The 144,179-nt window shown below is 40.8% G+C and overlaps 1 protein-coding gene across 4 annotated transcripts; it reads left to right on the plus strand.

Moving 5' to 3' along the window:
• The first annotated feature begins 3,249 nt into the window (after nucleotides 1-3,249).
• SGK1 (serum/glucocorticoid regulated kinase 1) lies at nucleotides 3,250-115,340 on the plus strand. 4 transcript variants are annotated; one of them, XM_065889012.1, is made up of 14 exons: nucleotides 3,250-3,318; nucleotides 47,873-48,088; nucleotides 85,383-85,458; nucleotides 109,724-109,799; nucleotides 110,532-110,607; nucleotides 111,024-111,128; nucleotides 111,231-111,314; nucleotides 111,415-111,546; nucleotides 111,816-111,928; nucleotides 112,276-112,399; nucleotides 112,834-112,929; nucleotides 113,406-113,561; nucleotides 113,666-113,755; nucleotides 114,138-114,305. In XM_065889012.1, exons 1-14 carry the CDS (start codon nucleotides 3,250-3,252, stop codon nucleotides 114,303-114,305), a joined length of 1,581 nt encoding a protein of 526 aa, XP_065745084.1. The 4 variants fall into 4 exon arrangements, with proteins under 4 accessions (XP_065745084.1, XP_065745085.1, XP_065745086.1 ...); XM_065889013.1 differs by lacking the exons at nucleotides 3,250-3,318; nucleotides 47,873-48,088; nucleotides 85,383-85,458 and adding an exon at nucleotides 108,546-108,663; XM_065889014.1 differs by lacking the exons at nucleotides 3,250-3,318; nucleotides 47,873-48,088; nucleotides 85,383-85,458 and adding an exon at nucleotides 109,466-109,594 and having other exon boundaries at nucleotides 114,138-115,340.
• The last annotated feature ends 28,839 nt before the right edge of the window (nucleotides 115,341-144,179 follow it).

The following is a 144,179-nucleotide window of genomic DNA, read 5'->3' on the forward strand; positions in this document are numbered from 1 at the left end:
GTGTAGCTAAATCACTTTGCTGTAACCTGAAACTAACACAACATTGTAGATCAACTATACGTCAATAAAATTTTTAAAAAAATGATACTGACAATTGCCTTATGAGGTAGATGGGATGCATTTTGTTATTATTATTTTACAGATGAGGAAACTGAGGCTCAGTGAGTTGGAGGGACTTGTTCAAGGTCACACAGTTAGAGAAGGGAGGTTAGTAACCAGATCTTCCAAATCGGCATAACCCCTTTCCATGTCATTTATATATTGGTAGTCGATCCTACCTATTTACTTTATTTTATTATTTGCCTCACGGTTTAAACATTTTTCTTGGGAGGAAAAGTATATATACTACAAAAATGCAAATAGAGGATCAAAGGATTCTTTTTAACATGAGAGTTTTTTTTTTAATAAAAAAACTGTGTTGGGGACTTCCCTGGTGGGACAGTGGTTAAGAATCCACCTGCCAATGCAGGGGACACGGGTTCGAGCCCTGATCTGGGAAGATCCCACATACCCCAGAGCAACTAAGCCCATGCACCACAGCTACTGAGGCTGCGTGCCACAACTACTGAAGCCCATGCATCTAGAGCCCATGCTCCACAACAAGAGAGGCCACTGCAATGAGAAGCCCGTGCACCACAACAAAGAGTAGCCCCTGCTCACTGCAACTAGAGAAAACCTGCGCACAGCAGCAAAGATCCAATGCAGCCAAGACCCAATGCAGCCAAAAAGAAAGAAAAAAAGAAAGAAAATTTTAAAGAGAAAATCCAATAATATTTTAAAAATAATTTCTCTTTGGGGGGGCTTCCCTGGTGGCGCAGTGGTTAAGAATCTCCCTGCCAATGCAAGGGACACGGATTCGAGCCCTGGTCCGGGAAGATCCCACATGCTGCGGAGCAACTAAGCCCGTGCGCCACAACTACTGAGCCTGCGCTCTACAGCCCGCAAGCCGCAACTACTGAGCCCACGTGCCACAACTACTGAAGCCTGTGTGCCTAGAGCCCATGCTCCATAACAAGAGAAGCATGACAATGAGAAGCCCGCGCACTGCAATGAAGAGTAGCCCCCACTCACCACAACTAGAGAAAGCCTGCACACAGCAACGAAGACCCAATACAGCCAAAAAAAAAAAAAAAAAAAAAAAAAATTCTCTTTGGGGAGTTCCCTGGTGGCCTAGTGGTTAGGATTCTGGGCTTTCAGTGCTGTGGCCCTGGTTCAACCCCTGGTCAGGGAGCTGAGATCCTGCAAGCCGCCCGGCACAGCCAAAAAAAAAAAAAGAAAAGAAAAGAAATTCTCTTCAAACTACCAGAATTTTAATGAACTCTTCAGAAGAACCACAAAAAGCTATCGATGTTGGAGATTAAATAATATAACCCCTGGCATCTCGGACAGCTTAACGTATCTCTCTAAAATGAATAGTTTATTTTTCCTCAGTCATCATGCCGTCATTTGGTTGTGCTGCATTTTCTTTTGGAAATCTCAAAGCATTTAGCTAACAAGATTTCATGGTTATTCCCAAGAAAACCTGATCCAGCTATAAAGGTTTATATTCCAATTCAATGAAATCAATGCATCTCTTCCCCGGTTAACCTATATGTTTCTCCTCTTGCCATAGACTGTCATATAAATATGTTAACAGTGTTAGATACATTGTTTTTAATGACCTGGCCATTTGTTTTATCAAGTAGACTTTGTGCCTTTCCTTTATTTATTAATTGTATTCCTTCGTGGTGACATTGAAAAGGCCCTACCTCCTGGGGACACTTGCTGCTTTGGGATCTAATTTAACGGATACATAGAATGACACGGCAAACCAGTGAATGACTAAATAAGTGAAGGGGTGAGCGAATGAATGAGTGATTGCCTCCCTTTCATGGATGAGACACGGTCTGAGGGGCGTGTGAGGTCATGTGATGGGCAGAAGGCCACACACTGATGTCGTAGTAGTGCCCAGTTGACAGATGCCAAGATTATTTTCTTTGCTCTATTTAGCTATCAACTGTTTAAAATCCTCATAAAATATCAACATGAAAAAGTAAAAATGGAAAAATAAGCCACACACAAATTACATGGCTTTTTAAAATGAATGTAATGTGCAAAGAATAACGAGTAAAAAGTATAGTGGGGGGGATAGTTTTTCGCTTGATGGGGTATAGGTTATTCACAGGGAGCCCTTCCTCTCCGTCAAATGCATTCAGTAATACTTTTGGGTAATGCTCTTTGTATTTTTTGCATAAAACACTTTGGATATATGCCCATTGTGTTCCTTTTAAGCAGACTCCTTTAGTGGAAAACACACACAGACACACAATTACGTTCACGGTCGCCCACTGTATTATGACAAGTAGGAAGAGGACACTAGAAAGGTCCTACATAATGAGAGATCATCCATTGTTATATGTACACTTGCACTTTATTTCATTTTTCTCCACATTTGGACAGATCAGGAATAAATTTGATTACGTTTCCACTGAGAGCCTTTTTTCCCCAGGAATACATATCAACAGAATTTCAATGAGCATAAAATAAAAACGTTCTGCATTTTATATGAAAGTTTGATTTAAATGGTCCTAACAACAAAAAGAAAAGAAAAAAGCTGTTAAAGTAACCCTCCCAAGGGGAGTCAACTGCTTTTCAGTGCTTCCTGCGCTGGTGCCTTCTCTCCATCCGCTGCTCAGATATTCGGGAATCGCTGCGCCTTCCAGCACTGCTTTCTCTCTCCCTCTGCTTTTGTGGCGCGGCTCTCCCTCCCTCCCTCTGGCTTCTGGTCTTTCTTACTCCTTCTCTCAGCTACTTAACTACAGCTCCCACTGGAACTTGCACAATCAAAACGAGCTCTCCTCTCCAGCAGCCTCCAGAAGCTCATCACCTGGAGCGGAGCGACTCGCCCAGTGCACCCGCCGCAGAGCGGCCAGGTAGCTGGGGCCGCGCAGCGGGTGCCCTTCTCCGGCTCCGCGGCAGCAGGAGCCTCTCCCCGGAATCCGCTGCATCCCGGGGTCCTGTAGCGGTGATGCCTGCGTTTCGGAGCAATGATGGAAAGAGAAGAGCCACTGCCGGTGACAACTGAGAGTGAGGAGAGGTTGCTGCAGTAGCCGGTGGTGCAGAATGTGTGAGTGAAAACCTGAGCCCTGCTAGATTCTCCATCACGCTCGGTCTTCGTTAACTATCTCCAGGAGGCACACCGGGAACCAGATGCATTGACCAGGCAGGTGCCACCCTGGATCTATAACTGTGAACTCCCCACTGTGGAAAATGGTAAACAAAGACATGAATGGATTCCCAGTCAAGAAATGCTCAGCCTTCCAATTTTTTAAGAAGCGGGTAAGGACAGGTTTTGTCTGTTTCTTTTGTTTTCTGCTCTTGTCTGAAATGCCTTTGATTGCTTGCCTGAGGTGAGCCTAAGGTTCAGTCGCAGAGTCCTGAATGGAAGCCGCGTGTCTGGTAGCAGTGGTCCAGCTAGGAAATATCCCTGCCTTGATACAAATTTGTGGGTGGGGGCCCCGAAGAGTTGCTTTGGGAGAAGGGGGTTGGGCTGAGATGTCTTAAGGGAGGTTTAGAGCTGGGAATGGGAATTTCTCAGTCAAAGCCACAAGATTACAAGCAGTTTCAAAGAGAATTGGCCTGGGTAGAGTTACGGCTAGCAATTTAGTCAGGGGCTAATTCAGTAACGCACTCTTGCTCTCTGTTGTATTTGAAGGCTTCAACTTTTCCCACACCTTTCATTCACTCAGTGTCAAGTGCTGCATTACCATCTTCCTGCCTCAGAAGCAGCAGCTTCTAGCTTTCCAAATCCGTCCAGCCAATAACTTGCTGAGTCTCTATCTATGGTAAAAATAGCAAAGGACTAGAATGACCTTTTACAGAAATGATAGAATCCAGCATTTTAAATCCTCTATTTCAAGGATGCCTCAATTTTACTTGGTACAACTGCCTTTCTTTTTTGTGGGCAGTCTGAATTCAAGTGATAATATGGGGTTATGCTGCTGTATACTTTTATTTCTTGAATTCCTTGTTCTATTCAGAGAGTTAACATTACATTGCTTGTAAGTGAGCAAAAAAAAATAATAAAATAAAATAGAGGGGGGGTTCTTTTTTGTGTGTTTCACAATAAACTCAGTTCATTGTAATGGTCCCACTGGTGGTCTGCGTAAATCTGCAAATTTATACACAAGTGGGAGGTAAGAAATGAATGGTTGCTAAGCAACTGATGACTGACACTCTTATGGAGAGTTTCTTTAGCAACAGAAGCTTCCTCCAGTCCCCAGCTGCCCAGCTTATTTAATACCCTGGGGCAGTTCCATCAAAATGGCTCTCTTCATTCATTCTGTCCCTTCCTTCAGGTCTTTTCTGTGCTGCTCCTGAAACATTAGCCCTTCACTTAAACCAGCAGCAGCACACAGTCAATTATACACTGGGCTGGACTACCTCCTACACCAAGTGGGCAAGCTGGGAAGGCAGGGCTGGGAACAGCGTGTCAGGCCAGGCCAGAGGGCTAACACAGGTTCCCACACGCCTGTGATTGAATTCTCATCAGTAAGGCAAAAATCTTCCCTAAAGTCCACGGACCAAAACGTATGCATTAAAACCAAAGCAAAACCCACGCTGCCCTGGCCGCTGCTCCTGGAGCCCCAGCAGCAGGCAAGGTCTCCCACTAGAGGAGACTCAAGTTGATTTTTGTAGGTTTTCTCTTATTTTCTTTGCTATCGAAATGTACTAATAACAATATTAATTTATCGTCTAGTTTCTTTTTTGCTTAAGAGCATGATTTACCAATAGCCTTCAGTTGGTGCCTCTGTAGACCTTGGATTTGACAAAGAACTAACCAGGGTACTGATGTCTAACCTGAGCACTTGCAGAGAGAAAGAACTTTACACCAAGATACCCGGCTGGCAGCTTCATTTGCCTTTGAACCTGGGTCTATCACTTGCTGGAGATAGGATCAGAAATGCCCCCTCCTGCTGTCCGTACTCTTCAAGGATGGAACTAAGCAGAATATGACTTTGTGTCAAGTCATGGATGGCCCTAAGAATAAAGTCCTTGATTCTTGTCCATACGTTCTCTTTTCTGAAAGTTCTTTTCAGTTTGTACGATGACTTTGCTTTAGGTTTTGCTTTTCATTTGTTTGCTTGTTTGTTTGGGATCTTTATTTACACAGCTCGTATGTAAATAAATGTGTAAAACACTAAGATAATATCCAGGTAAATCCCTCCTTCTCCCTTCTCCTGAGGTAACTGTTGTTACTGTGTTGGTGTCTATACTTTCCAGATCTTTTCTATGCAACTGCATATACATTTATATATTAGAATGCCTTTGTTTTCAGCTAAGAATAATCCATTTTTCTTATATTTTATTGTTGAAGTTCCACACATTTCTGCACATTTTATTTTTACCCTACTCAGACAGTCTTACAAAGTGAACCTTTGTGCCCACGTTAAACTATGAATAGATCTTGGAAAAAAAAGCCATAGGTTTTTTAGGGCTTACTCAAAACATGGAGGTTTGGACCCAAATTCTGATGGCAGAAAGCTTAAATAGTGTTTTCTATGCCTCTGAGACATTTCAAAAGGAGCGTAAGAAGGTAGCAAAAAGGGAAGGCAGAACGATCCACCCTATCATTCATTTAGGATAGTAAGTGTAGCACCATTTATTGAGTGCTTACTTTGTTCTCGAAGTTATGGGTCAAGTGCTTTATATGTGTTAGCTCTTTAAATCCTTATAGCCACCCTATGAAGTAAGAAGGATGGCTTAAAAGAGATTAAACAACCAACCCAAGATCACTTAGCTAAAAAGTAGCAGAGCCAAAATTCAAACTTTCTTTGACCCAAAGCCCATATTCTTAATCCAGACTTTCTAATTCAAATCATGCTCCCAGGGACTTCCCTCCCTGGTGCTCCAGTGGTTAAGACTCTGCCCTCCCATTGTAGGTGGCCCCCTGAGTTCAATCCCTGGTCAGGGAACTAGAGCCCACATGCTGCAACTAAAAAAAAAAAAAGATCCCACATGCCTCAACAAAGATCTCGCAGGTGGCAATGAAGGTCCCTCGTGCCACAAATAAGCTATGGCACAACCAAAGTAAATAAATAAATATTTAAAAACAAACAAAATTATGCTCCCACATTTTTTTTTTCATAACAGAATCTTTTCTTTCCCCAAATGAAATCTTTATGCCATTACACAATTTATAAAACCTATGAAGGCAGCCAATCCTCAGTTGATGTCTCTCGAAGCTCCTTTCCAACCCTCAGTCATGATCGAGGCAGCTCTGGGGAACCCAGCTTCAAGGAACACAATCTGAAGAAAGACATTCCCGGTGCTAGTTTCCCCAAATCCTTTGGATTGATGCTTTCCACGCTCATGTCTTAAAAGCTCAACTAAATCAGCTTTAGTTGAGAATTGCTAAGCTAACCTCAGTAAGAGTTCTGCTTTCATTCTCTGCGTGTTAATGATAAGTTAACATTAGATGCCAATGGATTATGTTGTATTCTTAGAATTTCTGAAAAATTTGTTTAAGATGAATGCAAAAATGTCCTTATCAGCTTTATTGTTACAATCCAAGAGCTTTAAAAGTTAACATGTATGCTAAAGATAATCCATTTTCATGGATTTAAAGATTTGTTCATGGTTCAGATTCTTGCATTAATGACTCAGAAAACACCAACAAATGACGTTATCTTCAATTTGATAATCCATTTTGGAAATATGCTAGGTATGTAAAAAGATTTCTATATATCTTTTGTAACGTTTCAAAGGGTAACTAACCCGTATGGAATTTTGAATTTGGAATGCACCCTAGAAATTCTTTCATTGACCTCCCTATTTTAAAGACGTAGAAACTGAGTGCTTGGCAGGTGAATCACTTACTCAAATTAAAATGAGGCTAACCACCCCTCACAGGTAGGGTTTTCACTTCCAAATCAAGTGTGCTTTCCTCTTTATTATGCTCTCAAAGAAGTTCAGTGCTTTATGCCTTATTCATTCATATTTATTTTAGCAAACAGAGTAGGGACAAAATCCAGCTCTTGTCTTCCTAGAGCTAGCTGCCTCATGACCACCAACCTTGACAGGACACAATTCTTGTCAAACTTGTCTTGACTCAGTAAGTCATACTTTTATGCTTTTGAGCAATCCCTTGCATTGTTCTTTACTAATGACACATTTTATAATAACTATCACTTAGACAGCACTAATATCACTGACCACTGTTCTCAGAGGCTTTCATATACTACATATTTAATTTCTCAAACATGAAAAGTCTAAGGGAGATATTATTGTTATCCCAATATCACAGATGAAGAAGGTGAGGTGGGCCGAGGAGGAGGAAGTAGTCTTACATCATACAGGTAGTTAGTTCATGGCAGAGTTAGGGTTTGGGTCAAAACATCTGGCTGCAGAGTCTGTATCCTTCACTGCTGTACATCCTGTCTGTGACGTCAAACAATCCAGCGTGGTCAGAAGAGACATGAAGAGGTCTGATGGCCCTAGCTAAAAATGATGGGGAACAAAGCCAAGGGTTTCAGCCTGGTTATGACGTTTTCTCTAGCAGAGCTGAGAGATGAAATTAATATCCCTGAAGTGGTTATTCTCCACCACTGTTCCATACACTGCATCCCTTTCCCTCTTATTTCCCTTTACTGTTCTATTATGTCTGCTTAAAGCAACTGAATTGGAACGATAACAAAGGTCCTTTTCTTATGTGAAGCCCTTTATGTCTTCTCAGGAGGCTAGAGTTTACTGAGCCTTTACTAAGGGTCAGGCCTTACTAGTGCAGCACTTTACTCATGTAATCGGCACAGTCACTCTATTATGCCCATTTCACAGCCAAGGAGACTGAGTCAGAGAAGTTAAGTAACTGGTCCAAGGTCATGGTGCTAGGAAGAGGTGTAGCCAGAATCCAAACTCAGGCAGTCAGCTTTAGCACCACCAGTATTTCCATTTGCCCCATGAGGCTAACACCGCTTCAGGGTTAGCTCTTCCCACTGGAACGTCTGTGAAGATGATCCAGAGAGGATTACTTGGCGGGCGGGGAGGGGCGGAGGTGGTGGTGGTCATAGCTGTGGAGAATTACATTTCCCACACGACTCCTCAGGGCCGTAGGAATCAGAAGTCTGCGTCAGATTTCTCCAAGATATATTTGATCATACTTCCTGGAACCATGGTGGAGATTCCAATGGCTTCTACTGTGCTGTCTTCAGAAGTAGCTAAAATCTGAGCCCTTTGAGTCCCTCCTGTGTGCACTCGACAGCACAGCACAGAGCCCCAGTCACAGTGCACTGGATCTCCCACAGAGCAGAAAGGTCCTTAAGGACAGAGAACCCATTACCTTGTTCACTATATCCCCTACCAGTCAAACCATACTTGTTAAATGAATGTATGAATAAAATGAATAAATGAATCCTTACATTAACTGGTCCCTAATTTGTTGCCTTGTCCTCCTCCTCCACTTTCTTCTGTCTTGAGATAGTTGAACGGCTTAGGGATCTAATGTATTTTAGTTCTCTCTGTGTTTGAATATGAATTATATGTAAAGGAAGACTTTGAAAAATAACTTAAATCTGATTCAAAGACATGTTGTCACTACCCTTAGCAGCTGGCAGGGAAACTTGAGTTCAGATCATTTAATGAGCAATGACCACAGCATAACTCCTTTTCTGTAATGCTTTTCCTGTCAGGACAAACAAGACAGACATAGTCATGATTCACTAATCTCTTTTGATTTTATATGAATGTAAATCACTGACTTCAGCACTATTCATTATGCATTATGTATTCTCCCACCTAGAATCCTTAAAATATTTTCCCAGTTATTGTTTTTCCTCATTTTTCAATGTGATCTTAGGAGCTACTGAGTGTGAAGAAAAGTTTGAACTCAAGAGGGCTTTTGTGCTTTGACCAGTGAGTCTTAGAGGGTTTGGACTGGAGCAGTGACTGGCTAGGTTTGGCTGTGCTGGGGGATTACTCTTCAGTACCATAGGACGCAGGTAAGGAGTATCAGGTATTTGTCACTCCAGCAGCTCTCAAGAAAGCCCATGAAAGACTTCCCTGGTGGCGCAGTGGTTAAGAACCCGCCTGCCAATGCAGGGGACACGGGTTCAAGCCCTGGTCTGGGAAGGTCCCACATGCCGCGGAGCAACTAGGCCCGTGAGCCACAACTACTGAGCCCGTGTGCCACAACTACTGAAGCTTGTGCACCACAACGAAAAGTAGACTCCGCTCGCCCCAACTAGAGAAAGCCCGCATGCAGCAATGAAGACCCAATGCAACTAAAAATAAAAAATAAATGAATTATTTTTTTAAAAAAAGAAAGAAGGGCAGTTGTAAACACCTCCCCAGGTCCTTGGTCTAAGGGCAGGCGGACCCAGCAATTGGCCAGGTTCCTCTGGCAGCCTGCACAGTGAGCTGGCAAATTTTAAAAGCTTCTGTGTGGGAGGAAAAGGAGAAGGAGGCAGGAGGAGGACAATGGGGAGAGCAGACAGCCAAGCGAGCTGGGTGCTGCCTCAGCTTCCTTCTGCCGCGGCTCTGGCGTTTGCAGAAAGGATTACTATTAGAGTTTGTTTTCTCTCACACCTATTTCTTCGCAGCATTCTAAAATGATTTCATAAATATGTACAACAAAGAGAAATGAAAATCAGGGCTGTAACTAGGACGGTAGGAGACTCTTCCCCTTGGTGGTTCAAGATGCCAAAATATTACTCTAATTGCCTTCCAGAGCCTGCTGTGACATTTTTCTGGGAAGAGTCCGCTGAGCTATTTTTATAACTTTGGGGTCACCTTGGTCTCTTTTTTCCTCCTAGGTCAGGGCATTCACCCAAAATGCCATTTGTTTGGGGAATGACTGGTCCTAAGGTTCTTTTCTTTTACTCTTCTCTCTTCCTCTTCTTCCTCCTTTTCTATTTCTTCTTCTTTTCTCTTTTTTTTTTCTCCCTCCACCCCTCTCCCTCTCTTTCTCTCCTGTCTCTGGAGGATAAGCGCACATCAAGGCCAAAGAGAGAAAAACCTGACATGAAATACCCCTAGATTCATCTTCCATGGAGAACAGAGAACCCATGTTCTTCTAACCCAATGCTTCAGGAATATCTTGCCATCTCCGAGGCTGTTAGAGTGAAATCGGCCAGTATGGAAGATCCTGACAGCTCCAAGATTTTAGTTTCTAAAAATAGCAAGGTGAAAAGGGCCCCAAGATAATTAAAACACTTTAAGACTCAAATCTTTGTAGGATCAACATTAAAATATACCAAGAAGGAAAAAAAATCAAAGTTAATTGATAAGTAAAAATATGTATTTTCAATGTTTTTCATCACAAACATCATCTTTTCTATAGAATGCTCTTTCTGAAAATTGACTGAATTTCCTTTGAACCCTGAATCTTTCTAGATCTGTGACAATTTGGGTTATATTGTAGAAAAAAGAGTGTAAGAAAGAAAACTGTGAGTATATAGCTTCTAGAGTAGTTAAAAAGATTCAAGGAAAGCTAAGGAGCAAAACAGTGGAGAGGTAGAGTAAAAGTAGACATTAAAAATGAACAATATGTAACAATAAAAATGTTATGTATGTAGCATATCAACAATATATGTTATGTATATATAACATATATCGGTAATATATGTTTAATGGATCGATAAAAACAATTAAAAGGGCTTGGGGAGGAAGTGTAATTGTAATAATAAAACTCAGTTAAACAGACAGCTTGTTGATAAAGAGAGAGATTAAGAATTTAAGAAAACCTTGGTGTGTTTTCCACTGCTTTCAGTAGTACCGTAGCAACACATAAAAGTGAAGAACTAGAACCCAAGGCCTTAATGAATTAAAATACTTTAACACAGGTAGTGAAATGCTGTTTTTGTTTGGTCAGGCTTGGTAGAAGCTAGATTTGAGCACTGAACTCTAAACTGTGTTCTATTTTGATGACTAGTTTGGCATTTTTATGATGCTAGATGTAAATAATTTTTTTTAATATCCTTGTAACAAGTTGGAGGGCTTGATATATGAATACCCATATCTTGTCCATCAATTTTACTGTGATTAACCAGAAAAGCTGAATGAATATATTAGTAGTTTACTGAAGAATATGTTTAATGGGATTACAAAGCTTAAGGAGTTAAGAGATATCAAAGACATCCACGGCACTTAATTCATGGAGGTAGATTATAAAATTTCTAATTCATCTCTTGGTGAGAAGTAAAAAAAGCTTCCAGAAACTATCTTTGATTTTCATGGGGAAATAGAGTTTGCATTAGTTTCTTAAGGCTGCTGTAACAAAGTTCCGTGTACTGAGTGGCTTAAACAGTAGAAATGTATTGCCTCACTGTTCTGGAAGCTTGAAGCTTCAGAAGAAGGGGTCAGCAGAGTTGGTTCCTCTTGAGGGCTCTTATCCAGGCCTCTCTTCTGGGCCTGTAGATGGCCATCTTCTCTATTTGTCTTCCCTCCACATGTATCTGTCCAAATATTCCTTTCTTATAAGGACACTAGTAAGTTGAACTAGGGACCACCTTATTTTAACTTGGTTACTTCTGTTAAGACTTTATCTCCAAATAAGTTCACATTCTGAGGCTCTATGGTTAGGACTTCAATATAATAATTTGAGGGGGACACAGTTCAACCCATAACAGAAGTTTTTCCTTATCATTGAAACTTCAGTTATATCTGAAATGGAGGAATATCCCAATAGGATGTGCTCTAAGGTATAAATTTTTACTTTGTTAAAATTATTTGCAAATTCTAGGAAGCAAAATATTGCAGAAAATCTATAACACTGGAGAGTATCAGGTGAGACAGAGAGGTTTGGCACACAAGAATATGTTTTTAAAAAGATGGTGAGGGGCTTCCCTGGTGGCGCAGTGGTTGAGAGTCCGCCTGCCGATGCAGTGGACGCGGGTTCGTGCCCCGGTCTGGGAAGATCCCACATGCCACGGAGCGGCTAGGCCCATGAGCCATGGCCGCTGAGCCTGTGAGTCCAGAGCTTGTGCTCCGCAACGGGAGAGGCCACAACAGTGAGAGGCCCGTGTACTGCAAAAAAAAAAAAAAAAAAGATGGTGAGGACTTCCCTGGTGGTGCAGTGGTTAAGAATCCGCTTGCCAATGCAGGGGACATGGGTTCAATCCCTGGTCTGGGAAGACCCCACATGTCACGGAGCAACTAAGCCTATGTGCCACAACTACTGAGCCCACGTGCTGCAACTACTAAAGCCCGTGCACCTAGAGCCTGTGCTCTGCAGCAAGAGAAGCCTGTGCACTGCAAAGACCCAATACAGCCAAAAACAAAACAAAACAAAAAAAACAGTGGTGATGTGTTAGAAGTGGGATTGGTAACTGGGAAAAAAGTGCTGCTAAATGTTATGTAATAAAGCTTGAGGAGCTATATGGCTGATAAGATGTCTAATACAGCATCAAAAACTTACAACTGATGATGTATCAATATTGGTTCATTAATTGTAATGAATGTATGATACTAATGTAAGATGTTAATAATGGGGAAATTGGGTATATGTATATGGGAACTCTCCATACCATTGCCTCAGTTTTTCTGTAAATCTAAAACTATACTAAAAAATGAAGTTCATTAAAAAATTTAAAAGGCAAAAAAAAAAAAAAACTTACAACTAAAATAAAAAAGCTCTGTAAATGAATTTCTCCAAAGAACATCAATATAATTGCTTCCTCTTCCAACCACTTAACCTCAAAAATTAAATGTTACATAGTAAGAACCAGGACCTGGCACTTACTGTATACAGGGCCCTGCTTATCAGCTTTGGCAAAGCAGTCATATCTAATTTATTTGTCTATTAGTCAGCTTCTACGTAAAAGGGCCCACACTTTCTCACCTTGCCTAATAAGACAGTGAGGCCATTGCTAATAATTAGTCTTCCAGGCCAAAATGAACACATTAAATTAGGCATTTGAGAGTAACCCTTCAGACCTAATCTCAATTAGATGGAATTTTTTTATCTGGTACCTTGACAGTTATCTCTTGTATTATGTATTTTATTCTTTTCCAAAAATCGGAAAATTTCTAACAATGCCTTTTTTCCCTAAAGTCATTATCTTTCAAACAATAGGTTCAGAATGTGTTGAAAAGCCTCCTTTTTTAAATTTTTTAATAGTATCAACAGCCAACATGAATTGAGCACCTATATGTGTTAGGCATTATGGTAGGAATGCAGATATAAGAAATTATATTTTCCTTTAACAAGGACCTACTATATAGCACAGGGAACAATACTCAATATCTTGTAATAATCTATAAGGAAAAAGAATCTGAAAAATAATATGCGTGTGTGTGTGTGTGTGTGTGTGTATAAACTGAATCTCTTTACTGTACATCTAAAGCTAACACAACATTGTAAACCAACTATACTTCAATTAAAAAAAAAGAAGGGCTTCCCTGGTGGCGCAGTGGTTGAGAGTCCGCCTGCCGATGCAGGGGACACAGGTTCATGCCCCGGTCCGGGAGAAGCCCGCGTACTGCAAAATAAATAAATAAAAGAAAAAGAAATTATATTTTCCTTTAGTCTCCCCATCTTACCCCATCCCCAAGAACTTGGATCACATCTCCCTGTTATGTATATACTCTTTATAGCACCTTGTACTTTTTTTCATGACACCTGTAAATCTTTAATCACATATCGGTGTAGCTAATTAATGTCCTTTACATTAATTAATATCCTCCTGGACTATGACCTCTATGAGGGCAGAGACCTTCTCTCTCTTTTGCTTCCAGTTATACCCTCATGGCTTGACATCTGGAGGGTTATCAATACATCCTATTGAAACAAATAAAAAGATAGGATATTATGAAATTCTGATTATGGGGGAGAGGAGAGAGGAGTTAATCTTAAAACCCACATTGAAATGAAAAGTCCCTTACATTTTATTCTGCTTTGTTTTCAACGGAGGCATATATGAAGACTCCATGTCTGAGAAACATTTGTATCCTAAATGGCATCTCTTTGGAAGCTGTTTTCTTTTCTATCATTTACTGTTCCCTGTGAAGAGATCCACATAATAAATTGTCCTTATAATTTAGCAGTAGGCTAAAGATTTTTCTTCTCTGAAAGAAATCACACTTAGCATGATATAATCGCACAGGTTTGCCTCAGTTGCCAGGAAACTCAAAGCTAAATTTAAAGGTAAATTTCAGTGGAACAAATTAGACCGATCTTTAGAAATGACTTCTCAGTTGCTGAATGTGGTTTTGAGCTTGTGCTTGTATTGTAACTCTCTTGTTATATGTATCTCATTGTACTCCGCCTCAGATGGTCTTAAAAGTAAGGTAGATGGTATATAATATAAATAAAAAAGCAAAAAGGACTTATCAGGGACGAGTTCCAAATATTAAAAGTGGCTAAAGATTACACAAATACATCACTATGGTGATACACAGCGCGCACAGAAGAAATGTATTCTAAACTACAAAGTGCTTCTCTGCTAGCTTTTCTTCTTGAAAATGCTGCTTGCCTCAGACTTACTGAAATTAACCACTGGACAACAGAGCTAACGCTTAAACTGTAGGTTTATTAGCTCGGCTATCCTGTGTAAGCCACTGGGACGCAAAGTAAAGCTATAGGAATGTTTACTCTCTGTCTCCCCAAAGTAGAGTGTATTTTTCCAAATCATATCAAACCGTACTAAATTTATGTTGTTTATTGTTGCATAACAAAATACCCCCCAAAAAGTACCCCAAAATTAGTGATCAAAACAACCCCCATTTTTTCTTTTGCTTATGATTCTGATTAGGAATTCACGTTGACTTATTAGGATGGCTCTGCTCCATGATACTGGCTGGGTCATTCCTTGGCTGCATTCAGCTGGTGGCTAGGTTGGGCTGGAAAGCCCAAGAAAGCTTCACGCTCGTTTCTAGTGCCTCATTGCTCCTCTGTTGGCCTTTCTCTCTCCATGTAACTTAGCCTTCCTCACAGCATCAGGGGCTTAAGACAGTCAGACTTCTTAGAGGGCCACTGGCTTCTAAGAGGATGGGCTCCAAGAGAGAAGTGGAATCTGCCAGTCTCCTAAGGCCCAGCCTTGGAAGTCCTACAGTGTCATTTCCACTGCATTTGATTCATTAAAAAAGTCACTGGGCCAGCTCAGATTGGAGAGGTAGAGACATAAACTCCACCTCTCAATGGGAGGAGTGGTAATTTACTTTTACTAACCGCTGAATGTTCCTATTTGTGCCACTGTGACATGGCATAATTTTCCAAATTGTGTCCAATTTTACTGATTTTATCTCTAAACTTTTAAAATCAAAACATTTTCAGTTACACTAAAAAGTAGAAGAAACACCCAAACCCTTATAAGGTAAAGCTATTAAGGACTCCTAATAGGGATCAGACAAAGCCAGTAGGATTCGTACCTGCATTCTTACCAGCTTTGTAACATTGGACAAGTTATGGAAATTTCTAAGCCTATTGACTTATCTGTAAAATGGGTTTAATGACAACACTTAGCTCTTAGAACTGTTGGGAGGATTAAATGACATAACATGTATAAAGCATTTAGCCCCAGTATCTGATATATACTTAGACCTCATAGCATGTTAGATACTATCAAGACAGACCTCAAAATTATGACCTACCTTTCTAGCCTACTTTTCTACATTTTTCGTTATGGTGTAAGTTGTGATTTTACTCATGGGTCTACTTGTAGACATGCTGCTCTCAAACCTCTTTGCTTTTGGTTTTTATTGCTTAAAGGTCATTTCTCAAAAGACATCTGCATGTTCAGTAAACTCACACTTTTATTGAGTTATTTAGATGCTTCCAGAGGCTTAGGAATTAGTGAACATAATTAATTTATCTTCTATAGATACTTCTCCCTAGAGCAACTGCAGAGGTCCAGCTTCATTACCAAAATGATATTTCATTTACCCAAGATCTCATTAAGTAAAATGACACCAAATTACTCTGTTTCCTTAGCTATATGTGAACAAAGCACTGAGGAAAGAATAGATACCCAAACCCGCAGGTCCAACGTGTAATCAGTTATTAATGACATTCGATCTGAATTTAATGCCAGGTTTTCCTTTCTAATCTGTCTTGCCTTGCCAACCAAGAATTTGTATGAGCTTGAAATTCTAAATCAGAACGCCTCGTATCTCATGAACAGTCAGATGCCCTTTAAAATTCTTTTTTGGCCCCCTTTCATGAAAATATTTCTTGTTAAAGGCTCAAAAGCTTATATTGCAATGGATTTTCATCCCTCTGTTTGAACCCTAAGATCAAGCTTTTTGGTATTTCTCTTGTCGTGTGGACATTTATGCATCACCTCAACTTTCCCTTACTCGGCATGCCTCCAGGTGGACCACTCTCCCATGAAAAGCCCTGTGGCACAGCACTGGCCAGGCTCTTCTCCTACCTCTGGGCTATTTCTTAGTCTCCTTTCAGGCTCCTCCTCTCCACCCTAGGAGTGGGAGTGGCTCAGTCTGAGTGGTTGGCTAACTCGCCTGTCTCCCTGTCTCACCGTCTCTTTCTCTTTTCTCTCTCCCTCTGGTTCTCTATCTTTCTCACTTTCCCGTACACCCTCCCTCCTCTCCCCTTCCTCCTCTTGCAGCACACAGATTTATTCATTCCTGTACTTTAAATACAATCCATATGTCTTTCTTAAATTTATCAGTTCTCGGGACTTCCCTGGTGGCACAGTGGTTAAGAATCATCCTGCCGGTGCAGGGGACATGGGTTCAAGCCCTGGTCCGGGAAGGTACCACATGCTGTGGAGCAACTAAGCCTGTGCACCACAACTACTGAAGCCTGTGTGCCTAGAGCCCGTGCTCCGCAGCAAGAGAAGCCACCGCAATGAGAAGCCAATCACCACAAAAGAAGAGTAGCCCCCGCTCGCCACAACTAGGGAAATCTCACGCATAGCAACGAAGACCCAACACAGCCAAAGATAAGTTAATTAATTTAAAAAAAAAAAGATCAGTTCTCTAAATGTCCGATTCCTATTCCCACTTGCCTACTTAATATTCCCATTCAAATGTCTCACAGACACCATGAATTAATCATGTCCAAAAATTAAACTCTTGATTTTCCTTCCTATCTAATTTTACCCCTTCCGCGATTTTCCCCAGCTCAGGAACTGAAATTGCCATCGACTAATTCATTAGAGCCAGAAACCTAAACATTATTCCTCTTTCTTTTCTTCCAACATCAATGCAGTAAATTCATCAGCACGTCCTACTGAGTGTACCTCTAGAACAGGTTTTGTTTTTAATCCCCCTCTTTATCTCCAGGGCCTTGGTGCAAGCCACGCCCACCACCCTATCTTATGAATTCTTTAATAAAGTCTTTACTCTCGTCTCTAAATCTACTCTTCACCGCCTTTCACCTCCTTGACTGTCCCCTGAAGAAATCACAGCACTTTAGTCAGACTATATTAGTGTGGTTTTCTTGAGGAAAAAAGGCAGTGAAAGAGAACAGAACTTCCCCAGAGACTTACAGAGAAGTGGCAAACTTGACATTAAAAGCTGGGCTCCTTCTTTGTGGCAATAAACTCTTTTACCCTCTCAGATATCTCCTGTTGTGGTTTAGTTTTCTCCTTTTCTTGATTTACTTTAGTTTTTTGAATTAAAGAAGCATTTTATTTTGTGAAGAGCTGAGGTATTTTGACCCTCTTGATAGTAGCGGATGCTGATCTGCTTTAGCTTAAATTACATTATTCATTCCCACCTACCTCGGGGCAAAAGAAAGTCACAGGGATTAGAAAAGCTACCAGAGGCTCCAAAACCCTGTCGGAAGGAACTGGCCTGAGTCTTCCTCTGAAACTAGAATAAACAGACATATCCAAACACTGAGTATTTCCAAATTGGAAATCTTTTTTCCATATTGGAAATCTTTGTTAAGTGGTTTATGAAACAGAAGTGTAAAATAATGTTAGGGACCATATTTTTTATGAGTTTTACTGTAGTGTCAACTGACCACTTTGGATAGTTTTCAAAGTCCTCCATATTCTGGACACATTCAGCATCCTTTATACCTTATACCCTACACTCCCTGGCGTAACTCTTCACCTTTATTATCTCAGGAACTGGGCCTCCATCTTGTCATTCTTACCCTTCTTCCACCTGGAAAGTCCTTCTTTTGCTCGCCCCTCACCCTTAGCCTACTCTTTGCTAAATTCTACACATTTTTTCCAGAGTCAGCTGTAGTTCCATTTGATCCATGACACTTAACCAGCTGCTAGAAATTGTACGGGTTGCTTTCTTCAAATGGCTCTTCAACTCTTAGTAAATACTGACTTATAATAATTACCCTTTTCTGATTGATTATAATATATGAACACAAGTAGCATTTTCATAGCACTTAATTTAGAAGATGTTCAATGATTTCTTTCTCCCTGTGTCTCACAACTCAGAAATGCAGGAGTCCTTAGCCTTTTTTTTACCAACAAGGATACTGGGCATCAGAGAGGTTATGTAACTTCCCCATGGTCACACAGATAGAAAGGCCCACATCAGTTGGTTACATTTGAGAGTCTCTTTCCATTACATCACATCACTTCTCTAGCAACTGTTGTGGTATTTCACTGGACATCTTATACTTATCATCTATTACTGCAGGAACTTCAGAAAATGGAAATAGAGTTCTTTATTTTCATGCTAGCATTGTCAGATTCTTTGGTCTAGGAGTAGAAGGGAATCCACTTTTGTCAATACTATCTTCTAAATAGCTTTCTGCTCCCACTTCCCTTACTTACTGAGAGTCCACACTGCCGTTTCCCTAGCTCAGGCCACCTCCATCCTTTCCTGGAGAAGTGCCACCAACTGCCAAAGTGGCCTCCTCCTGTCAGTCTTGCCCCACAGAGCCCTCCAAACTTCAGTCTAGAAGAATTTTCTAGAACACAAGTTAGAGCTTGATATATCTGTGCTTAAAACATTTCAATGGTTCATCACAGCTCTCAAAATAAATTCCTAATTCCTTTTTGTTGCATATAAAACTTACTAAATTGGGCCCTTGCTTAATTCTCTCACCCCTCATGTCTTTCCCTTTCTCCTTCCCCTTTTTTATCCACTGAATTCCGGTCTCCAAGCAAGTTGAGTAATTTAATTTTTTCCACCTACACCATCCTGCCATCAATCCCGGGGCTCGTCAGCTGGGGTTTACAGACCCCTTGCAGGGAGAGAGATGTCTATGGATGGAATCCAGAAACTTGGATGGAAAGACTTACAAGTTTATTTTCACCAAACTCTAACAGAACTTTAGTATTTCCTCCAGTTACGAATGAAACCAACAAATGACAGTATTATTACCAGGATCTGTAATTTTTTTTTTTTTTTTTTTTTTGCGGTACGCGGGCCTCTCACTGTTGTGGCCTCTTCCGTTGCAGAGCAACAGGCTCCAGACGCGCAGGCTCAGCGGCCATGGCTCACGGGCCCAGCCGCTCCGCGGCACGTGGGATCCTCCCGGACCGGGGCACGAATCCGTGTCCCCTACATCGGCAGGCGGACTCCCAACCACTGCGCCACCAGGGAAGCCCCAGGATCTGTAATTTTATCACTAATAGAAATCACAGATATTTTCATATCACATGACAATTTTTGAAGATACTAAATATATCGTGTATGATTATCATTACTGAGAAGTTTACAGTAGTTACCAGTTCTCATCTAAACCTTGTTACCTAATACATCAAGAATCACATATAGTACTGAGTATTTATATAGTACTGAAATATTTTTTAAAATTTTGCTAACTATAGTTTAATACAATTGATTGCTTTTGTAATCCTACGTATTTTATTTTATTCATTAAAAACTTATTCTAGGGACTTCCCTGGTGGCGCAGGGTTAAGAATCCACCTGCCAATGCAGGGGACAAGGGTTCGAGCCCTGGTCCGGGAAGATCCCACATGCCTTGGAGCAGCTAAGCCCGTGCGCCACAACTACTGAGCCTGTGCTCTAGAGCCCACGAGCCACAACTACTGAGCCTGCATGCTGCAACTACTGAAGCCCATGCGCCTAGAACCCATGCTCTGCAACAAGAGAAGCCACTGAAATAAGAAGCCTGCACACCGCAACGAAGAGTGGCCCCCGCTCGCAGCAACTAGAGAAAGCCTGCACAGCAATGAAGACCCAACGCGGCCAAAAATAAATAAATATAACAAATAAATTTATTTAAAAAACAAACAAACTTATTCTAGGAAGAGACCTCTAGGCTTCACCAGACTGTCAGAAGGGTGAAAGCCTCAAAAAAGGCAAGATCCCCTGTTGTCATCGTTCCCCTTCCTTAGAATGTTCTTTTGACCTTGAACTCCACACTCTTGACCTGGCCAACACTCACTCATTCCTGAGGTCGGGATTTAAAGGTAGCCCTTGAAAGTCCTTTCCCTGATGCTCCAAGATTGGGAGAACTTCCTGTCTGCTTCGTTAGCAGTGAACTTTTCTCAGTTATGGGCTGATTTCACTATGGTACGATTATCTTTCAACCAATTGACTCTAACACACACAGGAACTCTTTGAGGCCAGACCAGTGCCTTTATCCCCGTTATATCCACCATGCCCCAAACGTAGAAGTGCTCAGTGGTCCTCTGTCCAACTGATCCTTGCCCCATTTTAGCGGCATGCCATCCTGAGCCATCCATTCATACAAGCATTTATCCTGAATCTCCTAAGCCCCAGGGAGTTTCTAGGCAGTGGAAATGAAGCAGAGAATAATACAGAAAGAAATTTCTGAACTAGATGCTTACATGCTCATGAAGTGAGCTAGTCAATAAGCAAAATTTAGGAAGTGAAACACTCCAGTCACAAAAGAACAATACTGTGTGATTCCTCTGGTGTAAGGTACCTAGAGTAGTCAAATTCATAGAGATGGAGAGTAGAATGGTGGTTGCCAGGGGCGGAGGGGCAGAGGGGGATGAAGAGTTACTATTTAACAGGTACGGCATTTCAGTTTAGGAAGACTGGTCTGGAGATGGCTGGTGCTGACACCACAACAATGTGAATGAACTGAGCTGCATACTTAGAAACGGTTGAGATGGTACATTTTATGTTATGTTATGTTACAATTTTTCAAAAGTAAAACACTATACTAGATGGGAAATGTGCTGGAGAAAAGTAAAGATGGGAAGAGGGGAATAGGAAGGGCTGAGAGGTAAGAGGCTGGGTTAGGCCTCACGGCCACAGGATTTCTTGCTTGTTTTGCTCGAGACATGAGTTACAGGCACAAAGACCACCTGTTTGGAAGAAGATTCAGAAAGACCGAAATCTCCCATATGATCACCAGTGGGTATAAAAGCAGAGCTTCTGTAATGTGTGATGCTTAATTCCCAAGAACTGGATGCCTTTCATTCCCCCAGCACCTTCTGGGAAAAGCATACAGTCAGCGAGTGAAATCCTCAGGAAGAATACTGGCATCTCAAGCATAGCACAGGGAGATCAGTTCGGTGCTTTGTGACCGCCTAGAGGGGTGGGATAGGGAGGGTGGGAGGGAGGGAGACCCAAGAGGGAAGAGATATGAGAACATATGTATATATATAACTGATTCACTTTGTTATAAAGCAGAAACTAACACACCATTGTAAAGCAATTACACTCCAATAAAGATGTAAAAAAAAAAAATTGTTATTTGGACCTACCATTTATCTTTCCCCCTCCACTTTTCAGTTTGACATAAGCACTTCTCTGCTGTGCGCCATCAAAGAACTATGAGACCATTTGAGGAGGTGAATATGATTCGTTTTTGAAAATCAGATAATTATATCTGATTTACGTCTCTCATGTCCTCATAAATCACCGTAATATCCATGTTTCCGTGAGTTTGGTTTTATACTATATACTTTTCTTACTCACAAAGATAATCAATGGGGAGTCCAAGTCTAATTGTAACCTTTCTGTAAGCGGTCTGACTTCTGTTCTTTTTTTATTAAAATACAGGCTTTTATTTAAGTAAATATTATCAAATTTTGAGGTTTAGAGGTTTGATATTAAAGTTTGATTTACAAAATATCAAAACAACCAGTTATAAAGTGAAACTTCTATCTAATCAAGACTCTTTGGGCTTTGCAATATCAATCATACAGCCTAGCTGATTTTTTTTTTAAGGTAATTTGACAAATAAATAAACACAGACCTTCTAATACTCTTGTTTGCCTTTAACCTAAAGCTTCTGCCATTTAAGGACACCTCGACCAGCAAAGCCTTATGAAATATTCAGTCTATTACTCCTTTGTAATATTTTCTTAGTTAGTTGTAACTGTTTAAGATTTTTTAAATTTACGAATCTTTCTCAATGAAATAGTGATACTTTTACAGCTTATTGGAAACCGGCAAATTATGAGTCATCTTATATTATCTAGCTCCTAAAGTATAGATTGTCAAAGCTTATTTCGTTAAATATTAAAAGTATTCTTTCCCTCTTTTCACTGTCTTCTGAGACACTCAGACAAAAAAAAAACATGGAGTTTAGCTGAGAACACGGCCTAGAAACAAGCAAGTTATCTAATTATGAGATGACATGTGACTTAGAGAACAAGCTTCCGTGACCATGGTGCTGCCATCAATTTCCCTCTTTAGGTCTTTTTTAATTCTTTCAAATGGGAACCCTTTGACATTTTGATCATTGTGAAGATGTATTAGTAGCACTTCTAATATCCTTAGAAAATGGAAATATTTAAGTAATTGCTAAATCAGAGCCCTTGACTGAATATGTTATCAGCTTCAGGGTTTTAAGGTCAGTAATCTCTAGTGTCCAAACCTTTTTTTTTAGTACTTTTTTAAAATAAATTTATTTATGTATTTATTTATTTTTGGCTGCATTGGGTTTTTGTTGCTGCGTGCGGGCTTTCTCTAGCTGCAGCGGGCGGGGGCTACTCTTCGTTGCGGTGCGCAGACTTCTCATTGCGGTGGCTTCTGTTGTTGCAGAGCACGGGTTCCAGGCGCACGGCCTTCGATAGTTGTGCCACGTGGGCTCAGTAGTTGTGGCTCACAGGCTCTAGAGCGCAGACCCGGTAGTCGTGGCATATGGGCTTATTTGCTCTGTGGCACGTGGGATCTTCCCAGACTAGGGCTCCAACCCGTGTCCTCTGCGTTGGCAGGCGGATCCTTAACCACTGTGCCATCAGGAAGTCCCTAGTGTCCAAAACTTTTAAAAATAATTTCTTTCATAATTCAGATGTATTTTGAATCCTTTTCACGCTTTTCTCCTCTATCTATAATCTGTTTAATTTAATATTTGTAAAATGATCCCTTCTCCTATAACAGGTAATCTACTCCTGGACTTTATCTTCAGAATGAAGTTCATTCGTGCAGAGTAATGAACTCCAAGATTTCATTAAAGGAAAGTAATTTAACTTATCTGAGTCTTGCTTTCCTCATCTATAAAATGACAGAAGCTCTTTTCACCTCTAAAAATGTGATTTGTGAGAAATGATTTGCTCTCTTGGTGTAATTTGTAACTAATACACACACCCACCACTCTCCTACAGCATAGGACCTGATGAATTCTCACCTGGACTCCTTCCAAAGGCGCCTAACAGGGCTCTCCATTGCCTAGGTCTCCTCATCCCAAACTGTCCCACACATAGCTAAGCTGCAGGTAAATATTTAACATGCAAGGGACAGGTGTGGACCTGGCTTCTCCAGAATTCATTACGAACCCTTAAGCTCAAGATCCTTGGCAACATGTCACCATCAGACCTTTCCCACTTTCCCTTCTTCTTATCCTCCTCCCCTCCTCCTCCTGCCTCTCCCCGCCTTTCCCTTTTTCCCTCCTGCCCCTTCTTCTTTTTCTTCTCCTTCTTCCACTTCCTCTTTCTCTTCCTTCTCCCCCTCCCCTTCCCTTCTTCTTCTTTCTTTTCTTCCCCTTCTTCTTCTTCTTCCTCTTCTCCTCCTTCGTGTTCCCTGCAATTGTTCATTTGTTCATTCAAATGTCTTAACTGATGACTATCTGAGCACTCTGCTAGGTGCTAGAAGCAATGAGGAGCCAGATAGGTTCCAGGCAGGAAACTGCTTATGTAAAGACCTAGGTGGGAAGAAGTAGGGAATTTATGAGAAGAGGCATATAGCTTGTGCAGCTGGAGCAGAGAGCCTGAAAGTAGGGGATAAGTTTGGAGTGTAAAGTAAAAAAACTCAATAGAACCTCATAGACCTCCTTAAGGAGTTGTGTCATTATTCTGAGCACAAGGAGAAACTCCATTGATTGAACTGAGCTGTAATTCCCTGCAATTTTCCTCCCCCAAGTTGGTGCTTCTACAATTTCTGAAGTGTGAACTACACTCTTCATCTCTCCAACTCACAAGCATTATCTAGAACTCCAATTTCAAAAGCCGTCTCCTCCATGGAAAAGTTCCTCCTCTCCCTAAAACAAATGAGCTTGTATTGTAGTCATTTATGTCCTTATCTCTTCCAAGTACTAGACCTATAAAGCCTGATATGGTAGCTGCCAGCTACATGCGGTTATCGAACACCTGAAACGTGCCTAGTCTGAACTGAGCTGTGTTGTAAGTTAACCTACATACCAGAGGTTAAAGGCTTTTAAGAAAAAAAAAAAAAATATATATATATATATATATATATATACATTGATAGTTTATAACTATATAAACTCATTGATAGTTTCATGTTGACTACATTTTGAAATGATAATATTTGGATATATTGGGTTAAATAATTATATGATTAAAATGAATTTCCTCTTTCTTTTTGCTTTATTTAATGTAGCTAGAGGAACATTTTATTTTTTTAATTAATTTATTAATTAATTGTGGTCTTAATTGTGGCACACGGGATCTTTTCTTGTGGCACACGGGCTTCTCTCTAGTTGTGGTGTGCAGGCTCCAGAGCACATGGGCTCAGTAGTTGTGGCACAAGGGGCCTCTAGTTGTGGCACGTGGGCTCAGTAGCTTCAGCATGCGGGCTTAGTTGCCCTGTGGCATGTGGGATCTTAGTTCCCTGACCAGGGATCGAACCTGCGTCGCCTGCATTAGAAGAAGGATTCTCAACCACTGGACCACCAGGGAAGTCCCGGAGCATGTTTTTTTTTTTTTTGGCTGCCTTGGGTCTTCATTGCTGCGCGCAGGCTTTCTCTAGTTGCAGTGAGCGGGAGCTACTCTTTGTTGTGGTGCACGGGCTTCTCATTGCGGTGGCTTCTCTTGTTGCGGAGCATGGGCTCTAGGCGCGTGGACTTCAGTAGCTGCGGCCTGCGGACTCAGTAGTTGTGGCATACGGGCTTAGTTGCTCTGTGGCATGTGCGATCTTCCTGGACCAGGGATCGAACCCGTGTCCACTGCATTGGCAGGCGGATTCTTAACCACTGCGCCACCAGGGGAGTCCCTGGAACATTTTAAATTACTTTTGTGGTTCACATTATATTTCTAGTGAGCAACACTCTTCCGGACTATAGATTTCCTGAATAGTGAGTGTTTATTCAATTATGTATCTGTTTATCTCCCTAACTAAGCAACACACTAGCTTGTCCACAGTAAATATTGTTTTAAATTCATTGCCATTCTCTAAAGTATTTTTAAAAAGTACTTTGCAATTTTAGTACACTATCTACTTTCCATTTGAGATGTGTAGCCACAACTCCACGGTGAGAATAATGGGTGGGGAAGGAGACAGGTTTGCCCCTTGGCCCTGAGAAGGTTAATGTACAGAACACGTGTGGTGTGACCGTGGCAAACACAGTGGGCCATGACAGCTGATTCAGAAGGTTTCTCTGTTTCCAAAACAAGAAAGTTTATTGCAGTGTGTGGAAGGAGCATTAAGACAAGAGGACCCTTGTGGTTTCTCGCTGTATCTGTGGAAAAAAAAACTGTGGTTAAGGTTTAAATTAAACTGACATTAAAAGAGCCTTTGTAGTTACTATGCGTATTTTAACATCTGTTGCTATAGCTATACTGACACTGAGTATTGTGAATGATGGTTTAGGAGTGATGGAATAAAATGTGGTTTCCTGCCTATGATTTTCTAAGGTTGACTTGGTCTTTTTTAATGATGAGACATAGACCAAGGAAAATTATTAAGAGCGTAGAAAACATAACAGAAAGAAAAAATTATTAAGATACCAAGTATTTCTGGTATAAGAAGAAAAGTAGGACTTCCCAGTACCACATCTGTAATTTTATGGATTCTTTTGTTTTGGTCAGTTTCAGGTTTAGAGCAATTTTCAGGTTTATGTTCATGGAGGCTCCCCCATGGCAGCCCTGCATACACATTCTCCTCTTTGTTAAGGGAGATTTGAGGATGAACCAAACACATTTTTCATCATAAAATATTTCGGAACACCTCTCAGCCAATTTGAAAAACCGATTGCAAGGATATTATGTTTTATGCCTGGATAAAATGTTTCATTTTAGACTAATTTTGGTTCAATCAATTGTGGCCAGTATGACAAAGTCCCATTATTGGGTTTTCCTCAGAAGGAGCAGAGGGTGTGGCTGACACCCAGAGTTAATAAATGCTCTCTAATATACCATGTGTTATATGTATTTATGTGAATATTGTTTCTGCTTATTTCTCAATAAATCTGGGTAAGCTCAAAGAACTTTTGCTGGAAATAGTTTAATTATGCCAAGCATACTGTATATGACAAGTGCTAGGATAAACATGTGTTTGTATATTTGTTGTTGTGGTCCAGCACATTCTGTGGAGAAGCAGCAGGAAGTAGTAGATAAGACTCTGAAAAAAGTCAGACCTGGATTCTGCATCTTACTTGCTGTGTGACTTTAGGCAAGTCAAGTGACTTCTCTGAGCCTCAGTATTTTTAATCTATAAATTAGTGATGATGTTGGCCTTGTGGGATATTATGCATAAGAGGTGACAATTGCACAGTGCCTGGGATACAATAGTCCTTCAATAAGAGAAAGCTGTTTTTAGTGGCTTGGGACATTATTGATGGAATCCTTGGTAGAAATTTGACATCATTTTTACTGTAATAGAGTTCTTATTTTACTGAATGCTGAACATTTACAAATCTAGAATGGGGAAGAAACATCAAACTCAGGTTCTGTAACCTCAGATATTATATCACTCATAAATCATTATATTTTAAATAGTCATTGATAAGACATGGCAGCAAAAATTCAATGAAAACAAACAAAAACAACCTCTCAGTCAATCATTTGGATTTTAGTGCATTTGATAGTCAGTGTGACAGTCTTATGGCCTTCAAAAATGTTCAAACATATAAAGGAATGAAGTTGCATTGATAATATAGCACAATGTCTCAGATGAACCCTAAGTTGGAAATCAGGATTGATCTATAGAATAGGGTGCCCAATATCTCTTTATACTAAATGACATGCATGTGTGCTTTTAGTTTTTGGAAGAAGGCACCTTACAGGGACAGGAGAGTAGTTGTGGTGTACAGGCCCTTGAGAATGGAGAAAGTGAAGTTTGAAAAACTTGTATAGTATCTGTTTCCCTGCCCACATCAAGGGATGGGTTTGAGTAGTGGTGGGGAAGGGATGTCAAGACTAGATGCTGAAGGGCCGTGCTCTCCAGTGGCTTTGAAACTCTGAGCACAAATTATGCCACTTGGGCCTCTGGTGATGGTCGAATGAAACAGAACTGGGCAGAGGGGCATTTTCCACCCCATAAACACCTGCCCAAACGCTCATGCCAGCATCACATCGACACACAGGGGCTGAAGCATCAAGGAACGCGAGGCAGTCACCAACAAAGGTGTCTGTGCAGAGCCAAGATAACACAAACACAACTGGAGGCCCAGAAGAGGTTAAAGAACACACACACACACCTGGATTTACTTCTGAGGACACTCTGAGGGGAGACTAAGACACATAATTTGGCCATTACCTTTAAACTGACCTCATTTGCACCCAAAGGCTCCTGAGGGCTAGGACACATTCAAATGAGCTAATCAGATTAGTAAACATTTAGAAAATGCTGACAACTTGGCCTTGTGGCAAAGAGATAAGATGTATTTTCATGGTGAGGAAAGAAACCTGGGCTGCAAAAACTCCTCCTTGATTTGAAGAAGGAGGGCAAAAGCAGGGACCTTGGAAATCCTGGAGCTGTGGTTTTCAAAGTGGGATCCCCGGAACAGTAGCATCAGCTTCTCCTGGGAACTTGATAGAAATGCAAATCCTCATCCTCAATCTACTGAATCAGAAACTCTGGAGATGGGGTCCAGAGAACTGTGTTTTAATTAGCCCTCCATATGATTCTGATGCAGGCTTAAATTTGAGAACCTCTGGCCTTGAGGAAGTTGAGAAACTGGGGTGTAGCCTATGAGGTGAGAGGAAGCCCTGGCATCTGCCCTGCCCCTAGGTGGGTCCCATTTACTTAATGCCTCTGCCACTGGCCTTGTGTCATTGTCCTTCCTCCCACCCCCCAACAAAGTATATGGAGTCCAGTCCCACACCCACCAGAGCACTGCCCCAGGTAAGCCACACTCCTCTAGGCCACTCCCCAGAGCCCACCTGGGGCTTCCTTTACAAAAGGCCACAAGCCCTCTTTCAGTGTCCGCTCTCCTAAGGGGGACCCCATGCATGCGTTGTATAGGGGAAGGGGGGCAGGACTGGGGGTGAAGCTTGAGCCCCGGGCAGTGGGGTGGAGTCAGACAGCTTGGCTGGAGCCTCGGGCAGGCCCAGGTCCTGTCACCAACATCTACGTGAGTGCCCAGGACAATCACCTGCTCACCATTTTATCTAGAGAGAGAGAGAGAGAGAGAGAGAGAAAGGGAGGGAGGGAGGGAGGGAGTGAGGGAGGGAGGGAGGGAGGGAGGGAGGGAGGGAGGGAGAAAGAAACAGTTAATATTTTTCTGCTTGCTTATTTATATGCGGTAACCTAATTTAGTCATTTAATCACTATTCTGAGATGATGCTTTCTTTACCAGGCTACTATTATATGTAGAATTCTGAAATAAGGTCTGAACACCTAGGTTAACTAGAAAATTAATATCAATTGAACATGAATTTTAGAATAACTTCAAACTCCGAATGAATGAACTTTTCTTCTAGTCAAGGTCAAATATAAAGTCAAAATATAAAAATATTTTTTTCATCACCTGCCAGATCTGGAAATTTTTAAATAGGTCTGTTAAAAATGTCTTCATTTCCAGGAAAATGAGAGAGAGCAAATAATTAAGAGCACCATGGAGATTTTAGGAACTGAAAAATAGTAGTGAAAACTATATTCAATTCTAAGATTTATTATTTCTCTGCAGATCAATATAAAATAATACCTTTCCCTTTTTAGAAATTCATCTTAAAAATATTTCCAAGTCTACATTCTATTGAATTAATATAATTGTATATAATTTAATGAAATAAAAGAGAACAGAAACAAGATTATGTTAACCACTACCAGAACACATACAATATCCTTCAAGATAATTGGACACAGAGACTTAAAACAGGCATCATTTCCATCTAAGAACTAATGATTATAGTTAAAAGGTGTCTCGTTTTAAATGAGGAAATCCATTATATTCATCTCCAGTGGTAAGGGATGATTATTATATTGTAATTATATTTTATATTGGCTCCATATTTCAGCTAAAGTTGCTGAAAAGTAGAAAAAATAATTATAGCAAGCAGTTCTATGAAGTGTACTTCAGGGAATGTAAAGCTCAAGGGAAAAGTCCTCCATGAGCATGGCTTGCATGATGGCACCAGGGCTGGGTGCACAGGGCACACTTTAAATATGTGTTTTGCAGGCAGTGTTGGCTGATTTCTAAGTCACCTCCTAGCTTTGACCTTGTTCTAAGTGTTAGAACATTATAATGTCATTTGTGCATTTCAAAAATAGGCTTTATAAAAATTCAATTCTTGATTCTATGCTTATCTAGCATAGAATTTGTTTTGCTGGCTACAGTCTCACAGAAAAATTTGGGAAAATTGTATATTGCTAAAGCCATTTGGCTGAGAGATGCCAACTAGTTTGGTAAGAAAAACCCTGCTGTTAATTTTATAAGTTTGCTAACCTTCTCCAAGTCCTGATTTGTTACAGAATGGTTGGACGACTTTAGAAAAGCGTCAGTTTTATATTCTGCAAAATTAGAACCATGTGAGAAGCTTTACTTAGTGGATGAATATGCAGCTAGGAGCTTTGAGCTTAATACAATGGTCCACAAATTAGAAATATTGTTTAATGAACCACAGAAAAGTCCGTCCAGGAAGAATAGTTATAAGAGCAAATAAAATTTCAAAGAGTAATAAAAGAGCTGTAAGAAAGGGACTCATTTAATGCTTAGAACCAAAAAAAAGCATTATTTGAGCACTTCATTTCACAGAATAAAAGATTGGTCAGATTTCTTCTTCGATGTGCCCTCTGACGGGCAGCTGCCTTCTTTAAGAGAAAGCCCCATTTAACTTCTGTTATATGGAAGGCCCACATATGCCTTGCTGTTACCTCCATCCATTTGTTCATCTTTCACACAATAGCTATTCAAATACTGGGAAACTGTAGTCATGACCTTCCTAACTTTTTCATCTCCATCTTTCTTATTTGGTCTCTGAATCAGGGCTCTCCAGTGAAACAGACCATTAGGAGATATAGATGAAGAAAGTTATTTCAATGAATTGGCTCATGCGATTGTGGAAATAGCAAGTTTGAAATGCATAGTGCAGACTGGAAGGTTGATGCAATCTTGAGGCAGAATTTCTTCTTTCTGAGGGAAACCTGTTTTGCTCTTAAGGCCTTTCAGCTGATTGGATGAGGCCCACCCAGATTATCAAAGATAAACTCTTTTAGTTAAAGTCAATTGATTGTACATATTGGTAACATCCACAAAACCCCTTTACAGCAAACCATAGATTAGTGTTTAATTTAATAACCAGGTACTATAGCCTAGCCAAGTTGATACATATAAGTAACCATCACAATCTCCTTCCCCATTTTACCTGTTCTTATTTGGGTGTTCCCTAGTTTGTCAATACCCCTATTAAAATCAGAAAACCAAGACTAGAACCGGTACTCCTGATCTGATTTAGCAAGATAGAGATCAGTGTATCACCTCCCTTGCTCTAATCTCAATGTTTCTACTGATATAGCTTCATTCCAATAGTCCAGAAGATGGATTTGATGATTCTTATAAGGTTTAGTGTGAACTAAAATCCCTAGGACTTTTTCTACTTGAACTGCTTTTAAGCCAGTCTCTCTTATTCCACAATTAGAAGGAAAATAGTGAATTTGCCTGTCATAGCTCACGTGTAAGAAAGCTCAAGGACATAGTTAAACTTTGACTTCCCTCTGCCCCTACTTGCCAAGTGCCTGCAAATTTCTCTGAAGTAACTCTAGTGACTTCCTGTCTTTTCCAAGAGCCAGTTTCATCTTTGGAAAGCTAACTGTGAATAATTACAAAATTAATTTTCCTTATACATGTATATTCATTTAACATACTCACAGAGGGCTCAGATGCCTTCCTGTTACTATCACCTGCTTGTCTTCTAATTCGCACCACTTTTTAGATAAGTATGATCATTACCTCTTAATGGATGAGAAAATACTCAGAGTTTTAGTTGCTCAAAATCACACCTCTAATAAGTTCAAGAAACAACACTTGAAATCAGACCTTCTAACAATACTAAGATAGTGAGATAGACATCAAAAGAAACAAAAGCTAAAACTGTGAATGGATAGGTGGATGAAAAAGTTGGATCAGAACCTTAAAATTATGGTTATGGTCTAGATTCAAGGAAGCTGGAACAGAGAATAAGACCGTGAAATTTCCAAAGATTGGGTCTGCTACTCCATTCAGACCCCATGGGGTGACAGGTAGTTACTTAGCAACTAATAAAGCAAATATTTGCTGAACTTGATCCATGCAAGACACTGCCTGGGGTGACAAGTGACACAAAGATGTTTAAGGTGAAAACTTTATCCTTAAAAAATTTACCATCTTGGGGCTTCCCTGGTGGCGCAGTGGTTGAGAGTCCGCCTGCCGATGCAGGGGACACGGGTTTGTGCCCCAGTCCAGGAAGATCCCACATGCCGCGGAGCGGCTGGACCCATGAGCCACGGCCGCTGAGCCTGCGCGTCCAGAGCCTGTGCTCCGCTACGGGAGAGGCCACGACAGTGAGAGGCCCGCGTACCGCAAAAGAAAAAAAAAAAAAAATTACCATCTAGTAAGGACACAAATTAAGAAGTTAAATTGCCACTATAAGGCAACCATTTATTCCTTTACCCATCTGTTCATCTACAAATACTTAGGAATTTCTGTGTGCCCTCAAGACAGTCATGAACAAGATATAAGTAATAAAATAATAATAGGAAGTATCCTCTACAGGGTAGAGGTACCCTTCTACAGAGAAAAGCCACTGGAAGATTGAATGAGACTGGGAGAAATTCTTCACCCAGTAGAGGAAAATGATGAAGAACAGAGCTGAGGATTCCTTGTAAAATGAGTCAGGCACTCCTACCCCAAACCTTCTCATGTTGGCCCTTGTATATTTCCAAGGGAAAATGACTAGGTGGGGAATGCCTATAACGAGACCAGTGATTTTTCAAGAAAGTGATAAGTAAAAATATAAAGCTTGATAGAATCAGAGAAGCAAAATTAATACCCATGCATAAAAAGGTGAAAAGCACTTGGTGATGAAATTTTAAGTAAATCATTGACCGCTATCCAAGTCAAATAAATGTCAAAATCAGTGGAAATCATTGGTCTAAGGACATGTTAGAAATTTTATAGTAGCCCTCAAGGTCTCATACAGCCCCTTAGGAAAAGGAATAGCAAAAGTATTGGCAAAGAAATTAGTTTTACAGACTGAACCCTCAGGGGAATTCTCAGAGTATAAATGAAGTCCTCCAATTTCATACACACATGATGAGTTATTTTCTCCTAACCCTTCTAGCATGACATTATGGCAAAAAATTCTACATTTCTCATAATCCCAGGAGGGGAATATACCTCATGGTAATTATCCATGAAAATAAATACTAGTTGGAATCTTTAAAGAGTGCATCAATCACGGTGCTATACAATATGATGGATTCACATGAGAAGTTTGGAGTAAAAATGGGGGGTTCAAGGAGGAAGATACTTCATGAAGTTGTAATAAGCCTTCATGAAGATGCTTTTAGAGCCAGGTTTTCAAGTTTGGCTAAGATTTGACCCAGCAAAACTGAGATGAGATGAAGAATAAAAGTCACTCCTATTGACAAGAACATATAAGAATACAGAAATTCAATGATCAAAAAATTGAAGGATTTGTTAGGAAAAAAACAAATAATCTGTTTTGGCTGGTGTATGGCACAAAAGCAGGTGAATCATGGGGAATTGGATGGTAAATAGTGTCAGGGCCAGAGCATGGAGAGATTCCAGGTAAATGCTAAACAAACTGTCTTGGCCCTTATTCAGCAGAAAATAAAAAGTCATTGACGGTACTAAGCAAGGAAGTAATATAATCAAAACTACGTTTTGGGAAGATGGCTCTAGTAGGGAAGTGCAGTGTGGATTGGAAGGGGGCAAAGGAGAAAGGGAAATGATTAAGCTGCTGTGATGGTGTTTAATCACCGCTTAACCTGTGACTCTTGGGTTCCTAAAGAACATTCCCTATGGGACTGAGGAAAGAAAATGTACTGTTGAGTTCGTTGTCTGCTGACCACAGTTCTTATTGCAATCAATAGTGTTTCCTTAATACTCAGTTCACTAGAGACAGGCCTGGAATTCAAATGCCTTGTTTTCATATACTCTAAATTTTTGTTTTGTTTTGTTTTAGTGGATTTATTAGCCAAAGTACCCACCCAAATCCATTTTTTTTCACATTTTATTTCATGTTTTTGGGAAATTCTTTCCTATTTTTTTGATTAGTTAGGATTAGTTTCCCTTATGCTCAGAATATTTGCCCTATATTTCTTTATGAAATGTAAGTACTCATCTTATTTAACCTTGGACATGAACAAAAGACATTTTTAATGCTTTTTACTATCTTCTGGCACTTGGTGGAGGGCTCAGGAACAGCTGGATTGTGGAAAGAAATGAAATTTTGGTCATTATCAATTTGGGATATAAAAGAAGACCATAAAACCCAAACTATTCTGAGTTCAAGCAATTGGACAGCTTTTATGCTACGTACAACCTTCATCACACAGTCTACTCTGTCATTTCCACAGAGAATAACCACAATTCCATTTCCTCTTTTCCCAAACAAGGGCGGATGTTCAGTTGACATGCATGGTAAGCCATACTGACTTTGAAATGTTGAAATATTTCTATAAGGGTTAGTAAATAGCCACTGTCCAGAACTTTCTGAGTGTCCCCTCCCTCCAACCAACTTAGCTGTTCCTGCCTGTCCCAAAGGACTCTTCAAGAACTCTCCACAATCTGATAAGCAGAGGCATGAAATTGGGACAGTAGGAGCCCTAAGCGATCCTGCCTGGGTCCCACAGACAGTGTCTGTGCTCGGTGCCCCCGCTGTTCAACGGGTGAAATATTTTGAATTATGTCTACCTAAAAGCAACTTTCTTTTCCTGAGAATTGTATTCCTTGCATCTAATTACACCAATATGGTCCACATTAAAAAAATGCTTACTTTTTTGGGAATCTGGGTATGATGTGCCTCTCTGCCTTTCAGTTCTGCCTCTCACTAGGTAGATTATTTTCTCAGCCTTTTCCACATGACAAGAAAGAGCCTGCTGGTATTTCCTCGGGACACATCCCTGGGGTCTGCAACCCAGAAAGAAGAAAACTCTACCTCCCAGCTTCAGTATGAAAAGATTGCAGAGAAGGATTCTGATTAGTTCTGATTTGGGTCTCAGGCCGACTCTTGGACCGATCACCATGGCCAGAGACATAAGGTCTTACAATTGCCTTTGCCTGAATGTTATGTATGAAACCCTTCCCATAAAGCTGAAAGGTTTGCTATATCCTTTTGGGGTTTAATGAGGACCATATTAATGTATTGCATTAAATATGTATTTCTGGATTATATACTCCGTTTTCATTTACTCATTTTTCCTTTAACGAGTCAGTTCATACTGCTCAGTATTGCTATCCATTGGCAGATTGCACCATTTCTGGAGGGTGTAGGATCACCAGGGATAATGTTGCTTGCTAAGCTCTTTCTCTGATTCTAATTTTTTAGTTTTTTTTGCTTGTTTTTTGCGGTATGTGGGCCTCTCACTGTTGTGGCCTCTCCCGTTGCGGAGCACAGGCTCCGGATGCGCAGGCTCAGCGGCCGTGGCTCACGGGCCCAGCCACTCCGCGGCATGTGGGATCCTCCCGGACCGGGTCACGAACCCGTGTCCCCTGCATTGGCAGGCAGACTCTCAACCACTGCGCCACCAGGGAAGCCCTAATTCTTTAGTTTTAATATTATTATTAGTGTTTTTTTTTTTTTCACATCCCCAAATTGCATCTGTCCTGAAAAATATCTTTTTCTCCTTCTCCACTTACACAGATTCATAGTAATGGTAATTTTCCTTTGGCTCAATTGTTCTGAGGTCATAGTGAGTTTTCCGATTTCAGCAGTTTCCATAGGATTTTCAAACATCTGCAATCCATTCTGAATTCCTTCTGCCATCTCCTACATTTTTAGTACCTCAAAATTCTTGGACATAGTAGAGACTTAATAAGTATCTATTTATTAGCTTTGACTTCCTTCTTGCTTTCAGGCAACAATTAAATCTTACCATTTTCTTTATAAAACATGAAGTGAGGGGAAAAAAATAGAATACTGAAATAGCAACCATTACCAATACAGAACACGCATCATCTGGAGGAAAACTGTTTTTGCATAAAATTGAAACTGACTGTACTGTGCAGCTTCTGTTATAAGAAGCCTTGAGGAAGGAGCAAAAACGTCAGGAAGGGGCTTCCCTTCACTGGTGGCGCAGTGGTTGAGAGTCCGCCTGCCGATGCAGGGGACGCGGGTTCGTGTCCCGGTCCGGGAAGATCCCACATGCCGCGGAGCGGCTGGGCCCGTGAGCCATGGCTGCTGAGCCTGCGCGTCCAGAGCCTGTGCTCCGCAACGGGAGAGGCCACGACAGTGAGAGGCACGCGTACCGAAAAAAAGACAAAAAACCAAAAAACAAAAAAAAGTCAGGTAGTAATAAGCCCCCATTTTGGATGCAAATCATCTTCCCTTTCATTTAGAGCTTTCAACTTAATTAAGGAATGTACACTGTTCAAATAATGAGACTTTCATCAGTCTGCATCATTGCAATTTAAATGGATTTTCTAACAACTGCCCTTAATACCATATGATTATTTTAAGAGCCTTGTGGGCTTTTTCCATTTATCTAATGGAGGTAATACATAGTTATGGAAGAATGTAACTGGCTTGGCAAGCAAGGAGGAAATGTAGTGGGTAAAGCAAATGTTATTTGATCATTTGTTCATTCACCAGACCTGTGCTGAGCACAGCACACCGTAGAAGTAGGGGTTCCAAATGATCTTAGTAGAACCCAGGGAAGAAATAGCCTTGAATCTGTGACGCGGCTGCAAGGGACTGTGGGGTTTACCAGCACCGAGCCCTTCATTCCACAGATAAGGGCAGTGAAGTTCAAACAGGTTAAGTGAGTTGCTCAAAGTGGTTGCACAGCTGGAACAGGAGTCCAGTTCTCATAAGCCAGTTCATTCGTTGCTGCAGAAAATCATTTTTACGTTTTACATGTTTTTTAAATTGTGAGAAAACCCAAATCACTTGTAAACTGACTGTTTCACCCCAGAATGACATAAAAGTAATATTATACTTGCTGCTTAGTAACCTTTCATGTGTCACACCTGACCCTACCCTTAACCATAAGAATCTATTAAATTCATAATATACCTTGATTATTAAGGAACTTAGCAGTTGTATGAAATAATAAACCTCTGACACTATATTAGATTTGGTCGGGGGGGAGGAGGGAGGAAGAAGGGAAGGAGATGGTCTTTGAAGGATGATAAGGTAGCGTTCCAACAGGGGCTGCAAAGTGGCGCTTAGGCTTCCACTTGCATTATGCTCAGGGTAACTCCTCCCAGTGCCCGCTCCTGGGTCTGCCCAACCTACCTGACCCCCTAACCTCCAAGGCCCCACTCTTTTCATGCTTCATTCAGTCTGCCCTGACTTTCATCCAGTCACACAGAGCTTGAAAGGAAAATTTTAAAAATTTTTAAAGAATCTGGTTTACCTTCATTTTTTAAAAGCTCCCCTAGGGGTTTCCCTAGGGTGGCGCAGTGGTTGAGAGTCCGCCTGCCGACGCTGGGGACACGGGTTCGTGCCCCGGTCCGGGAAGATCCCACATGCCGCAGAGCAGCTGGGCCCGTGAGCCATGGCCGCTGAGCCTGTGTGTCCAGAGCCTGTGCTCCGCAATGGGAGAGGCCACAACAGTGAGAGGCCCGTGTACCGCAAAAAAAAAAAAAAAAAAAGCTCCCCTAGGTTTAGAAACACATGTAGGAGATGTGCTTTCTTGGGTTTCCCTGGTGGTACAGTGCTTAAGAATCTGCCTGCCAATGCAGTGGACACGGGTTCGAGCCCGGGTCTGGGAAGATCCCACATGCCCTGGAGCAACTAAGCCCGTGAGTCACAACTACTGAGCCTGTGTTCCACAACTACTGAAGCCTGCATACCTAGAGCCAGTGCTCCGCAACAAGAGAAGCCACCGCAATGAGAAGCCGGTGAACCGCAGAGAAGAGTAGGCCTCGCTCCCGGCAGCTAGAGAAAGCCCTTGCACGGCAAGAAAGACCCAATGCAGCCAAAAATAAGTAAATTAAAAAAAAAAAAAAGATGTGCTTTCTCGAGACCCCCCTCTCTACCCAGTGCTTGCTCCTCTAGTCTAGGCTGCCTTTCCCCTGGATGTGCTCTAATTCATCCAGAGTACGGCAAGTCTAATCACTGGAAATTTAAAAACCCTTAAGTTTTCCCTCCCTGGGAGTGAAGGATAGCATTCCATCATTCAGGAGGTCAAGTCCCTTTGATAGCTGACACCCTTCCCTCTTTGGCTTTGTGTCTTGCCCTATACATGTTCACCCCCAAGGGCGGCTCCAGCCAAGCCCATCACGCTATCCTCTCTATCCAAAACCCACCCCCGTCACGGCCCTGTCCTAGCTGTTCCCAAAGATGAACTCAAACTAGCTTTAACACTGTTTTACAATTGTTGATTTCCTTGTTGATTCTTAAGGACAATTGCCTCTTATTTTTTATTCCCTGTGCCTTGAATAATATCTGGCTTTAAGCCAATCAACAAATATTTCTTTATCGCTTACTATATGCTTGGAGCTGCGCTCAGGAGGTATAATAGTGAGCCTTTTTCCTTGGGAGCTTCAGCTCAAAGTCAGGGCAGACAGGAAGTGGGGAGAGGATGGGCTAGGAAGAGGGAACACACAAAAGAAACTTTGTAAATGTCCCTTTAAGGAATAAATGAGAGAAAATAATGTCTTCCTCCTTGCGAAACTCAAATTATAATAGGGAAAATAGACAAGTAAATCGGAGTGAATGTGAGGTCCCATTTGAACAAATAAATACCTTAATGGGTCAAGGAGTAGTGAGAAGACAGACAACGGTAGTCTGTCCCTAGTGTGTGACACTTAGTAAGAGTTCCCAGATGGACAGGTGGGTCAGAGGGAAGAGTTTGTACACAATCAAAGACTTAGGAGACCAGTCTTTAAGACAACTGAAAATTAAATGATATAGTGGAGGCTCTGGATCCACTGGGGGCACAATGGGAAAGGAGAATGCAGATCCTTGGGGAATTGGTATCCCAGGCCAAGGAGTTTAGACTTCACCATTTTACTTTTTTTTTTTTTTTGGTCATGTCGTGGAGCATGTGGGGTCTTAGTTCCCTGACCAGGGATCAAACCCAGGCCCCCTGCAGTGGAAGCACAGAGTCCTAACCACTGGACTTCCAGGGAATTCCCCTAGACTTTACCATTTAGATGAGTGTTCTTCAATCTGTGTGTCAGCTATTAGTGGGTCATGAAATCAAATTAGTGGGTTGTAATAAGCATTTTAAAGGAATAGATTAGAATAGAAAATGTCAGTGCAATTTCATGAAAAAAGAATAAGGTTGTAGGTAGACAATTTTTCCTGTTATCTCTCTCTGTATTATTACAAATGTGTATATATGTGTATATGTGCAGGACTTTTTTTTTTCCTGGCCGCACCATGTGGCTTGCAGGACCTCAGTTCCCCAGCCAGGGATTGAACCCTGACCACGGCCATGAAAGCCTGGAATCCTAACCATTAGGCCACCAGGGAACTCCCTGCACAGGACTTTCTTACAGCATATCCATCCTTACCAAACAGATTTGAAAGCCACTGCTGCCATTGATGGGAAACCACTGAAGAGTTTAAAGCTGGGACAAGATCAGCTTTTCCATTTGGAAAGATGCTGTGGTTTCAGTGAGAATGGATTAAAGGGTCAAGGCCATGTAGGGCTTGGCTTTAAGAATCCAGATAAAAGACAATAAAACAGTGATTCTCGAATGAATATAGACTTGAGAGCTGCAGGATAGATAGATTTGCTGATTCCTCCCTCCTTTCCACCTCCACTGCTGCTATTCTTTTTTGGCCCTTATCATTTCTTTTATAATCAAAGACTCCTGACTCATCTAGCTACTTGTGTTCTTGATCAACTTAAATCCATCCATCATACTGCATTGAAAGACACATCTGACCATCCCACTCTCCTGCTTTAAACACTTCAGTGACCATTCATCACCCCACAGCCCAACTTTTCTATCCAGCTTCAGTTCTTGCCTCTCCTCTATGGGCTTATTTTCTATACATCACATGCAGATTTTTGCCTCTGTAATTTGTTTCCTGTCGTCCTCTCTGCTGGAAGTGTCTTTCCCATTTCAATTCACCTGGCTTCCTTTAACTCAACCTTTAACCCTCAATTTAACCATCACTTCCTCCAGGAAGCCTTCCCTGATTTCTCCCAACTGGGCCAAATACCTCCCACTTTTTCTGCCATGGCACTTTGTATAAAACTCTCTCCTGCTTGGAACCATAACTATAATAGCAAATATTAACCAAGCGTTCACCCAGTGCCAAGTGCTGAGTTTACTTGCATTGTCTCATTTAGGTCTCATAAAACCCTGATGAGGTTGGTATTATCATTATCTCTATTTTACAAGTGTAGAAACTGAGATTTGGGAAGGCTCGGTCAGTTGCTTAAGCAGTGATGCTAGGTTTTGCAGCCAAGCAGTGTGGTTCTAGGGCTTATGCTTTTAACTATTTGCTACATTAACACTTACTATGATGTGATAACCCACAGGCTCGTGGGTCAGTCTCCTCTGAAATGCAAGCAACCTCACTCAAAGGTCACTCGAGCAATTTTATTTCTTTGTGTCTTCACCACCCAGCATAATGCCAGGCAGAGACCTTTTGACCTTTTGTTGAAACCTTTAAATCCTGCAGAGTATGTAAGCCAGGTGAAGTACTGAGAAGGGCCCATTGGATTTGGAAATGAGGTCTGTTGACATCTCAGTAAAAACTTGTTTCCATGGAGTGAGACTCTTTTTGTCACGTTCTTCCCTCTAGTCCCAGAAAATATTAGGTGATCCATAATATTTGTTTAATGGATAATTGCAATAGGCTGAGGAGTAAATGTGAGGTGAAGAAATGGAGATCACGTTTTCATGAAGCTTAGCTAAGAAGGAAAAGGGCTGGGGGGGTGGTGAAAGAGGGTTTCTGGAACCAGGAAATTTGTGGGTGAAAAGGGGGTGTTATGTGTTCAGTTAGTTTGCTGGCTTTTTAGAGATAGTTCAAATATTTCAATGTGTTGAATACGCCGGGGGACAGTAGCCAAAAGAGAAGAAGTTAAAGCTCCTGGAACAGGGCATTATTGGAGGAGCCAGAAGAGGAAGCTTCCAAAGCGTGTGTGGGTGGATTAGCTGTGGACGGGCCAGACAGGCTCTTTCCCGGGGATCAGCTCAGCCTTGCCATTTTCCCTGAGCCTTATTTTTCAATTCCAAAAGCAAATAGTACATACTGCCGCCTAAGAGATATTACCTGAAAGAATTCTCTCCTACTTCCTCTTTTTTCTTTTTTTTTTTTTTTTTTTTACTGTCACCATTATTTTATCCATCCATTCACTCAACAAATATTTACTGATACCTACTTTGTGCCCAGCACAAAAGAAGCCTTTCATTTTTTTTTAAAGGACCATTTAAACACTAAAAAAGCCAAATGTACATGATTCCAGAATGCCAGACAATCCATTAAATCGAACATGTTTGGTTTTAAGCATAACATTTTCTGTTGTCCTCACCATTCCCATCCTGCCAAGGGCTGTTCCTCTTTTTTCTTTCTTTTTTTTTTTTTTAATTTTCCAGATCCAGGAAAGACGAATTCAAGCTAAAAGCCTCACTCCCAGAACTTAAAGGACTGAGAAAAACTCTACTTCCATTTCCAAAGAAAGACTTAATGTCAGTGAATTCTGAGCTTTTTCTGTTTAAAGCTTTGTGGGGGGAGACGGGGTGAAGTGGGCACCTAAACGAGGAGGAAGAAGAAGGGGATTTACAGGACTGAGTACAAGAACCGGGTCTGGTGTTGAATCCTCACCGCCTCATGCTGGTAGAACAGGGAGGGCGGGCAGCTGTAACAGGAGATGCAGCTGAGGGTGTAGGTAGCAGTGTAGAAAAGGATGAAGAGATGTGGACCCTCTCATTCCTGCCTCTTCCCCCTAGCCCTCCTCACCACCCCATCCCCCAGACGAGGTCTGGGGAAACACAGGGTTAGACCCTGAGAATCTTAAACAGGATGTAATTACCTTGGCCAATGCTGACAAGAAAGAACGGGGAAATCCCAAGGGCAGTGGCATGAAAGGATGGGGAATTCCAAAAGTCACTCTGTCTTCTCAGGGTGTCTGCTCTGAGGAGCTGTTGCTATGTGAAAGAAATTGTTATGCCGAACATATTTATTACCTTGATAGAGGATGACAGCCAAGTGTGTTAAGAACTATAAATGAGGGCTTCCCTGGTGGCACAGTGGGTAAGAATCCACCTGCCAATGCAGGGGACACGGGTTCGAGCCCTGGTCTGGGAAGATCCCACATGCCGCAGAGTAACTAAGCCCGTGCGCCACAACTACTGAGCCGGTGTGCCACAACTACTGAAGCCTGCACGCCTAGAGCCCGTGCTCCACAACAAGAGTAGCCACTGCAGTGAGAAGCCCTCACACCGCAAGGAAGAGTAGCCCCCGCTCGCCGCAACTAGAGAAAGCTTGCATGCAGCAACAAAGACCCAATGCAGCCAAAAAAAAAAAACGATCTATAAATGAATAAATATAGTTATTGTCAAAAATAATCAAGCAGGGCTTCCCTGGTGGCACAGTGGTTGTGAGTCCGCCTGCTGATGCAGGGGGCGCGGGTTCGTGCCCCAGTCCGGGAAGATCCCACATGCCGCGGAGCGGCTAGGCCCGTGAGCCATGGCCGCTGGGCCTGTGTGTCCAGAGCCTGTGCTCCGCAAAGGGAGAGGCCACAGCAGTGAGAGGCCCGTGTACCACACAAAAAAATAATAATAATAACAATAATAATAATCAAGCAATTCCTATTTTTATTGCCTACTATTTGTAAGGTCTAATGCTAGCCTCTGGGGAATTAAAAAAAAAGCCTAAGATGCTGTCCTCACCCTTATGTTCCAGTTAGAGAGATGACATAGCATAACAGCCGGTGAGCATCAAAGTCCCACGGTTTTATTTAAGCAATACACACTGCAGATGTTCAGAGAAAAGAAAGTTAGGTGATGACCACGAATAGCTAAAGTGAAGAAATCAGATTAATATCACTGACCTTGTATCATAGCACTGTTATATTTTAGGAACCGTGCTATGAAGCAGCCCCGGGCACCAAGGTAAGAGGAACTTGCTTCCAGGAGCCTTCTCCTGAATTACATTAATGTCAAAACCAGCCTGCTGGCAGGCACCCCTCTGGAAAAAGGAATAGGTGTGGAGGTCTCTCTTTATGATCAATTGAATTATTCAGATCATCTTACTACAAAACTTGCTTGACTATATCTGAATTGAAAGTTATGGTGACATCATATAAACAAAGTCAGTTTTGTATAATAAAAAACACCTCTCTGGAAATTGCCAAAGTTGTGTCCAACAAGTTCGCTTGGATTTTAAGGAAGAGACAGCTCTTCATTCGCAGAAAACAAAAGGAGTGATGAGACCAGCAGGTGCTGCCTTGTGAATTCACAGATAAGTACTTGAACCCTCTATAATTTTTCTGTATCAGTGGACATCATTATCAGCTTAAACGTATTAAATTAGGAGTAATATATGTTTCCTATTATTTAATAGGAAAAGAAAACCACTAGTGGAAAATCCCTCGAAGCTGGCCAATCTTTTTAATCACATCTGGTGATTTTCTAGTCTGTGGGATTTCTGCTTTTGGAGATTTTTTTTCAAATCTATTCAAATAGAGAAATTAAAAAAACAGGGCAGACTGATTAAGCAAAGAGATTGGCTTAATATTTTGCATACACACTGTTCAGTAAGAGTAGCTGTGAGGTTAAAAGAAAGGCTTTACTCTTTGACCTGTGGCTGGAGAGGTAATTCCTCCGTTAAAAGTCTGATGCGGTTTGGAGAACAGGCTTCTAGAAAGCCCAAGTGAGGGAGTTTTTGATTTGTTCGGGGTGAAGAGGATGTCTCACCCAGTCCATGTTTGTTTACAATGCTCTCCACAAACGAGTGTGTGGCTCTGAATAAAACCAGGCCCAGGTGGCCCAGGAGCCAGGGCAGCAGCCTGTATCCGGGCATTCATTTTCCTCACACACGCAGCTGCTATGGTTTTCCGAGAGCCATTGTGACAGGCCTCTGAGGGGCTCCCAAAGCCACTCGCTGTCAGCAACTCCCACAATAGGCCGGTTGTAGCTTGAATTCCCTCAGGGCCAAGGGAGTGGTCCTGCACTCAGCAGTTTTGGAGGGCACCTTGCCGGAGTCCAAGGCCAGAAGGAGAGCCCTTGTACTCACTCCCTGTCCAGCCACTCTCTCAAGATTAAGTACACATCGTCAACCCTGTCATGAATCAGGCCAATAGAAACCACTTGGAAGGCTCCAAAGCAGTGAAATGTGCAAAGCAGTAGGAGGGGAAGGGATAGACTGAAGCCGGTAAGAGGACTTAGCCAGAGGAGATACAGCAGTTCAAGACAAAGCAGGTGATGAATGCCAGCCACAGTCCTTTCACAAAACGTATTACTATATTTATTTTTATAACACCTTTCTCCTTTCTCCCTGATGCTTCTGGAGAAATGGAATATTTCTAAATTTCCCTCACGACCTTTTCTGTGGAAAGAGAGGGAGAATCCTAGTCCCATGTCTGTAAGGATCAGAATGGGTTAATTCGTTGAAGGTTATTTGGAATCAGGGACCTTTCTAATGAAATGTCACGCCACCCACTCCCTGCCCTCCAGTAGGAGGTGTGAAGACACAAAACACAAAACACTCACTCTTAGGAGACTTGAGTAAGTCATGTTATTCAGTAAGTTTACGTGAAATATAATAGATTCTAATAACCAAATCCCCAGAAATATGACACATACTTCAAAAGTAGATCTTGGCAAGTCGCTGGGTTTTTTCCCCTGGAAGACTTCATTAGAACATGGTTATTTGTTTCAAGTCTTCAACGCATATCTTCAGCTTGAATCTTTCTCCCGAAATCTCATAAAATTAAAACTGAACCCTCCACTGAGACTGATCACTCACCTCTGCTTTACTTCCCCCTTTATTCTTTATTTAAATAAATAAATAATTTACTCCTTTAGTCATAAGTCGAGCTCCACGAGGGCAGGTTTTGTGGGATCTGACTTATGAACTGAATTCTCAATGCCTAGATTATGCCTGACACATAGCTGGTCTTCGATAATAAGTGATGAATACGTGAATGAAAGTTAAAATGTTGAAAGCATTGGATTTTTTTTGTTAGAAGATAGCAAATCATTTTATTTCTGCTTCATAGAATTCTACGTCACACTTATTCTACTCGCTAGAATAACTTCAAGGGTCAAGCAGTGACTCTTGAAGGTGTAGGGTATGTTTGACTAGGGTTTTATTTGGCCAGCATTGTTTGCTTGGGGGTTTTATGTGTTTGTTTGTTCATTTTTTCATTTAAATGTAAAAACACTTGGCAAGCATGCACTCCTAGTTTGCCACAGTCTCTACCACTCCCTATTTTTATAACCTGGTCATAGGGTTTTACACATTTCCTGTTCTTGCCAGCCTCTGAAGACACTGAGTTTGCCAGCTTATACCCTAGTAGAAACTAGTTGACTGATTTGCTTAAACTAAGAGGTGTAGTTTTTCCCACATAATAATTTACATTGTGACTTTGGGCAAATTACTAACATCTTTGGGTCTCTTTCAACTCTCAAATTCTGTAAAAGCATCTATGCATTGTTTGACAGCCTATGCTCAAAGTCATCTGAACTATTTTGGGAATTCTTAGCTGATATCAAATAAAATGACAATTCCTTATGTGATTCTTTTATTTAAATTTATTTATTTATTTTTGGTTCAGTTGGGTCTTTGTTGCTGTGCGCGGGCTTTCTCTAGCTGTGGCGAGCAGGGGCTTCTCTTCATTGCGGTGCGCGGGCTTCTCTTGCTGCGGAGCGCCGGCTCCAGGCACATGGGCTTCAGTAGTCGTGGCGCGCAGGCTCAGTAGTTGTGACTGGCAGGCTCTAGAGCACAGGCTCAGTAGTTGTGGCACACAGGTTTAGCTGCTCCGCGGCATGAGGGATCCTCTCGGACCATGGCTCGAACCCGTGTCGCCTGCATTGGCAAGCGGATTCTCAACCACTGCGCCACCAGGAAGCCCCAAACAAACACTTTGAATGCAGCTACTAACATGCTTATGGGGCCCCAGCGTACAAGAAATACTGATGGAACCCTCCCAAATGTTAACATCAGAATAGTAAACGTAAAAAGATTATTTTAAATGACATTGAAAAGAGTACCTATACACAAAGCAAGTAAAAGACACGTATGTAACCAAAGAAAGAAATATGATGATTTTAATTGCTTAAGATTCTTATAAACCTTAAAAGAAATTATTCTTTAAAAAAATTAAAGCACAGGACACTGTAAAAAGAGGGAGAACTAAGACATCCATGATCCTAACAAGAAATGCAAGTTTCTATTTTGCCTGTTACTTTCTTGCTTTGTCTATAGATAGTACATATATTTTTACATTTGCAATTATAGTGATTGAGCAATTCTGTATTTGGCTTTTTTTCGTATAATTACATTCTAAACATTTTCCATGTTGCCACAGAGTCTTCACAATATTTATTTTTAGTGATGGCATAATATTCCATCAAATTGCTTAAACATTCTTATGCTATTGCAATTTTAGTTTATTCTCAGTATATTTTTAAAAAATCTAATTGTCAGCATTACTAACTAGAATTCAGTACTGTGATTTTATTTTTTCATCCTTTCAATATACACTAATTTCACCAATTGGTTAACTATAAAAAGAATCCTCAGGAGTTTCAAAGAGCATGGAAAAGACATATTAAATTAGGATGAATTTCAAGCATTTGATGACAAGTCATAAATCACTCCAACACTTGCTAAAACTGCATGCTTGTAAAGGAGTAGACAGTGGATTCAAAGTGCCTGCATCCTGCCTTTGCTTGACACCAGTATTGTGCCTTGGGGAAACTTGATTCATTTCTCTCTGCCTCTGTCTTCTCATCTGCAAAATGGGATTAGTAATAGTGCCTATCATGTAAGACTGTTCTGAGGATTAAACAAAAAAAAAAGTTGCATGTTAAACACTTAGAACAGTGCCTTTCACACTGAAAGTGCTATATAAATGTTATCCTTTTAATGTTAGAATACCTTTACATTTTTTCTCTACCTTACAAGAATTCTACATGCAAGCAAGACAAGTGGTGAGTTTTAAAACTTTAAGGAAAAAAAAAAACAAAGTGAGATAATTTCTTAGCCAGGAGCAACTTATTTTACTTCTTTTTCTAAGGTGAATTGGTTACAATTCACCTTAGACATTTGTGAACTATCATTCTGTCAGCATAATCATAATAGTAAGAGTAAAGTAAAATAAGCACCACTCAGTGGCACGAAAGAATGAGGAATTCCAAAAGCCACTCTGTCTTCTCAGGGTGTCTGCTCTGAGGAGCTATGGCTGTGTGAAAGAAATCGTTATGCCGAACATATTTATTACCTTGATAGAGAATGACAGCCAAGTGTGTTAAGATCTATAAATGAGGGCTTCCCTGGTGGCACAGTGGGTAAGAATCCACCTGCGAATGCAGGGGACACGGGTTCTAGCCCTGGTCCGGGAAGATCCCACATGCCGCGGAGCAACTAAGCCTGTGCGCCACAACTACTGAGCCGGTGTGCCACAACTACTGAAGCCCTCACGCCTAGAGCCCGTGCTCCACAACAAGAGTAGCCACTGCAGTGAGAAGCCCTCACACCGCAAGGAAGAGTAGCCCCCACTCGCCGCAACTAGAGAAACCTTGCCTGCAGCAACAAAGATAAGAGTGAAGTAAAATAAGCACCATCGTGGCGCAGTGGTTGAGAGTCCACCTGCCAATGCAGGGGACAAGAGTTCGTGCCCTGGTCCGGGAAGATCCCACATGCCGCGGAGTGGCTGGGCCCGTGAGCCATGGCCACTGAGCCTGCGCGTCCGGAGCCTGTGCTCTGCAACGGGAGAGGCCACAACAGTGAAAGGCCCGCGTACCACAGAAAAAAAAAAAAAAAGGCACCATCTACTCAATATTATGTGACAGGCAAAACACTTGGACTTTTAAAAATACTTTAAAATCTGCATAACAACCTGGGCAGAAATATTACTACCCCAGTCTTACAGATGGGGAGACAGACTCAGTGAAATGAAATAACCAGCCAAAAAACACAAGGTGCTGGAAAATGAGTGGCCAGCACTGACCAATTCAGGTTATGTTAAGATTCGATAGGTAGGGAAGTTGTGAGACTCCTTTCCCGACTGTCCATCCCACCAACTTTCCCATCAAGGCCTCATTAGACATCAAAGGAGGTAAAACGCATTTTTTCCTTTCTTTTGCACACTGCAGGTACGAAGATGGATCAAGAGTCCGGTAGTCAGTGTGGACAAGCATCAGAGTCCCAGTCTGAAGTACACGGGCCCCTCAGTGGTGTACATGCCACCAGGGGAGCCAGACTTCGAGCCTCCGTTGTGTCAGACGTGCCTGGGAGACCAAACTTTCCAAAGAGGGGTTCTCCCTCAGGAGAAGGAGTCAAGCTCCTGGGAAACTCAATCCGCGTGTGAAGTAAGTTTGCTCTGGATCCATTCTTCTGAAAGGATTCTAGGCCTTTGTTTTTCTTGTATCCATGCCATGGTACGCCCCCAAAATTTATTTTTTTAACGCACATTTATAAAGCTTCTGAGGAAGACATAGAATTGTGGCCTTTGTTAGTCCATTGTACTAAGTATTTTTTAAATAGACTTTACTTTTTAGAGCAATTTTCAGATTACAGCAAAATTGAGAAGAAAATATAGAAATTCCTATACATTCCCTACCCCTAGATATGCATAGTCTCTCCCACTATCAACGTCCCCACCAGAGTGGAACATTCCTTACAACTGATAAGCCTATATTGACACATCCGCACCCAAAGTTCATAGTTTACATAAGGGTTCACTCTTGGTGTTGTATATTCTATGGGTTTGGACAAATGTATAATGACATGTATCCATCTTTATAATATCATACAGAATAGTTTCACTGTCCTAAAAACCCTCGGTGTTTCACCTATTCATCCCACTCTTCCCCCAACCCCTGGCAACCACATATATTTTACTGTCTCCATAGTTTTGCCTTTTCCAGATGCCATGCAGTTAGAATCATACACTCTATTGTCCTAATTTTTTATGCTGTTCCAAGGCAGCAATGTTTTGGTCAACTAGAAATTCCTCCTAAGTTGTTTGATCACACAGAAATCAATTCTTGTATGATGTAAGAAAGATATCATAACAGTCATCTAAAGTTTGTAAACGCCACTGAAATATTTATCTCAACTTGATTTGACCCATAAGAGAGAACTATGTCAATCTTTCACTATTTTCCCATATACACTTATATTTTTCCTGACATTTTTCTCTGTTACTCCAAGAGTTTTGGGGATTTGTGTGTTTGTTTGTTTTTTACTTTTGCTAATTCAAGGAAGCCAGATAACTGACTTATCTTGTAGGTTCTAACATTTCAAAAATTTAACGTTGTATTTTTAACTTATAACTCAATTAGGCTTATTTAGTTTGACTTTTTAAACCGTCAGATTACATGTTTATATTATTTTTATTACCAGTTTATTGACATAAAAATACAACAGTAAGAAGACGGGACATGTTATTACAAAGTACAATTAATTGCAAGTGATCTTCCAATATATTATTTCAAATCAGTGCATCATAAGATAATAAATGTTAATAACTTCTCCTTTTTTTTTTTTAAATCAGCATTTTCCAGAGATAAAGTAATCATTTTAGCTGCTAAAAGATAAAAACACTTGAATCTGAATTCCTTTTAACCCTGAGATATGCAATGTCTCAGAAACTGTTACCTCATGAAAAAGTAATACCTGCTGCCTACTTTCTAGGGTTATTGGAAATATCAAGTGAGATATACATGAAATATTTCATAATCTATAAAGTGCCACGCAAATATAAATCATCATTACTTATGTTTGCTGATGTACATATTAGCTAAGCCTGTAACTGAACTAGACTTCCATGACTAGGTTAGCAGTTTGCTGATCTATGAACATTTGTCATAGGGCATTTGTTGTTTAGCTAGACACTGGCTCAACCCCATGTTAGTCATAAAAGGTAATAAATAGATTTTAAATGCAAGGATGGGAAAACTTTTTCTGTAAAAGGCCAAATAGCAAATAGTTTAGGCTTTGCAGGCCATACGGTCTCTGTCACTTTGATTGAGCTCTGCCCTTGTAGGGAAAGCAGCCACAGATAACATACAGAATGGGCCTGTGTTTAAATAAAACTTATATTTATAAAAACACGTGGCTGGTCCACCAGCCATAGTTTGCTGACTCTTGGACTCTTAAGAGTCTAAAAGAATTTGCCAACTCCTTAGAGTCTAAAGAACTATTCATGACTCAGAGGCAGAGAGAGGGCTCTGCAAATCCTATACAGAGCACAAATGCCTAGTCCTAAATGTTTACTGGAGGGCCTACTATATGCCAAGCTGCTGGGAACAGAGCTAGATTAATGAATAAATGGAATTCCACTCAAGAGGAAACAATAAACAAAGAGCTGGAAGGAATTTAAAGCAACATTGTGATTCATCCTTTTACTTTATCCAGAATTATAGGTGAATCAGTCTCCAATTTACAATGGATTATCTGGTTCTGACTTAGTTGGGATTTTTTAAGATCACCACAAACCAAAAAGACACTTATATTTTAACAATTTAAAAATGAATCTAGAAACTTCTCTGGTGGTCTAGTAGTTAAGACTCCACGCTTCCACTGCAGGGAGCACGGCTTCAATCCCTGGTTGGGGAAGTAAGATCCCGCATACTGCGTGGCACAGCCAAAAAATAAAAATGAATCTATACTTTGTATCCTTTAGGGATTAAACCATGAAATAGTTCCTTGAGAAGGCACCTCTGTCCTTTTAGGAAGTGGAGTTGTGTGCTAAGTAGATGGAGAGGCTGTTAGATGGAGACCAGGCCTCGTGGCGAAGACCTCAAGTTGGCCCCCTGACAACTCCTGATGTGGATTATTTTTAAGCAAGTCATTAATTCATCCTTCCTGCTCAATGTTCCCTCCTATGAAAACTGAGATTATTCATGCCATCAAGTTTCTTCCTAGGAGTTTTTTGGTACTTTGCAGATGAGATGGGACTTTTAAAATCTTTTGTAAATGTGAATTTATGTGTAGTGTTCTGGAGTCAGGCAACCCACATTCTGGTGCCAGCTCTGTCCCAAGGTCAATATATGAACTTGAGCATGTCACAAAAGCTCTTCAACATCATGTGATGGGCCTAACCTAATTAACTCTAAAGCCCTTTTTAGTCTGAAATCCTGTGGTTGGAATTTGATGACCTATAAATGAGAAAAAACTCTCTATTTGATGTATAAAGATAAAGCATAGAAAATGAGGTGAGAATGTTTCAAATAAAATAAGAAAGGAAACAAAGCACAAGTCCTTTATGAATAATTATGAGTTTTGTTTTTGTTTTTGTTTTTCCTGACTTTAAAAATAGTACAGTCTAAATGCTACTTTTGGGCTTCCCTGGTGGCACAGTGGTTGAGAGTCCGCCTGCCGATTCAGGGGACATGGGTTCATACCCTGGTCCAGGAAGATCCCACATGCCACGGAGCAGCTAGGCCCGTGAGCCATGGTCACTGAGCCTGTGCATCCGGAGCCTGTGCTCCGCAATGGGAGAGGCCACAACAGTGAGAGGCCCACGTACCACAAAAAATAAATAAATAAAAATAAATAAATGCTACATTTAATGGCGAAAATTTTGCTAAGAGTTATAGTGCAGTTAGTTTGTGCCATGCCTTGCCAATTGTCTAGTTAGTAGCTTTTAAACATGTTTCTCCTATGGAAGAAACTGGGATATACATATTGCTAATAAATCATCCAGAAGAATAGCAATATTGTGATGTTATTAGTAGTGCTGTCTAAAAACGGACTGTTTATTAAACAGACCTTTCTGGGAATGAGATGGGAAGAGGATAACATAGAGCTGTGTAAGCTGTTACTGAATAATGCATGCCAGTGGAACGCAAGTTGAAGTCAACTTTTAGTTCCTGAAGAGGTGGAAAACCATGTTAGTTTTTCGATGGGTGCATGTTGATTAAACATATTCAAACTCTGTTTTGAAGCATATCTCTCACAGCACCTCCAATATCCAGATAGACCTAGCTGGAAGGACAGGAAAGGAATGTTTTGGAGTGGCAGTGGGGAAGGAAATCTGGTGTGAGGGAAAGCATAGGATTGGATCAAGATGGCAGCCAGAACATTTAACGTCATCTCTTCTTCTTGCTTTAAATAATAGAAAACACACACGCATTTTAATTTAGAGTAGTGCTAGAAAACAAGGTATGTCATTGTATGCATAAGGAATAATTAAGACTCTCTGAAAGAAGGCAGGTAGGATTATGAAGTTGATGAGAAAACTACAGTCCAAAATGATCACATCAAAGACAGACCTAACAGATGGGGACACTGCAAGCTTATCTATTCAAAAGAATCCAGTAAGTTGGAAAATGAAGATGTTCCAGGCAAGGCTTAATAAAAGGAAAGCAGTGTTAAGAATATAAATGTCAGAAAAAATACAATGTAAGACAAAAAATTTGAAAGGAAGAAAGAGGAATATTTCATATTGATGAAAGATAGCTGCTAAGAAGGTAAAACATTCACCAACCTTTATGAGCTTAGCAACATAACACGGAAATAGTTAAAGCAACAAATAAAGAAATACAAAGAAAAATTGAAAATTCATGTCACAGAAGGACATTTTTGTCATACTTCTCCCAGGAATTGCCAGCTCAAGAAGACTGACAATGTGTGAGGATAGAGGATTTTATTTTATTTATTTTTTTAAATTAATCTATTTATTTATTTATTTACTTTGGCTATGTTGGGTCTTTGTTGCTGCGCACGGGCTTTCTCTAGTTGCAGTGAGCGGGCACTACTCTTCGTTGTGGCGCGCAGGCTTCTCATTGTCGTGGCTTCTCTTGTTGTGGAGCACAGGCTCTAGGTGTACAGGCTTCAGTAGTTGTGGCACATGGGCTCAGTAGTTGTGGCTTGCGGGCTCTAGAGCTCAGGCTCAGTAGTTGTGCTGTACGGGCTTAGTTGCTCCACGGAATGTGGGATCTTCCCGGGCCAGGGCTCAAACCTGTGTCCCTTGCATTGGCAGGCAGATTCTTAACCACTGCACCACCAGGGAAGTCTCATTAGAAGATTTTAATAAAACAATTAACCAGGGCTTCCCCGGTGGCGCAGTGGTTGAGAGTCCGCTTGCCGATGCATGGGACACGGGTTCGTGACCCGGTCTGGGAAGATCCCACATGCCGCGGAGCGGCTGGGCCCATGGGCCATGGCCGTTGAGCCTGCGCGTCCGGAGCCTGTGCTCTGCAACTGGAGAGGCCACACAGTGAGAGGCCCGCATACCGCCAAAAAAAAAAAAAAAAACAATTAACCAAATCTGATTTATGCTGAGATTTGTATATAAAGAAGAATATACTTTATTTTAAGCACACATGGAACAGTTACAAAAACTGACCAAGAATTAGATCATGAAGCATATCTCATCAAATTCCAAAAAACAGGAATCACACAGGTCGTACTAGCTAACTACAATTTGATAAAATTAGAAACTAAAAACAATATGAGAGCCAACCACCATCCTCAGCCAATCCATACACCTGGAATTCACATACATTCTTCCTATAACTCTGGGCTTACAGAGGAAATAAAAAAAGAAAACTAAATACTATTTTAAGTGTCTACCACACCACCAGGGAAATGCAAACTGAAACAATGAAATCCATTTGTTTTTAATCCATCAGATTGTCAATGGTTGAAAAGATTGATAATGTCATGGTAAAAGTATAGGCCAAAACACTACTGGTGGAAGGATTTTTTTGGCAATTTTCCTTTATTAAAAATTCTCATCTACCTCTACTTTAGATATGTACTTGCTTATGCTGACAATGGGGACAGGTACAGTGATATTCAGTTAGAAAAGCAAATCGAAGATGAATATATATGTAGCATCATCACATTTATTTTTTTTTAATTCGGTATTTCTCCTTTCATGTCTGTGTGTGTATGTGCGTGTGTATCTATGAGTATATGTGTGTGTCTGTGTAAATGCAAACAAAAAGATCTGGAAGTATATACATCAAACTGAAATAGTGATTACAACTTTTGTGGGATTCAAATGGAGAGACGATGAGGTGTGAGAGAGTAATCAAGAAGGACTTTAGCTTTGTCTATATTGGTTGAACCTCTCAAGACTATATTAATGTATTACCTGTGAGTTTGGGGAAAATATTATGCCCACCAGGAAACTCACTTGTAGAAAGGAAGTTATAACTCAATCTCATTGCTTAAAAGTCAGGCACCATCACAAAGATGGTTTTGCACCATGAGACTTTCCCATCACTACACTACAAAGAAAGGCACGTGGAGGAAAATGCAAACACACAATGTTTGTGCTCCCAACGTGCCTTGCTAATCCTTCTGTCTGTCAATCATTTTACCCTGCCCTGTGTGGTGTTTGTTGGTATGCACATCCATTTATTCTCTCAGTTCCCCCCAGTTTTTAAATCTAACATGTTCATTTTCCTATATCCTTCCTGGACCTTGCCTACATCTTAGGTGTTCTTTGTTTTTCTCTTTGCCTTTATTAGTTGAAATGGAAATTTTGTTGATGCAATTTTTTTTTTTTTTTTTTTTTTTAACATGAAAAGGAGAGACTAAGAAAACTCTGCAGCCCATGCTGGTTATAAATCACTTAACATTTCAGAGGCGCTGCGTGCTGAAGGCTCATGACTGATTCTCATTAACTTTGCCCTCTCATACGGGTTAGATTTGGCTGAGTGAGGATTTCCTCGGACTCCTCTGTCTGTGTTTCAATTGAAGACAGCTCAAAAGGTGCTTAGTCAGCTGCCAACAAATGAAGCCAGGGCACTGCACGCGGATTTTAAGGCCTGGTGAAGTCAGTCCCCTGGATAGAGCTGCCAACTTGAAGAAATTATTAACCACATTACTAACCCAAGAATTACTGTTGAGCCTTTGACATGATTAAATATAAGGTCACTGCCTCTTCTTCTTCCTCAGCAAATCACCACAGACAATAATAGAAGGCACTTTTAATTAAGCTTACTTGACACAGTTCTGGGAGAGCATCTGCCCCATGTGGCTTGTTCAGCATCTGGGATGCCATCCCTCCATCTGTTAGGCTATCATGGCTCAAGGAGGTGCACCGTTACCTTTATATTTCTTCTCAAAACCGTTGAGCTGTTCCTTTGAAGGCCAGGAAGCTTGGTAGTAAAATGGTGAGCTGAGGGACAGTCTCCATCCTGATTTACCTTCACATCATCTTGAGGTTTTCTGATCTTTCTTAAGAAAAGGCTATAAAAGACTTGAATCAACCAGATGGCTTTATAGACTTCTGGTTTCTTTCAATTTACATAGTAAAAATGGATTTTTATGAAGGCTTATAGGGAATAAAATAATAGTCTTTCCAATTGCCTTCTCCCCCAGTTTTCTGCTCTTAGTATGACATATCATGGTCTCTGGGGGATGTCGGGTGATTTCTAAGCTTATCATCCACAATAGTCCTTGTTCTGCGCCAAATTTTAAGCTATTTCATCTTTGAGAAGGCATTTATCACATGAAACAAAACATTAGACCACTAAGGCAGGGAAAAGAAAATACCCTATACTTAGGATGTGACAGAGTGGATGAAATTCTGTCCAGAACCAGAAAACCTGGGTTCGAAGTCCAGCTCTACCACTGGTGGATCACGTGAACATCCACATGCTACGTGATCTCCAGAGGCTGACCTGCAAACCTTGAAGAATAAAGCAGTGCCGCCTACCTTACCCAGCTGATGAGATGATGGGGATCAAATGACAGAGCATGTGTGGAAACTCCTAAAGAAAAAAAAATCATAAACAGCACTTGAAATATTATTAGTTGGCAAATACACTTAAGGGTAATAAAAGCTGAAAAGACTTTAAAGCAAGTAAATCAGTCTTAAGCAAAACATTCATCACATTTCCAAACTTTCCTAATAATAACAGCAACAATAAAGAATACTACCTGGAAAGTAATATGTCTTGGGAAACATTAAAAATGACTTAATTGGGGACTTTCCTGGTGGCGCAGTGGGTAAGAATCCGCCTGCCAGTGCAGGGGACACAGGTTCCCGGGAAGATCCCACATGCCTCAGAGCGACTAAGCCCGTGCACCACAACTACTGAAGCCCACGTGCCTAGAGCCCGTGCTCTGCATCAAGAGAAGCCACCGCAGTGAGAAGCCCGCACATCAAAAGGAAGAGTAGCTCCGCCTCGCCACAACTAGAGAAAGCCCGCGCACAGCAAGAAGGACCCAAAACGCAGTCAAAAATAAATAAAATTTTAAAAAATGACTTAGTTGCCCTCTTAGGAGAATGAAAACCCCAATACTCACTATTGCCAATATTTATCTGAATATTATTATTCTAAGACTAAGGCAGAATTGGAAAAAAATTAGTTTCTTTCCCAAAAAATCTTGGAATATTTTTTCCTAGAAAGGCAGCATAAAAAAAAGGCAGGGGTAAGAAAATAGAGGAAATTCTATTGGTTCCTCTTGGAGGTTTTCAATGTTTTTTCCTTTGTTCTACAATAATTTGAAGTGTCCTAAGTGACTTACAACTCAAGCATTTCTCTTTGGCTAAGAACCAGAGGAAAGATTACCTTGTTATCCTGTAGCTCTTGCTAAGAGCTACTAGTCAGCTGAAATTTCCATTTTCAGATTTCATATGTCTTTTACTACAAATCTATCTCCTTTCTGACTTTTCCCCATGACTTTCAAAAATTATGTAAGAATTATCATAACAGCATTATCGAGATGTTTAAAAATCATTCCATTTTCTTTGTATGCCAACTGTTTTTATTTTTTTGTGTTCTCTCTCAGTTTCCCCCCTGTGTACCTAGTTTGTCCATGATTGTTGTCATAGTGTATATATGATAGTGAAGCTGCCTTTTTTCCACCTCACATTTATTGGAAACATTCATATGTTGTAACAAATTTCCGATTTATTATGGTTAACATTGCATCAAATTGATGTCGTTTAATGTAACCATAGACCTACCGTTAGCCCTTTCATTTTCTTAATTTCTTTTCTCTTTTTCATAAGGCTGCAAATGATTTTTTCCCTCTCAACTTGAATAACCTTAGAATAAATTGAAACTTAGTATGAATCCCCAGTAATGGAGTAGAGTTTAAAAATAATTATTTTTGTCAAAATACTTTCAAGACCAATTTAGAAAGAATCAAATAAATAAAAACGGTACCAGCACTATGTGAATAAACCTACTCCACTAGCCCTTTAACCCTTGAAGGTAATGGTATGTTTTAATTTTTGTTCATTTAATGAAATGACACTTCAGTGATGTGATATGCATTTCTTTGATTACCAGAAAATTTAAGAAATTTTCTATTTTTAAAGTCATTACTTGTAAGTCTTCATGAGAATTGTTTTGTTCTATCCTTGACTTTTTATTTGTCAGAATTTTGCATTTATTTTTTTCAATTTAAATGAATTATTTCTATGTAGTTGACATTCAACTTCTTTCAAGTCTGTCTGTGGCAGATTTTTTTCCCACTCTACGTCTTGATTATTATAGCCACAGAAATGAACCAGGTCTGCTTTTTGCACTACTAGAGAGAGGATATCTACATTTAAAGCTAAAATAAGCACATACTCCTCCACCCAAAAAGGTACAGAGCAAAGCCCTAGTGCCAACAGAAGGGTTGCACGTGAAAGAATGCTAGGTCCTGGGTGATTATGGCTTTCTGTCTGTGCCACATGCACATTTTGTGTCTGGCCAGACAGCTTGATACCCAGGACGCCAGTTCCTCCTCTTCCAGGAGTACATCTGTGTTTCCAGTCCATGTTTCCAGGGCTTGTAGAGCCAGGAAGCCATCTCCATCCACTTGGTGCTGCCCTTCTCTTCCAGAGACGAGGGCCGGGAATCTGGAGGGGCATTCTTCCAGGGTCAGGGCACAGGAGGAGGTAGCACAGTGTCCCGCTCAGCCCCTCACCACCAGGCACTGACCAAAGGCTTGCTTGCTCCACAACCTGGCACCCACTTCCGCTGTATTTAAAGACATGACTTAAGTCACAGGACTTACATGTGAGAGTCAGACTTTGGAATAAAACAAGTTTCTGCTTGCATCCAGAGCTCATTTCATTTTGATTACCTAAGCTCTCCTATGAGGTCTATCCCACCAGTATGCCTCCTTCCCAGGAGATAAGTCTGGAAAGGGATAAGGGAATCCATCCAGGCTATTTAGGACATAAAATATTCCAGGAAAGTTACTCCCTGTCCTCTCTAGAAATCTCTAGCCAGTGGTTACACTTACGCTTGGGTTGGAGAATATTTCGTTGGCTCTTGTTGTATGTAACCAAATCTATCCTGCTTCTAATTAAACTTATTCCTTTTAGTATAGTCCTTCCCAGAAACCATACGGCTATTTTCCACTATAATAATACCCCTTCTTAGTAGTTTTGAGACTTTAAAAATTTTATAAGAAGGCTTATTACAAACTACTAAAAATCTACAAGCAAGAACTGAATTTAAGTGATAAAGCAAGTTTAATTGTATGCCATCTGATATTTTTGGTCATTATTTCTCTTTTTTTCCTCAAAGTTTACAATTATATTTTTTTCTTGGATTGTTTTTTGAAATAATAGAATTGAATCTATCAAGAAGCATCCCTATAGTGTAAATTACAAAGAACAAGTTAAACAAAAATGTGACGAATTTTGAGAAAGACAATGATAATTTCTTAAAACTTAACTCTAAACTTAACTTTTGGGGACTTGAAAAGACTCTTCTTATAAACATTCTAAAGACAAAGGAAATAAAAATGATTAATATCACCTTGATATTTCCTATTCACACAAAGTAAATTGCTTCTGGTTCATTCTGCTTACCCAGAGAGACTTGGATAAACACCTAAATGTGCCAAGACACACATTTATCTGTGGTGTTCATGATAAATAAGCCATTCTATTTTCACTTGTCTTTGTGAGTCCATAAATAAATCAATCTATTTCTAGGCAAGATTCTAGCAAAGCTCAATTTGGTGACATCATCTCTTTAGAGAATCATGGCAACCAGTAGGAGTACACTGATATTATGTGACTCAGCTGTGCTCCATAAGAAGATTAAACTTTTCTTATCGACCTTGAGTAGCAGACATTGGCATAAGGGCATATTAAAAATCCCTTTGAAGTCAAGCCAAACTTTACAGCTTGCTATCCATAATTTTAGTGTACTTTTCCAATGTCCATCAGCCTTGATAACTATAAATACACAATTCTATCCTCAATTCACTTTTCTCTCTTGTGCTGATAGGTGGTTTTCCTTTTGAGTTGATTTTAAAATGACCTTTCAAGAGATTCATCTAGATTTCTACTTGAGGGAAAAATTTGAGAATTCAACACTTCTGGCTGGGTTAGATAAGTAGCAGACAGGTGGCTCCCTAGTTAAGACAGGGAGCAGGGGTTATAGATCTTTGTAGATTAGAAAATGCTAAATGCATTAACTTGGTCGTACCAAAAGAAAAAGAAAAGAGAGAAATGACCATGGGCTTCCCTGGTGGTGCAGTGGTTGAGAGTCCGCCTGCCGATGCGGGGGACACGGGTTCGTGCCCCGGTCCGGGAAGATCCCACATGCCGCAGAGCGGCTGGGCCTGTGAGCCATGGCCGCTGAGCCTGTGCGTCCGGAGCCTGTGCTCTGCAACGGGAGAGGCCACAGCAGTGAGAGGGCCGCGTACCGCAAAAAAAAAAAAAAAAGAGAGAGAAATGACCATTACAATTCTCTTCTTGGATTAGCATTGCAGCATCAGCAGCACTGACTTATTTTTAAAACAAGTAATCTGATATTAGCACAAAGGCAGACCTTTCCTGTCGTGACCACATATGCAAAATGCTAAGAGGGACATCAGAATGTGGAATGCCCTCCAAGCCACCATTGGTTTGTTCTCTCAACTAGTGTTTATTGAGAATTTCTATTACAGGCCAGGCAGGAAGCAGTATCTCATGCAGTGCTTCCAGGAGAAGGGAAAATACTGATAATTAACCAGGCAGTTATAATACAGCGATACATGCTACCAAAGGGGAAAGTACTTAAGAGGGTCCCATAGCCCACCACTGAGGGTCCATGAAATCTTCAGCAGAATAGAAATCTAAGCTAAATAGTCAAGGATGATGTACCCCAGTGTTCATAGCAGCATTATTTACAATAGCCAACACATGGAAGTAACATAAATGTCCATTGACAGAGGAATGGATAAAGATGTGGTATGCCTTTATATATATATATATATATATATATATATATATATATATATATATACACACACATATATATATACACATATATACAAACATACACCATACACACACACACACACACACACATATATATATATATGTATACCAGTCATATATATTACTCAGCCATAAAAAAGAATGAAATAATGCCATCTGCAGCAACATGGATGGACCTAGAGATTATCATACTAAGTGAAGTAAGTCAGACAGAGAAAGACAAATATCATATGATATCACTTATATGTGGAATCTAAAAAAATAATACAAATAAACTTATTTACAAAACAGAAATAGACTCACAGACATAGAAAACAAACTTATGGTTACCAAAGGGGAAATGTGGAGGAGAACAAATTAGGAATTTGGGATTAACAGATACCACACTACTATATATAAATGAGAGAAAAAAAAGACCTACTGTATAGCACAGGGAACTATATTCAATATCTTGTAATAATCTATAATGGAAAAGAATCTGAAAAAGAATATATATATATATATATATATATATATATATATATATATATATATAAAACTGAATCACTTTGTGGTACACCTGAAAGTAACACAACATTGTAAATCATCTACACTTCAATTTAAAAAAAAAAAGTGAAGGATGCATAAATTAGTGAGGTAAGGAAAGGTGAGGAAGGAGAAACCCAGGCAGATGGGACAAATAACCAAAAGCCTGGAGAACTCAAATGAGAGAGTAAATTTGGAGCAAGGGAAATGAAGCTGAACTGGGACACAAAGAGTTTAGATCATTAAGGCTTTTCACAAGGCATTTTAAATAATTTATAACTATCCTCAGGAAACAAAGATCCATTGAAATGTTTCCATCACAACAGTGTTATCATTAGGCATAAAGAATGGATAGGAGAGAGTCAAATTCCAGAAATTCTTCCATTGGAGATTTATGGCTTTGGATTAAGGTTTATGGCTCTGACCCTGTTGAGGATAAATACTCTTGAGATTTAATACAATAAGCTTGATTCTCATTTCACAAAGAAAAGCAAAGATTCCAGATTTGGAAAAGGATAACATTAACCAATTTACTAAAAATTCCCTCATGATTAAAATGGGGAGGGAGGATGAGAGTCTGAAACCATGAACAAACTTTGTCATTTGCCAACTTTGTTGTTATTTAGTGACTGAAGAAAAAGGTAAAATTAAGATGTGGGAGAATTGAAAAGTTTCAAAGAGGATTGTAGTTGGAGGGAGGAGACAGAAAGAGAGGATACGTGTGATCACATGCTCTAAGCCATTTTGTGTTTGACTTGAGGAATCCAACTGTGTCTTGCAGAGGCAGAGCCTACGCGGATCAGAGTCAAGGAGTTCTCTCTGTTGGGGCTGATTGTACATGTGTAAGCAAAAAGCTGTAAAAAGCCAAGGAGAGCGGATGTTTGTAAAATGCGTCTGCACCAGTGTCGTCAGTCTTTGTATGGGAAGATGATACCACTGACTTTGTATCAACGCTGAGTGTGGTTCCTAGCGCTAAAAACTGGATTTGTACTGATCTGCTCATACTGTCTTGCCTAATCTCACAGAAGACTAATAGAACACATTTTCAGTAGACTTGGAGGGTTCATCTGACTGACCTTCCCTGGGCTTAAACAAGGGGCCTTGGTCTTTTAGCACAATGCTCTAATCAGCTACTCTAATCAGATCCATGGTTTGCAATACACACGAGGAGAAGAAAATAACAACATTTGAAGAAGTGGGGAGGTTTTTAGTGATTTTTAGCCACTGAAGAATGCGAAAGTTCCGATTTTCTTCATAACTGAAATCATAACAGCTGTGAGCACTCGGCTTTTCATCAAAGATACAAGGAGGAGTCATGAGGCTTTATTTCATGGATTAAGTCTAAAAGCTGTATGTACTTTCACGAAGTCTCATAATGGATCGGTAATGGTTATGGATGATAATATTTATTTCGACAAGTCAGAAATACAAAGTACAAAAGATGTTTAAGGTGCAAATGGCATAGAAGGTTTCACAAATGCATAGGTTGAAATTATCTATAATTTCAGTGACTGTCATAAATTGTATGACATAAAGTTGGCTCTGGTTTTCATTTTCATGGTAAGGACAGCTTGTAAATCAGTGACGTGACTCATGGGTCTCAGGGATGGTGCATCAACCCAGCACCTGCTTTCCCGATCAGTCAAGTTACATTCATATCCAAACACAAATAACCGTAGTCTTATTAACCTCAGCCACGAAACTTGATATTTCAGTGTTGAGAGGACATGCAAGTTTAAGCTCAGAGGGTTCATTTCCTCCTGGTGGCATACACCATACACTTAATTCATAAAAAACCTGCTATTTCTTTCTGTGGAACTTCTCAGGGTTGAATGCCATTTTGGGTTCCATGTTTGTGGCTTTGCATGGGCCATATATAGGTAAATTTTACAAAAGGCCACAGCAGATGTTACTTTGAGCTGAGGCCATGTGACAAGAAGCAGCACGCCACCCTAACCTCACTTTGGGGAAATCCAAGCTTTGCAGTTGCCACACAGGATGTCTCATCAAAAGAGGGATTTTCCCCTCTGCTCTGGAACACGTTACTTCCTTCCCCTTCTTCAGTTCTACCGTACAGAAATACTCTCAAAACAGTAAATGAAAAAAAAACAGTTAATGATTTTCCCTGTCATGAATGACTGTACTTGGGGGGACTCTAAGGGGGTAGGGGTAGGGAATGAGGGGTGGGTATTCGAGGGCCGGGGTGTAGAAGAGGCCATAAGAACAAGATGCCCTGAGCACTCTGGTCAGCCCACCATGTCTATGGGCATGCTGTTGATAGTGACCAATAATAAAAAAAATAATAATAATTGTCTCTGACCCATGTATGTATCAAGCATGGTTTTGGTGTCAGATTTCAATTCAAAGCCCAGCACTGACACTTACCAGCTGTATTACTTGAGTTTCCCCACCTACAAAATGGGTAATAATACAAACTAAACAGGGTTGCTGTACGGTTTCAACGAGAAAATGTACAGACATTGACTACATTTCTCTCTGCTTCCATCTTCCCTCAAACCTCTTCCTAGCTCCCCAAGCCTAAAAGAAGTCAAACAGATCTAACAGTGAGAGTCATATGGTGATTCTGAACTATGTGTCACGATCCCAATGTACTACTTCTATTTACTTTGTAATTTGTTTCCATAGGATACTACATTTATTAATCACAACCTTGTGTCCCATGTCTTTTCGTTCAGCAAAAAGAGAATTAAAATAGGAAGTGAAAGTTGCAAAACAAGTACATTATTAAACAAGCTTGTGTCAGTGTAGCTTTTTTAAAACAAGTGAGCTTTTGACCAGTCAACGTATTCTGTCAACTTATTTTTAGTCTCATTTCCAAATCTCTTGAATGAAACTAGTGGGAAAACTGGAGGAAAAATATTCGAGTTTGCTTTTCTCTAGGGCAAAATTTTTAGTATTCCTACCCCCAATTCTGAAGGCTAACTCTCCCCTGAATACCTATTATGGACAAAACCACACAGATTGTTTGCTCAGCCTACACTGCAACCTGAAATATTCTCACAGAAAAATAATTCCACTGACAGTTTTTTCCCCATTGAACTGCAGCTCCTTCTGGAAAGTCAGATTCTCTGTATAATCTCAAGATCATCCCAAGCAGGTGTGTCTTTATCTTTAATTCTAGGAAATAATTGCTACCTGGAAGATTAAACTATTAGGGCCTAAAACATAAATAAAACCAGAACTCCTAGAGTTTTTTTATTGTTGTTTAGAGTTTTCTCAATTTTAACCTCAAGACAATTTTTCTTCACCTATAAAGGAAAAAGTGCAATAGAATTTTTAAAACATAAATAATAATTATCTATAAATTAATGAGCAGCATCTTAAGCTTTCTGAGAACAAACCAGACAGTAGAATTCCTTTGTGCCAGGTTAATGAATAATACAGATTAGAAAACCACTAGCAATTTAGTTCCATCACTGATGGCACTTTAAAACTATAAATTAGAATGAAAATAACAAGGCCATAACTTGGCATATAACGAATTGCCCCAATTATACGTTTGTAATTTACTTTTAATTTGCTTCCATTCAGGCAATTTAGAACTAAAATTTAATCATTAGTATATTAAAAATGGCATATATTCTTTATTATTATCATATTCATCCATTCTTATTGATTCTACATTTCCTATAACAGAAGACAAAAGCTAAATAGGGAAATGTATTGATAACTGCTTTTAAGTATTTTTTTACTTGGAAGATTTGAGAATCTTTTTAAGGATTTTTTTTTTTTTTTTTGCGGTACGCGGGCCTCTCACTGTTGTAGCCTTTCCCGTTGCAGAGCACAGGCTCCGGACGCGCAGGCTCAGCGGCCATGGCTCACGGGCCCAGCTGTTCCTCGGCATGTGGGATCCTCCCGGGCGGGGGCACGAACCCGTGTCCCCCGTATCGGCAGGCAGACTCTCAACCACTGCGCCACCAGCAAAGCCCTTTTTTAAGGATTTTTTTATCACTAGTTGAAATACCTATTCAGCCTGTCACTGTGTAATCTAGTTCATACTCAAGGACAGATTACTGTTTCGAAGAGAAAAAAGCATTCTAAATGTTGGAAGGGTTATAAAGCAACATTGGGTAAATTTCACATGTTCAAAATAGCTCCACCACTGGCCCAGACCACCTATCTCCTTCACTCTTATCCCTTATTTCAAAGTTCCATTTCAACACTGAGTCGGAGAGACATCTGGATCAGCAATCCATCCTCCTGCGACCACTGTCCTCTAATTGCTCTCCTTCAATTCAGTGATGCCTGAGTCCCAGCATCACAGCAAGCACCCTAGCACATTCAGTCCCCATCACAGTTTTCAACCCACTCATCTCTGGTCTGCTGTTTTTCTTACTCAACAACACCATTAACCCCCTCACTTTCCCTTTCAACAGCATCCTCTGGGACTGTCGTCAGTAAACACGATTAAATCATTCAACTTTTCCTCAAAACCCTCCCTCTGCCCTCTCACCTTGTTATGCAAGATGGCAATATGGGCCATACATTAAACAGGGTTTGTCACCAATAAACAGGGTTTGTCACCAACCCTGTCAACAAAGAGGGCTTATTTTGAAAAAGCCAGGTTAGATTTCTCAGTGCCTCCGTTAGGGTAATGTGCCCTGTGAATCCCCAAGAGGGAAGAGCCTGAGCATTACCCAGATGCATTGGACCCAAAAATTTCCTATAAAGAAACATCTTTAGGAGACCACTGTCTTAGCTGAGACTTGACTTTCTATGGAAGATGACACTGCTTCTCCTGCACCCTCGAGTAGAAATGGCCTCTTTTCCAGCCTCCTTTACCTGGAGGTAAAGAGCTTGGCTCTAACATAGGTTCTGAGAATTTTACTATCTTTGCTCAACCACAGTCTTTACTGGCATCTTCTACTAACCTCCAAGACACTTCTTCCTATTGTTTAATCACTTTGGTGGTTGATGTCATAATTTTCTCTACTCTTTCACAAGCAGTCATTCTGGACAAATCCAATATTCACACTCACAATTCAGCTAATAATAACAATAGTAGTAGTAATAATGACAAGTAATAGATTATTTTTGAATGTCTTCTGTGCGCCAATAAGTATCTTTAACACTTGACACGTATTATCTCATTTAATGTCCACAAGCACTATAAGTAAGAGATATCATTAATTTCAATTCACTGATGAGGATCGTGACATTATTTAACAAGTCCAAGTTTACACAGAACATTAAGTGGCAGAACCAGGATTCAGAGCCATATTTAGCTGATCTACCATATGGGACTGTTGTCAGTCTAGTTTACCGCTTTAGGGCTACTCAAACTCTTTCATCAGACCTCTGTACCCCCATTCCACGTCATCCTACCGGCATGGCCATTTGTTGGATCTTATGATTACCCTAAGCTGTTCCTTCTCCAAGTTTTTATACTCTGCAGTTCCCTCTTGACTAAGGCTTTCTGCCACCCATCTCCTCCCTCACTTTCACTGCTTGCCCTTCTCCTCCATGCCCTCCAATCATTTCCCTTGTACCCCTGCTCTTCATCACGGAGACCTCATCTTTATCTGCTGAAGTGGCAAGTCCTCTCTCCATCTACCAGAGATTCCTACAGTGTGTTAAATGTGGGGACGACCCAACAAGCTGGGCATAGTTTGTAGGCAGTTTAGAGCAAAGACGACACTGACAGGATTATAAAACACATCTATCGGGACTTCCCTGGTGGTGCAGTGGTTAAGAATCCGCCTGCCAATGCAGCGGACACAGGTTCAAGCCCTGGTCCGGGAAGATTCCACATGCCACAGAGCAACTAAGCCCGTGCGCCACATCTACGGAGCCTGTGCTCTAGAGCCCGTGAGCTATAACTACTGAGCCTGTGTGCCACAACTACTGAAGCCCATGCACCTAGAGCCCATGCTCCGCAACAAGAGAAGCCACCACAATGAGAAGACCGCTCACCGCAACAAAGAGTCGTCCCCGCTCACCGCAACTAGAGAAAGCCTGCGTGCAGTAACGAAGACCCAACGCAGCCAAAAAATAAATTTATTTTTTAAAAAGTTAAAAAAACAAAAACCAAACACATCTATCATCATTTGAGAGATCATCTTTGAGTATCACCTTCCTCCCCAACGATCTGGTACCATCAGGAGCTATGGTGTCCCAGAGCAAGCTTCACATGTTTGCTGTCATTCCTTATTCCTCCATAGTCCTTTCTCTCTGTGCCCGGAGTATATTCTGTGAAATCACAAACCGATGGGATGTTGAGATTAGAAGGGGCCATAAAGTTCATATAGCCCAACACCTTCATTTTACAGATAAAGAACGGAGGCCTGAAGAAGCCCATAAAAAGACATTATCAAAAGAAACGGCTGAAAGATTAGATAAAGGTAACAGAGTCTGCTGATGTCCTTTCAAAAAGATATTTATTTCACCAATATATCCCTGACTACTTCTTATCTGTCATGCTGTCGTAGTTTTAGATCTAAGCCTCTTAGTGAACCCCCTGTTCAAAAATATTTCTCTTACTCACTTGCTGGTTGAGAAGCTCGTGTGTTATCCGAGGAAAGAGGGCCCACTGCTCTTCACAGCAGCACATTGAGGCTCTTTCTGTTGGGTGGGACACTTGGTCAGATTTCCTCTGCACCAGATGGCTGTCCCCCAAAGGCCCCAGAGCTCCTGTGATCATTAGGATTCCAGATGTTCTTGCTACCGTTGATGTGCGGTAATGTGACCCCAGCTTTCTTCTTGCCAAGTATGCATTCAGCTGTTAGACTGTATTCAGATATGTTGTTTGGCATGCTCCTAATATATGTGATCATTTTCATTTTCCATTTTGATCCTCAAAATAGGCATTATTCAGTCTTTAAAGATATTTAGAGTTTAACTAGTTAAAAAAAAAAACAAAAAACCTGCTGTATGAATCGTGTGTTGTAGAAATGTATTAGTGAACATCTGAGACAATCTAATTCCCAGGTCCCAGAGTTCCAAGGCGTCTCCGTTCTAAATACATTGATGTTCTGAATTCAATTATGCTCTTTCCAATTTGCAAAATAACTTATTTTGTATGTTCATCAGTAGGATGTACTCTGCTATTAGAAAAAGCTTTTACTTTAGTGTGCTCCAGATTGAAGACCTTTATTAAGGCTGGTCTGCCTTATTTCCCAGTAGTACTAATTAAAAGTACTAATTATTTCCAGGCTAGTATCTCAGGATCATGCATGAAAGTTTTGAGGGAATTAATTAAAAAAAAAAAACTGACTGATTTTGGGAATCATATGAGAGAATTGATATTCTTTAGTCCCAATTAAAAAAAAATGTTTTTACGTCAGTCCATTTGACTTTCGTTCTTACTTCTTCGGTTTCAGGTCTATTCTGGATTTCTGCCATGTGGGACGTAGTTGGCAGAATCCTCTTTCTTTATATAGCAGTTAGTGTCATTAATGCTGAAAGGGAACTTACCTCACTCCTGAAGCTAATAGGCTTCTCAAAAGCAGTTTTCATGCCTAATTCTTATCATTTATGAAGGATTTAAACCAGATTCCCAAGATCCTTACATTTAAAGTCAATGATTCTCTTAGACCTTAGGGTCATTTTCCTAATTCTTAAATCAACCCGTTTGCTCCTCTCATGAGAAATAATCCAGGTGTGCTTAGGCAGGAGGTTGGTTATTTACTTTTCTATGCAAAAGTTGGGAGAATGGAAGAAATATTATCTTTCCAGCTGGAAGGCAATCCTTTCCCAGAGATACGTAAAATCCCTTTAAAATGTTTTTAGATTCCAGAACAATTATACTCTAAATAATTATTAAGTCACATAAACTGAGGGAACCTTTATATTGGGGAGTAAGATTTCTATTCACACATTTACAGGTACAAAATTTTGTGAGTTATGTGAATTATCTACAGTATATTATTCTCAATGGCAAGTTTATTCTATTTTATATGCTCTGGTATTGCAAACATGTAACTTATTTACTCTTTCAGTATAGCTTTGCTTGAGAAAAGAGAATATTTTGGGGGCAAGCCATTTCTATAGATTTAGACCATGCAATCGGACATAAAAAAAAAAAGAACCTTCCTTCCTAAAAAGTAAGTGTATATATAACTGGAATTGAGTTTATTTTACAAAAATAAAGTCAGTGAAAGTGAATCCCACAAGTGGAATGCACTCACTCAACAATGATTCTATTTATAAATAATACAGCAGCATTGGAGATGCTTGCTGTGGGTGCTTTTCTGTCCAACTCTAATGCTGTGGGTGGGTTAGGGAAACAAAATAGCAGCAGTGGCATCTACCTGAATCCCATTAGCATTTGGGAGTTAATATCCTGATTTTTGAGGAGTGAATTGGAACTCAAAATGTAGCAAACAATTCCATTCTGCAATTATTATAATTATCTCAAAAAACTTTAATATTCATGGGACTTCCCTGGTGGCACAATGGTTGGGAATCCGCCTGCCAATGCAGGGGATACAGGTTCAAGCCCTGGTCCAGGAAGATCCCACATGCTGTGGAGCAACTAAGCCCGTGCGCCACAACTACTGAGCCTGTGTGCCACAACTACTGAGGTCCGTGTGCCTAGAGCCCGTGAAGAAAAAAAAAACTTTAATATTTAATACTTAGAAAATGGCTATTGCAGATATTTGAGTTGCTGGCAAGCTACCGCAAAATAGTTATTTCTTAATGATTTTTTAAAAATCACTTATCTAGGGCTATTGATAGAAACAACAAACTCTGGGGATGAAGCATAGAAGCTATTATAGGAGGAGAAAGTACCCAATAGTATGTAAAATATGTTGGAACTGAGTCATATGTAAATTTTCTTTTTTAACTTCTTCACTCTTAAATTTTAGTTCCTGGAATCCCTCCTTCATAACTGACTCACAATCTATTTTGGGACAAACCTGCCAGTACTACAACCCTTTCACTGTATATTACAATCCATATAGAAAAGTCAGAGACTAATGGAATGATCAAATAAGACTGACTGGGCTTCCCTGGTGGCGCAGTGGTTGAGAGTCCGCCTGCCGATGCAGGGGAAACGGGTTCGTGCCCCGGTCCGGGAAGATCCCACATGCCGCGGAGCGTCTGGGCCCGTGAGCCATGGCCTCTGAGCCTGCGCTTCCGGAGCCTGTGCTCCGCAACGGGAGAGGCCACGACAGTGAGAGGCCCGCGTACTGCATAAAAATAAAAAAAAATAAAAATAAATAAGACTGACTAAGGAGCCTCTCATATCTGTAACCCTATGTTAACACTGAGCACTGGCCTCCAAGTCAAGGCTGACCTAAACTCTCAGTGTTTTGAAGTTATGTCTCCTGATGCTGTGTTTGGAAAAATGAGTTGATTAGAAATACTAAGTTTCTAATTTAGGTGAAACACTTGACCTCGTTCTTATTTAAAATAGTTATTTTTTCCTACTTCCTTCCTGTCAAAACCTCTCTAAACCTTTTAATAATGAATTTCATTATTTTTAAGTAATCCCTTTTCTTTTTTCTAAAAATAAGCTACATTTTCATCTTCATCTTAATTGCTTTCTCCCCTTTTGTTTACCATGTTCAGCTAATTTGTTTTCAGAGTGTATATTAATTCCCTGGCTTTAAGAAGATTCTCTCCAGGGAACTGAATCTTAGGCCTAGAAGGGACATGAGCACATCCCTCTCCTTCAGGAAGAGCCACCCAAAGAAGATACCATACAATAATTATTTTTTATGGCTCTAGAGAAGATTGCACAACCTCAACCTGCATCTCATTTCGACATAGAAATACTCTTATTGTGCTTAAACAAAGCCTTTATACTTCAACCCCAGCCTGTTTTCTTTTGTTTTATACATAATGCAGATAGCCCACCACCTCCTTATAAAACGCTCTTCATACACTCAAAGAATGTATTCAATTGCCATCTGGACTTCTCTTCAAGAAAATGAATAACTGTCCTGTTTACTATTCTTCCTGGTCTTATTTTCCAACACTTGAATAATTTTGCCATTTTCCTGGTTATTTTTTAAACAATTTCCAAATTCTCCAATCAAGTCTCCAAACATGGACTCCAGGAATTCACCTTTCAGAGCAATAATAAGTTGAGATCATCTAACACCTCCTTCACGTCATACTCTCATTATACATTTATGCATTTCTATATTGGTCTTTTTAAATGTTTTATTATAAAAAACAATTTTTTGAATCTAGATTTAGATTTTTTTAATGCAACTGATTGGTTTAAATAAGTGTGTCTATACAGAGTAGGTGTTTTAATGCAACACTGATAACATACATAAAGTTTCTCCAAGAAACATCCATAGAAATTATAACTACAGTTAAAATAGCTTTACAGTTTCTCTATTTAATTTTTATTTCTAATATTTTTCCTCTATTTAACCTTGGATGAATTTTCCAGTTCTATGTTTTTCCAGCAAGTTTCTGCCCCCCCAAAAAATAAAATTAAGAAACTAGTTGCATAATACTAGTACTAGGCCAATTTAGTTTGGCGTCAGTGTGATTATGAGCAAATTTAGAGCCTTTAAGAATGTTTTGAGCTATTTCTGCATGAATTATATTTAAATATCAGGTTTATTGTTTTCCTTTTTCGGAAATCAGGCTGGAAATGATTACAGTAGATGCAAGTATGCAGATCGTAGTTCATTGATTTCATTAATCCCTCTGAAGTTTCAGACCTTCAGAAATGGTAACCTTGACTGGCGCTGGCATATGCAGTATGCGTCTTTGGGAAGTTCAATAAAGTGCTGACCTGGCATGTGGATTTTCATTCACTTTGGGTGAGAACCAGGTCCATGGGGAAAGTAGACAATGGAAATAATGATTGAAGCCCTAGAACTTAAAGGAAAGTCTTCACAGGGGAACTTTGATACTCCCTGTCTCCCTTTTCCCAATGACACAAAGTGAACCTGTCATGGATTGGTGCTAGAGGGCCTTATCTTTGCACAAGTCCAGAGAAACTCGAGAACACCAAACTGTAAGAGAAGACTGGTGGTAGGGTACACATGCATTCACGTTCATCAATAATTCTGTGCTGAAGGAAGCACGAGATTATAGCTCAAAATGAATATAATTTCGTTTGTTGTTTTTATAGTAACGCTTTATATCAGGGCTTTTTCCAATCATTAGGACATTCATTCCTATACTCCATTTCCTAGATATGGACAAAGCAGCTCTGTTTGCATTAAGATAGGTAGACAGACAGATAGATAGATAGATAGAATTATAGACATAGATGTTACATAATTTTTAAATTATGAAGATAATATAAAATATTACTAAAAAGCAAAGAAATAAGAAACAAAAGAAAAGCATCCATAATCCCACTACAGTAAAACAACAAACATTGCTTCATGCATTGACTTTTTTGTCCTTCTATACACAATTGAAATACAATTTTATGTTGTGATTTCTTTTATTTAACTTAATATGGGTAGCATTTCTCCATACCAACAAAAACATTTCAGAGGCACTATGTGAATAGTGGCTATCTTTCTTTACTCAATCATTTCCCCATTGAATGTTAGGTTGTTTCCAGTGTTTTGAATTATGAACAATGTTAATTCAGTTTTGTGCATATAGATTTATGAATTATTTATTTAGGATAAATTACCTAAAATAAAATAAATAAAAGTATTGAGAATCTTCTCTTTTTTTTTTAACTTTTATTTATTTATTTTTGGCTGTGTTCGGTCTCCGTTGCTGTGTGCGGGCTTTCTCTAGCTGCAGCGAGCGGAGGCTACTCTTTGTTGCAGTGCGCGGGCTTCTCACTGCAGTGGCCTCTCTTGCTGCGGAGCGCGGGCTCTAGGCGCGAGGGCTCCAGTAGTTGTGGTGCATGGGCTTAGTTGTTCTGCAGCCTGTGGGATCTTCCCGGACTAGGGCTGGAACCCGTGTCCCCCACACTGGCAGGCGGATTCTTAACCACTGCACCACCAGGCAAGCCCCTAAAAGTATTGAGAATCTTAAAGGTCTTAAAATACATTACAGTAGCTTTCAGAAAATGTTTTGAAAATTAAAATACAATGAACAACCTATGAGAATATCAGGTTTCCTAAACCCTTGCCATCTTTGAATATTGCCAAATAAAAAATTAGTTCTGTATATTATTATGAATATAATTTTATTTTCAAGCATGAATATTCTAACCAAATACCATCATTGCTAACCTTGTCTTTTTATATGAGGAAGAGTCAAATACATATTATTATTATTTTTTTTTTTTCGGTATGCGGGTCTCTCACTGTTGTGGCCTCTCCCATTGCGGAGCACAGGCTCCGGACGCGCAGGCTCACTGGCCATGGCTCACGGGCCCAGCCGCTTCGCGGCATGTGGGATCTTTCCGGACCGGGGCACGAACCCGTGTCCCTGCATCGGCAGGTGGACTCTCAACCGCTGAGCCACCAGGGAAGCCCCAAATACATATTATTGAAAATATATGAGCAGGCATTTTCCACTAAGGTTTCCAATGAGTAGCTTGAATTATTTGAGGAGTGTAAACCAGTGCATGGTCTTCAGTTATAACCTACCTAAGTAAAATTCTTGAGGCAGATTTTCCATAACTTCGAAGGCTAAAGTATAACCCATCTCGAGGAGCATTACATGAACTGTTGTGTTCTGAACTGCTTTCCTCCAGCCTTATTCAGCAGCTCAGATCCTGTTAATTATCACATCAAACTCTTATGCCCTGAACTAAATACCTTTTTGCATACAGACGTTTTAGTGGCTTAAATTGGGGAACAAGGTATTGGTAAAAGAAGTGTTGAGTTCAGGAAAGAAATTACAGAGACTCTAAGCAAGACTTTTCCTTTTCTTTTTACCTGACTTACCCATTTCTGACCCCGAGGCCCCATTCCTGCTCTTCTCTACAGAGAGCAAAGTTCAAGATGTAAGTGTAAGAATGCACATACACACACACACACACACACACACACACACACACACACACAGAGGAAATCACTGCATATATATATATATGTGTCTATGTGCATGGGCCTTTTCTGGAAGACCCGTGAGGAACTATTAGTGGTGATTACTGGGGTGTGGTATTGGGGACAGATAATCAGGAATAACCTTTCCACTTAATAATCAATTTAGTGAAGAAATGGATCACTTCCATGAATGCTCAGAAAAGGTATTCTTCTATCTCCTTTAAAAAACTAAGCATAGGGCTTCCCTGGTGGCGCAGTGGTTGAGAGTTCGCCTGCCGATGCAGGGGACACGGGTTCGTGCCCCAGTCCGGGAGGATCCCACATGCCGCAGAGCAGCTGGGCCCCTGAGCCTGTGCGTCCGGAGCCTGTGCTCCGCAACGGGAGAGGCCACAACAACAGTGAGAGGCCCGCGTACCGGAAAACAAAAACAAAAACAAAAAAAAACCCTAAGCATATTTGACCAATATAAATGGAATTGGTACTTTTGTGGTTATAGAGCAAATTTAACAGGATGGAGTGATGTTAGCAGGTGTTGATGTAATAGACTGTTCAGATTCATTTTCCTTTATGCACTTGAATGCTACAGGTTTACTCTTGTTGGGTTAAAATACTCAGTGGAAAGAGTAAGGGAGGTTTGGGGACCAAGTTGAAGTAACTAACAAGCACAGTATACGTGAGACAAAGCCTTGCCGTAAATCTACACCCCAGTATCTGTCTTGTGTGACCTTGGTGATTTGTAGCAACCAACCACAGCAAGTACAAGACCTGAATTTTCCTTCTCTTTGTAAAGAGTATTTGGAACTCCCCATGGGAGACCTTGGGATGCATAGAAAACAAATTAACAAAAGCAATCATCTATAACTGTTTGCCTAGGACACACTTCTGTTTTGAGCAGAATTGGGTAGTAAGATATGTATAAAAGTAAAACTATGGTTTACCATTCATTTATATACCGAGTATCTATTGATTTACTACTGAGGTTGATGCTAGCTAGTATGCTACTTCGCTAAGGCACTGGAAATTGACTCGTGAACAATTCAGAACAGAGTCCTTTTCCTACAGAGTTTATAGTCTAGGAAGATCTAAATTATAAGTTATAAGCAATAGAAAAACTTTGTTTTATTCAGGAAGTATACTTTTTTTTTTTTTTTTTTTGCGGTACGTGGGCCTCTCACTGTTGTGGCCTCTCCCGTTGCGGGGCACAGGCTCCGGACGCGCAGGCTCAGCGGCCATGGCTCACGGGCCCAGACGCTCCGCGGCATGTGGGATCTTCCCGAACCGGGGCATGACCCCGTGTCCCCTGCATCGGCAGGCGGACTCTCAACCACTGTGCCACCAGGGAAGCCCCAGGAAGTATACTTTTTGTGCCTTTTTTTTTTTGCTTCCTCTCTTTTCCTTTTTTAAACTTCTATTTCCTGGAAATGGAGAATTGTCCTTAATTAATTTTTTAGCATTACTTTGTGAAAAGGTATCCTATTTAATCATCTTTATTTCCCCACAACAAGCTAATAATTTAAATAGTAACATAGTTTACATCATCTCTGAAGAAAGTGTACACTGATGTTATTGAGAATGAATTCCATTTATTCTTCTCTTTCAAACAGGTTTAAAAGGCAGTTATATGCCCTAACATTCAAAAGAATAAATTTCAAATAAAATTTTCAAATAAGATTTTATTAATATACTCATGTACAATAGTTATAATCTAAGTCATTTCACTTCAAGTATGTATGTATTTGGAGGCAGCGTGGTATAGAGATTAAAAGCCTGGTCTTGCTAGCTGCATTTACTTTTTCCAAGGTACCTCAGTTTCCTCGTCTGTAAAATGGGGATAATGATCATAGTACCTTTCTCATAGGGATGCTATGAGCATAAAGTGAGTTAGTTAATGTGAAGCACATAGAACATAATGTGTTTCCTCTTTGGGTTTAATTGTAGGCTTTTGCCCTAGAAGGCTGCAGCTTATTTATCTCCTTACAAGGTTTTCCAGCAGTGTCCGCTCCTTTTCTGGCCTGGGTGAGAGATGATCTCCTTACTGCAGTCCTTAGGTAGCTCACAGATAGATTCAAAGGGACATACACTCAGGGACATACCCTCTGGGACCAGGAACTAAGAATGCAGGTTGGGGGGATGGGCAGAGGGCTGGCTCTTCAAGATTGTCACTAAGCTGGGGATGGGGGAGGGTACAGACAACTAAGAACTTTGCAAAGCTTTCCTACAATTTTTAGATTTCCCCTTCCCGTCTTTTATTCTGCCTTCACTTGGTTACTGTAAACCTTTGACTGTTTTCCAGAGTTTTAACAAATTTAGTTGACAATTTTTGCTTGCTTTTTGATGTTTCTGTCAGGGTACAGGAGCTTGGAGGGGCGTACTCTGTCATTTGGCTGATGTCACCTCCCTGGATAAGACTTTAAAGGTTAACTTGTCCATACTTTCTTTCTCCCCCAAAAGGAGACAACCCAGAGGTCGTTCTGAGGATAAACTGAGTAATGAGATAATTAATGTGCCTGGCCCATTGTAACAGCCATTAAAAATCTTTAGTAATTATTATGCTAAAGTATAGTGTGACTTGAAATGCATGATATTCTAAGTCTAGGAAAACTTCAATACCAGATTGCAGTGACCTTTGCTTCCTTTTTAAGACAGCTAAGGATAGCACCATTGCTTCCTCAATAGTAGTCTCTTGCCTTTAACTATCTGGGATGTCTATTTGATCCTTGGCCAAACTCTGGATCCACAATTGTATCTCATATATATTACAGGATCTCTATAAGGAATGATAAAATACGAAATTCATGTAAGGATTTCCTAGAACACACTGAAAAGTAAATAGGAAAGAAAATATATACAGAAAGAAAAGACAAGGGGCTTCCCTGGTGGTCCAATGGTTAAGACTCCATGCTTCCAGTGCAGGGGGTGAGGGTTTGATCCCTGGTCAGGGAATTAAGATCCCACGTGCCATACAGCGCGACCAAAAAATAAAATAAAAAGAAAGAAAAGGAAAAAGTAAAGCTGCATATGGAAAATACCTGCAAAGGGAAACAACTCATGCAGGATCTTCTTGGAACACGCACAGACTCACGTTGTTATTCTGCTTACTTCCCAGAAGTTAAGAGCTCAAGTGATCTGGCGGGGGTCAGAACCTGCACCCCTTAAAGTTGAAATTTAGTACTTAGTAAAACTATCCACTTTTCCACAAGTTATATAGATGTTTTTCATTCCCTGGACAGTCTCCCACTTATTTCTCCATGGGCCTAATGACCTACCCACTGAATACCAAAAAGATGTTGGATAAAGAATTACTGTCAAGATGTATGATTAACTTGGCTAAATGCTAACACAGTTTCGCAATGAAAACCTTAATCTCTGCCATTCAAAACTTTGCAAAAGATGTATGCACGGTGGTTTTGCTTATGCAAAAAATGCATTTCATAATTGTCATGTATTGTTTTTAACATATGTTTCATATCAGATACAAGAAAGGTCAAATGAGAGCTAAAAAACTGTTGGCTGGATTTGCTATGAGTGAGTCTTCCAGCACATCTGGGAACCTCTGTAAAAAAATTAACTCAACGTTCTGGACTCTTGGGATGGGCAGATTATTAACTGTTTTTGCAGAAGCACTCTGTGCAAGCCAAGGCATGTAAGAAATATTTTTAGACCTGTAGACCATTATATACTGTACGGTTAACTTACTGCATGAGAAAAGCGGCAGGTACTTAAATGGAGATGTCTAGTTCCATTCACAAAGGGAAAAATAAACCATGCATTTGTTGGCAATGGCACTGGACGATTTAGACTCTATGGTTAAAGTGTTACTGGAAAATTGAATATCAGCCTTTTGTATTAAAATAAAATTAAACATTAATAATTATAGCACAGAGCAAATTATAATCTATTGGCCTTGAATCCGACATAGCTTCTGTATAGGTAAACAATGGAAATATTTCTCCTAGAACCTCACACAAAATCTAGATCCAGATTTCTACTTTTTTTTCTCCTCCTGTCAAATACCTTTTTGGAGGTAAGCTCAAGGAGAAAAATACTAAGAAATATACTGTCATTTGCCACGAGAGATTCAAAACATTTCTCTTTTGCCCAGAAAGCCTAGGAGTGAATGTTTGTTCATCATTTAACTCAGGCCTGGGAATCATTCTTTATATTACCTTTAGATGGTACAGTGACCCTGAAATAGCCATATTTAGTCTCTTACCTGTACGCAGTAGATAAATACCACTTAATCCCTGTTACTTCTGTGTGGCAGAAGTTGGTTTAAGCATGTTAGAGATTCCTGGGGAGCTTAAAAATATACTGACTCCCCAGTCTCTTCTCTTCTTGTCTTGGGCCCTGACTCTGGTATGTATTTTTTAAGTTCCTCACTGTAGTGTGTAGTCATGATTGAAAACCACTGGAAAGCAATGTGTCTTAGACAGAGAAAAGAGAAATCTAATCATGGACTAGACATGGATCAGTCATGGACAAATCCAAATGATTCATTGAATGAAGTCTGAATCTATACAAAGAGTTTTGAAGATTATCTTTTCCCAGCTACATGGTGTGTTAGTCAGACAATAACCTGAAAAATGAAAAGCCAATCATTAATAATTTTTCCAATAAATATAACTTAGCAGCAGAGTATAGCCGAAACAATTTTCTACATCTTTATGCAAAGAAAAAAAGTGGTTTGAATGGTAATGTCAGGAGCTAAATATCAGATCAGGTCCCAGCCTTACTGCTGGGCTGGGGAGAAGTTTCTTTCACTCCAAATTATTTACAGGAGCATCAGCTACTCCGAGCTGACCCCACTCTAAATCACTTCAGGCCCCCAACACCAGGAATTTAGAAGGGTTAAAACACTAGAGGAAATAAAGACACGTTTTAAACTACTGCATTTTGCCATAACGACTATCCTTTTCACTCAAATAGCTTAAGTTGAGTGGGATTTATAGTCTTCATTTTTAATTGTTTAGAGATTAATAATTCAATAATTCAGCAAGTGTTTGTTGAATGCCTACTATGTGCCAAGCACCCCTTTAGGACTCATGAAATTTACAAGAGACCATTCAAAAAAATGAAGAACACAATTATCTATGAGATGGTGTTAAGTGCCGTAGAGAAATATAAAGCAGGAAGGGGAAAGAAGTTTCCATTTTAAACAGGGTGTTGGGAAAGGCTTCCCTGAGGAGCTGACGTGTGAGCAGATAGATATCTGAAGGAGATGAAAGTGATGCAGTTGTCCAAGCAAAGAAAGTTCCAGTCTGAGTGCTCAGCAAGCACAATGCCTAGAGAGAAGTCTTTTTACTTTTGCCGATATTGTTTGCACATAGATAATTCAGTTAACACAGTAAACTTTTTCTACCAAAAGATTCTCCCTTCCAGCCTCCATTCTAAGCCATGATACTCCTGCTAACATGTTTGACTATATAATCATGGATAATAAGAACTCCTACCAATGACGGAACCCTAGAAGAAGCTAAATCTAACCTTAAATCTAACTGTAACTTTGCCAATTTTTCCAGGAAGGAGACTGAGCCGAAGAGAGATTATGTAACTTGCCCAGGGTCACATGCATAGTCAAGGGTGGGGCTGCCATATTTTATTCCAGGTCTGTCTGACTCCAAAGCCCATGCTCTAAACAGCTATATCTTATTATTTCTATCAACTTTGATCTAAAATAAACAATACATGCAAGGAAGTTTCTCTTAACCATGGTGGATGTATTGTAAACAATATAAATAACTTCTGTATCTCCTTCTGTAGGTCACTTTACCTCCTCCTTCAGAATCCGTTTTCCCATCCATTAAATAAGGAGCTGAACTAAGTCATTTGTTAAATCTGTTCTAGCCTCAAAATACTATGATTCTATGATATATTCACTTTGGCCACTTTAACATCTTTTGAGTCCTACCAAATCAATGACATAGTCAGTAAACATGCATTGATCGCCAAACTCCATGACCCTAAATAATTTTTACTTAAGAATTTAATTATATGCTTTGGTATAGAATTTATAAAGGTTTGACCTGGATTCCAGTCAAACCAACTCCATGTGCCTGCTTTGCTTTGTGTTTTAACTTACAAATGCAGATGTGTATTGTTGATTCTGGCAATATTATTAAAATATGTAAGAAGGTGGACTACTTTAAAGCATCTAAAATGACCATATATTGCCCCACTCCCTACTCATGTCACCCTATTTGTTGCCTCCATCATGGTCATCTCAATCACCAGCGTTAGAAAATAAGTTCCATGAGGTCAGGGACACATCCACCTGCTTCCCATCTAAGCATGTCGCTCCTAGTACTGTACCTACTATGCCACAGGTTATCCACTAATCTTTACTAAATGAAATGTATAATTAAATTACTTTCAAAACTGAGGATAAACCCAAGTTTTAAGAAACCAATATCAGCTCTCAACCGACATCCTGAAATGTAACAGTGGAGACTTGGACTCTATAATCACTAACTTAAGCTACATTACTCTCTAGTCCTCAGTTTCCTCGTCCATAAAGTAAGCAGCAAGGAGAGAAACAGTGTCTTCCAGCCCCCCAAGTCACTGATCCTCTGAACTCTACCACTGGTGTAGAATATAGAAAACATCTAATTTAATAGAGGTTTAACCTGGATATCTTGACTTTATGAAACTGAAACACTTGCTGGGCCAGGCAGGAGACATAAATAAGCAAAATGGGTGGGGTGGTAAATTGCCTTTAGCAATTCACAGTCACAAGGGCTAAACTGAAAAATATAAAATCCCAGTAAAGACACAAGTGAATTAAAGCCACAAAGGAAGAAGAGTTATCTAGTTGTTTAGCATCACAGTATCTTCAGGGGCCAAGAATAGTCCCTTTTCTCCATGTTATATGGATGTAATTATCCTTAAGCAACTGAATGAGGATGAGTCACTAGCTCGTGGAGACCTGCATGATAAGACTTGTGATCTCTGACGGGATTCCTCCACTAGGCTCTTGATCAGACTTCTGCTGTCCTTGTCCAAACTGTCATCTTCATGAGGGTGGAGGTTAGTGATACTAGATCTGCAGACTGTGGGATGTTTGCTCTAGTGAGATAGTGGGGGTGGATTCTCATCCTGCCCTGTGTGCGGTGGAAGACTGTAGCCCAAAGGTTGAGGCCAGAGAAACCTACCTGCCCATGACTATGTAAGTGAAACCTCACCACTAGGCACCCAAAGGGGATCTGGTCTGAGGAGGTTAGAGATGAGCAAGTGCTCCTAGGAGGACTGAAGACCTAGCACATGAACAGGGGATCACATGTGCTTGGATAGCCCGCCATGCTAGCTTAAACACAGTACGGGATCGTCCCTTGAGCTGCCAGCGACTGTGGACTGCTGGGACCACACACCAAGTTCCAAAGTTCTGAAATATTTTGGACTCCTCTGTCTTCCCTCATGTTCAGCCATCTATCGAGTCTTCCCAAATCATGCCAGCTGCCCTTCACGTCCATCCCTTCCTGCCCATATTCACAGTCCCCATGTTCACCCTGCTCTCATCCAGTACCTTCTGATGGTATAGCTGCCTCCTAATCTCCTCACTTTGGGTCTTTTCTGACTCTGGCGTCTCACACAAACTTCCAGGGCTCTTGAATTTCCTCAGAGTGAAGCACTCATTGACTTTCAAAGCTATCCACTATCTGGCTTCCACCTAGTTTCCAGTCATTTCTCCCAGGAGCCTTCTACTCCCATGAAATTGTTCAACCAACAGTTGCTTAAATACACCTTGTTAGGTTTCGCTCCCACACCTTTATTTGTATTGTTCCGCCCACTTTGGATACTTTTCTACTGGCTGCTCACCAATCCAAGTGTTGCCAGTATTTTTTTTCTTTGGCTGCGCGCCACGCAGCATAAGGGATCTTAGTTCCCCGACCAGGGATGGAAACCCTGCCCCCTGCAGTGGAAGCGCAGAGTCTTAACCACTGGACCACCAGGGAAGTCCCGCCAGTATTTTGAAAACCTGTCAAATCCTCCCTCTTCCGTGAAGCCTTGCTTAACAGCTTTGCCTACACTATTGCTTCTTCCTTTAAACCCTGATCAAAATTAATAACCATACCACTTTCTTCATGGAGGTACTTCTTCTTGGAGGTACTTTTTAAATTTTATTTATTTAAATTAATTTATTTATTTATTCTTTGGGTCTTTGTTGTTGTGCGCGGGCTTTCTCTAGTTGTGGTGAGCGGGGGCTACTGTTTTTTGCGGTGCACTTCTCATTGCAGTGGCTTCTCTTGTTGTGGAGCACGGGCTCTAGGCGTGCAGGCTTCAGTAGTTGTGGCACACAGGCTCAGTAGTTGTGGCACACGGGCTTAGTTGCTCTGCAGCACGTGGGATCTTCCCAGACCAGGGCTTGAACCCGTGTCCCCTGCATTGGCAGGTGGATTCTTAACCACTGCGCCACCAGGGAAGTCCCTGGAGGTATTTAGTATCAGGCTGCATTATGGCTTTGTGGATGTCTATGTGCTGTTCCCAAATCAGAATATAAAGTCCAAATGATCAAGTTTCCTTTGTGTCCTTATAAAAACCAGGGTAGCATCTTAAACAAATGCTTAATAAATACATTTCGGATGTAATAAACACATCCAAGAGAAAATATCAAGAAAGGCTTTTCTTCCTCCCAGATACACAGAACTGAATTCAAAATTAATGTTTGCAGGACGGTTTTACATCCTGTGATAGTGTCCAAGGGACATTTCTAAAGTCTTATTAGAGCAATTTGAGAAGCAAAATTTCATTTCTCTAAAGTGTTCTTTCTTACTTCTGAACATCATGGAACCAGATATGGGAAAGAAGGAAAAAACCAAAGAGCCCACTGTGGATTTCACGAAGGGTCTCGTGAAGGGTCTTGTGAAGCCACTTGTGAAGGGTCTTGTGACGACCCAGCAGGACTGACATCTGATATAGACTTTTCTTACTTCTGTGAAGTACCTAAAACTATGGGAGTGAGTTTTAGGGCATTGCTTACAAACAGTTGCAGTATATATAATTATGAATGAATTTGCATAAACTTGTGCTAAAAATATGCTCCATGAGCTCTATAGGTAACTTGCCGTGGGTACTTTGGTGCTTGGGAATCATGGAAAAAACAGCATGATAATAATACTTCCATGATAATAACACAATGAGCAGGAAGTCATTCTTTTTTTTTTTTTTTTTTTTTTTTTGCTGTACGCGGGCTTCTCACTGCTGCGGCCCCGCCCGCTGCGGAGCACAGGCTCCGGACGCGCAGGCCCAGCGGCCCTGGCTCACGGGCCCAGCCGCTCCGCCGCACGCGGGATCCTCCCGGACCGGGGCACGAACCCGCGTCACCCTGCATCGGCAGGCGGACTCTCCACCACTGCGCCACCAGGGAAGCCCCAGGAAGTCATTCTTGATGACTCTGAATTTAACGGGAACAACTTCAAACTATGTAGAAGATTTTTCCAACAAATAGTGATAAAGAATTATTCATAAGTAGATGAGATTTGGAGGAATGATGTTTATTTGACACAAACGCCACAGAAACACAAGATAATTAGAGCTGAATGCAGGAAGAATGCTCATACATGGCAAATTTCCCAAATGGGTCCATAGTTATAAAATCAACTAGGACTTTCCAAATAAAAAAGTGTGGATAAATAGCAATGAATTTTTTACTTTCACTCTGTTAGATTTATAGGTTCTTAGAAACATTTCAATTACTCACATCTGGAAATAATGCTTGTAATCCTTCCGGAGTTGCTCCTCAAAACCGATTCCTTATTTCAGGGACTATTACCTGTCCCTGACCTGGAAGCTCCTAGGCGATTAGCTCACAGGCCAGAGAGGATGTCTTCTGGGGTACAGTGATCTCAATAAAGAAACTTAAAACCATTTCATGAGGAACAGTGGAAGGAAAGAGGGCCAGCTAACCTGGGAATGGAAGACTGAGGTGAGACATAACAGCTACTTTCTAATATTCTAGGTATTATTTTATCAAAGAGAAAGTAGATCTCTTCTATGTAACTCAGGAGTGAGCTAGAACCAGTGAGGAAAGTTTCAAGGATCCAAACTTCTGTTCAACTTGCAAAGAATTTTCTAACAAAGGGGGTAATACTTAGTGGAAGAGGTAATTCCTTTGAAGGAATTTAGACTGGGGCTGCTTAGTGAAATTTGAGGGATTTTTTGCTTTGCCACTCAAACTGGTATCCACGGAATGGGGCTGGTCTATACTTTCTTTGTTTTCTGCTGGAGATTTATATTTTAATGATTTTTTTTTTCACAGTTTGACTCCTAAAATGACGGTTCCTATCAATTAAAACCAGCGACATTACCAGGAAATCCATTAATAAAATGTAGACCGCTTACATATTTATGTATGAAACATTTTATGTGTGTATCTGATATACTAACAGACATAGGATGATGATCTATTCCTAGATGTTCTTGTCGGGGGAGGGGAGGTAAGAACACAATATGAAATCTACCCTCTTAACAAATGTTTGTGTGCAGTACGGTAATGTTAACTATAGGCACATGTTGCTAGGCAGATCTCTAGAACTCAATCTTACATAACTGCAACTTTATACTCAATGTATGGCAACTCCCCATTTCCCCTTCCCCCAGCTCCTGCCAACTACCGCTCTCCTTTCTGCTTTTACATGTTTCACTAATTTAGATGCCTCTTATAAGTAGTATCAGGCAGTATTTGTGCTTCTGTGTCTGGCTTATTTCACTTAGCATAATGTCTTCAAGCTTCATTCGTGTGGTTGCATACGACAGGATTTCCTTCTAAGTCAGAATAATATTTCATTGTATGTGTATATACTACATTTTCTTTATCCATTCATCTGTCCATAAGCATTTAGGTTGCTTCTACCTCTTGGCTATTGTGAATCATGCTGCAATGAACATAAGGGTGCAAAGAGCCCTTTGAGATCTTGATTTCTACACGTTCCTTGGTATTAGTTCAGGACAAGAGAAAGAGCTTGTGCCAGATTGTAAATGGACACACTGATTCCTTCATCAGTAGAGATTTGCTATGGAAAGAAAATGTCAACAGAACCGAACAATGTACTTAGTGACATTCTTGCTGCAATGGAAGGAATTTACCCATTGAATAGTAAAATACTAGAGAATTTTCACAGTAATCAAATTATCACACTACAAAATATATATAATTGGAACATCCATTTGAACACTAAGATTTATATTTCCCCAATTGAATATATGTTTGAAAGTCACACATCACAATTATAAAAAATTGCAAAAAAAGAAAAAAAGGATCATTACTGTTCCCTGGTATTTATTGAAAGATTCTATTAGTTGGATATGATGTGCACCAGGCAGAGTCTTTAGGTTGAATAAGTAATACATATTGCATATATGTATGTGCTACTATTTAAAAAGAAAGATTCTGCTATAATTATAAAAGAAGAATTCATATTAAAGTGCAACTGAATTAAAAGTAGCTCTTTCTTATTATGTGTTTTCCCAAGCATATATACTAAAAGTACGATCTCGGCTACGTAGAAGTCCAAAATGCTTTTTCTTTTATTATTTTTATTTTTTTGCCCACGCCACACAGCACGCGGGATCTTAGTTTCCTGACCAGGGATGGAACCCGTGCCCTCTGCAGTGGAAATGCGGATTCCTAACCACTGGACCACCAGGGAATTCCCCAAAATGCTTTTTATGTGATGGATATACTTACATGAAAATGTTTGCTAATCATGCAGGGCCTCTGCGGCCAGCTGTGCAGTTTGTGTTATGCAAAGGGCCACAAGAATGAGGGAGCAAAGTAGGAGGCTGAACTCCAGCCCCCATGAGCCCCGGCAGTGAAACCACTTCAGGCATAGGGTCACCATCCATCCCAGTTTGCCCAGGACTGAAGGGTTTCCCAGGATATGGGACTTTCAGTGACACATCCAGCATAGTCCTGGACAAAGCAGGCATGGTTGATCACCCTAATCAGGTCACAGATGCACTTTATGTTCTAGTTTCAGCCTTGGAATCTTTTCTGTAGAGCTGTAGGCCTGAAACAGTGAAGCCATTTTTTCACATCATTTCTTTTCTCCTTCTGTTTTCAAGGTGAAAGAGCCATGTAATCATGCCAACATCCTGTCCAAGCCTGACCCAAGAACCTTCTGGACTAATGATGACTCAGGTATTATTGGAAAAATACATTCTGGCCCTGTGATATATACAAAGCATGTGGTGGTAAAGCCCCACACAAAGGCAAGGTTTAGGGGAAATTTTTGGTTTTGCCTGTTTGTTTCTTTATACATAGTCCAACACTTGAATGTACTTCACAATCACTTTTTTATTGAATGTATTTCACAATCACTTTTTTATAAGTCTCTTTATTTTATCTTCTTTTTCAATTTCTAAAGCATGTATACCATTAAGTACAGCTTGATGAATTGTGAAGTATAATCAAGTGTTGGGGGAACAAAGCATGAGTCTATTTCCTGGAGTGGAGGACAGAGAAATAAGATAAGGTGGGTAAATATACTGATCCAAGTGTCTCTTCCAAGGGAACGAAGGGATTAAAAACCCGAAGGTGAGTCATATTCCAAATACTCAGTGGAGGGCAAGTATGACTTGCACTATCAATCCCGAAGTATAAATCTAATCACAGTCAGAGGAATGTTACTTTCTGAGATCGGAGAATATGCTTCAGGTGTGTAATTAAAAATTACACTCGGACCAAGGATAGGTATGTTTTTATAGGAAACTGAAGACATAACATCTTTTCATTCTCTTCCACAAACACATTGAACCATGAGGCCTAATGACACCAAGTAAAGACACTAGAACTGAGACGAGAAGGTTCAGTAAAAGAGACAAAATAATTAGGAGGGTGATTCTAGAGCTTTCACCTTCTCTAATTAAATAGGGTCTAATTAAGTGGAGAATTGTGGTGATACCTAATATTTGTATTAGGCCTCACGGTTTGTATATTTGTATAGATCTCAGTGTGTTCACAAAAACCTAATTTCGTGTTTGGGCCAACCCTATGAAATAGAGGGGCACACGTGATAGATGAGATCAGATGCTGAAAGAGGGTAACTGACATCCAAAGCTCATGAGCAGAGAACCTCAGGACTGGCAGGGGGATGGAGAACCTGCGTGCTCAGTTCTGCATCACTCTTCCTAGGAAGAAGCAGCTCTCCTCTGAGAAGCAGCATGGGCTAAATTGGTGCTTTAATCTTTTCTTTATAAAAGAGAGTCAGAGACTATGCCTATTAGCAGAAGCAGGAGGGGTTGGAAAGGGAAAAGCGCTCTGCTGTCTTTTTTTCAAAGACCAGGCTCACAGTAAACTTATTATCAATTTCATCTGTCAAAACAATTGTTCTGTCTGTTTTATGTCCTTTGAAGAAAGCTGAAGAAACATGAAAGTGAATTGGCCTATTTATGCCATCATTGTGGTCCATTAGTAGTACAGCCACAAAATAAACAAGCTGTCCACCGACTAATACTACTATTAAGATCTACAGCACGTATGCTGTGAAGGAGCCATGTAGAACAAAACATAACAATTAAATGATTTTTTTTTAGTTTTTTTAAGGAACTTCCATTCTGTTCTCCATAGTGGCTGTATCAATTTACATTCCCACCAACAGTGCAAGAGTTTCCTTCTCTCCATATCTTTTCCAGCATTTATTGCTTGTAAATTTTTTGTTGATGGCCATTCTGACCAGTGTGAGGTGATATCTCAATGTAGCTTTGATCTGCATTTCTAGGGAGACACAAGAGGGAGGAGATATGGGGATATATGTATATGTATAGCTGATTCACTTTGTTATACAGCAGAAACTAACACACCATTCTAAAGCAATTATACTCCAATAAAGATGTTAATAAATAAATAAATAAATAGATAAGTGATTCTTAAAGTTATGCAAAGAGAATGGAATTAGAAGGGAATCTGTACAGGCCAGACTCAGAAAATGCTGCTTAGGTACTTTTTGGAGCTGGAGAAATTACATTACAAGAAAAACTACTGCAGAACGTGTACAGAAATAGTAATAGGAATGCTCTGGATGTACTCATCTTAAAAACTTAAAAAAATTTTTATTGTATCTTCAATGGGGTTACAAAGATAGTATCACTTCTGTAGTAGCAGCTTGTTTAATAAAGATCCTCTCCAATAATCAATTCTTAGACTAAGGCCTATGTTTAGTGCTTTGGTGGGGAGAGGTAGTTGTTCAGTCAATGACTGAGACATGGGTATTAAAATCTCCACCTATGGTGGTAGAATTATCTTTTGCTTTTTAAAATTCAGTCCATTTTTACTTTATATATTTTGAAGCTCTGATATTAAGCACATACACTCTTATAATTGTTGTAAGTTCTTGATGAATTGTGTTCCTCTTTATCTCTGGTAAAAGTATTCATTTGAAGTCTTTTTTTTTTTTTTTTTCTGACATTAATATAGCCTAGCCAACCTTCTGACACCTACTCTTCATGTGATATATCTTTTCTATCCATTTACTTTCAACCTATCTGTGTCTTATAGTTAAAGTGCTTGTCATATAGACCTCATATAGTTAAGTTTTCCTTTTAAAGACTATTTGACAATCTCTGCTTTTGCTTGGAATTAAATTACACTTAATGTAATTGTTAGATATAACTATACCATCTTGATATTTGTTTTCCTCATGACCCTTCTCTTCGTTTGCTATCCTTCCTTTTACGACTTCTCTAGAGTTATTTGAGTATGTTTTAGAATTCAATATTAATTTATCTATTGGCTTAGTGGTGGCTCTAAGGATTACAATTAATAACTAAGTTTTCACAGACCATTATAGAAAACTTCAAACAGTATAGGTCTATTTATCCCACTACTCCTCCCATGCTTTACATTTTGGTTGTAATATATATCACTTCTACATATGAAATTAAACCAATGGTATAACGTATCTAAAGGAAAACCATCCTTTGTATTTTCTGAGAGGTTTACCATTTCTGATGTTCTTCATTTCTTCTTGAAGATCCACTTTTCCTCAGAAATCATTTCCTTTTAGCCTGGAAAAACTTCTTTTAGTGTTTCTTATAATGCAGTGATTCTCTGGCAATGACATCTCTCAGTTTTCTTTTATCTTTATGATATGGCTTTATACATGAAAATATTTTTATTTAATTCTTGAAGGATATTTTTTTCTAGATATAAAATTCTAAGTTGATGACTTTTTTTTTTTCTTTTATCGCTTTAAAGATACTGGTCCATGGTCTTCTTGTCTCTATAGTTTCTGATGAGAAGTCAGTGATGATTTAAATTATTGTTACCCTGAATGTAATATGTTGTCTTTCATTGGCTGCTTTAATTTTTTTTTTTTAATCTTTGGTTTTTATCAGTTTGACTATGATGTGTCTAGAATAGAATCAATGTTCTTTAAGATGTAGAACTCTGAGGTTTAGGAAGTTAAACACTCTTCTAGTCTATTAGTAGTTTTCTTAGAATTTGAATCTGAGGGATGCAATTGTTTCTGCTGTAGTTTCTACACTGCAGCACGCCCTTTCTTCATCAGGACATCAGCACCCCAACTAAAACTTCTCCTAGATGCCTTCAATTCTGTTAGGTGTAAACACAAGCTAAAGCAACTCCACAGCTTTCTGCAACATGCACATTTATAAGCCTGCAAATGGATTGTTTACCAAGACAATATTATAGTCATAGTATGAATTTTTTGGGGGTAACTTTTCCCAGTTCCTGAAATAATTGTGATAAAATGGTTCCATCATTTCCTCCAGTAAATATATTTCAGTGAATGGATTATTTCCATTCAAAGCCAGCCATCATCAGAGAGTATTTTACTTACTTAATCTAATGTATAGTCTCAATACACAGTTTAAGTAGAGTTCAATATTGGAGGTAACTAGTCAAGATTGCTTGATAGAGATAGAAGTTAAATTAAAAAATCTTTTGTTTTGAAGTAGGGAATTACTGAGGGTTAGCTCACCCTGAAATCTGGTGAGATTGCCTAGATTTTCATACCCATTATCTTTCTGCCTGACTACCAGAGGATGGGGCCGGCGTGCTCAGTTGCCATATGCAGATATGGTAGTTGGAGAAACAAAAGTAATTTTTTAAAAGCTTTTTTTAAAAATATAATATGAAAGTAGCATATGTTCATCATAGGAAAGAAATGGAAAATTAACCACCCATAATCCTCCCACCCACACTTTTTTTCATTGGACTTGACTGTCTTGTGCATTCCCAGCATTTGTTCTGACAAAAGCAAGCAGGCTGCACAAGTTTAGGCTCTTTCCTATTATCTTTGTTTTTAGGCCTTAAAACCTGATTTGTTTGTTTTGGCCCACCTTTGTTTTTCAATTGCTGGTCCTTCAGTAGCCTGTAACATCCTCTTAAATGAGAATTTCAAGGTAGGATGAGTTCCCTCACACTTTCAGAATGTGTGTTTTTCCAGGTACTATTATTGGCAACACAGATAATGGTCTTTACTTAGAGGAAGTCAGATAATGAAGCAGTTAAACAATAAGGTTTCTTTTGCAAGGGCCACGGTTTTAACTGGGCACCTGTTTTGCCAGGTAGGAAAATGTACCTCCTTAATGTTCTCCCTGGGCTCTTACTTGAAGTCACCTTTGAACAAAATGCAATTCTACCCTTGGGATGTTCAAAATGTCTAGGTTTCTTTCAAGCAAAAATTAAAGAGGATGATTCATTATTGTGCAAATTTTTTCCAGAAGGGAAACTAAATTTTCCCTTATATTTTCAGGATTATCATTATTTCTTTACATATATATATATATATATATATATATATATATATATATATATATATTTTTTTTTTTTTTTTTTTTTTTTTCAGTATGCAGGCCTCTCACTGCTGTGGCCTCTCCCCTTGCGGAGCACAGGCTCCGGACACACAGGCTCAGCGGCCATGGCTCACGGGCCCAGCTGCTCCGCGGCATGTGGGATCTTCCCAGGGGCACGAACCTGTGTCCCCTGCATCGGCAGGCGGACTCTCAACCACTAAGCCACCAGGGAAGCCCTATATTTTTTAATGATTCATCACATTTTAAAATTCAGCCCAAATTTCTGGGGATGTAGAAATCAATATCAAGAGGTATATTCATATTTATATGGGAGCAGTAATTTTTGTACCAAATGTAGAAATGAAAAGATGCATAGTTTGAAAACATATGGACTACAGAAATATTTCAGTGTTTCAGAGAATACATAAAATTCGATCATTGCGTTAATATAAGGAGAGGGAGGACTTCATAGATCTTTCAAAGTGGAGAAAATATAACTTCTAGATTTTTATTCTTAAAAAGCAAAACACTCTCATATTTAATATCCAGAAAACTGTTGCTTCATTCCTCAAGATATGGAATTATCTAACCCCCTCACCCTGCCAACAAAAAGAAATGTGAGAAAAGTTAAACACAATCTGCTTACACAGAAACTTTCCATCTGACACTTGTTGGCCAGTGTAGACTTTGCCTCTTGCTATTAGAGATAAACCATTTGGTAAAAATCTGTGGATACAAGAAGATCTCTTAAGTAGACTGACCTCATTACTCAGGTCTTAACTAAAAAAGGTAGCTATCTCAGTAATGAAAACCACCTTACCCACAGTGAGAAATTCCAAATATCACATAATGCCACCCATGGGATCAGAGATGGAGGTAGGCTTTGGAAAAAACAGGGGCACGCTCCTGGCTGCTTCTGATTTCCCCTACTTCTGCTGCTCAAAGCTTTCCAAATCAAACTTGGTATTTATTCCCTTCATCTTAGATCAGGAAGCCACAATCATCCTCAGTTTTCTGAACCGCATCTCTTTCAGCCAGCTGGACTCACATCAGTGCTGACCAGCAGACCATCTGGCCATGCTTCCCAGTGAGCCACGCATGGAGCAGCAGGAAACTGCTCAACACTTTACTTTCTGCTGTGATTAGTGCTGTGAGCTCTTGAGTAAGGCCGCCTGAGTTTGCCACCAAGTTCAATGCTTATTACCTGTGTGTGACTTTGCAGGAATGATTTCACCTTTCTGTGCTTCCATTTCTTTCACGTGCAAAAATGGAATATTATAATAGATTACAGTTTTGTGGAGACTAAAGGAGATAATTCAGGTAAAGGTACTTAGAACTCTGTCTAGCGTATAGTTAGTGGTCAATTTATGACAGCTCTTTTAACTTGGAGAAAGAATTATGTCATTTATACAAACCTGAACACTCATCCCCCCGCCATATATAAGGTCTACAATCTATGGGTTGAAAGAATACATTTTATTTTGTCATTGCTCTTACTATTTCATACTTTTCTGAACCCATAACTTGTTTTTTTGTTTCGTTTTGTTTTTTTCTTCTCTCTGAACCAAGAAGCTCATCATTCACTATCTTCTGTTATCTGGGTCCCCAGACACAGCACTGATAAGCTTCCTGAAAGTAAACATATGGCTGGACGTAAAACCCTCAAACTGGAAAGAACCTTAGACATCGCCTATTCATTTAGATAAAATATTGCATTCTTAAGCAATGGTCCATAAAGCAGAAACGCACTTAGTTTTGCACGACTTTAACCGTTTACAATGGCTTAGAGGGTTCCCAGTTGAAGGACGGGTTGTTTATTCCAGCGAGTAGCAAAATGTCATTTCAAAACTTTTCTGTTTAAAGTTAAAATAAAGTTAGAGTCACACGCATCTGGCATTTAAGTTTGAGAGCAAAACATTATCAATTCCAATCCTCATGCCGGTCCCGCTGCCTAGTGTGTGAATGTGTAAACGTGTGACTATAGACTCATCCAGCTCGGCGCAGAGAAGCCCCCTCCCTCTCCCTCGCATTGTGTCAGCTAAATTTTACAGTTGGAGCAAAGTCTGTTTCTCCCTTTGTTAAACTCACAACTTTCTCTTCCTCTTGATTATGACCAAAATTACTCGTTATTTCTGCTGTTTGACTCAAAGCTAAACTAGCAGTTTTTTCACAATTTTGTTTTTCTGATTCCCCAGCATTCTTTTTTTTGGGGGGGCCTCACTGATTGGCATTCGGGATCTTATTTCCCTGACCAGGGCTCAAACCCGTGTCCCCTGCATTGGCAGACGAATTCTTAACCACTGCACCACCAGGGAAGCCCCATAAGTTTGTTTTTTATGTCTGTGGGTCTATTTCTAGAAGTTCATTTGTATCATTGGAAAAAAGGGTTTTAGATCGTTGCCTTAATATCAGAAATATTTTATCTGCTCAAATATAAACGTAGTTCACAAAATTTGAAGAAAAATTATTTACAACTTTAAAATTGTATGTAATAAGGAGAATGGGACAATGACATGAAAACGGGCTTTCCCTGGGATGAAATGGCCCACAGAGAGGGGTGGGTGCAGGATAGAGAGTGACGGATTAGGAAGGGAGGGGTGGGACGGCTGGGTTGGAGCCTAGTGACAGGGAGGTTTGTGTGACTACAGGATGCCCAGAGTTGAGAATAGAATTAAAATTTAGGCAGCAGGGAATCACCAGGAGATGAAGAGAGGAGGTGCGTTTTAGAAACCTCTCCCAGTCACACGGTGTACCATCCTCTGGGTTTCCCATGCATGTTTTAGCTCTAGGAAGATTCCCCTGAACCTGGAGATTTGGGACCCATGGAATGGGTCTGCATTTGCTCACCCAACCTCACCAATCCTCTCAGCCCCAAGAGTGTCCAGCCTTATGTCTCATCCAGCTGTGGGTCTAGATGTGATCAATCCAGGTTGCATCATAGCCCCTGAACGAATGTTGTAAGAATTTCTCTCTCTTTCACTGCCTTTGTTTTTTTTTTTTTTTTTGCCTTTGTTTTTTTTTGTAATTTATTTTTATAATGGGGTTTAGCTGATTTTCAATGCTGTGTTTATGCCACTTTACAGCCACTTGATTCACTTACAGAGAGATCTCAATAAATACTTTTTAAGATTAAAAAAAAAAAAAAAAAAATTTAGGGCAGGGAGCCCCGAGCAAACTCATTGGTAAAGTGAGAAGTTGAGTGAAGTCAATTGATTCTAAGATTCTTTCTTACTCTGAAACTCCTTTATTCTATGAAGGTGTAAATTGACAACAAAAAGAAAATGCGAAAGGATTTAGAAAAAAAAATGGTTTAGGGTGGGCTGGGGCCTTTGGAATAGACTTCAGTGAACAGTGTATCTCGGAGAACTCTGACCTTTTTTCCTCAGAAACACGTGGCAATCAGCTCTTTCCACTGATTAAAATTTTGGCACTTAGAGGAAAATTTTACATTAATAGTTCAGCTGCACTGTTCTTATAGGTATTAAATTACACAACACACTTGAGTTTTCAAATTGTTCACCCATACCTAACCTCATCTGATCTTTCCAATCAAGCCCTGAGGGATTAACTAAATGGGTGTCAACCCTGAGGACACTTAAAGGAAGTTAAGTGCTTTGCCCAGAGCTAAATATTTAGTCATAAATTCTAAGACACAGAGCTGAAAAGTCACATCTCCTGGAAACTCTTCTGGTTCTCTTTCTACAGCTTCAAAAAGGTAACAGGGGAGCTTTGTAATGAAAGTAGCTTGAATGTGGACACAAGTGTTTGGGGAAATAGCAGTAAGTGAAGGAGGAGATTCCAACTGACTTGTGATCTTGCCATTGGGTGAAGCAGTTGGGAAGAGGAGGAAATTAAGGTAGATACAAGGTTTGTTTTACAGAAATTAGATATAGTGTATCTCTTTCTGCCCTGCACTCTGCTAGGTTCTATGGACAAGGAAGCAACAGTTTTCTCCCTGGAAAGCTTAGGTAAACAAACTGGACAGACTGAAATTTGAATAAAGTAGTCTAAATACAAGTTAAACTCATGACTGCTGCCTACAGATATGTGAACGACTGGTTTTTAAAACAGATAGAGAGGCAGATTATTTTAATCATTAAAAGCAAAGCTTTTGGTATCAGAAAAACCTACACTTTCATTCTGTTGGGTTTTTAAATTTTTTTTTTATTGAAGTATAGTTGATTTACAATATGTAAGTTTCAGTTACATAGCACAGCCATTCAGTTTTATATATATACATTCTTTTTCAGATTCTTTTCCCTTATAGGTTATTACATAATATTGAGTATAGTTCCTTCTGCTATACAGTAGGTCATTGTGCTTTCTGTTTTTGCCATTACTAGCTATGTGGCATCACACAACCAACGTTTACCTCTTTAAGCCTCAGATCTTAAGAATGTATAAGGGTATTGTAACAGCTTTTCATAGAGTCATTATGAGGGTTAATTGAGAAATTGCATAAAAAGCACTAAAACATAGTGTCTGCCACTTAGTATAATCATTCAGTGTTGGCTATTATAATAGATGCCCTAAACTGTGGAAGTTACAAAGAGGAACATGTTCATTTCTGCTTATCGGTATGTCCTTAGCATCACTGAAGTGCCTGGTTTTAGAACATGCAGGAGAACCATTCCTTATAAAACGTTCACGAGGATATTTGAACACAGTCTAAGAAAGAACTTTACTGGTTGCTGCTGGTTGACAATGGTAGAGATAGCCCTGGAAGTAGAGGTGAGTCCAGTGAAAAATTAAAGTGATAGCTCAATAAATGTTTATCAGGAATACTGTAGGGATGTTCACAGTCCCTAAGATCCTTTTAACATCAATAGAATCTGTTCACAATAATATGAACAGCATGAAATGAGGCTGTCAGTGCTGTTCAAATAAAAACTCCAACTTTCATATATATACAATAGTTTCAAACTTTAAAACAAAGAGAAAAGGAGCTTTTAGTGTGCTGGCTGTGAACTCTCCTGTCCTTTGCACACATGACACAAAAATTCAGTAGAACTAAAGTGAGTAGTGGTTGGGTTATTTTTGTAAATGGCAATGGGTCTACAATGGTCCAAACACATGCCCTCACCCAGTCTCGTTGTGAGATAAATGATCAGAAAGCAGGCTGTGAAAATCAGAAAGAATTGCTCTGTGAGGAAAAATAATTGGCTCTTATAGGAAAGACAATGTTAGATCCAGCAGCACCACGTCCTGACAAGACTACTTGTGTTAGAAACTTTTACTATTATTTCTGGAAGTACTTTAGCTGTGGCTGGTGTATTTGTTCTTCTCTGACATCTTTATGTAAATGTACTTTCTAGTATTTTTTAAATATTAAAATTTTAATATTTTAATAATATTAAAGTGGTATACAATGTGTATTATATATAATGTATATATATATACACAATGTGTGTAATATTAGGTCTAACCCTCTATACTGTTTTAAGAAAAGAGATGGAAAAGGAATAGCAGTCTTGTCTTGGGGGAATCTTACAAAGTCCCTGTCAACCTTACAGAAACTGATGATCTTAAATAATGACAGTCCTAAGAAAAGAATATGGGAAGTGGAAAGAGACAGAAAGAAGGATGCAGAGAAGAGTGGCAAGTGGGGCTTAGACAGAAACTATGTACATTGGGCTCCTTTCTGCTCTTTGGCAATGGGCCATTAGTGATGCTTATGGGAGCAGGCTGTAGATATAAAAGTACAGTATTTACAAGGTGGTAAAGAGAAAAAAGAAAATGCTTTCGCTTTTAAAAGGTAAACTCAAGACTTGTTAAATAGAACTTGCAAAACTGGATTTACGTTTGTACATTAAAAGATACATAAACAACATGAGTTGAAGAATGAATTTCAGATAGGTCTCTCATGATGATCTATGTTTGTATTCTAAGGTTTTAGGTTTTTAAGCAATAGTTTGTGAATTGTGAAATAGAGTCACTGTAGATACTAACGATAGTAATAGTCTTATTTCTTTGGAATATTCATTTCCTCTAAATGAGGATAGGATACAAGGCAATTGTAAAGAGAGTTTTATAAACAAATAACATAGTAACTTCTCTAAGTGACCATATTTATTTAGTGTAGAAAGGGAGGTATTATTCATGATTCCTATCTTTTGCTCACATCTGTTTAGTTTCTTTGTAATTTTCTTGCGGTCTTAAAAAAAGCTTATTTTTATTCTTTTAGCTGTCCCTTATATTTTTTGTGAAATGGTGATTATGAAACAAAATAGAAAAACAAATAACAGAAGTAGTTAATATATCTGAAACTTCTGACCAAACCATCAGTTTGTGTGTGTGTGTGTGTGTGTGTGTGTGTGTGTGTGAGACAACTAATCTTGTTAAAAGGATTCTATAATCCCATCTCAGAAACAAGTTGTACTATCAAAAACGACTGATGGGATGACCATATGTTTTTAGAAAATTAGGCTCTAATGGCTAATCATAGAAGTTCTGATCAAGGAAATAATAATAAAAACAAAAATAAATTTACTCCTATTAACTAGTCTAGAATAAACATCTCTCACTGAAATGTGTCATCTGAGCAAAAGATCGAAGTTTAATTTTCATCTTAGGGTTTTAAGCTGAGATATAAAAATAAGTAGGAGAGGGCTTCCCTGGTGGCGCAGTGGTTGAGAGTCCACCTGCCGATGCAAGGGACACGGGTTCGTGCCCCCGTCCGCGAAGATCCCACATGCCACGGAGCGGCTGGGACCGTGAGCCATGGCCGCTGAGCCTGCGCGTCCAGAGCCTGTGCTCCGCAACGGGAGAGGCCACAACAGTAAGAGGCTCGCGTACCGCAAAAAAAAAAAAAAAAAAAAAAACAAACAAAAAAAACAAGTCAGGGCTTTTTTAGGCATCAGAAGTCCTAAGGTGTCATATCCTGATATCTGGGGTGTTTGACTACTTCCTATTGTTGCCAAGTTATGGTACCACTGTGTGAAATACGAAATGTGCTTTAGGTGACCCTCTGAATTTCACACAAAAATTGTCTAGTGTCAAGACAATGACTTCCGTACTTTTACACAATATTTTCAAATATATTAAGTGGATATCAGATAGTGTAGTTAGCGCTTCCCAGTAAGCTTTCTTTGAAGTTTTGCTTGGTAAACTGATGGCAGTGCCTAACTTTCATTGGGTTACTAAGAATAGGTTGCAAATTATCAGCTAAAAAGAGAGTGGGAGGACTAGAAAACGACAGAACCCAAATATTAAAGCCAGCCAGGAATGTCCTAAAAATAAAGAAACATACCCAAATCTACCAAGCACTAAGAAAAAAACAAATGAAGATGTAGAATCCTCAGGAAATAAAAATGCGAGTGCTTAGTATCAAGTCTGCGGGTTCTTGCATTTTCCTATCTCTGTGTGAGATGAAGCTGTGTGTCATACCCTCATGTGATGGATGATACCACAGAGTTACTGATATATAATCACTGAGTTCTCTGATATGATCACAGAAGTGGACAGCTACCATATGATACCCCCTTTCTGGGACATAGCTGGAGGCCGGTAGTGAAGGAAAATCCTCTCTGTGTGCAGAACTTAAGAGGAGTGCACCTGGTTGCTCATTTTGCTTGGAAGGAGGCATGGGATTATAATAATAATAATATATTTAATAATAAAATTAATATATATAATTAAATAATATTATTTATTTATTTATATAATAATATATAAAATAAAATAAATATATATAATAATAATTCATGGGCAAGAAGAACAGTAGGCATCCTGCAAGGACTTTGCACCCTCTTCTAGGGAGAGGATTAGTAAGTTTTTGGTTGTAAGCAGGATAGTTGTATCATTTTAGGTGGAAGTATGACCTTGTCATTGTTCTTTTATGGAGATTAAGTGAGATTTAAGGAGATGCATATGGGTCCAAATTGACAAGGGCTTGGCTTGTGATAGTTAATTTTATGTATCAATTTGACTGGGCCATGGTTTCCAGATATGTGGTCAAACACTTCTAGATGTTTCTGTGAGAGTATTTCTTGTGTGAGATTAACATTTAAATCAGCCGGCTTTGAGTAAATCAGATTCTCATCCAGAATGCCGGTGGGTCTCAACCAATCAGCGGAAAGCCTTAATAAAACAAAAACTCACACACACACACACCCCATCCCCCACCCCCGCCCCCAGCCCTCGAGCAAGGAGGAATTCTGCAGCCAGCAGAGAGCCTTCGGGCTTGAAGTACAGCAACTGCTATTCCCTGAGTCTTCAGCCTGCTGACCCACCCTGCAGATGCAAGGAGGAATTCTGCAGCCAGCCGAGAGCCTCCATAATCTTGTGAGCCAATTACTGAAAGTCAATCTCTCTCTCTCCCTCTCTCTCTCTCTGCCCATATACTATTGGTTCTCTTTCTCTGGAGAACTAATACATTTGTGCTTGCAGGAAGAGACCCTGAGAGCACCAGGCTACCTGTCTGACTGACCTATGCTTGTTATCTCTTTCTTTAAAGACCAGTTCTTAGTCAACTGTCAAGGCTCATGAATATGATCAGTACAGCCCCTAAAAATACTGGGAAGGCTCATAATGGGAAGAGATCAGAAGGCTTTTAGATGAAAACAGAAATAAAGTATCATGAAACCTAATGGGACTCTCATTTGTAAATTCTTTCTAGACAGCAAAGAATTTTGGGGCAAAGGAGAATTTGAGGGGCAATGTAAGGAAAGTAAAAGGAGGATACATTTTTCTGACTTGTTGGAAGATTCATCTGTGGTCCTTGGAACAAGAGGCTAAATTGACATTTTCCCAGCCTGGGCAGATGAAAACCTAGATGGCTACCCTCCCGATGGTTTGATTCTCTGGACTTGACAAACTATCCATTGAACGTTGTCTGTAGAAAACGGCATCTACTTTAGTTCTCTCGAAAAATGGTTATTCAGTATGCTTGTTTAATGATCCCATTGGACCCAAAGCCTTGATTTCAAAATCTTCATGTACCTCATGTATAAAATCTAGTCCCTCAATTTTCTGAAGCAACTGAGTGCATAATATAATATGTAATATAATAGTTAAGCCTGAGTGGGGGTTGTTTAGTTTGATTTTGTCTTGCGTTTTACAGTGAGGTGTCAAGTAACTGCTAGGGAAACATATACCCTTGATTATTTGGTGAAGGAAAAAAAAATTAAATTTGGTTGAGAACAAATCTTATGCCCAACAATATATAAGGGGCGTATTATTAAACCATTTCATTTATTAAGCATTTTCTATGGATCAGGTACTCTTTGGGGCACCAGGGATACTCTGGAAATAAGATAGGTACTATCAGGCTTCCCTGGTGGCGCAGTGGTTGAGAGTCTGCCTGCCGATGCAGGGGACACGGGTTCGTGCCCCGGTCCAGGAAGATCCCACATGCCGCAGAGCGGCTGGGCCTGTGAGCCATGGCCGCTGAGCCTGCGCGTCCGGAGCCTGTGCTCCGCAACGGGAGAGGCCACAACGGTGAGAGGCCCCGTACCGCAAAAAAAAAAAAAAAAAAAAGGAAAAATAGGTACTATCCCTGGCTCACAGAGACTACTTATTAGTTGGGGGAGACAAATAACAAACACTCAAAAAGTCAGCTAATAAAACTAATATGCAAGCAACGGAAACAGAATAAGTGACACTGTGTAAGTGATGTTTGATTGGAGACTGTTAGGCAGGAGAGAAACCTGAATTGTTTGTGTTGTCTGGTCTTCAGGGAACTCAAGGTCCAGGGAGTCACCTGAGATTTAAAATAGTAGCACAAAGTCCCTGACAATGGAGGGAGGGGAGAGGCATGCAAAGGATTAGCTGAATTAGGAAGTCACATGAGGGGCTTCTGGGCATTCAGAAGTTCCTTGTTAGATTTATCTTTTCCCAGATATCACAGAACTGTACAATCAATATTAGAGCTGCAAGAGAACTTCTAGCACATTCACTTGAGAAATGAATAATCTAAAGGGTTCAACATGCCCAAGTCTGTATTTTAATGGCATTAAGGCGTAGCAGGGCCTTAGGAAAAGTAGAAATATCTGTAAGCTTACCTTTGCTTTTGGGAAAGTGCTGTTCAATTTAACAAAATAAATTCAGACTTTGCCCCCCCTGAGTGTAGCAACGCTGTCCAACTTGGGCATCCTTGTTAGACCCAGAACTTAGCACGGTGTCCGGCACAAAAAAGGTGCTCTGTGGAGGCCTGAAGGATTAAAAACAACAGGTCACCATCAGCTGGTGCTTGTACCTCTTTCTGTAACTGAAGGGTAAGCTAAACGACCTAGAACAAGCATCTTCTGTGCTGCTGGCTTTCTCTGACCTGCTTTCAATGATTCTACCCTCTCAACAGGCCCATATTTACATTCTATTATTTCCCATCCACCTTGAGCAATTAAAAACTCCTCTGGTTTAGCTTTTGGCTTACTTTCTGCTTTTTCACCTTAAATTTAACTTTTACTTCAAACACTCGGTAAACAAGCACTTATTCTGTTATCATGGCATTTAGTTCTTTACTGCCTGTTCTGGAACATTGTCTGTGTGGAGACCAAGAGAGGAGGGGGGAGACTGAAAAAACGAACAGGATCACCTTTTCAGGCCTTTAAAGGAATTCCCATCCAACTAGTCTGACCTTGACCCAGCAGATTAAGTGGCCCACACTGTTTCTGCTCTTTAAACACAGCACATAACCGTTATTATTTTGATTTGTTGGAGCCCTTTGCATTACATGATGTGTTCTGTTTGTGGCTGTGGTGTGTGTGGAGTGGGGTAAGGAACATAGACACATTATATTTTCTTTCTTCTTCTTTTTTTTTTTTAAGATATGTCATATTTTCTGTGTGAGATTCCAACTTGAGTCAGCACTTTAAATTCTTAATTTCAATTACTTTTCTTCGCAATTTACATTAAGTATTAGTATCTCCATTATACGGATTAAGAGATAAAGATTTAGAGAATACCTTGTCTAAGTTCTCACAGGTAACGAGCCTCGGTTGTAGCTGACTTAAGTGTACTGCAAAGATCTCTATCACAGCACATTACTGTCACTGCTGAGCTTGTTGTGGGAGGTGACATAAACATTGTTTTAAAAGTTGCTTTACATAAAAATGATGCCATTCAGCCTTTTGCCAGCCACCCGTCCCTCCTGGTTTTCCCACTACGAGTTACTATGACATTTATCTTATTTCGTTGCTGCAATTTGTAGGCAGGCTTTACAGGAAACAGCCCGTAAGGGTGGCCTGAGCTTCTGTTGCTTCTTGCTAAATTAATTATAGGGTTAGAAATGGAGTCGACTGGAGAGAGATTTATTTACCCTGAGCAAATGAAAGCTTTCGGGTTTCACTTTTGTTTGGCAAAAGATGTCCATCGGAAATCCAGGCTCCTTATTTACTATCGGCACTTTGTAAATACAGTTGGGGTGAAAGAGAGCCCTTTATATTGTTTTCATGTCTGTTACAACTTTAATATGTGTGTCCCAAGAAGAACTCGGCCTGCAAAGAAATTCCAAGCCCCGTGCTGCCTGAACTCTGAGCTGGGCTGCGAGGCACATAGGGAAAGTAGGTGTGTATGAGGGTTCATCCTGGACAGAGAAAAGGGAGTAAAGCCCAAAGCCCTCTGACCTGATCCTTGCGACAACTCCTGACATTTTATCATTACAAATTCATTTATTTAAATCAACCAAGGCCTTTTAAAATGCAAATGCCTAGCAATAAATGTCCAATAATAAAGCTATGTCAACAATATATAAGGCTTTCAGTAAGGAGTGATAAAGTTAACCCCTGTGACACCGCCCTGTTCCCTCATCATCAGCCAATCAGAGAATTATGCACCATCTCCTACCCTGCGACACACGCCCCCCCACCTGGCTTTTAAAAATGCTTTGCTGAAACCCTTCCAGGAGTTCAAGGCTTTTCAGGGCCTGAGCCACCTCGTCTCCTTGCATGACCTTGCAATAAACCTTTCTCTGCTCAAAAAAAAAAAAAAAAAAAACCAAAGTAATAATAATAATAAAATATAAAGCTTTCAGTAAAGCCATAGTCCTCTTGAATTTAGAAAGTCACAGATAATACTGAATTTTGATTTCAAAAATTGTCCAATTTATTCCTGAATTATTTTTCATAATCATACAGAAAATACCTTGGAGGTCATTTTCCAGGTCAATCCTGAGAGCCAAATACAAAGCTATCGAATATGTGCTATTCCTTACCCTTCATACTGTATTCTAATTGACAGTCATTTTTTATTTTTATTTCTTGTTCATTGGATTATGTTACATCAGACATTGACAGCGTTATAAAGATGGGGATACGGTGAGTTTTCAACCCAACATAGACCCGTTGGTTTGTTCTAGATTCCCATTCCTCCCATGTCAAGAGCTGCCACTGGCCTCCCTTCTTTAATTTATTCCCTGATTAAAATTAAAAATTTACTACAAAGCCATGTCCGCATCCTACCACCAACTTCCCTGTGGCCTGACTTTCCAGAAGGGATGGGCATAGAACATGGTGTTATCACTTCTGACAGATTGCTAATCCCTATGCTGGGTTATAACTATGCTTGTCTTAACTTTTATCCATCTTCCAACCACATAAATTACCCCATTCCAACTTCCAACATTTCTTTATGTGTTTGTAAATTTGTTCATTTTCAATGAGGTAGGGGTAGTGTAAAAAAAAAAAAAGCAAATATCCTTTGAAGGAATGATAGCTGAGTGATCAATCACATTTGGTTTGAATTAACTTTTCAAAACACATTGGAATGTTTTCCTTCTTAAAAGGGATTTTCCTTGGTGGTTTTTAAGATCTCTAAACAATAGGGCTCAGTCTACCTTTGTAGGTAATTCCCCACCTGCCTCTCACCAGGTGAGATCATGTTTACCACTGTATCTCCTGCATCTAGCGCAATGTCTGATGCATAGTTCTAGAAGAATCTGTGGATGAATGAATGAATGAGCTCCACCGGGCCTAGAGCTGTATCAGACACAGAGGTGCCTATGCAGGCTAATAATCAGCCGTCCTTCAAACGGGTATGTTTTCTAAGACATTATTAATTCCATATTTATTGGGGTGGGGGGCAGTGAGAGAAAGGGAGGAGAGGCAGATTTGTGTCAGCTAAGACTTTTTTAAAAAATATTTATTTATTTATTTATGTGTCTGTGTCGGGTCTTAGTTGTGGCATGCGGGATCTTTAGTTGCGGCATGCTAACTTCTTAGTTGAGGCATGTGGGATCTAATTCCCTGACCAGGGATCAAACCTAGGCCTCCTGCATTGGGAGCGCAGAGTCTTAGCCACCGGACCACCAGGGAAGTCCCTAAGATCTTTTTTATTTCACTTGAAAGTTCTGTTATCCACTTCAGCAGTAGCAGCAAGAGAGCCATGTACATTTGCTTGTGTGTAAGGTCTGAGTACGGACCATATTTCCAAATTATGCCAGAGATACTACATAGCACCTTAAAATTTGGTGCCCATACTATTCCCTCTGCCTAGAATGACTTTCCCTTTTTTGTACCTAGCTGGCCTTTCCAGGATCAGGCCAAATATCTTTTGTTTGTGGAGACTTTCCTCAACAGTTCCAAGTCTGGGGACTTTCCTGGTGGTGCAGTGGATAAGACTCCATGCTCCCAATGCAGGGGGCCCAGGTTTGATCCCTGGTCATGGAACCAGATCCCACACGCATGCCACAACTAAGGAGCCCGCCGGTCGCAACTAAGACCCAGGGCAACCAAATAAAAAAATAAATATTAAAACAAAAAAAAATTCCAAGTCTGCTGCCTCTCCCCAGTAGAAAATTCCCCTCTCTGTTGTTCTATGGCAGGTTGCTCAGACCTTTGTTTTAACACTCATAGTGTTGTATCATAATTTACGTGTGTGTCTCCCTACTTAGAATGAGTGCTTCTGTCAAGTCAGATAACCGGATTACTCATATCTGTGTCCTTTGATCTTAATATTTGTACTTACTTGATAAATGCTTGTTAAATACTTGCACGAATGAATAAATGGAAGGGAGGGGAGGGAGTGGGACAGGAAGGAAGGAGGGAAGGAATGAAGGATGTATCAGTTCAATACCTCCTGTGATGATTAGCTGACAGCAGGGCTTTGAGGCAGTTAGCATTAGTGGGAAGGAGGATGGGAGGCAATATTTCAGAGTTTGGGGGACCAGAGAGTATGCCACTGCCATGGGTGGGAAGTGGGAGAGGCATAGGAGTCAACTTCAGTGACAAAGAAAGGTTACCTGAAGGAGATAAATCTGGTCCTAAAAGTAAGTTTTGTTAACCTCACAATTTTGCCTATCATCTGTCCAACTCAGAAGAAAAATAACAATAATTGCTTAATCCTTAATAATGAAAAAATGCTGTTACAGAAGACAACATAAGGTCTGCCGAGTAGACGGCTACACGTAGATTATTTAACAAAACCCTATTCTAAGATTCTTATAGTGTATAGTCTTGCTTATTCAACATCACTGCCTTGGGAAAAAAATAAGCCCTGTGTAAATAAAGCATGTAGTTTTGTGGGTTTTAATAACTCAACACTATTATTTTAGATAATGTGTTCTCTTAGTTATCTGCTGTATCACATTTCTAACTCCTTTATGCATGTCGACTTTGACAATTATGAATAGGGAAGGTAATAGTCACCATAGAACCTGTGTTCTATAGATAGACATTTAACCACCATTGCTAGTTACTGATCTATAACAGTTATCCTGAATTAGCTCATTTATCATCATCATTTTGTATCTGATGAATACTGTAAAAAAAAAAATGCACTTGGTGACAACCTTCAACAAAAACTGATCTATTTTGTTGCTCTCTAGGGTAATAATTATGTTTTCTGACATTTCTATGTACTATCTTTGGAGATGCTCCAGGAAGAAGATTTCCTACGCATTCACCAATAAAACAATAAGTATGGCAACCTAAATGGTGCAGTGCAGGGCTGTTATAGAATTTATGACAGTTTGAGCAATACAAAATCATCACATTGCCCTGTTATCAATGGAAGACATTTTATCTAAGGAATGAAGACTAACACAGCTGACACATTAAAGAAATAGCCCAAGAGGGGAACTTAATTAATTTGCATGTTTGTCAATTGCAGATGTATTAAAATGGGGGAAAAAAAACCATGATTTTTTTTTTAAATCCCTAAGATTTATATGCATTCATATTTAGGCTTCTGAAAAGGTAAATCATTTTAGAAATCGATGTTCATATTCTGAAACTTGCTTGTCAAACCCTGATCTCATTTTATGTTGACATGAAAATATTTTAACAGTAAAAAAAAAAGTTAAGTCCTTATATTTTTCAAAATATTTCCTCTAATACGTTGAGAAGTACCAGGAATTTGTTCTCTGCGCCTTTAAATTAAACGGAAAGAATCATATCTTAGTAAAGCTTTCAGGTTGTAGTATTTATAGTTCATCATTAAGGAAAAATTTTACTTAATCACTAAGTAGAAAAGCTAAAATAATTTTCGTATTAAAATACACATATAGTGGAAACTGTTTTGTTTCAGTGCAAACATTACATCTTGGTGAATAATTCCCATTTGAAAAGCTAAAATAATTTTCGTATTAAAATACACATACATTGGCAACTGTTTTGTTTCAGTGCAAACATTACATCTTGGTGAATAATTCCCATTTGAGAGTTTGATTGCGTTTTCCCAGTATGAGGAATAAATGAGACGATTGGCTTGGGGGAGTGGGGAACTAATTAGCGTATCTCATATCAAGCCGTCTATCTATTTTCTTTGCCCTCACAAGGTATTGTGGAGGCATTATCTGGAACTGATTAAACCCCAGGAGAGAAGTGGGGGAAATCATACATTCGGGAGTAGTTCTCCCGGAGAACGCGAGCGCCCTCTAGCTCGTATTTACAAGCAGATACTGGTGACGTAGTTCGGGCCACTTCGCCACCAGGGTGTAGGAGGGAAGGGGCCGGATTTCTCTCGGTAGGAGCACTCTCTGAACCAAAGAAAGAGGCTGGCGACAGGAAGGAAGAACAGATCAAGCGTTTGAATAGCAGCCACAGGACAACCTAAAGCCTGTGAAGAGTTAGGCGCGCGTAGCACACAGTTCCCCCGCGTACCTCCCCCCCACCCCATACACCCGCCGCCGTGTGTCACCTTCCGGTTCGGAAGTCTTAGTAGGTTGCTGGGACAGAACAGGGGGCCCCTGCTCCACCCATCAGGTATCCGGTTGGAAGAAAAGCCAGTCTCAACAACTTGATTCTCTCCGTTAAATGATAAGTTTAGCAGACCGTCCGTCTCCAACGGCTGCACGTTAGTGTCGGGGGAGGAGGGAGCACAGCAGACGATACTTTTCTGTTCCAACCACAAATCATATGGTTGTGCCTCTTCTCTGTTCCACTTAGAGCCCTCTAACTTAAATTCCATGTTCCTCCTGGAATGCGAGCAGAGCCTCTTTGAGAAAATGAACTCTGTGCATGTGTTTTGAATTTTTTCTGGACTGATTTGTGATGATAATCAGTCAAGTTACATTTCTTGTGTGTCTTGCTGGGGGTGTATTAAACCCAGGGCACTGATGACTGTAATTTTCTGGATGATGTTGCAACGAAGAGAATAAATGGCCCAGTGTTGAACTTTGCAGCTTGCTCCCTTCCTGTATGTAAATTGCCTTTTATATAAAGTGGGGTTCATAACAGACTGGGACAGCCGCCTCTGACTCGTGCTCCCTTATCATCTCAGCTTCCAGTCCTATCAGGCACATAGCAGGGAGGCTACTCCAGCCATAACTAAGCTCTACCTCCAGCCTCCAGAAAGGAATCCCCAACCTTCATATCCTAGGCAACCTGAAGAATGAAAGAGGAGGCTATAAAATCCCCTTTGAAAGGTTTGTCTGCTTTTATTAAGATAATTTGGATGAAATGGGTAAAACAAAGATGCTTCAGAGGATTTGGGGTTACTTGGCATGGGGAGGGCACAGGAGGTGAGTCGCTGGAGGTTTCTTAATCTAATGTTTAAAAAACAAACAGGCAGAAATCTTGGTGCAGTTTGGTGTTTCTGGTCATTCTTCAAAAATTTTGCTTTCTCAAAAGGGGAAGGAACCGGGTGGGAGCAGGGCTGGCCTAGGCTAGTGGAAGTGGAGCGTGGGATATGGGGGTACTGGCAATAACAAAGTCATGTTATATGAAGAATCCATGAAAGAGGAAGCAGAAATGGGCCAGTTACTGTGACTTGGAGTTTCCTAAACCTTGCTTTGGGTTGGAGTGTCAGTTTCAGGGAATAGTAAGTGCTTTTTAAAGAGTGGGTGCTGAGCAGAATTTCCCAGCCAGTCTCCAGCAGAGAGGATATGTGTTCTCTTCTGCCAGTTTGAGGCTGCTGTAAAGCACTTGAGGCTACAGATCACGTTAAGACAAATAAGGTGGTTGGTTTGCAAAACAAATTCCTGCCCAGCACCAAAGAAAAACCGCTTCACATGTATTCTTGGTTTGACAGTTAGTAGTTCGGAGTGTGTCAGATCCAGTAGGCAACCTTAAATGGCAAGGCCGTTGGCAGCAAGGGGTCATGGCAGGGCAGGCACCGCAGACATCCCTGACAGGCGCCAGGTACCCGGCCCTGCAAACTTAGTAACTTGCAGCCCTCTCCCCGCTCCTGGCCCAGTCGTTGTGCTCGTGGCTTCCCCGCCGGCGCTGGCGCGAGTCCTCCCACCGGCGGTCAGACTGCAGCTCCCAGGCATCTCCCAGCGGCGGGGTTACTGGAAGGCACCGCACCGCTGCTCTGCAGAGCTTCCCTCCCTCCCTCCCTTACTTTCTGGAGCGGAGGAGGCTCCCGGCTAATCTTTCAGGAGTTAACGAGTCACAAGTTATCTGGGACTTGAGGGAAAAAGATCGAGGTGGTAAACCTGTAAGAAGACTGCGGGGTCAGCCCTGAATTAAACCGGAGGAGGGGTAGGGAAGACGAGCACAAACTAAGAGATTTGAAGACAATGGGATGCGATCTTGCGGAGTTTTCAGGTCGGGGAGCGGGCGAGGGAACCTCGGGAGTCGACGATGGTCTGGGATGCCAACTCCGCACCGCCCCAGGGTCACGCCAGGTCTGTCCCCTAACTTGCCACTTCCTCACGTGTTTTTGGCAAGGCGGGGATTAAAAAGGCAAGGGGGAAAATTACATGCGGAAAAGGACAGAATGTTCCCAAAGATTACTTTAGGGGGAAAAAAAAAAAGTGAAATGCAAATTTTTTTTTTTTTCCTTTAGTGCAGAGACGAATTTTATTTCCGCCCCCTCCCCTCCACATTCCTGACCTCTCTCCCTCCCCCTTCCCTCTTTCTTTCCTTCCTTCCTCCTCTTCCAAGTTCTGGGATTTTTCAGCCTTGCTTGGCTTGGGCCAAAAGCACAAAAAAGGCGTTTTCGGAAGCGGCTCGGCCGTGCACAAGGGCCATTTGTTTGTTTTGGGACTCGGGGCAGGAAATCTTGCCCGGCCTGAGTCACGGCGGCTCCTTCAAGGAAACGTCAGTGTTCTCTGGTCGCCCTCGCCCGCTGCGCGCCCGGCCGCCGCTGCCCATGGGGGAGATGCAGGGCGCGCGGGCCAGGGCCCGGCTCGAGTCCCTGCTCCGGCCCCGGCACAAAAAGAGGGCCGAGGCGCAGAAACGGAGCGAGTCCTTCTTGCTGACCGGACTGGGTAAGCGCCGCTGCCGGCACGCGGGGGGCTTGTCTCACCAACTCCTCCACTAGTTGCTCGGATTGGGCGAGAGGGGCTGGGTATTTGGGGTAGTACCAAGGATGGAGAGATGGGGAAGGGGTAGGAGGGCGGCGGGAACGCGGGGACGCGCCGGGCGCTCTGGCCCCAAGCTGGGGCCGGAGATAAGGGCGTGCGGGGCCGCCCTCCCCCGGCGCTGCAGCCCTGCGCCCGACAGATAACCTCAGCTGGCGGTGCGCGGCCGGCCGGCGAGGGCTGCGGAGGCTGCCTTGCGGATTAGGGGAGAGTGTCAGGGTCGGCGCCGGGGCCGGGAGTGAATCCGAGCGGAGAGTTTGAGAAGCCAGGGCGGGCACAGAGCCACCCCGATCGCCTCGCACCGGGCAGAAAGCGCTCTGATTTCCTGATGTGCCGCGACTCTGATTTCCTCGCAGGGCGGAATAAATGAGAAAGGTGGAAAATTACCCCGGCCGCTCCCTCCCCACCCACCCCCTCCGCCGGCGGTTTCCCCCTCTCCGGCCCGGGAGCCGAGCGAGGCCGACAACTGCCCTGTGCCGGGCCCTGCCCGGGCGGTCCCCGCGCCCCCCGCCCCCGCTCCGGGCTGGCCCCTCTCGCCGGGGGCGGAACCGCCTGCCGCCGGCCGCTTTGCCGCCGGGCAAGTCGCGCGGCAGCCGGGGGCGGGGTCGCGACGGGGCCGGGCAGCGCCGCCTCCTCCATGTCTTGTGGGTCCCGCCCTCGCGGCGGCACAAGGCATATAAAGCCGGCGGTGCGGCCGGAGCGCAGTGTTGGCTGAGCCGGTCTCTCGGGCTTGACAACTCCTCGTGCTCTCTCTCTGTGGTGATGACGGTGAAAACCGAGGCTGCTAGGGACACCCTCACTTACTCCAGGATGAGGGGCATGGTAGCAATTCTCATCGGTGAGTGTAGGAATACGACTGGACTTCCAGGTTACGCCAAGTGGAAAGTTTTGAAGGTCGCGAATCAGACTGGTGTGTGTGGCGTCGGATGTTACAAAGCCGTCTAAACGTTTCTCCTCTAATTCGCAGCTTTCATGAAACAGAGAAGGATGGGCCTGAACGACTTTATTCAGAAGATTGCCAATAACTCCTATGCATGCAAACAGTAAGTTTGGTGGGGCGACGTGGGGAAATAAAATTAAGTAGGGAAGTTTCCATTTACCAGCGGTAAAGACATCCTCATCAATATATTGATCGGGAAGCCGACGACTTACCGAGGGTGGGGATCCCTTTTCTCTTTAAGTTCTAATTATTTCGAACATTTAAAACATTACAATTAATTTGCTGATTTGGCTTGTTCTGGAAATGCAAGGTAAAATTTTCTTTTTTATAAATGTATTTATATTTGGCTGCGTTGGGTCTTCGTTGCTGTTTCCAGTTGTGGTGCGCGGGGGCACCACGACTTTGTTGCGGTGCGTGGGCTTCTCATTGCGGCGGCTTCTCTTGTTGCAGAGCACAAGGGCTCTAGGCGAGCTGGCTTCAGTAGTTGTGGCGCAGGGCTTAGTTGCTCCCGCGGCATAGTGGGATCTTCCCGGACCCGGGCTCGAACTCGTGTTCCCTGCGTTAGCGGGGGGATTCTTAACCACTGCGCCACCAGGGAAGTCCCGATAAAATCTTCATGTTTGCCTAATTCACCCCCTCTCTCCTTGAAGAACAACCCTCTGTGTTTAACTGGGTTTATCATTTTGGCTGTCATTTTCTCTCACTGAGTAATTGACTTGGGTGTTTTTAAACACTGGATCCCCCGGAAAGGTTGAGCCAGAAATTCACTATTGGTGTTGGTCTGCCCTCACGTGGCGAGTTAGGATGTTCAACGTTGCTCCTTTCTTCTCTGCAGCCCTGAAGTTCAGTCCATTTTGAAAATCTCCCAACCTCAGGAGCCTGAGCTCATGAATGCCAACCCTTCTCCACCAGTAAGTGTTCCCTATTCGTGATGCATCAGTGGAGGAATCTTGTAAATGAGTCAGTTAGTTTTCCTATGTTGATGAATTGTAAAATAGCATTTGAGTTAGTATCAAGGCAGGAATGCCTCGTCGGTTCATGGCAAACAAGTGACATAAGCGCTTAAGTATGAGTCAGTGGAGTGTTTTAAAAGACATACTTCATAAAAGTAACCTGCTTAAGAACAACACGATTATATACAGTTTCCATACTGTCATTTGAAATATTTGCATGTATGGATGAAAAGGAGTTTGGAATGTGTTTATAGATGTCTGGGGACCTGCCCCTGTCATTTGCAGATGTACCACCTTTTTGCATTGCCTATACTTTATTAATCGCTATCTTCCTTTGAAGCAAAGATATTAAAAGAAAACCTTTTATCTTCCAGCCAAGTCCTTCTCAGCAAATTAACCTGGGCCCATCATCCAACCCTCATGCTAAACCATCTGACTTTCACTTCTTGAAAGTGATCGGGAAGGGCAGTTTTGGAAAGGTAATTTTACATCTGAAGCTCTCATTATTTATAGTCTTTCATATGCTCATTTTACATCTCCCTGGATGTGAACAGGAAAATGATTTTTAATTTCAATTTCAGGTTCTCCTGGCAAGACACAAAGCCGAAGAAGCGTTCTATGCAGTCAAAGTTTTACAGAAGAAAGCGATCCTGAAAAAGAAGGAGGTATGAGATGGGCTTGGAGATGGACATTCAGTAGACATTACCTTGCCATCTTGGCGCCACGTTGAAATTTGCCACTACATCTTAATTGTCCTTTTTCTAGGAAAAGCATATTATGTCGGAGCGGAATGTTCTCCTGAAGAACGTGAAACACCCTTTCCTGGTGGGCCTTCACTTCTCTTTCCAGACGGCTGACAAACTGTACTTTGTCCTAGACTACATTAACGGTGGAGAGGTGAGCAGAGAGGATGGGAGCTGAGCCCTGGCTGTCCCGTGCATAGCCTGCTTTGTTTTAATTTGAGAGGAGAGTTTTTAAAAGATAATTAGTGGGGGAAGAGTTACCAGATTTAGTATTTCCTTTAACCTGCCAGCTTTCAGATGGCTTATAAACTATTTAGGGCCCCTTCCTGCAATTGTCCTCTTTAGCTATATATGTCAAGACAGATCCAATGCATTGTCCGGGTTTTTTGGCAACCCAGGCTAACTCTGTTCTATCTCCTCCAGTTGTTCTACCATCTCCAGAGGGAGCGATGCTTCCTGGAACCACGGGCTCGGTTCTATGCTGCTGAAATAGCCAGTGCCTTGGGTTACCTGCACTCTCTGAACATCGTTTATAGGTGAGCTGAAGGGCTCTGAAGGCTCCCTTCCTTGTGTAAAGGAGACATAGCCCGGCCTTTGACAGGGCCTTAAAATAATCTGTGTTTAGGCAGAACTTGGTCACCTAAAACCAGGTCCCCAGCATGTGACCCATCTGCTGACTCCCTGCCACGAGGGAACTGGCCAATGAGGATTGTGCCTCATCCAGAATAGATGAACAGAACAAGGACCCCCTTTTAGATTCACTAACACAACTACAGTGGATGTAACGTGCTTCCAATAGCCCTAGTGGTGATCTTAACGGAGGATTACTAATGCGGTGAAATTAACTTAATACGACTACTTTCCTATTCTTTTTTTTTTACAGAGACTTAAAGCCAGAGAATATTTTGCTGGATTCACAGGGACACATTGTCCTTACTGACTTTGGACTCTGCAAGGAGAACATTGAACACAATGGCACGACATCCACCTTCTGCGGCACACCCGAGGTAGGCGAACTCCTGGTCCACACCCCTCCAGGAAGGGATCACTGCAGTGACCCTTAACTACTGAAAGAACAAGCTGTTTTCAGAGATGATTTAGTCCAGTTCGGTGCAAGTAAAATACACTGGCTGTTGGAGGCATGAGAAATTCCAAGGCCTCACGTTGCTTTAATTAAAGTGAGCTGTTTGTAAGGTCCACGCTATAAAAGGTTCTAAACCCCTAAGTAAGATATCTGAGGAGGGCCCAATAGCTTTCAAAACATCAGGACATGTAAGTGGCCAGTCAGCCTCAAAGCCAGCAGTTTTATCAGGAAGTAGTTTAAAGAAATATATCCTCCAAGTGTACCCCGGGTCTCTCAGCCCTTTCAAAGTGCATGCCTGGTCTTGGGATTGCCTAGTTTCAGGGGCTCTAAACTCTCTTTTCCTGGTCTGTCTTTCAGTATCTTGCACCTGAGGTGCTTCATAAGCAGCCTTATGATAGGACCGTGGACTGGTGGTGTCTGGGGGCCGTCTTATATGAGATGCTCTATGGCCTGGTGAGTAGCCCATTGAAAATCGTGAAATATTGCCCTGGGTTGATACATTTCTCCCTAGAATGTAGTCTTAAAAATCCAGACTTATCTGGGCACACAAGCCCCACTGCAGACCTGATCATCACGTCTTGCCCTCTATCAGTATGCTTATCAAATGCTGATGAGAGAGGCATATTGGTTAAGCTATAGGTATTTTAGGGTAAACCGTTACCTAGTGGATTTTTTCTTTTGTAAGTTCACATTTTACTAGGTGTGACCACACTTAACCTATGTGAGAGTGAAAAACATGGCTTATTAACATCTACCCCCTGATAAGGGTGGCAAAATGTAGACACTTAAAAATCTAAGTCAAAGAAAACCTATCAGGTGATAAACTTTGTCAGAACCAGCTTCATATATTGCGTTTAAGTCTTTCTTGGTAACGGATGCTCTCCAAAACTTCCAATTAAGTAGTAAGTAATCTTCCTGCTTCTTTCAAGCCTCCATTTTACAGCCGAAACACAGCTGAGATGTACGACAACATTCTGAACAAACCCCTCCAGTTGAAGCCAAATATTACAAATTCTGCAAGACACGTCCTGGAGGGCCTCCTGCAGAAGGACAGGACAAAGAGGCTTGGTGCCAAGGATGACTTTGTGAGTCATTTTTTCCTCTCCTCCTGGGCTGTATGGGTAGAGCCCTAGACCTCACCGCCCTTCTTGAATTTCACTCTTCTAAATTCCTGCTTCTTCCTCAACAGATGGAGATTAAGAATCACGTCTTCTTCTCCCTAATTAACTGGGATGATCTCATTAATAAGAAGATTACTCCCCCTTTTAACCCAAATGTGGTGAGTATCTCTCTCGCGAGTGTGCACAGGCCCAGAGGGCATTTCTTTAGGTCAGAGTTGCTGTTGGTAGTGGTGGAAGGGGAAGGGCCCTCAAGGAATAAATTGGCATTCGTAAGCCATTATTTTACCCACAGAAAAAAGTAGAACTTTTGTCCCAACAAAGCTCACGTTATTTTTCCACACCTTTTATAAATTACAGTAGCAAAAGACGGAAAATAAGCATGGTCCTCATAGTTGAAACTTTGTGTGGCCTTTGGGTTTTGTGCTTGAAATGGTTGCTGATGGTGGAAGTTGCCATATGGTGCCTGCATGAGAATTTCCCTTTCTTGTCTCCATTGTGAATTCTTGACATGGAGTACGTTTTCTTCCCTTCCTGCATCAGAGTGGACCCAGCGACCTGCGGCACTTTGATCCCGAGTTTACCGAAGAGCCAGTCCCCAACTCCATCGGTCGGTCGCCCGACAGTATCCTTCTCACAGCCAGCGTCAAGGAAGCGGCCGAGGCCTTCCTGGGCTTTTCCTACGCACCTCCCGTGGACTCTTTCCTCTGAATGGTCTTAGGGTTGGTTGTGAAGGATTTCACGGGCGTTTTGAAATGTTTTAGTTAGCCTTTTGGCAGAGCTGCCAGCTGACAGGACATCTTAAAAGAGAATTTGCACATCCCTGGAAGCTTGCACATCTTGGCAATCTTATTGCACAGTTTGCTGGAAGCTTTTCGAAGAGCACATCCTCCTCAGTGAGCTCGTGAGGTTTTCCTTTATTCTTCCTTCCAATGTGGTGCTATCTCTGAAATGAGCAGTAGAGGGCCACCCCAGGCAGATGCAGTGGTCTCATTCGTAGGAGGACGCTGTTCGGAGAAGGAGCTTCTGAAGGTCTGTCCGGGCCGTGATAACGCATCTTATGAAACGTGCCTTTTCTGATGAGATCGTGTTAGCTCCAAAGTTCTTCCTGTTGCCGAGTGTTTCCGTTCTGTTTTTCCTTGTGGACTTTCCTGTGTGATCCGCCGTATGAGTGTGGTATGCTTGCTCACAGAAGGACTCAGTTATAAGCATCAATGTGACACTTGCAGGACACTACAACGTGGGACATTGTTTGTTTCTTCCATATTTGGAAGATAAATTTATGTGTAGGCTGTTTTTTTTTGTAAGATATAGTTAATAACTAAAATTTATCGAAAATGGTCTTGCAATGACTTGTATCCAGATGCTTAAAGAAGCATTGCTGCTACAAATATTTCTATTTTTAGAAAAGGTTTTTATGGACCAATGCCCCAGTTGTCAGTCAGAGCCTGGTGTTTTCATTGTTTAAAATATCACCTGTAAAATGGGCATTATTTATGTTTTTGGGTTTTTTTGTTTCTTTTTTGCATTCCTGATAATTATATGTATTGTATAAAGAAAGTCTGTACATTGGGTTATAACACTAGTATATTTAAACTTACAGGCTTATTTGTAATGTAAACCACCATTTTAATGTACTGTAATTAACATGGTTATAATAATGTACAATTCTTTCCCCCCCTCCCTACCACACACCTTTTTTTGTGTGTGATAGACCAACTTTGGTTTGCAATAAAACCTTGAAAAATATTTGCAGAAATTGTGTCATGTGTGTTATTTTGTAAATTGCAGTTAAGGGGGCAATAGTAGATCTGTTTAAAATTTAAAACCAGGGAAATGGCTGCTGTAGTTTACAGCTCAGTGGCTTGACATCCTCCAATAGCATCAGCTTCTGACTCGAAGAGAGAATAGGGTGGTCTTAAAGCCAATTATTTTTTTTTTCTTTGGTGGGAGGCTGCATTGCATGGCTTGCAGGATCTTAGTTCCCAGACCAGGGAGAACCCATGCCCCCTGCAGTGGAAGGACACAGAGTCCTAACCACTGGGCTGCCAGGGGACTCTCTAAAGCCAATTTATGTCAGTCATTATCCATAAATCCATCCAAACAAGTCCTTGTCAATTTAACTCTCTCAAGGACAGCCATGAAGTAATGATCCCTATCCTCATTGCCTGCCCTGTGAAGTTGGCTGTTTGTCTGACATTTGGCTTGTCTGAAGTAACAGGTAGTTCTTTCAACAAATACTTGGTGCCTTCCCTGGTGCCAGGCTCTATTCTGAGTGCTGGGGATAAAGCAATGAGCAAAGCTGACAGATCTCTGCCCTTACACATCCTGGTGGGAAAGACAGACTTTCAATAACACAGTTTGTCGAAATCGGGGATAACAGTCTGTAAGTGTATGAGAATGCCACTGAAGAGGGTGAGGGTGTTGTCATACATGGCTATGTTCCCAAAATGCTGAGCCGGCAGGACTCCTGGTTCGTGAGAGTAACCAGAGCCAAAAAAAGTCCAGTGTCAGCTCAGGGAAGGACCCTGGCAGGGGCACATCCCTGGTTTGGACCAGAAGCCACTGAAGCTGGTGTGCACACAGCACTGCATGGGCCCACCCGACTGATGTTCAGAGGCCTTCCCTAGAGCTCATCCCGTTGGAATATTTCCTGTAGGAGAAAGGAAAGGGGCTTGATATTAGGAGATAATCATCTTGCGTCCAAGTTGTTTGGACTTTTTCACTTTTCTAGGCCTTCCACAAATTTCCTAGCATACACGGGATTCTCCAATAGTTGGCCTTGCTGCTGCTCTAAGCCTACTTAGAAGCCTACCTTCTACCTTGACCTGTTAGTTTGCACAGGGATTTCCCCAGGGAAAGTAGTGATCATTTTCCCTTTTATCATGGCTCTTATATCTCACCTCTCCCAGAAGGCTTGTAAGGGTTGAACAGGTGTTGGAGATCACTTAGTCTGTCTCTCTTGTCAATGACTTCTTGCTGAAGGGGAACCCCAGATCAAGCTCTGCATTTGAGTTACGGCTCTGCCCTACAGACATTAGCTGCATATTAAAACCCTTAGCAAACCCAAATGCCAAAATCGACAATGGTGACAAAGAAATTCTAAAGTCCTAGTAATGACTGATGCTAGCCCTGACAAAAAGGCTTTCTGCATATCTCCCCCTCATTCTCATGATCAATAACAGTTAAGAGTTCCTCTTTGAACAATAAGTACTTAAATCACTTTTTTTATCTGAACATAAGTCTTGCAGCCTGGACTCTCCCATCTAATTATAGATAACTCAGAGGGGTTAATCATGGATTACAAAGCTTTTTAATTTTTTAAGGGTAGAAATTTGGTTTATGGCTTCAGTCAGTCACTATGTAAGATCTGATTTGCATTGCTGGAGAGATAAGAGCCAGAGAAGTCCCAAGTGTCACATAAACAGGAGGAGATTAAATCAAACACAAGTGGGTGGAAAGGGAACAGGGCAAGAACAGGGAAGTCCAGAAAGAAAAAGGGATCAACTAAAAAAAAGACAAATATTTACTAAACACTATGATGTCAAATAGCATATGTGCAGAGGTATCTTTTATCTAGGGCTGTGGGGCACATCCCTGTCAGCATTTGAAACTACATTTGAGCATTATGGTTGGTAAAAGGGACAATTCACTTCTCCATAGTTTTTCAGTGGTGGAGCTGGTCAAATATGGGTTTGGGGGAACATTCGGCTAAGATTCCCACAAGTTAAAATGGGACTTTGAGGGCTTCCCTGGTGGCACAGTGGTTGAGAGTCCACCTGCCAATGCAGGGGACACGGGTTCGTGCCCTGGTCTGGGAAGATCCCACATGCCGTGGAGCGGCTGGGCCCGTGAGCCATGGCCGCTGAGCTTGCGCGTCCGGAGCCTGTTCTCCGCAGTGGGAGAGGCCACAACAGTAGCCACAACTGCGTACCGCAAAAAAAAAAAAAAAAAGGAACTTTGAAACCACTGCTACCATGAATATAAGTCAAGTACCATGCTTAGGGAATTTGCCATATACTTGGGGAGACATGGTACCTACCCATGGTATAAAGCAGTTGATGAATGAAGGGTAAAGGGAACCTCAGAAGCCCAGAAGCTCTCTGTGGGGTTGGCTACCTAGAGCAGGCTTCACAGAGGGGATGACAAAGATTCTCACCTACCAATTCATTTCTAGGGAGTCTGATGGGATGCAGGCCCTAAGGATTAGATAACAGTAATAATAGTTTACACTATAGAGCTCGAACTGTATGCCAGACGTTCTAAGTACTTCATACAAAATTTATTTAATCTTCAGAATAACCCTGTGATGTCAAAAATGAAGAAACTAGCACAAAAAGGTAATTTGCTGGGACATGGTTAGGTTAGAAGTCAAATCGTGACAGTCTGGCCCCAAAGCCTATGTTTGTAACCACTACATACTCTGCAAAATGTTGTCACCTAAAAGGTGACAACAAGAATATAGAAGCAAAACCATTGTGTGCTTGTTAGTCATTCACTTATTATTTCTCCAGACCTTTACGAAGATACCTTCTAGGTGTTGTGCTAGGCAAAGAGAGAGAAAGAGAAAGGGGGGTGGGGGGGGATAAAGAATTTGCAATTATAATGTAGACATTATCAGTTGTTGAAGATGAGATGCAGCTGGAAATACACATTGCAGTGGGAGTGTAAATCAGTACAACCATTCTGAAAAACTGTTTGGCATTTTCTACTAAATAAAGATGGACATATTTCTAACTTATGACCCAGTAGTTTCGCTCGACCGTATATGCACCCCAAAGAGTGCACATATAGTCAATAAAAATTTTGCAGTAATATTCACAGTAGGACTATTTATATTAGTCCCCAAATGGGAACAATTCAAAATGTCCACCAACAGTAAAATGCATAAATATAATTAATAAATGAGTAAATATAATGGAATACCATACTATAATGAAAATGCTATATGCTATATACAACAACAGGGAATAAATCTCACAAACATAGAAACCACACTGTATGATTTGATTTATATAAAATTTGAAAGCAGGCCAATAAAACAAAGCCATTTAAAAGTCAGGATCTGATTGTCTTTGGGGAGGGGAGGTGGAGATAATGACCTAGAGGGCAAGTGAGGGGAGTGAGGGGAGTGAGGGGGGTGAGGGGGGTGGTCTTCTGGGTGCTGGTAATTCCTTTTTTTTCTTTTTCTTTTTTTTTTTGCGGTACGTGGGCCTCTCACTGTCGTGGCCTCTCCCGCTGCGGAGCACAGACTCCGGACGCGCAGGCTCAGCGGCCATGGCTCACGGGCCCAGCCGCTCCGCGGCATGTGGGATCTTCCCGGACCGTGGCACGAACCCGTGTCCCCTGCATCGGCAGGCGGACTCTCAACCACTGCGCCACCAAGGAAGCCCTGCTGGTAATTTCTTGATCTTGGTGGTTTCAGGCGTGATTTTGCTTTTTGATATTTTATCAAGCTAAATACTTATGATATGTGAATTTTCTATATGTTTGTTATATATCAATAAAAACGTTTACTTAAAAATACATGGTATGACAGAAACAGGATGTTATGGGAACACAGAGGAGGGACTTCTTATCCAATTTGGGGGTCAGGGAAAGGGGCTAAGTTTTCGGGGAGTTTAGGACAGAGAGGCTTAGGGAGGTCTGAAGGGCTCAGGTAGATTGTCTTGGGAACTGGATCTAGAAAGTGAGGCAGAAAGTAGGGCCTTCCAGGTCTGGCTGGTAGAGGTGGGGAGGCAGGGGGCAGCCTGCCTAAGCACAATGAATGGGGTATTGGAAAAAGCGAGGGTCTCAGGTAGACCTAGGTCAGAATCCCAGCTCCACCCATCTGCTTTCTAGCATTGGGCAAGTAGTGACTTGGGCAAACCTCTCCTAACTTCAGTTTCTTTAGGGGGAGAAATGCATCCACTGCCTATCTTTTCTCAGTTTTATGTGAGACAAGGTCAGAAGGAACTGGAATTAAAAAATGCTAATTAATTTCTTCTTTCCCCACTCATTACCTTTCTTACCTTTCTCAATTCCCCCTACCCTTTAGCAGATTATAGGGGGAAAAAAGATGTTAAAGAGCAGTGAGGGACTTCCCTGGTGGTCCAGTGGTTAGGAATCCGCCTTCCAATGCAGGGGAAGCGGGTTCGGTCCCTGGTCAGGGAACTAAGATCCCATGTGCCGCGGAGCAACTAAGCCCGCTCGCCTCAACAGAGCCCACGCGCTCTGGAGCCCGTGTGCCACAACTAGAGAGAGAAGCCTGCGCGTCGCCAGGAAAGACCTCACATGCCACAACTAAGACCCGACGCAGCCAAAAATAAACAAATAAATAAATATCTAAAAAAAAAAAAAGAGCAGTGAGAAGTCATTTTGGATAAGGAGATGGACCTTGTGATTGATGTTCTTGGAAGTTTCGTGGAGATGTTTAGATTTCATTAGGTAGTAAGATGAAGCATCTGGAGGTTTTCCATGAGGAAAAGGCGTGATCAAAAGGCATGTTCTGGTGACTCTTGGCAAGAGTTGTGAGTGTGGGGAGAGCTTTGGAATTAAAAAAATAACAGTAATAAGGAAGCCACTTAGGAGACTTCTGACAATCATCCCATTGGTGGTGGCGATAAAAGGATAGAGAGAGATGTAACTTCATGAATCAGTGGAGCTTCATGAGTTGCTGGGAATGGAGAGAGAAGAAGGATGAAACGGTGTAGTTTATTTCTTTAATGTAGTTGACTCCACCTACTGAAGTGCTTGTCACAGCTGCAACAATAGCATTTAGGACAAAAACCACCCACCAGTTTCTTCAATATCCCCAAAGCATAACAAATCACCTGATAGATAACCAATCAGTGTACTTGGCAAGGCGAGATGTTACACGTTGTACTCAATCTCTACCGCATCCTGTTAAGACATTTCTCACCTCATCCATCAAAAAGCTCCCAAAATCCTACTCCATATGCCTCAAGCCTTGTATTAGGAGCATAAATGATGTTAAACTTAACCTGTTGTGAATCATAACAACATTTCTGTTAAGAAAAACGCACTCATCAAAATTAATTAAGCTCAATTTGAGAAATTAGTTAAATGCTTTTTCACATTGCATGAAAATTGTTAGCCAGTCACAAAAACTAACCAATTATTATTGCTCAGACTCCACTTGTGGCTTACGTGTGATCTTTCCTAGTCTGCTTTGGCCACTGCATACTTGCTCTATAAGAACGTGTTTTATATATATATATATATATATATATATATATATATATATATATATATATATGTTTTCTCTGCTTTCCACACCTCTTCTATGAAGGACTTTAGCAGCAAGATTCAGAGCAACCCTGGAGGTTTATTTAGTGTTTACCTATAACATTATGTTCAGACAGATATGTTTATGTATTTGGATAGCTTGGAAACCATGGACTCTGATGGGCAGGGTTCTTAGTTTCCTCTTTTCTGTGTGGTCTGTTCTGTTCTCCACTTACTGTAGCACAGCAGGCATGATGATGATGCTGTAACAACAATATAAAAGCTACAGACTGTTCAAAAGAAAATATATACACGTAATCACTCCGGTCAACAGCAGAAAAAGGATCATAATCATAAAGACATAGTGTCACTTTACAGACACAAATAGAAAACACATGAGCGGCTGTCGACTTGTTCATGGCATCTGGATGATTTTAACACAGTTCTGCTCAACCTTATTTTACTGGCTCTTTGGCTTAGTCATAGCTCCAGACCTAGTATTCCAGAGGCCAAAGTCATCACCTTCCCTAGCCAGACCTAAACCATTTGATTCCAAGTGAGTTGCAGTGTTGCTAGCAAAGGTCAGCACGGATCTATTTGTTTTGGCAATAATTAATTAAAATTCATTTAATTAGGTTATTTAGGGTTAAGCTGGAAACAATTTGGGGTCTGAATTGCAAACAATGATTATATTTTCCTCTGAAAGATCATGAAAAAGAGACATACAGAATGATCTGATGGGCTTTCCTGGTGGCGCAGCGGTTGAGAGTCCGCCTGCTGATGCAGGGGACACGGGTTCGTGCCCCGGTCCGGGAAGATCCCACATGCCGCGGAGTGGCTGGGCCCGTGAGCCATGGCCGCTGGGCCTGCGCGTCCAGAGCCTGTGCTCCACAACGGGAGAGGCCACAAGAGTGAGAGGCCCGCGTACCGCAAAAAAAACAAACAAACACACAGAATGATCTGATGTTTGAATTAAATTATATGCTACCTAATAATAATGGGCAATTTGAGATAAGTTTAGAGAAAATATAATTTTTCAAACATATGTGACAACTCTTAAAATTATAGCAAATAAAAGAATAAATAATCAGGGAGGAAGAAAGGATGTGTGTGCTTCCTTAGAGTTTTCTTTTATTTATAAATGGATAACACGCTCTTGGTTAAATAAATCAATAAAAACATGGTGGGTCAAAGTGAGTAATAATTTCACGATTGCCTCGCTGCTCAGTTATTCCCATCCCAATTTTCCCTTGCAGGAGATAACCAATAGTAAGCTTTTTTGGTGCATCCTTTTAGAAATTTGATATGCACATACAAGCATAAAGGTTTCTAATAACACAGAATTAGAATTTTAAAGGAAGGAGCAGAGGAGGTGTCTTGATTTTTTTTAAGTTGTCTTAATTGTTCATATTTTTTAAAAGTTCAAAATCTCATTTGTGTGAGTCTAGTGCTTAAAAATTTTTGGTGTAACACAACCCTTATACTGCATGCCAACTTCTTCATCTGGGAAATGAAGACAAACCAATCTGGTTTCATGTTGCAGAACAAACAAAGCTGTAGGCTCACAGAGACAGGAGACTTGACTTTCAAGGTTGCCCTTTGCAACTATGTATGATTTTTGCCTTGTCCACAGGCTTTAGACCCTAACAGCTCAGCAACTTCATTCTGGCTGCACTCTAACATAGCTAGGAACCACCTTGATTTTCCAGTCACTAAACAGCTGTTTCATGCCTAGGGCATACCTGAATATTCTCACAAAAGTGACCTGATTAGGGGATAATACTTTCCCTTCCAACCATCCCTATATTCCTTTAAGTCATTCTCCCTATCAACTATCCTGTCCTTTCCAGTATCGTAAAATTGTAAAAATGTCAGGGGCGGGAGGAATCACTACTAGCTCCAGGGGTCATAAACTCAATGTCTTCAGGAGCCAAGGCTGGAAATCATATTAGATGAAGACAGTAGGAGCCATGGACCATGCGTTTTCTCTTAAAAGCATTGAAATTAAAATCAAAATCAGAAACCACTGTGTTGGCCAAGTGAAATGAGTCTATGGTCAGAAACATCTGCAAGTGTTATAGACTAATCTCATATGCAATTATGTAAAATTCAATGGCTTGCCTTCGCTTTTGCATTCTTGTCCATTCATTATCTACGAACAGCACAACAAAAAGCAAAACGCCAAACACTGGGGATTGAAAGCTCTGCTTCTCCCAACTATACAACAGCGAGGAAGGAATGGGTTTACAGGGACACTGGTTTGGCATTAAATGACACAAAATCCATCAGAGACTGTTCCCAGCTTCTAATCATATGCACACACCTGGTGGCCCCAATGTCCATCAGAATTCCATCACCAGTTTTGGAAAGGAAGTGGGCAGACTCCCTGGTGTATCATCCAGGAACATTGAAGGGGCCCCCTTTAGAGCAGACCACTCATTTGCTCACGCATTGTTTATAATAATCTGAAGAATTTTCTGTCTTCCATAAAAGAACAAGGAAAAAGCTTGGCCAAGCCACCCAGAGTTCCAAAGAACATGAAGCCAAAAAAAGATATGTTAAGGAAGGCAGCCTAATAAATTAGGAAAACCTCTGATTCTTTTGTGTGTGTGTGTGTGTCATTTTTTGTGTGTGTATGTGTCATTTTTTTTTTTAATTTATTTTTGGCTTCATCCGGTCTTTGTTGCTGTGAGTGGGCTTTCTCTAGTTGCGGCGAGCGGGGGTTACTCTTCGTCGCAGTGCGCAGGCTTCTTATTGCGGTGGCTTCTCTTGTTGTGGAGCATGGGCTCCAGGCACGCGGGCTCAGCAGTTGTGGCTCATGGGCTCTAGAGTACAGGCTCAGTAGTTGTGGCGCACGGACTTAGTTGCTCTGTGACATGTGGGATCTTCCCGGACCAGGGCTCGAACCTGTGGCCCCTGCATTGGCAGGCGGATTCTTAACTACGGCGCCACCAAGGAAGTCCCGAAAACCTCTGATTCTTGAAACCCGGTCTTTCTGAGCCTTGGTTTCTTTTTTCCCCAAATTGGGACTAAAAGCACTTCTTTTGTACAGTAGAAGATCTGAGGTAATGTGTCAGGATGAGGAAAAATGTATTTTAATTTAACAAGACAGTAAATAATGGTGCTGTTGGTACTTGCCTGGGGAGCGAGGAGCTAGAACCACGCAAACCTTCTGTCCATAAGTTTCATAACTTAAAACATAGCTTCCCATCCGTTCCTCCGGCTGCGCATCTTTGGAAGCGTGGAGAACAGTCACGTGCCCTCAGATTCGCAGGCACACCCACCCTTCCAGCGGCAGGCAAATTGTGAAAAGTAGGCTGAATAAATTTTCCCACATTCTGGTTTCATGGAGTTTAAGGTGTTTCTAATTATCCCAAAGGATTATTAAACCCTTCAAATTAAATTTTTTAGGCTTCTTTAATACACATGCATCATAAAATAAGGGAGAATTTTACCACATTATTCATCAATGAAACCAGACTGGCATAGTGCTGCAATAGCCTATCACCCCATGTCAACCTTTTCTTTAAAGAGAGAAAGGGTGAGTGACACAAAAGTTTTGTTCTTTATTTTTTCATCATTGCTAATAGCAGTACAGTCAAATCCATGGAAGAAACCTAGGGTTGCTGGGAGTGTATCTGGATATAAACCAGAAGATTCGGGTTCAGACTCAACCTCTGCCATGTTGGTACGTCTCCTTTTCCATAAAACGGGGATCCTGGTGACTGTTCTGATTTCCTCACAGACCAATGCAAAGTTCCAACAAGAGAGACAATGTAGAAGAATAGGCTTTGCTGACCAGGAAGTGATAAACTAGTGTCTGATGCTTCCTAGAGACCATGATGCTTTGAACTATACCAATTTACACAGTCGTTAATGTTAAGACTTGAGGCCTCTAGGAGTCTGTCAAGATTTTTCTAACAGATTATCCTACTGAGAATACTGCTACCTAGTAGAAGTCAGTTTTTTAACACACGGCAATGCGCATGTTTATTTCATTGCCTTTGAAAATTCTTCCCATTTAAAAGCAGGAAGCTTTTTGCAGGAATTAAATGCCCAGATGCAGAGAGGAAGAATTGTTCTCCATCTTGCTAATCCTTAACATGATGACATCATATACGTGAACAAGCAATCTAAAGTATAAGGTATAAAAGATATTACTAAATAAAGTATATGCAAATCTTTACTTCAGTATTCTTTAAGCTTTGTTTAAATGAAAATCACACAATGGAGAGAGAGATAGAAAGATAGATAGAGATAGAGAAATAGAGGGAGAAAGAGGGAGGTTAGAGAGAGGGAAAGAGAGAGTCTTCTGATAACATGAGTCCTTGTCACTATTCAACATATTCCACATAGCTTTGGCGGTCCCAGCCATGCAAAACAAACAAACAAAACCAAAAATAGAAAAAGGAATAAGAAATATAAGCATCAAAATGAAAAGACAAAATTGTCATTGATGCAGATGCTATAATTATATACACAGAAATACCAAAGAGATAAACAAACTATAAAACCTAATTGGGAGTTCATCAAGATGGCCTCATCCAGTATCTACTACCCAGCAAAAAAAGTTAGACAACAGAACGGGAAAAAAAAAAAGATTCTGTTTACAGATACAGCAAAATTTATAAAGTACCTAAGAATTAATGAACCTAACACAGAATGCACAAGGATTTTGTAGAGAAAAAAATTAGCTCAATTAAGATTGTTTATGTTAGTGGACTGGATGTCCAATTTTGCAAAGATATTGATTCTCCAAAAATTTATCTATAGGTTTCAGTAAATTTTCAATGTAAATCTAAAAGGATTTTTTGGGCTGAATTGAAAAATTAATTGTGAAATGTATATGAAAGAGTAAGGTTCACTAATATTTCATAGAAAATTTACACAAAATAATTGATCCACTATAATAGCAAATGGTGAGCAGAGATGGAAAACCAGATCTACCAGATATTAAAACATATTACAAAGACCTGAAACAGTATTAAAACAACATGCTATTGGCATATGGACAGACAAAAGGACAAATGGGACAGAGAGATGGTATATAGAATATGAGATTAGTGACACCACAAATCAATGGAGAAACCAGAATATTTACCAAATGATGTTAGGAAATTTAGCTCATTATTTGAAGAAAAATAAGTTGGATCTCTACTTCACATGACATTTAAAAATAAACATCAAATGGATTGAAAAAGACCTAAATATGAAAGATAAAACTGTAAAAGTAATAGAAGAAAATATCAAAAAATATAGCAAGTCATTGATGAGCTAATTAATGACCAGGCACATCAAATTGTCACCTTCTGGTTCGAGAGGCTAAGAGAGCCTTCTGTATGAGAATCATGGTTTCAGCAGGATTAAAGGATGGGAAGAAGTTTAATGAATGTGGAGTAAGCTTCCAGAGAAAGTAATGGTAACTTACATTTACAGAACACTTCCCACTATCACATAGTAACTCATTTACCTTATTACACTAATAAGGTAAATTGTAAAATATTTCTATTCCCTTCTTACAAATGTTAAAATTGAGGCTCTGAAAAGTTTAAATGAATAGACGCCCACGACTCTGACACCAGAGACTTCAGGGTGTCTTGTGAGCATCCTGGTATCTCTACTGAGCCGTGAGCCAAACTCTCACCTCCAGGAATGTGTAGCCCAGCTATTTCAGTCTTCCTTCCATAGAGATTGTCCTTTTATGAGATGAACACTTGAAACTGGAGAAAGGAACCAAAGGTCACCAATAAATAACTTTGGAATATGCAGCTCAGAGGTGAATGCGCCATTTTAAAGTGAAAATCTCCATTAAAATGTGCTACGAATCTCCTGAAAGGGGGTTTCTTATGTTTAATGGTGTCTAAAGTCTATGTTTAAGGGATAGTAATACATATGCTACATTCCTCATAGAGCTGTTGTGAGAATCAAATGAAAGAAGGAGCTTTTACATATGAGGAATTACAGTCCTAACTTTTAAAGTTTCCTGACACCCTTTAACAATGTGTGAAATAACATCAACATCGGTCTGCAGCGCCACCCAGTGGACACAATAATGCTTTGCTTGATATTTTCACGTGTCTTCCCTGTTTCAGGGGGTAAATATTACCTTTATTATACGTCTATTACTGAGGCATTTTGCTCACAGTATATTTCTCTCAGATTTTTTATTTATAAAAATTGTTTACATGACATTTTGCCAGTGAATTTTATTTTGATAAGTCAATATTTTTAAAAAGCCAAATTTCAGGTCATAAACTCATTTTACTCAGAATGCTTCGCCCTGTATAGCTGTCCTCGCCAGAATTGCAACCAAGTGTCTCTGATAAACAGTCTGGGTTTTAACACAGGAGGACAAGTTGGGGGTATTGGAGCCATCTGTTTCCTGCTTGATTTGCCCGTAAGTTGTACTTAAAATTGCTGAGTTCACACCTGAAACTTTTCTTGTTAATAGTTTGCCCAAAAAAATAAAAAAAAAATTGTTTGCCCATTCATACACATAGCATTGCTTTAATAAAAAAAATAATCTCTTGAGTTCTTTTCAATGTTAGGCACTGTGCTTCGCGCTATGGATACAATGACAAACAAAAAGGAATGCAGTCTCTGCCTTCGGGGAGTTTGCAATCTAGTCAGAGAGCTACACAATTATTAAGTAACCACACTACCAACTGAAAAAAACCCCACAACCTAAAAGTTGAGAATTATGTTTTCTTTGGTGGACAAAACTGAGGACTTAAGCCCGGTACGCAGCCTCTCAGATAGCTCTGAGGGACTGCTCCGAAGAGGTCAGGGAGAAGCCAGGATATATAGGAGTTTTTACAACAAAGACCAGGTAGTCAGAACTTCCAATGGTTACTGTTAATTAAAGAAAACCAAATACCTCAAGTTAATGAATTTAGCACTTTTCTATGTTTGGGAAGATGCAAGTGTCCAGGCTCATTGAAATCACTCCTTTGAGAGACACCTTAGCTACCTAGGGCCAGTATCCTGTTCTCTCCCATTCTGGGTCCCCTGAGGGTGCACCTTTGTGGGTGACTGCAGTGGCTGAGAGCTTGGCAGTGGGCAGCGCTTTTTTTTTTTTTTTTCTGTACGCGGGCCTCTCACTGTTGTGGCCTCTCCCGTTGCGGAGCACAGGCTCCGGACGCGCAGGCTCAGCGGCCATGGCTCACGGGCCCAGCCGCTCCTCCGCGGCACGTGGGATCCTCCCGGACCGGGGCACGAACCTGTGTCCCCTGCATCGGCAGGCGGACTCTCAACCACTGCGCCACCAGGGAAGCCCTGGGCAGCGCATTTGTTTCCAGTTTGTCTCCATCCTGAGTTCCCCCAAGGCTCACCGCGGAGAGGGGGACCAAGACAGGGGTGGAGGGACAGCTGTAGTGGTTTAATGACTGCAACATCCTTTGTTTACTGATACGGCAGGCAACATTTTTCATTCACAATACAAATGTTATTGCCTTACTTAGCTCAGGAAATGAGAATATTTGTTTCATTGTGGTTTTTAATTTTTTTACTAGACATCAAGAATCTAACTTGTCCTCATGTATATCTGGGTGTTTGGGGGGGTGTTGGGTTTATAGTGGAAGACCTTGAAGCTCTTTTGTTTAAATTAACCCTGACAATCAGCAGGATGAAGTGTGTCCTCTGTGTTATAGGATAATAATGTGAAACAGTGAAATTTGGAGTCAGAAACACCAAATAAATCTTGTGGTCTCTTACTATTCTATTATTCACTTTTTCTTTTCTGTAAAATAACAATAGTAATAATACCTACCTTGACAGGGGAAAACCATGACTTACTACAGTACATGGTACATAATAGGTGATTCATACTTTGCCTAAAGTACCATGTAATTAAAGGCCACATGTTTTTAATGCATCACTCATATTTTACTGGCCCCAAAACCAGTACATAAAGTTTAAAACAATAAGAAAAGAAGTAAATGTGGCTCAAAAACAGGCAGAAATTCGTAGTTTAAAGAACACAGTATATAACATTGTTATCTTTGAATGAAGATACAAGCTACTCACAATTCAAAGACATCTAGTGACTATCTCGAAATTCTTATTTAATAGCCCCAAGAGTTGGGCTACGACAGATGTTCAAATTCAGTTGGTCAAATGAACGAGGAAGCAAAACTTAATTGGTTAGCTTAGGTCTCATAACTAGTTAAAAGGAGAAATGGAACTAGAACCCATGACTCTTAATTCTCTGGGTTGTGTCTCTTTAGACACCATAAAAAAAAATGGACTTCTGGATATCTAAACAATATGAACAGAAAAGTCTTCTCAACACTGTTGAAAGCCTTGCCTTGCAGACAGGTTTTCAGATCCTTCCCCTGTCTCACAATTGAGCAGAGGAAATGTATCAAATGTCGTTCCAGTTAGAAGAGAGTTTTCTGTCCTATTGAGTGCGTGCACATTCCTGGATACAACTCAAAGTATCTCTGAAGGGAAGGAAAGATTAAAGAGTTAACATCTCGGGGCTTCCCTGGTGGCGCAGTGGTTGAGAGTCCGCCTGCCGATGCAGGGGACACGGGTTCGTGCCCCGGTCCGGGAAGATCCCACATGCTGCGGAGCGGCTGGGCCCGTGAGCCATGGCCGCTGAGCCTGCGCGTCCGGAGCCTGTGCTCCGCAACGGGAGAGGCCACAGCAGTGAGAGGCCCGCGTACCGCAAGAAAAAAAAGAAAAAAAAAAGAGTTAGCATCTGTTGAAACCTACCTATATATTAAGTACTGTAAATACATTATCTTATTTCATCAGGTAAGTACTTATTCCTGAGTCATGGAAGGGAACTAGGGCTAGTAAGAACAAATAATGTTTCCATAGAGCTAGAGAACAGCAAAGACAGGATTCAAGTCAGGTCTTGCTGACCCCAGAGGGTCTGATATTTCCATCGCTCCCCAGTCAGAAGAGTGACCGATGAAAACAGAACGTGCTTCACTCTGACCTCAATATATTTTCTCCAGTCAACCAGCCATCATGGACCTTTAAGTGACATCTGGAAATTGAAAGCTGCTAATGTCAGTCTCTTCATTTTTACAGAGGAAAATGGTTAAGGGAGGTTAGGGAGGTTAAGATCCTTCTCAGAACATTACTAGAATCAAAATAGTGCCGTTAAAATAAGTGCATATTATTTTCTACAGTCTGCTTGGAAAAAAGCCATGTTTACTGAGCTTTTATTAATATTTCTTTTTTCTGAAGCTCTGAGCACATTTTTGTAATTTTTTCCTCTGTATCATGGACTTTTGAGAAGAGCCCACGGGGTGGTTCTTCCTTGGCTTATGTTCTCGTCATTGAATATGATACGGGAAGAAGGAATATTGGAGGCCAAAGCTAATCTGGGCAAGAGCTTGGTGTCACGAGACCATGATATTAATTTTCCAGATGACTTTGCAGCTGAGTTGGCTTAACTCTGTGACATTAGAAGATTGAAAGCAGGTAAGAAGTTTAGTGGAAGGACTATGCCTGCTAGGTCCCACGCATCCCGTACAGTCGGAGCAGTGCACAAGCATTGGCACTGACAGGCACACGCACGCTGAGCTCCAACAGCCCCTGAGACTTTCCAAAAGGGACACCTTTGCATTGTTTCTGTACCTGCTCAGCGTGTGACCTCAGATTCCATGCGCTCTTTCAAATGAAAATGTCCCGTGAAATGGTCCATTAGAGAGGCATCCCATGTTTTCCAGGTGAGGGTTTCTGAGCAGCTGGGGTTCTCCACTCAGTGCTGTGCTCCGGGGAAACAACTTCTCACTGTGCTCTGATATGTAAAGCCACGAGCAAACCCACCAAGTCCTGTGCTGGGGGTGAAGGTCAGAGTCAGAACCAGATAGACAGAGACCAAACCAGATCATGCATCTCACCCCTGGACATACTGTCAAGGTTTTACCTGTCTCAGGACTTTCCACTTGCACTTCCCTCTTCCTGAAAGGCTGCCTCACCTGCTCTACGTTTTGGTGAAGAGATGTTCCCTCTATTCTGTATAAAGCAGATCGCCTAGAAATTATTCTGTCTCCCTATCACATTTACTTCCTTTATCATACCACACTCTGGGACTACCCCGACAGTCCCGTGGTTAAGACTCTGCCTTCCAATTCCGGGGGCGCGGGTTTGATCCCTGGTCAGGGAACTGAGATCCCACATGCCGCGCGGTGTGGCCAAAAAAAAAAAAAAGGTGTGCAAATCATACCATGCTATGCAATTATTTATTTATGTCTCTTTGTAGAATGCAAGCTCCCGAGGGCAGAGACTTTATCCATCTGATCTCTATTAAATCCCTAGCATCATGCCTGGCACATAGTAAATGCTCAGGAAATGTTTGTCGAATGAGTGAATGAGTCATTCACTTGTGTAATACTTTCCAGACATTTAAAAAACATCTCTGTGTTAGAAAAGCAAGGATGATAATACTTGAATCAATGCCAATTGGTCAATTTGTCAAAACAAACAAACAAATGAACAAAAAAAGTCACTACCCTGAAATTCAAACTTGAGACTAGAAAAAGGAGCTATAACATTATACATGACAGCGTTAGAATTCAAAAAGGTTATTGAAAGAATCACACAAGATGAAAGATGGTACAAAATACATATAAAAGTCCAAAGAATCAACTTCACAGCTATAAAGTCAAAAATTTGGACTTAACAGTACATGTGAGTATTTGACTATTTAATTTACTGCATTCTCGATATGTTACTTGCAAATGAAGCTTCCAAAAATCAAATGTGCTCTTACACTGATTAACAGAAATATTGTGTCCAAAAGAAAAACGGTTCTTTTTTTTTTTTTACAAATAAAACAATACCAGGAGGAGAAAGTTTTCTTTCTGGCAAGATATTTCAAAAAAACACATTCAGATGGAAATGAGCACGGTGGAAAAAGTACTGAAACCAGATTGCAGAAGCAAATACAGCGACTGTCTAGCTGGGAAAGGAGGGGTTTGGGGCGGTATTTGCCTTGAGAGGGGAGTGAAGAGGGGTATCCAGATAGACAGCATGATAGCTATCCACAAATATTTTGTGCAGAGGAGGAATTAGCCTTATCTTGCTGTGCTGTGTGCAGGACAGAACTAGAACTGGGTGGAAATCAAAGGGAGGCTGACTTTGACGCAATCTGAGGAGGCAGTGAGATCCTGATACTGACTATGGAATGGCTCCATGTATTAGGGTTCCCCAGAGAAACAGAATCAATAGGGTATATATACAGATATATATCCTATTGATGTATACACACACACACACACACACACACACACACACACACACATAAGAGTAGATTTATTGTGGGAATTGGCTCATGTGATTATGGAGGCTGAGAAGTCCCACTGTCTGCCATTTGCAATCTGGACAACCAGGAAAACGGTTGACATAATTCAGTCCGAGTCCAAAGTCCAGGAGCACCAAAGTCAGAACGTGGAAGATGGATGTCCCAACTTCAGCAAATAGAGCACATTCACTCTTCCTCCTTCTTTTTGTTCTCTTCAGGCCCTTAACAGATTAGATGATGCCCACTCACAATGGTGAAGACAATCTTCTTTATCCAGTCTACCAATTCAAATGCTGATCTCTTCCAAAAACACCTTTAGAAATCGTGTTTTGCCAGCTATCTGGGCATCCTTGAATCCAGACAAACTGACACATAAAATTAACCATCAAATTCTATAACTATTTGGGGGAGGGGGCAGTGGGCAAGCTGTACTGGAAATTCCTTCATCAGGTAGAGACTTGGACAGGTAACTCCCACATTTCCTTCTATTTCTAAATATTTCACACTTCAGATAGTCTCTCAGGAATGTTAAGAGTAAAATAAAACCATTTGGAAGTGTATCAGAGTGCTCTACAGATATAACCTATTCTTTTATCTTCCATTAAAAATTTCTGCCTAAACTTTATTACTTAAACACAAGTTTTCTTGCAGTTCTTTGAAATAACTAAGCAAGAGTCCTAGAATCAGATTATAACAAGAAAATGAAAAAGCCATTCAGTTGACTATTTTAAGTAATAGTGATATAGAGATGCCATGTCTATAGTTTACTTGCTACTTCCTGCCAGAACAAGGAGACCAAATCCCATTCTCTTAGAGGCTTGACAAGAGTTATGCTCATTTCAGCCACTGATGTTTCAGAAAAGAATCCTCAGGGAAATTAGAGTTAAGGAATTCTCTGGGAAAAGCCTCATAACATCTATTTTAAACCAGTATCACAGCTACTGCCAGATCAGCCTGGGACACAGCCTGGAAGTAGACATTCCCCCAGCCTTCCCCATTCCTTTCCCCACCCCACCCAAACTCACACGTGAGAGGGCACGTGTCTCATCACACAGAAGATTTCCCCAGCAGTGTGGGTTGTGGGTTAGTGTGGGGGACGGCTGAACACAAGATCCTTCCTTAGAAGCGATAGTTAAAATATTCAATAAATAAATTAGATCCTCACTTGTCAGGGGAAATTTAAAGCAGTCATTGAGGGTAAAATCACTTCTGTGCCATCCAGATCGCCCAGAACCCACCTACTACTAGCATCTACATCAGGGTCGCTAGGGTAAAAGTTACCCAAACTGAGGATCAGCCAGTTAGGAGAAAATAAGTCATTCCAGATGCAAACCCGTGCTGACGCGGATGCAGCGCAGTTACTAGACTCAGGTGGACATCGAGTCCACCCCCTTTACCAGTATGTGAGTACGTAGCAACTTCATAACATTCTTTCCGGAGGTGGTTCATGCCAGACCTTGTGCTTGCCTAAAATTACAGACCAGTTTCACTGAATTGCATCCAAATTCTAGATAGAAAAATTAAAATGAATTGTGAGTAACCCTTAGCTGATGAGAACCAACTTCCAGATCGAAACCTGGAGCTAATTTTCCAGGAAGAAACTCCCAGGAATCTAGCACCATTCCTTAGGGTCAGGGAGGGGCAGAGCTAGCAGACCCACTGAAGAGACTGGCTATTGTCCCTCAAGCTCAGCTTTTCTGAGACCTACTGTGGATGGATTATGTCTGTTTCGCACAGAAGCCTTTGGCTTTTGACTTCTTCCATCCCATTTTCTCCTTGGAGCCCATCAGAAAAATCTGGCATCCTTGTTGTCTCCAATTTTTGCCAACTCCTGAACTTCATGCCCTTTATTTATTTTTTTTTTATTTTTTTTTTTTTGCGGTACGCGGGCCTCTCACTGCTGTGGCCTCTCCTGTCGCGGAGCACAGGCTCCAGACGCGCAGGCTCAGCGGCCATGGCCCACGGGCCCAGCCGCTCCATGGCACGTGGGATCTTCCCGGACCGGGGCACAAACCCGTGTCCCCTGTATTGGCAGGCGGACTCCCAACCACTGCGCCACCAGGGAAGCCCAGGAAGTTAATATTGATACATTACTGTCATCTAACATATCCTTGGACATCAGTTAAATTTTGCCACTTGCCCGGTGTCCTTTCTAGCAAAAGGATCCGGTTCAGAATCATGTCTTGCATTTAGTTGTCGCATGTCTTTAGTATCCTTCAATCTGGAACAGTTCCTCATCTTTTCCTCGATTTTCATGACCTTGACATATTAGATTTCAGCCCAGTTGTTTAGTAGAATGACCCTCAATGTCAGTTTGTAGATGTTTCCTAATGATCTCATTCAAACTACATATCTTTGGCAGGAATATCACGAAAATGATGGGTTCTCGTTGCATTCTATTAGATGACACACAATTTCAAATTGTACTAGTCCTCATAATACTACTTTGACTACTTGTTAAGATGGGTGTGATAGACTTCTCCACTATAAAATTACTCTTTATTCCCTATACTTGATAAGTATTTGGTATGAGGGTCTGCGTGTGGCAGGAGGGAGTCGAGACAGTATAAATAAACCATTCTTCATCAAACTTTCAGTTGATTCATTCCTTCATTTAGTTCAGTATACATTCATTTCTTATTTTATTTAATAGGTTCTAAGGTTATTATTATTTATTCCGGTGCTCAAATTGTCTCAAATTTGGTATGTGGGGTCCTCTCTGATCTGGTTTCAAGGTACTTTAGTCATGTCCCCATATTATTTGAACATTTCTTTACTTTTTGGCAAAAGGGATGTGAATCTAGCCCTGAAATCAACCATTTATCAAAAAAAAAAAAAAAAGCTCTGGTTCCTTTTAGTGGAAAATGGTATTTAGAGACCGATCTTGGGTGCTAAGTGTGCTCATTGCTTTGCTTGGTCCTGGGGTATCACTGCTCCCAGGACCTCTCAGTGGACAGAGCCAGGTGCCCTCTCTCTCTCTGTCTCTCTCTCTTTGCCCCCACTCTCTTCTTGTCTCTCTCCCTGTCTCCCTCTTTGTCTCTGTCTTTAGCTCTGTATCTCTCTTATCTGTCTAGATTAAAGAATAAATTTACACCAATATTTCTAATTCCAATTCAATTCATTGTGGTTTTCTCCCTATCATGATTATAACTCCTTGCTCTAATAATGAGAAACCTGCTTTCTTTATCCTTAAAGTACTTATTCATGTGATCAATTCCCCTGTATGTAACTTACATCCTGCTGCCCCCTCCCCTGCATGGATGCCCTACTCACCTTTCTCAAGCTCTGATCCCTCGAGCTGGGCTACCCTCCTACAGTGACACCTGTCTACCCTGATTCCAACTGGCTCTACACTGGCTCCAGCACTTACACCGAGACGCTACTTCTTCACATGGACACGCTTCACACACGGTCATCCTAACCTGTGTGGACACTTGCCTTGCTCGACCTCATCTGATGGATTTGGACCAAATTGCTCAAATAGAGAAAAGGAAGAATAAGAGTTGTGTGCCATTGTGGGTTTGCCTATTTTAATTTTGGTTTACTTAGTTATGTATGTATATATTCATTTTTGGTTGTGTGAGAAGAGCTGCATTTAAGTTTAATTACAGCTCCAAATGATCTCTGGCATTTTGAATTACCTTAATTATATTAATTAATTCTTGCATCTTTTTTGCACACATGGAACTTCTAAAATAGCAATAAGAATATCCCCAGGTGGTCCAGGCAATCCAGAGTTCATTCTCTTTGTATCTCTGTGGGTTTTTCAGAATTTGCTTCTTGTTGTCTTTATCATAAATATTTTTGTTTTCCCATGGAGGTAACTTTATCTCCTTCCACACTGCTCTGTTCCCAGCATTTCTCAAGCCCCATTCCTGTCCAAGCATTTCGAAGTACCATCCCTAGCCTGTTTTCCAGAATTCGGCTTTTGTGTCCCACTACATAAATGTTCTTGTGGAGCCACCTATTTCAGAAAGCACAGTTGTGTTGGTTTATGGAGTGTCTGAGAAATGTAAGACGTTGTTTTCCATGATTCACTGGGGAAGGTCAGTAACTCACTGCTTATAAGAGAGAGACAGTCTGTTACATTTTGGTTGCCCTTTTCCTCCTCACAGAGAGGCCATTTTATGGCCAACTGGGATAGGCCCAAGCTCCCCCGGTGCTAGGACATCTGGCTTTTCCGGTGTGGTGCATGCATCTCAGAGGACAGCTGTGGCCTGGCAGCACTCCACCCCCAACATAATGTCTTCGTAGTCTTCAATGGCCAAAAAAAAAAAAAAATCCAATCAAGAATATGAAATGATTTGAGTCTATGCCATAAGTATGAAAAGAAATTAGAATGGAAACATTACCACCAGTCTCCAGTAACTGAATGGTCCATTTGGAAGGATTTGGCATGAATTTGAGTTTTGCCAATGATCAATTGTTAGCTCTTGGGTTGATAACTCTGCTGGCCTTTTTCTTCGCAGGCCTCTCACTGTGGTGGCCTCTCCCGTTGCGGAGCACAGGCTCCGGACGCGCAGGCTCAGCGGCCATGGCTCATGAGCCCAGCCGCTCCACGTTATGTGGGATCTTCCCGGACCGGGGCACGAATCCGTGTCCCCTGCATCGGCAGGCGGACTCTCAACCACCGCGCCACCAGGGAAGCCCCTGAGAACTTTTCTTCGTTCTCTTTGGACAAGTTTCCGGTGTTACTACAATAGCAAAGTAGGAAACAATTTTCCCATGACATGATAACTGTGTTAAGGGGCTTTAGCTGCTTGTATTTTGAGGTGTCCACATAATTCGTGTGAATCTTCTTAGGTTTCCCCTTTAGGACATTACTGCTGTTCTACCAGCCAGGAAAGGACACGGCCTCTGTCTGCAGGAGACGAGCAGCAAGAGACCGAAGTTGAATGTTCTGCTACCAAGATGGCTCCTAAAATGCTGCTGGCCTCCTTTTGTGAGATATTGCTGGGTACTTTATACATATTTCATTCTCAGTAGAGGTCTTTAATTTATTTATTGAGGGATTCTATCTTTAAAATGGACCTAAGGTGAAACTGAAGAGCCCTTGACTCCGTAATTAAATATATGGTGAGTGAAATCATTATAACCAGTCTTTTAATTTCGTACAAAGCTGTTCCCCCCAAACCTAGACATTTTATAGAAATCTTACTCATACCTTGCCCTTAGACACAATGGTGCAGCTTCAGCACATAAATGTCGTTTAATTTTCTTTTCATTTATAAATGAATTACAATAGGTCAATGAATATCTCATCAAAACTAGAGATGCACAGCTTTTGGTATGACTAAGGATTTACATCTTTGTTCCAAATATATTGTTTATACGACCTACCCTTCTTTGTTTATAACATGATCTCTCGACTTTCATATTTTCATTTTCCAATTAATTTGTAAAATAATAAGGTCTGGTACAATAAAATATTTTAGAAATATATCCACCCTGCTGCACATACACATTACGAGGAGACCAGACTGACCTACTGGCTTGCAGGCAGGGACCTCGTGCAGAGCTAAACCTGTTTGTTTCTCAGCTGAGTGTACAGCAGTCTGCAAGCAGCACTACCGTGTGAAGGCTGAGCAGAGTAGAACGTTGCCTTTATAGAAAGAGGTGTCAGGAGCGTCTTCCCCTGGAACAAGCGAAAGAAAACACAGCTGCGTGTTGCCTTCTACATATTAGACACACCTACAGTGGTAAGACATTTCCAATTCACAAAAACTTTGACGGACATTGTTTTCTCTGTTTTTTAGATGAAACAAAAAATTTAGGGTCAGGGAAATTAAATAACTTGCCCAAGGGCATATCACTAATAAGTGCATAGCTGATCCACGATGGGAGCTCAGAGATATTTAGGTTGAGAAATTGTCCTCCCAAACAGAAACAAGGTACCATCACCCCTTAGTAGCTGTGAGGGATTGGTTCCAGGATCTCCCCCAACCTCCGAATACTAAAATCCATGGATGCCCAAGTCCCTTATATAAAATGACATAGTATTTGCATATAACCTGTGTGCATCCTACCATATACTTTAAATCATCTCCAGATTACTTATAAATACCTAATACAATATAAATGCTATGTAAATAGTTACCAGCATGTGGTAAACTCAAATTTTGCTTTTGGGGACTTTCTGGGATTTTAAAAAAATACTTCTGATGCACAGATGCAGAACCCACTGATACAGAGGGGCAACTGTATGCCAAAGCAACTCTTTCCTCCTCAGATGGTAACTATTACAGAATTTGCTGCTAACGCCGCTGCTGCTGCTGTTATTATTATTATCATGATTATTACTATTTGGACGGCTACACTGAGGGACTTGGGGTAGACCAGTTGCTCTGTCTCTCTACACATTAAAAAAAAAAAAAAAAATCCCTGGCAGCTCTAAACACAAATGTAAGTTATTGGAAGATGCAGAAGCCTTATATCAGAGATTAGCCTTCTAGGCCTTTGTAGTATCTTATTGACTGGTTCCTTGGCTTTAAATTTGATCTTTAATGAACTGTCAGACACACAGTAACATGAAGTACGTATGAAAGAGAAAAGTCAAGGAGAGAAATGAGGTATTTGACAGAAAGGGCAATTTTTAGAAACCTGTAAATTGAAGAAGCACAAACCAGCCAAGCTATTTCTCTTAATCGGTTGTTCATTCTTGTGAAAGCATTTGGCTGATGACTCATTTTAGTAATGCTTTTTTAAAAATCAGAAATGTATAGCTGAGCTAGTGATGGTCAAACGTGGTTCTAATTTTAGCTGACTCAGAGAGGTTCTGTTTAGCCAGTTGTTACAAATGAGATCACTTTACATTAACACTTAAAGCAAATCTTGATGCTCTAAGCCCTCATCTGCTTAATTAGTTAGAAATCTAGCTTTTTCTTGGGGTTTACCTCTCCAAATAGTTTGAAAGGTCCAGGGGTGTTATGTGTGTCTGTGATTCAGTTTCCTTTGCCACCTATTTGGGAAATGGACCATCACAATTTACTCTTTAAGGCCAGACTCCTTAAGGCCAGATGCTAGTTGGGAATTTCCCATTGTCCTTACATGCAGTGAATTGCATAATTCACAGGTGTACGGATTAGTGAATGCACACACACACACACACACACACACGAAACCATAACCAAGAGCAAGATATGCAAAGTTTTCAGTGCCCCTGAAGCCTCCTTGAGCTTCTCCCATTCAATTCACCAAAACTAATCATTATAATGGTGTTTATCACCAGAGACTTCGAGTACAGTTTGGAGCTGAGAGAGGAGCTTGGGTTTTAAAGTTTTAGAGTGCAATCATCCTTTTTCTTCTAGTTAAAAAACGTAGCAGAGTTAGTCAGTTTTCCTGGGTATCTCCCTTGTACACAGGAATTATACATGTTATTTAAAACATGTAGCAATCTAATAAGCATAAGAGATGCTTATCAGAATCTTGAAGGGCATGAGCCCACCCTGCTTTAAAATATATTATTTGTGGTAAACAAACATATAGGCACTCAGGTTAAAAATTTAGTAAAATCATGTTTACAAAAACTATACCATGACAGAAGAAAAGCTTAAATTGTCTAAACGCCTGGGTTTGAATTCTGGTTCTGTCACTTTGCAGCTATGAGACTTTTTACTAAATTTCTTAATCTCTTGCAGTTTCCTCTTTAGTAAAATGAGCGTCATAAGAGTTCCTACTTCATAGACATGTCATGAGCCTTTAATGAGGTAGTACATGTGAAGTGCTCAGTCCTGCACCTGACACATAGTAAGCACTCTATACATTTCAGGCATCGTTACGACCATTATCATGGTCTGTGAGCCCAGCGAAAAAAACTTTGCATGGAAAAAGATTAGAAGGAAACGCACAATTTGCGACTGGTCAAAGCACTACTGCTAAAAACAATGAAAAAGAAATTCTAGAAATTTATAATAATATAAGGTAAACCTTTACTGTTTGAAAATAGTTTAAGCCGTTTAATAGCTAAACTAAGGCTTAAACACCTTAAGTGTAGCGGCATCTGCTGGCAAAAAGGTGAATTGTTCAGCTTGTGTACGAAGTACCTACCCCTAACGCGTTCAATTCAGTAATTTACTGAACATAAATTGGCATCAGATGTTTTGCTAGATTCTGTGGACAAAGTGATTAATTCCCGTGCTCAAGAAGCTTAGAGTCTAGAAGATCAGTTGTAAATTGCCTGTGCCTGAGAAGGAAAAAAACCAGGACGTTGTCACCACAGACCTCTCAATTCTGTTCAGAAAATGAGATCTAGCACCCCCCCAAAAATTAAATGGTAATATAAGGCTGGCGTATGATCAAATTCAAAAACGAAAACTCTCAATAGTAGAGCCGCATGAGTGTTGGGAGAGAGAGGATGAGATCTACTAATGGAACACTTAGAAGGTCATTCAAAGGGATGAGTCTGGAATTTCTTTTAATGACACAGGGTGGGGGAGCTCTGAATATTTTTGAGCAGAGAAGTGATAATAAAACTAGTATTCTAGGAAAATTAACCTTCCGGCGTTGTATAAAATGGATTGGCTTCAGGGTTGAACTGAAGCTGGAAGAATGATTGGGTTGCTGTAAATAACAGCGAGGATGATAAAAATGTGGACTGACTTGATTCCAAAGTAGGAGATTCAAGTCACCTTGGCAAAGTGATTATCTCAGACTTAGATTCTGAGACATACACACGAAGAAAATACGTATTTCTGTAAAAATGGACAAGTGAATATGGGTGCCCATAACCGACATCTGCTCCTACAGTCAGGCGATCTTAGTCACTCCTTTAAGTATAACTCAAGCTGTTATGAAATCACACTTTTAAGTACTTTTATCTCAATCTACTGAAAAATTGTCCTTCTGAATATAGAATGAGTTCGAGACATTGCAATTAAATATTTTACAAATAGCAAGAAGCAGATGTGTATAGTTTCTATCTCATACGAAGACCAGAATTTTGACCCCCATCCCACAAATGCAGTGGACACAGTCTGCAGAAACATGAACTGAAATATTCAAGTCATTGCTCTGACTGATTCATTAGTCTACTTAAAAAAGAACTATATCTTGGGCTTCCTTGGTGACGCAGTGGTTAAGAATCCGCCTGTCAATGCAGGGGACACGGGTTCAAGCCCTGGTCCGGGAAGATCCCACATGCCGCAGAGCGACTAAGGCCCTGAGCCACAACTACTGAGCCTGTGCTCTAGAGCCCCCGAGTCACAACTACTGAGCCCGCGTGCCACAACTACTGAAGCCCACATGCCTAGAGCCTGTGCTCTGCAATAAGAGAAGCCACTGCAATGAGAAGCCCGCGCACCACAACCAAGAATAGCCCCCACTCACCACAACTAGAGAAAGCCTGCGCACAGCAACAGACATAATGCAGCCAAAAATAAAAATAAATAAAATTTAAAAATTTATTTAAAAAAACAAACCTTTTGATTTTGAAGCTTGCATTGACAATTTTCCAAAAGATATTTTTTTCTAAATATGCTTTTCTATCCTAGATATATAGAAACAGTACATTTTTATATTCCTCAATTTATAAACTCACAATACTTCAGGTTCATAATGAGTGGACCATATAATCTGCCATTCAAATTGGGATAATTTTGAGAGTGAAAGGAGATGGGACAAATGCTAGACAGGTTGGACTGCGGGAGTCCTCAGACCTGTGGATAATTGGGATGTACTCTGGTCACGGTAGGGAGTGGAATTGGCCTGGGACACCTCTGATTACATCCACCCTTAAGTGCCGTATGTGCATCCCATCCTGCCTTCGTTTGTATCTCCTTCGATTCAGTTTGGCCCAGTGTTCTCACTGCTTTCCACTGTCATCCAACGTTTGCCGTAATAAACAGCTTCCTGATCTCGGGAAATCTCGAACTAGCCATTGACCTTATGCACATCTCCAGATCTACCTCATCAGTAGAAGGGAAGTACGTTCATTGCTCTGCTGCCTCAAAAAAAACCATGAGAATCAAACGCGACAATGAGTGTGAGAATGTGTGGAAACTATACAGTGTTACACAAATAGAGCCACTGCTAAGGGAAAATCGAGAAAACAGGACTCCGTCGGAGCAGGCATTGTTTTCTTGATCTGCTGTTCAGGTGAGGCAGGTTCACCAGTCTCTCAGGTGACAGGAGAGCGTCCCAGCATCACTCAAGCCAAAGTTCCTGGTGGTGCAATTAGGAGGGGTGTCAATTATACTCCTCAGTTCCCGAGAGACAGAGGCACATTTGGGGTATCTCAGTTCTCAGGCGGATTGTTGTGAGGATGTGTTGAGAAGTGAAGGGGACAGGAAGCCCTGAGAGCAGCAGCACAGCCAGGTCTCCCCGGGAAGGACCCCCTCGTCAAGCCCACGACAAAGGTCCTGGGCTGTGCCTGACTCCCTGGAGCCCAGGGCAACTCCCAGCCATGTCCCTGGCAGGTGCCAGTTGCTTCCTGTCCCAGCGTTTTGCTTCAGCAGTTCCTCCTCTGGGCACTTCTGCTCCTGTGGTTAATGACTGACGCTTGTTTATTTGTGATTTCTACCCCTCTTGGCTTCTGCTTAACAGCTATTCTGTGTGCGCCTCTCTTCTGTGTCACTTACTGTATCCGTTTCTGAATGTCTCCCATTCAGGCACCTTAAAGGAGGGGCTCTGATTGGCTGAGGCTGTCACCATCTATTGTAGAATCATCCTGCCTGGGCAGAGTTCTGGTGCCAACCTTTTTAGAGATGATGAGCTAGATAGTAGGTAGCTGCTTCATGCCAGATACTGATTCCTAGTGTAGGGATCATACAAAGCCAATAATTGGTGTGTTAAAAAATCTTCAGCTCTTTGCCCTAGGGTGGTCCTGTTTGGTGGAACTAAAAATGTTTCATGTTGCATTAATACTTTTTTCCTTTAAGACTCTAGTTAAATTGCTTTATCTCATTTATTCTACACACGTAAGGCTTTCATGGATTTAGGTCTTAACAATTTCATACTTGCCACATAATTCATAACCCTAATTCATTCTAAAATGATCAAATGTATCATCTTTGAATATGAACACTCTTTCTTTATAAAACAGAACAATGATAATTACAATTGAGTTCCTCCTCTACCACACATTTTACATACATTTCGCTCTCATTTAATTGTCACAACCTCAATACAAGGTAGATATGATTAACCTCATTTTGCAGACAAAGGAAGTCTTAGATTAAATAACTTGTTTACAGTCATAGAACTAAGATTTCAACTCAACTCTGATTCCAAAGCTCATGCAATTTCTTTTTTACTCATGAGGACTTTCAAGTTTCTTATTCCAGCCTCTTCCTTTTAAATTATTTTTTATTTTTTATAGTAGGTCCTTGTTGGTAATCTATTTTAAATATAACAGTGTGTACATGTCCGTCCCAAACTCCCAGTCTTTCCCTCCCCGCAAGCTTTGCCCGCTGGTAACCATAAATTCATTCTCTAAGTCTGAGTCTGTTTCTGTTTTGTAAATAATTTCATTTGTATCTATTTTTTTAGATTCGGAATATAAGTGATATCCTATGATACTCGTCTTTCTCTGTCTGACTTACTTCACTTCATATGGTAATCTCCAGGTTCATCCACGTTTCTCTGCAAATGGCATTATTTCATTCTTTTTAATGGGTAATATTCTACTGTGTGTACGTACCACATATTCTTTATCCATTCACCTGTCAATGGACATTTAGGTTGTTTCCATATCTTGGTTATTGTAAACAGTGCTGTAATGAAATTGGGTTCACGTACCCTTTCAAACAATGCTTTTCTCCAGATATATGCCCAGGAGTGAGATTGTTGGATCATAGGGTAGCTCTATTTTTAGTTTTTTAAGGAACCGCCATACTGTTCTCCATAGTGGCTGTACCATTTTACATTCCCACCAACAGTGTAGGAGGGTTTCCCTTTTCTCCACACCCTCTCCAGCATTTACTGTTTGTAGATTTTTTGATGATGACCATTCTAACTGGTGTAAGAAGATATCTCATTGTAGTTTTGATTTGCATTTCTCTAATAATTAGTGATGTTGAGCATCTTTTCATGTGCCTCTTGGCCATCTGTATGTCTTCTTTGGAGAAATGTCTATTTAGGTCTTCTGCCCATTTTTTTTTTTT

The sequence above is a fragment of the Phocoena phocoena genome, chromosome 12 (genome assembly GCF_963924675.1).
Source record: "Phocoena phocoena chromosome 12, mPhoPho1.1, whole genome shotgun sequence".
Classification (NCBI taxonomy): Eukaryota; Metazoa; Chordata; class Mammalia; order Artiodactyla; family Phocoenidae; genus Phocoena; species Phocoena phocoena.

Coding starts and splice junctions, on each gene's coding strand:
- SGK1 (XM_065889012.1), top strand. CDS start 3,250: ATGGTAAACAAAGACATGAATGGATTCCCAGTCAAGAAATGCTCAGCC. Junction 85,459..109,723: donor CTGGACTAATGATGACTCAG/GTATTATTGGAA, acceptor TCTAATTCGCAG/CTTTCATGAAACAGAGAAGG. Junction 112,930..113,405: donor ATGAGATGCTCTATGGCCTG/GTGAGTAGCCCA, acceptor GCTTCTTTCAAG/CCTCCATTTTACAGCCGAAA.